The sequence below is a fragment of the Uloborus diversus genome, chromosome 10 (genome assembly GCF_026930045.1).
Source record: "Uloborus diversus isolate 005 chromosome 10, Udiv.v.3.1, whole genome shotgun sequence".
Taxonomy (NCBI): Eukaryota; Metazoa; Arthropoda; class Arachnida; order Araneae; family Uloboridae; genus Uloborus; species Uloborus diversus.
In genome coordinates, this window is record NC_072740.1 from 107533799 (window position 1) to 107677977 (window position 144179).

At 34.0% G+C, this 144179-nt stretch overlaps 1 protein-coding gene across 1 annotated transcript; it reads right to left on the bottom strand.

Annotated features, from left to right (window-relative positions):
* Window positions 1-24070: 24070 nt before the first annotated feature.
* Window positions 24071-93863, bottom strand: LOC129231538 (zwei Ig domain protein zig-2-like). Its single transcript, XM_054865879.1, has 8 exons — window positions 93802-93863; window positions 93267-93358; window positions 65824-65860; window positions 39141-39301; window positions 33778-34018; window positions 32148-32302; window positions 29927-30066; window positions 24071-24543 (listed from the first exon to the last, which is right to left on the bottom strand). Exons 2-8 carry the CDS (start codon window positions 93354-93356, stop codon window positions 24522-24524), a joined length of 846 nt encoding a protein of 281 aa, XP_054721854.1. The 5' UTR covers window positions 93357-93358; window positions 93802-93863; the 3' UTR covers window positions 24071-24521.
* Between the last annotated feature and the right edge of the window lie 50316 nt (window positions 93864-144179).

Below are 144179 nucleotides of genomic sequence, written 5' to 3' on the forward strand. Positions count from 1 at the left end.
ACATGGAGGTGAGAATTCACATGCTGCGCCCCCCCCCCCCCAAAAAAATTATTACAAAAAAAAAACAGACAGATTTAAATGGATATATTTTTGCTGAAATTAAAAAATAATAAATTATTCCTTAGTTTTAACTGTAAAAGGCATGTGACAGCCAAGTTGCACTTTTTGAGGATTAGCCCATTAATGACTGAAGTTTTTAATTAAACTAATGTTTTGTTAAGGGAAACAACACTTTGAAGTAAGAATTTTTAAATATTTTTTAATAATAAACATATTTTTTACATCAACTATTTTGAAGTTACGTTTTATTTCAGAAAACACTAAGACTGTTTTGCCACATAAATATAATAGTCACGAACATTTAATTTTAAATCCTGTCTTGGTATTCTGGTTTTGATTGCTTCATTAAAAAAATGAATTTTTTTTCCGGATGAAAATGCTGGAAATTATGTGTTTTAAATAAAGTTTATAGATACAATAACACCAAAAAATAAATTGAACAACAGAGATCTGTGTTTACAACAACAACAAGATTACAACAATAAGATCATGCTATTGATCTGAAGACTTAGCATGAAATAAATGAGTTTTCCTTTTGCTAAATTGTTTTTAATTTTTAGTTTTTGCTTTCTCATAAAAATTCAAAATAAGTACAAGTCCTTTTTTGGTGCTCTGAATTGTTTTAATTTTGTTTCATTAAAAAAAATGTCTACTACCTAACTACCTTTCATTCTAGTATTGTTTTGGTATAGAAATGTTGTTGAAACTTTTAAGTAATAGATAGTGTACTTTCGAGAAATAAATATAAAACAATGGAGATATCTGTTTCTTATGCATATACAAATGTTGAAAAATATAATGTATTAAAATACATGTCCCCCCCCCCTTTAGCTTCCCAATTTCTTTCTGAATATTTCAATCTGCATCTAGTTAATTAATATAATTTCATTATTCAACTTTATACAAATTAATCTTTTAACTAGGTGTGCCCACTAAACCATTGAAATATTCAGAGGTTCTTACTCTCTTTTTTGGAGTGTGGGGGAGCGGGGAACGAGATAGGATCCCCGCAGTGTGGGGTGGCCCACGTCTTGGGGTCCAACAGCCTATGAAATTGAAGAAAAAAAAATGAGAAAAACCTAGCACTAAGACTTATTTAACGTTACAAACATACACTGATCACCTCTGGGGAGGGGCCATACAGATTTTGTTGCAGGGAGGCCCAAAATGTATAGATCCAGGCCTGGATAGGGTACCTTGTTTTAAGCTTTCTACATATGTCTAGTATTACTCTTTCAAAATTTCCTTTGCATATACATGGGTACCATACCCCTAACCCCCTCCCCCCCCCCGCAGGTGGCCATCCCATTATATATATTTCCCTTCGGAATTTTTAAGTTAATGCTAAACTTTGTTCCATTTAAATCAGAAAATTGTATTTTTTCCCCTTTATAGAAATAAAATAAATAAGTAATGCTTTTGATATCAATATAAGAAATATTTCTAAGTTCAAAAATCTTTATAAAGCTTAATTTAATGTAGCAAAAACAAGCAATTTTTTAAGTTCGTTATTTGTTACCAATTTATTTATTTTCATTTTCTTAATCAGTTTTTATTCCTTCATTCATTTTGAATCAATTAAAACTAATATAATTTTCGTTGTCTCGGAATCTTTTGATTAAATTAAAATTAATAGTATTAAAGAGAATAAGGTTTAAGAAAAAATCTGCTTTTAATTCTGCTAACACAGAGCCATTTTGTCTTTTTTTAATGTTTGAATTTAAATCGAGCGTTTCATTTTTTGACAGCATGCATTTTCGAATCAGCGTGCTTACATCCTTCATAACCCGTTTCATCCACTCTTCCCGCTCGCGCTTGTGACTATTTTTTAAAGGAAACTCGAAAGCGAACAAGGAGCCAATCTTGCAGCTCGGCGGCAACCCTATCTTCCCCTGGAAACCGGTTGCGCTCTCCGAGCGTAGCTGTTGTCGCAACTCTGAAAACTACGTTTTCATACAGGGACTCTAGTAACCATGAGGCAGCAAAACAATATTAATGTATCACTGGTCAGCCATTGTCTATTTTGGAAGCACATAAGCGACGAACGGACATTGATCATGATCCCAGCAACACCATAACACCACTTGTAGGATATTGGTCTTTTTTTATATTTGCTGGCCTATGTGCTGTGCACTGCCGCTCTTACGCCAGATCAGCTGTCGTTCACAATCAGGTGACAGACTGAACCTGCCTTCATCTGCTGAGAAATAGCACACAAAACCAGTCGACTTCTCTCCAATTGTGATGCTGACAACACCGTTGCAAACGGGCGAAACGTTGACTTGTAGACAATGGGACGAGAAAAACAAGCCGACGATAGAATAGTCCTGTTACCTGCAAATTTCAGGCTACAATTTTTCGGGACGTTTGCTGGCCAGTAGTAGCAAGAAACTGCTTTGATACCCCAGTAGCTGAGCTGCGCTAGTTCCTTTTTGTTGCTAGCACTGTACCTATCTTCTGTTGACGTCGTACTGCGTACACTACCTACCTTTCCTGTGACATTTGCTACACATTCCATTTGTTTGAAATAATTTCCAAAGCCACAAAGCAACACTGTGATTGACGTCGAACTCTATGGCAACATCTGATTTTTTTGTCGTTCCTCAATCTTGCCAATAATTCTGCCACTCGTAAAATTATCTAAGTGATGTAGGGAAAGATATACCAAAAATTGCACGATCGTCAATTGATTCGATCTTGTCAAACTCTGCCTTTGAACAAAATCGGTCCTCACGCGCCAAGTCCTTTTTATCGCTTTTCAGCGCAATCAAGTCACGAACAACGCGTCATGTATCTAAAATTTCCATACGCACAACACACCTTACTGTATCCCCACACTTAATTAGAAATTGTCCATCACTGTATTAAAAAGTTTCCCATATGATTCTACCCACTTTAATTTTTCTGAACTTGAAAAGCTCAAAATAAACGTTTTTATGTTCATGAGAATGACCCATAACATCTCTTTGAATCTTATTTTAATGAAATATTAAATTAAGCATTTTCCCTTTTCTATCAAAATAAAAAGAAGAAGTATGTAATGCAAAATATTTATTGCACCTTTTTTTGTTCTAAAGAAGGGAGAGGCGAGAGGGGAAATTTCTGTTGTTCAACAAGTTTTTTAACGAATCCACGTCATTTCAAAATATTTTTTCTATTATACCAGCTCGACATCGGTTTCTATATTACCTACTCAACTGAATAACTACAATAACTACTTTATGGTTATCATATTCAAGAAAAATAGCAAATATTAAAAATACGTGTTCGAGAAGCTATGTTCATGAAGATGAAATACGACATTAGTAGTACAAAACAAGCACAATATATATTAACCGGGTGGCGGGTGCAAAAGTTAAAAAACATTACTTTTGGAATGTTACTCTCGAAAATAAAATCGGCTGATTTACGCTAAAAAAACATCTACGCTTTCGTCAATTAAATTACAATGGCAGGCGTAGCGTCCTCTGGGAAACTCCGGAAACCACATTTCAGAAAGGGAAATGCTGTGCCTTCGCTATTACTCCATGGTCCAGTTTGGCCGATCGTTCATTGATCTGTGCTGCTATCTAGTGGAGAGCTGAGACAATATTCCCTAAATTCAAAATGACTGTATATCACAAAAATCGTGAGCAGAAACTAATAAGGGAAAAACCTTTTTTTTTCTTTTTTGGATCTTACTCTGTTTTTATTCAGTGGCAAACAAATTTCTAAAACTATATATATTTTTTTAATTCGTTTATGAATGTAGCAATAATAAGAATGAAAAGCAAATGAAAGATACAAAATTGCAAAAAAGTAAGTGATATAGAATGCAAGTGATTATCTTAAAAAATACATGTTTCTATTCATATGTACATTTAAATGCAGTGACGGCGATTCGATGGAGGGGTCGCCCTCCCCCACACTTTTTATATTTAATTTTTTTATTTTATTATCCAAGTTAGAAACCAAAACTAGAAATTATTTTTAAAAAAAGCAAAAGATTCAAAAATTTCAGAACATAATTATTTGTTTTACTTTTTATATCTGGTTATGAAACATTATTTAGTACCAGCAGTAACTTTTAGTTTATGTATTCATTGTTTCGATATTATTGGGTGAGTGCAAAAGTTCGTGCGGAGTTGCAATAGATGGCGTTAGAACGGGCGTAACGTGTTGTCCTTAATACCACTATCTACGTAAGTCAGATCGTTGGAAAGGTGACGTATGCAGCTTTCATTCCAATCAAAATATTTTGTGCAGATACAAACTACTTCGAGAAAGATTACTTTTAAAATGAGTGTTGATAAAGTGCCTTTACGGCATGTTATGCGTTACGAGTTTCGGAAGGGACTAAACGTTGCAGCAGCCGTAAAAAACATTCAAAACGTTTATCAAGATCAAGCACCAGCTAAACGAACTGTGGAAAAATGGTTTGCAAAATTTCGTTGCGGAGATTTTAAGCTGGAAGACGAGCCACGCTCAGGTCGACCTTCCGACATTGATGACGACGTTTTGCGTTCTTTAGTTTAGAATACTCCGCGAATTTCAACAGAGGAAGTTGCTACAGTACTTAACGTTGACCGATCAACCGCTTTTCGGCGTTTAAAAAAATCGGATTTGATTTAAAGCTTGATATATGGGTGCCCCATTTCCCTACTAGCAAAATTTCTTGCATCAATCTTGACAGATCTTGATATTATACTGACGGCGTCAATATTGACGTGTTTCATAATGCATAAAGCTTGCATAAAGATTAAAAAGCAATATTACAATAACAACACGTATGCAACATTGCATTCATCTTAAAATATCAATATTTATATTACCTTACAATAACAACATTGCATACATGTTGACGCCGTCAAGATGTATTGATTTCATGCTGTCGCCGTCAAGGTAATTAGTACACAATAGAGCAGGTGAACCTTCGTTGATACTTGCGCATGCTCACAGTTCTTTCTACCCAGCGTCCCTCGCATTGCTGGCACATCTCCCTCCTTCGACCTATGATTCAGTCGGTTCAGAGGAGCTGCACGTAGCGTTGGCGTTGCGTTCTTTAGGCTTCGTTAAGTTGGTTGCTTAGTTATTAGTGTGGAATAGTATTTAATCTCTAAATGTTTTAGGAATAACTTATGAATGACTGATAACTGCATTTGTTTATTAATATAGTACTAAACAAGTCATATCGCAGACGATGTGCGATCAATGTTAGAAATGGCCGAAAATAACTTTTTTCGTCCCTAGACTTTGAAACAAAGGACATGAAGCCCAGAATTTCGTATCATCACTTCAATCTCATGAGTAAGATTAATTTTATTCAATGGTTATTTATGTTATTCTTTAAGATAAATTCATGTGTTTTGTCCATGGGATATTTTTAATGCTGACATCTATTTGGAAATGTACTTTATTGTATTTAATTACTTATTTATTATTTTGCTTTCTTTACTCTTAAATGTGTTATAAAAACTTCCGCAATTATTCCTAACTAGGCATTTTATGTCTTTATAATACAATTAGAAGCATGAATTTCAAAAATAAGTCAAGTAATACGCAAAACGAAGAAACTTTCATTTTTTAAATTAAATTGCGAGTACTATTAATACCTTTATATGAATTACCGATCAGATGTCAGCTTTAAGGAAATATTCTTAGGCTAGAAAACTATCTTGAAGAATAACAGAAATAATTAAAGAATGAAATTTAATTATCGAGTTTAAAGTGAAAATAATACAAATAAATAAATAGATAAAACACCTTGCAAACGTGCTGATTTCATACTGTCATGTCAATGTATCCTGACATTTTCCTGTCATATCAATGCGTATGCAATATTACAAAAGCAAGATCATCTTGCCAAGACCTTGATTTTATGCTGTCATGACAACATCTTGATATTATCCTGTCATATCAATACGTATGCAAGATTACAAAAGCAAGATCATCTTGCCTAGACCTTGATTTCATGCTGTCATAACAACATCTTGATATTATCCTGTCATATCATTACGTATGCAATATTACAAAAGCAGTCTACCTTGATATTTTCCTGATATTATGCTGCATACACCTTGTTAGTCAATATTGTGGCAGCCTGCTGACAGCATAAATGGAGTAACATAACAACAATGAGGCAGCATTAATGCAAGATGATTTTTCTTGCATGTCAACCTTTATGCAATACTGAGGCAAGATATTTTGCTTACTGGGTTGTTGACCGAGAGCAACGAAGTCCAGCGAATTTCTGCTGCCTATCTTTACTCGGGTGGTTCAAAAACGAGCCGTTTTAGGATCGATTAGTGACAGGCGATGAAAAATGGGTCCTGTACAACAACGTTCAGCGCAAACGCACATGGAAACAGGCAGGTGAACATGGTGACGCAACGGCAAAGGCCAGTTTGCACCCGATGAAGGTGATGCTCTGTGTTTGGTGGGATTGTAAGGGTATAATTTATTTTGAGTTTCTCCCCGCCGGCCAAACGATTGATTCGGACAAGTACTGTCGTCAATTAACTAATATGAACCGAAAAATCAAACAGAAACGTCCGAGTTTGTCAAATCGCAAAGGCGTAGTCTTTCATCAAGATAACGCTAGACCACACGTTTCAAGACAGACCCTACGCAAACTGAACAGTCTGAAATGGGATGTCCGAAACTCATCCACCGTATTCTCCTGATATCGCACCATCGGATTATTACTTATTCCGGTCTTTACAAAATCATTTAAATGGAAAAAACTGGACTCTTTGAATTCCTTACAAAACGTCGTGTCTTCGTTCTTCGAATCTAAACCACGCAGTTTTTATGATCGGGACAACCGTATGCTGCCAGAACGTTGGAAGAAGATTATAGACAACGATGGAGAATATATCATTGATTGAATAAAGAGTTTTGCATGCCTAATCACTGTATGACTTTCTTTCACAAACTCCGCATGAACTTTTGCACTCACCCGATAGTAAATCAATTATTTTACTTAAGCCATATACTTGTTTAATGAAATTATTACCAAGTGTTTGTGACATCTCAAAATACTTTGGGGTAAATAATGTAAGTCTAATTCATGTCTAAGTGTTTTTTCAGGGAAAGTTATTGCGCACAAGATGTATTAAAGTCTTATGAAAACGTGAGTTAAATTGTTAGAATCACATCAATTACCACCACTCATATATGCTCTTAAAACCAGCCCTAGCACCCCCCCCCCCTTTACCCACTTTTAGTTCCAATCGTCGCCTCTGTTTTAATTCAACAATCTAAAAACACGCAAGTACGAAAATAGGAGAAAAAGACACTGTGAATTTAAAACTGCAAATTATCATTTGAACCGAAGTATATTGTAGAGATAAGTTTCAAATAAACCAGTTTCTCAACTCATAATGTCTGTGTCCTTTTGTTATATAGATGATTTGAAAAACACTACAAAGTTGGAAGTTGGTAGATTTCAAAAAGGTTATTTTATCTTCAAAAATCTAGAAAATTTAGGAAGACATTTTAAAAGTTAATTATTTTAACAAGTAACCCTACCCTGTGAATAAATGATTTGACTAAAACTTTGCACATCGATAGAACACTTGAAAGTATTAAACTTTTTATTAGCAGCAAACACTTTTAACGGGGTGAAATTTACCCCCAAATATTGGTTTATTGGAATATTAGAGAATGCAATCTATTACTTTATTTTAAATGTTAACTACAAAATTAATAAATTTTCAAAAATTCAAAAAACTAAACAAACTAAAGTCGACGTGTTTCAGGATTTTTCTGAAAATACTTTTATGGGGGAAACCATTTTTCGCAATCTTACCCCATCCCGGTGAATGTCCTTGAAACTTAAATTTATCGTAAGAAAGTCATGGTATGTACAGTCATAGAAAAAAAAAACGAAACACTTTTAATTATTCGGCCATAATACATGCTAGAAAGGAAAGAAAGATGTCATTCGACTTGGTTTAAAGTCTTCTTTAAAATTACGTAGGTAAAATTTTGATAAGGGACCATATACAAAGCAAAATGAGCACCAACTCTTGATTTTCAAATAGGAACCCCTAATTTTGCTACATAATTATGTTTAGACCGCAAAATATAGCCAGGATACGAAATTTCAGTGCATTCTATGCAGTAGAACAGGAGTTATTAACGAAAACGTTTTAGGGACCGTCACCACATTGAAAACTCTTCTTTCAAGGTCACGGCTTATCAAGTAAAGGAATGTAAACAAAGAATGTTTACATTCCTTTACTTGATAAGATTATCCAGCTTAATTCATGATTTTTTGAAGTTTTCTTTTTTTCCGTAATCCGATACTTTTTAGCCGATTATGTTGCGGCAAAAAGCGATTTACGGTCGAAATTTTTTTTTTTTTGAAAAAAAAAAAGTAAAAATATTTACCGATTTTTGTCTATCTGGATTAACCTAAGAAAGACGGATGGGGTTTGGCTGGTCCATCGTATAGATCGTTGTTTAGTAAATCGAATAATGACAAATTAAAAGTAATGGAACTTTTTGCTTTTTTTAATATGAACCTATTGAATTGCTTATATTATCAGCAAATTAGCCTCATAGAAATGTAAATATCCAAACTTATAACTAGAAACATGATGTGAATATGTTTGATAAATGTATTGCACCTATGTTACAGGTTAATTTTGGAATGAATAGAAAGTCTTTTGATGTAAAATGGAATTGCGCGTTTTTAATTTCGCAGAACATCGGCCGAAGTTTGAGTCATCGCACACAAAAATATAAAAAATATACCGCACTACGTGAGAAGACGCAGCATTAAATAAATTGGAGACTGGAGCGAAGCAAGGTCAATTTATTCCTTGAAAATTTGCTCTAAATACATAAAATGAACGAAATATCAATCTAAAAAATAAAACAGAAACAGGAGAATATAAATACCCGTTAATGAGCAAACCGTTCATACTCGAACTTTCTTTGGGAAAAATTTGGTTATTTGAATTAACCCAGTGGACAAACACAGTAATTGTTCTAGAGGCTTTTTTGTAATCAAAAAAAGAGAATTTGTTTTAAATCCAAATTTGATGCGAATGATCATAATGCGTGGTATTATTTAAAAAGCATAACATAATCGGCGGTTTTAGTTAAACATGTAATGGCTCATAAAAGCAATTTAGGAAAGTAATTTCCCAATGCTGTTTCTAACAACGAGATTCGAGATGGTCCAACCCGTAATTATAAAAAGACAACAGTAATTTTAGCTCAAACCAAGGTGAACCGAAATCTGACTTCTTGTCATTTCTCCGATTTTGTAAGATTGCTAACAAAACCTCGCATTATTTGATTTTGTTTCACGATCTATATACCTGCAAACTAATATTTTCTCTGGTATCAGGCTGGCGCACCAATAGCAATACAATACACAGCATACCCGACAGACGGGTTGATCTACCCAGAGGCTCCAATTTCGTCCTCGCTGTGTATTTCGCAGACTAGAATCGGAACTAATCGTGCGGGATGCAGAAGTCACCTTATTGAAGCTGAGAGTCCGAATAAACTGGTAGTTAAAGTAAATTTATCTGCTGTATGTTTACGGTATCTCACTGGTGAGATAAATTTTCTTCATCCACCAGTTTTTAGGCACTCTCAGCTTCAATGACATGATACCTGCTTCATTGTTCGGTTAAATCCAGTTCAGAGCTGTTGTGCTCATTATTATGACCCACAGCAGCCATCGAATGGGATAACCAAACCGCCATTGTATCGCAGTGAAGACGCGGGCCGCGTTCAGCCCGCGAAATTGGTCCATGCGTCCTGTTGTGTGTTCAAAGAATAAGAACAGAAAGTAGAATTAGCTCCAGTGTCATGAAGTTGGAGCCGAATATTCAGATATTGGATTCTGAAAAACATGTATTTAATAAAATAGGCATTTATTAGTTGATAACAATAATTTTTTTCACTTTCTTTCTTTGACGATATTCTCCCATGTTGTTCAAAAGAGAAGAAAATAATTTGAAATTTTAACTTTGTCTTGAGAGAATGATTTTAATGTGAAATGCACGGACAATGATCGATAAAGTAAATAGAAAAATAGTATTTAAATTATAATTAAGAATAGACGAAAACTCAACTTAATCTAACACGCAAATTAATGTTTTGTTAAATTTTTGACGAAGTCAAAAAAAAAAAAAAAAGTTCACAGTTAACCACAACTGCTACTTTTGTGCACAATACAGCTCAAAACACGCGTCCCACCGATGCGACTGACATTTCCTCTCCTACATCTTAACACATTGAAAATTATTCAAACATTATACAAAAAAAAAATAAATTCCTAAAAACCAGTGAACTTATCTAAGAGCAAATATTACTTTTTGACCCATCTGGATACTGTTAAAGGCGAAACTTCACACTGTCGGCTATTTTTCGAGTACTTTTTCCCGATTTAGACAAGGCAATAACTTTTCCTTTTAGTAAATTATCACCGGGAAGAGTCATTATAGACCAAGAGCTGACCCCCGAAAACGCGATTTATCTCTTTTATGGCTTGTGGCCGGTTAAAATAATAAAAAAATGCAATTTAAAACTTTGGCTCGAATCCCCCCCACTAATTTTGGGTCACACGGCTGCGGGGGTGGATGAAAGGTCAAAAAAATGAAAAATATCAAAGTGATGAGTTAAATGGCTAAAAACCATATAATAGCATTAAATTAATAAGAAAAAACCCGTAGCGAATTTCCCCCCCCAGCTATGTTGGGGCGAACGTGGTGCCCCCCAGGGGTAAAGTATCGATTATTAAACTTTAAAAAAAATGATCACTTTCGTGGGGGGGAATTTTACAGGGTATTAGTTTCATTATTTTGATTGCCAAAAAAAATTCCCCCCCAGTAACTATGGGTCAATTTGTCAAAAAAAAATTTTTTTGTTCCTCTTTATTTGGTTCAAGTCGAGTATTATTCGAACTTACGCATGACTGTTTAAGTTGCAAAAAAAAAAAAAAAAACCCAAAGTTTGAACGTTTTTTCATTAAAAAAAACTCGTAGCAATCCCCCCCCCCCACACCTATGGAGGGGGTTGCTACGCGGTGCGCAGTTTTACAACGTGGTGCCCCCCCCAGGGGTGAATTGTCGATTGATTAAATTAAAAATAAATGATCACTTTCGTGGAGGGAATTTTACAGAGTATACATTTAATTGCAAAACAAAATATCTCCTCCCCAGCAATTATAAGTCTACTAGCTGCATTGCCAGGCGTTGCACGGTCTACCTCAAAAATGTACGTGTATTCGGCGTTCCAAGCATTTTATACAATTATATGAATTTTCTCGCTTTCATTACATTTCTTATTGCTGCTCCACTCCTATTAGTCAAAGCGCAATGTTATATAGCCTATAGCCTTCTCAATAAATGGACTATTCAACACAAAATGAATTTTTCAGTTCGAACCCGTCGTCCCTGTAGACCAAGAGCTGAGCCCCCAAAACACGGTTTATCTGTTTTATGGCGGGTGGCCGGTTAAAATAATAAAAAAATGTGATTAAAAATTTTGGCTCTAATCCCCCCCCTCCGCCCACTATTTTTGGGTCACACGCTGCATGGGTGGATAAAAGGTCAAAATAAAAGAAAAATATTAACATAAGTGAAATGGCTAAAAATTATATAATAACATTAAATTAATTAAAAAAAACCACGTAGCAAATCTCCCTTCCAGCTATGTTGGGGCGAATGTGGGACCCCCCCCCCCCAGAAGTGAATATCGATTGTTAAAATTAAAAAAAAAAATCACTTTCGTGGGGTTGGGGATGGGGAACTTTACAGGGTATTTGTTTCATTATTTTGATTTCCAAAAAATCTCCCCCCCCCAGTAACTATGGGTAAATTTGTCAAAAAAAAGTTTTTTGTTTCTCTTTATTTGATCCGAGTCCAGTACTATTCGAACTTTCCCATGACCTCTTAAATTGTAAAAAACAATTGCAATTATTTATTCGGTAAAAAAAACACGTAGAAAATCCCCCCCCCCCAGCTATGTTAGGGCGAACTTGTTGCCCCCCAGGAGAGAATTATCGATTGATTAAATAAAAAAAAAAAAAGATTACTTTCGTAGAGAGGAGGGATTTTCTCAGAGTTTACATTTGATTGTAGCAGGAAAAAAAATCCCCCCCCCCCCAAAAAAAAATGTTTTTAATTTAAATTAGAAATTTCGAAATATTTTTCAAAATGAAAGGAAGCAATTCAGTTAAAAGATAATGTTTTGACAGAAACTTTATTTGAAGGAATAAAAGTTTCAAAGATTCGAAAACACTGAAAACTGAAATTCCGTGATTTAGATTTTTCCGAGTTCTTAACAGAAGCAGATTTATATCATCGAGATTGCAGGAACATTTTTATCAAACTAGATAGACACTATCACAACCAATATGCTGAAGGTAAATAAATCTATATGAATTTCCAAATTATTATTTTAAAAATTCATTTAACGCATCGGATTAACGCATTAACATTTACAAGTAAAAAAGTCGTTATTGCAATTTTAACATAAAATCACTTTTGTTTGTGAAATAAACTCATAATTATTGGGGTAGGGGGAGATTTTTTTTTGCAATTAAAACAATTAAATGTATACTCTAGAGATAATATACTAAATTATCTTTTATCTGGTGGCTGGCTACACTTAAAATTACCCTTTAAAACACTCATAATATAAAAACATCAAAATATATTTTTGAAAAAAGGATTTTTTTACGTTTTCAGTTTAAGCATGCGGTACAGTGTGCTCCGAAAAGAAAAACCAACTGCTATAACGACTTCACTGTGTTGGCTACAGTTGATCACTGACGAAACTGCCCTCGAAACAGCAAGAAGAAATCATCACAGGCGTATACTTTCCCCTTCATTCTTTTCATGCTGAGCACACAATGGTAGAAGCAGATGTACGGACGCTGTATTGCTTCCTTTCATTTTGAAAAATATTTCAAAATTTCTAATTTAAATCAAAAACATTTTTTGGGGGGGGGGGGATTTTTTTTCCTGCTGCAATCAAATGTAAACTCTGAGAAAATCCCTCCTCTCTACGAAAGTAATCTTTTTTTTTTATTTAATCAATCGATAATTCACTCCTGGGGGCAACAAGTTCGCCCTAACATAGCTGGGGGGGGGGGATTTTCTACGTGTTTTTTTTACCGAATAAATAATTGCAATTGTTTTTTACAATTTAAGAGGTCATGGGAAAGTTCGAATAGTACAGGACTCGGACCAAATAAAGAGAAACAAAAAACTATTTTTTTTGACAAATTTACCCATAGTTACTGGGGAGGGGGGAGATTTTTTGGAAATCAAAATAATGAAACAAATACCCTGTAAAGTTCCCCATCCCCAACCCCACGAAAGTGATTTTTTTTTAAATTTTAACAATCGATATTCACTTCTGGGGGGGGGGGGGGGTTCCCACATTCGCCCCAACATAGCTGGAGGGGAGATTTGCTACGTGGTTTTTTTTAATTAATTTAATGTTATCATATAATTTTTAGCCATTTCACTTATGTTAATATTTTTCTTTTATTTTGACCTTTCATCCACCCATGCAGCGTGTGACCCGAAAATAGAGGGCGGAGGGGGGAGGGGATTACAGCCAAAATTTTTAATCACATTTTTTTATTATTTTAACCGGCCACCCGCCATAAAACAGATAAACCGTGTTTTGGGGGCTCAGCTCTTGGTCTACAGGGACGACGGGTTCGAACTGAAAAATTCATTTTGTGTTGAATAGTCCATTTATTGAGAAGGCTATAGGCTATATAACATTGCGCTTTGACTAATAGGAGTGGAGCAGCAATAAGAAATGTAATGAAAGCGAGAAAATTCATATAATTGTATAAAATGCTTGGAACGCCGAATACACGTACATTTTTGAGGTAGACCGTGCAACGCCTGGCAATGCAGCTAGTAGACTTATAATTGCTGGGGAGGAGATATTTTGTTTTGCAATTAAATGTACACTCTGTAAAACTTCCTCCACGAAAGTGATCATTTATTTTTAATTTAATCAATTGACAATTCACCCCTGGGGGGGGGGCACCACGTTGTAAAACTGCGCACCGCGTAGCAACCCCCTCCATAGGTGTGGGGGGGGGGATTGCTGCGAGTTTTTTTTAATGAAAAAACGTTCAAACTTTGGGTTTTTTTTTTTTTTTTTTTTTGCAACTTAAACAGTCATGCGTAAGTTCGAATAATACTCGACTTGAACCAAATAAAGAGGAACAAAAAAATTTTTTTTTGACAAATTGACCCATAGTTACTGGGGGGGGGGATTTTTTTGGCAATCAAAATAATGAAACTAATACCCTGTAAAATTCCCCCCCCCCACGAAAGTGATCATTTTTTTTTAAGTTTAATAATCGATACTTTACCCCTGGGGGGCACCACGTTCGCCCCAACATAGCTGGGGGGGAAATTCGCTACGGGTTTTTTCTTATTAATTTAATGCTATTATATGGTTTTTAGCCATTTAACTCATCACTTTGATATTTTTAATTTTTTTGACCTTTCATCCACCCCCGCAGCCGTGTGACCCAAAATTAGTGGGGGGGATTTGAGCCAAAGTTTTAAATTGCATTTTTTTATTATTTTAACCGGCCACAAGCCATAAAAGAGATAAATCGCGTTTTCGGGGGTCAGCTCTTGGTCTATTAATTTTACACTGTCTATTGCAACATGACTAGCAAGACAATGAGGTTTTGTTGTATGTTTCTGTGAAAAAGTTGTGCATGTTAATTTTTTTGAGTAATCACGAGTGCTTATTGCTTTCATTTGACTGTTTTTATGTGCTATGATTTTAGTTTCCCACCAGCACCCTCCGCAGCACCGTCGTCGGCCGGCCGTCTCACGATGCTGCTCCTCTGGCGGAAACCGTCTCCAGGTTGCGTAAATATCCTACACACACACACACGCATACATACACGCACTCCTACACACACATACACACACTCATGCCTGCACAGACACAAACACACATGACTACATACACACGAACGCCTACACACACGCGCGTACACACTCATACGAACGCCTACACGCACACGCGCGTACACACACACACACACGAACGTCTATACGCAAACGCGCGTACACACACAGCACTGCATACACATCACGCATGCACATGCATACACAACACGCACGCACATGCATACATACACACTAACGCACCCACACCCATGCGCCTACACAAACACACACACACATGTGCCTACACAAACACACACACATGCACCTACACAAACACACACACACACATGCGCCTACACAAATACACACACACACACACGAACGCCTATACACACGCGCGTACACACACATACGAACGCCTACACACATACGCGTGTACAAACACACACACGAACGCCTATACACGCACACGCGCGTACACACACAGCACTGCATACACAACACGCACACACATGCATACATACACACACACGCACCCACACACATGCGCCTGCACAAACACACACACATGCGCCTACACAAACACACACACATGCGCTTAAACAAACACATACGCGCATACATACACACTCACACACACTCGTGATTGCGAAAAACATAAATTGAATTCAAGATATATATATATATATATATATATATATATATATATATATATATATATATATATTTTTTTTTTTTTTTTTTTTTTTTTTTTTGAGTTATTATTTTACAAAAAGCAGTGGCTAAACGCAGAAAAAAAAACCAGAAGTATTTTAAGTGTAGCTTTTAATTTAAAAAGTTCTATAAAATACTCTTTTATTAGACAATGAAATAGTGTTTCGCATTATTTACACATTGACGTTTGAACGATATCCACAAAAAACTGCAATATTGTGTTGTTCTTCTGCAGAGACAGTGAATAAATGTATGCCTTTAAAAAATTCATAGACGTAACTCTAATGTAGAAAAACCACGTTATAATTGTTTTGCTTATTTTGTTGAAGAATTTTTTTCTTTTTTTACGAAGAAACCAACTTTCATAATTTCTGTTTTAAAAAAGTATACGGTCCCCTAAAGTAGGAAAAAATGAATTTTTAAGCATAGCACAAAAACTTCTGAATATTTTGAGCTCAAATTTTGGATTCCCACATAAAAGCTCTTCTAGATTGTTTTTCTGTTAAAATTTAATATGGTTTCAGATCATATTTTTTTCAAAAAATATTAAAATAATTCATAAAAAAACTAAAATTACATTTTAGGTGTTGTAAATTATGTTTTTATTATTGGGTCGATTCATATTTTGATATAAAAAAACAACCTTTGCCGTGCCTAATCTAGTTTTTATGTTATGAGTAAAAATATCAAAATTCGTTTTAACATTACGAGAGGAATTTTTCAAAACTCGATTCCGAAGTAACGGCTGGATCGAATTAAACAAAACTTTGTATACAAAATTAAAAAAGGATGCTGATCACAAATATGTGATAAAAAAAGGGGGTTCTCATTGAAAATTTTGAAGTTGATGCTCGTTTTAATATGAAGACGACCCCTTAACAACAATTTTTTACCATAATTATGTAGAACTTTTTATTCCTGAAACAATGACACCTTACACGTGTCTCTAGTATCAATAGTCTTTGAATACGATCGAGTGTTTCGTTTTTTTTTTCTATGACTGTACCACTGGGAACCTCTTTTTTTTAGATTTAAAATGGTTGTTGAATATCTATTCTACTATAATTGGGAGAGTAGTTACAGTTGTTTGTAAGAACACGCTTTTCACTTTTTCGCGCATTTGTAACCTTTTTTTACAGGTTTAGATTTTGAACAATTTTCAAAATGGAGATCTAAAAATTGGCAGGATTACTTATTTTATCATATGTGTCCTTCATGCCAAATTTTGTTCAAATGGGAAATGGTGAGGTCAAGAAAGTGATTTATCTCACATTTGCTCGGCATCTAGCCCCGCCATGGGGTAAAATTGCGAGGGATGGTTTACCCTTATAAATAATATTTCCAGAAAAATTCTGAAAGAGGTCAACCTCAGCTTGATTATTTTTTTCAAAACTTCAATCATGATTTGAATTTTAATGATTAAAATTTAAAATAAAATAATATATTATACCCTCTAAAATATCCCAATTATCTAGTATTTTAGGATAAATTTCTCCATAATTGCGTTTATTGCTGAGTTAAAAAAAAAAAAATCTGTGTACAGTATTTTTAAGTGCTCTATCGATGTGCAAAGTTTAATTTCAATTTATGGTATGTTTGTTATTGTGCTTTTCGTGGCGCTTGTATGTGATGGACATTCCAGGGATTGATAGAATTTAAGCAACATGCTACATGAAACATGCATTTAAGTTCTGAAAAATTTATCCCCTTATTTAAAATTATCGTTAATTTTCCAAACGCAGCGAAAACGTTACAGGGCGGGAGGGGGGGGCGCCAGATGACAATCTGTTGAGGGATGGCACCGATATAGCTCTAAGAGTTCCTAAAAATGTAAATATTTCAATTCTAAAAGTTCCAAAGATATTTCAGATTTAAAAAAAAAACTATGAAACTCAGTAGCACTACTGCGGCGGGAGAGGGGGGATAGAGTGGTAGTTAGCGCCTAGTTATAGCCAAATTTCATTAAAAAAATTAATACAGCGATAAATTGAATTAATGTCAATTAGCAAAGTATCTTTAGCGTGGTTCCGATAAGGGGAGCAGTGCTGTCACCAGCGGTGCTTCACACCCCTAATTTTTTTAAGAAAGATTCGGAAAATTAGATTTCAGTGATGCAAAAAAAAAAAAGTGTGGGAGACCTTCATAGTGATAAAAAGTTACAAAAAATAGAGAAGAGAGAAAGAAAAGGAGAAGGGGAATAAAGAATAAACAGACAACTAAAAATATTAAAAGAAATTTTTTCCTGTAATTGTTAAATCGACATGCAATTTTAAAGTATTATTTAAAAATGTTAGAGAGTCAATTATTAAGATAACCCAAATAAAATCACCAAAATGTGTGATGCAAACAAAAATATTCAGTGCATTATCGAAACCTATGGCAAGTCAAACATGTTAGCATCATAGCAGCCACCGACATGTTTATAAGGGTTGCCCAAATGAAAAGTGGAAAAGATGAATAAGAAAAATAATATTTATGTAAATCAAAAGAAATTGTCATGGGCGTTGAAGCACAGGTCCCAGCGTTGCAGCAGTAGGCCGATGCCTTCGCTGTGGAAAAATTGGGGCTGATTCTTTAAGAAGTCCTGCACGGCTTCTTTCACTTCATCGTCCGAATGGAAACGTTTCCCCTGTAATGCTTTCTTAAGTGGCCCAAAGATGTAGAAGTCACAGGGTGATAAGTTCGGACTATACGGGGTTGCTCCAAAACTTCCCAACGGAAAATATGTTTAGGGTCGTCTGGGTTTCCTGGGATGATCTTTGTGGATGATTGTGTGAACCAATCCTTTACTGAGATTGAGGTCGTCATTGATTTCACGAGTCTCTTAATCTTTCGATTAGCTCGGATCATTTCATTAACGAATGCAACGGAATAATTGGTGATCGCAATGTTTGCTTGGCCCGGTCTCGGCAGATCTGATGTCGATTGTCGTCTTTAACCGCACTACCGCGCTTTCCGATCTGGACGCAACCATCAATAGCACAACTTTCCTTTTGTACAATTTCCTCATATTCATACCTCATATCACCCTTTATAAACTTAGGTGGTAACGCCCTAATTGAATCATTCATTTTGATGTTATTGCACTTGTCCACTTTCCATTTGGCAACCCTTATACATTTCTTCCTTTCTTTCTTTTTTTTTTCAGCTGTAATATCTTAACGAAAAACACAGCAATAAGAGGAAAATAGTAGAGAATTCCAGTAATAATTTCCTTTTACCTCACTAAAGACAGTCCCGAATTCTGTTTTTAAACTTCAATTTCAGAAACATTCTTGGAACCTCCTCTTCTCTAATATGTCAGAACATGCATGAAATTGCTTTTTTGGAACTTCAATTTCGAAAAATTTCGGAGGCCAAGTTCCGAACCTTATCCCTTTGCCTAATGTCATCGAAAATGGTCTACAAATGCGGCCCAAAATTTAGGACTTCAATTTCGAAAAATTTCCGGAAAGTGTCCCCGAATATTTCTACATAATATAAGCCAAGATCGTCTAAAATTGCGTTTTTTGGAGCAATTTCAAAAAAATTCCTAGGAAGAGCCCGAAAACCTTTTTTATCATCTTAAAATATGGCCCGCGATGCCTCGAATGCGTCTCTCGGACTTCAATTTAGAAAAAATTTAGCACAGACTCAAACTCTCATTTAACCCAGTTTTTTCGAAAATCGTCTAAGCTTTGTAATTTTGAAACTCTGAATTAAAAAATAAATGCTGGGAGAACCCCGGAACCCTATCCCTTCTCGTCAGGTCATCAAAGGTGGTCTACTTATTATTGCGTTTTATGATTTCAGTTTTGAAACATTTCCGAGAAGAGTCTCTGAACCCCCGTTCCATTAAAACTACCTAAGATCATCTGCTTGCGTTACGGAAACTTCAATTTCAAAAGTTTTCGAACGCCAAATCTTTAACCCCCCCCCCCATACATAACATCCTAAAAACGCATTTGTAGACCACTTTCGATGAAGTTAGGGGAAAAGATGTGGATAATTGGCTTTGCCCCGGAATTTTTCGAAATCGAGTTCCAAAAAGGCGATTTAAGAATGGCTTACAATCCTATTTTTAAAACTTAAGTTTTGAAAAATTTACAAAGAAGCTCCCCAACTTCCCTCTTCTTATATCCGAAATTCACCTAAAATTGCGTTTTTGGAACTTCAATTTCGAAAGTTCTGGGAGAGTCCCAAATTCAATCGTTTTTTCTAACGTTAGCAAAGTTGGCATACAATCGCGTTTATAGGAGTTTTAGAGCAAAAATTTTTCGAGGGAGGGCTTCCCGTGCCCCCCCCCCCAAACTTCGTTAGCGTCATCGAAGATTGTCTGGAAATAGTATAAAGACATTTTTGAAATGAGTACTTGACCCTTTCCTCTAACATTACCATAGACTCACAATCACATGTGCAAAACTTCACTATCTTACAATCGCGTTTTTAAAACTTCAATTGCGAAAACATTATGACGTAGTGCTCTGAACCTTCCGTTTTCCAAATATAGTCTAAAAACTCACTAGAACTTCGTTAGAATTTTAGAAACTCCTTCCGCCCCCCCTATTTCTGTACAAATATTATATTTACAATTAAATTCACATTGCTTATTCATTTTTCCTGATTGTGACGAATTCTCCGGATTTCTGTTGAACGATCTCTTTCTAAACTAAAAGCACATTCCCCCACTGTCTTTCCCTCTCTATATTTGAAAAAAAAAATGTGAGGCCAACAAACTCGAAAAATTGTACTACAAGTATAGATTAATACGATCTTTAGTAATGGGCCCAAAATTAGATTTTGCGAGTGGGTCGAAAATTTTAAGTTATGCTACTGTGCGTAAAGCTTAACTTTGTTAGGAGTTGCTAGGAGCTGAGTTTACTCCATTCATAAAGTCAAGATATTTTACATGCGGTTTAAGTATAAAGTGTTACTGGGCATTTAAATTGCATATATTAAACTCATTTATCCCTGATCAGGACACGCCTCTCCCCCCCCCATTACCTAAAACTTCACCAAACTACACATGTCTGGTTGAAACTGAGCTTTAAAGCAATTGCAGAAAAGCTGAGTTTACCACAATTGACCATGAGTCAACTGATTTAGATAGCATTGTCTATAAAAAGAGCAAGCAGGTTTTCAGAAAGGTTAAGTTTTTTGATACCTTTCATTCGAGATGTTCCTAAATACCGTGTACAATAGCCGAAACATTGTACAATGTACAATGGCCAAAAAAACATGAAAGTTGGAATCTTGATTTGAAATACGCACGAAATATTGCGTATCTGTAAGCATAATACTGTAAGTATAATGTATCTGTAAGCATGAATGTTCACTGTTCCATCTTTTAATTGGAAATGCAATTATGTTTTAGAACAATACCAGCCCAGAACTCACCGCAAGGAGTTGGTTGTGTGGTTTCATTTCGTGTTCCATTCTGTCCCATCCACCCAGCCATACTATTTACATATTTACAATAGTACTCTGTAAAAAAAAAAATCCGAAATGTTACTGATTGTTTTCGCGGATCGTTTCGAGATTTCACAGGTTTTCATCTGTTCCTCTGTAAAATCAAGTATCTTTGCAAAAACGTTTCCTGAATTGCTACAAATTACACGAATGCATACTTTTCACAATTGTGAAAAATATTTTCAGGTACTAGTTCAATGATTGTCTGAGCGTGTTTTTTAAGCGTATCGGCTTTGATTCGGTAATGGGTCGTACATGGTGACTAAGCTCCCAGTGAGAGCGAAGAAGTCGCCTGATGAACAGAGTTGCAGAAGAGGGAGGTGCTTGGTCCTTACCTGCAGATCTGTATTTCTTGAAGGTTCTCAAGTAATGTCTGGCTTTAATTGGAGAGATTTAGAAAATTCGTCAGAAAGTTTTAAGAATAATTTCAAAAAGGTTACAGACATTTAGCGAAAAAGTTCCTGGTTTTTGAAAGATATGTTACTGCCAGAAATTGGGCACGTCAGCTGCCCATTATTTTCCAGGACCGTTTCTGAATTGTTTTTACAGTGTATATATTTTTAACAGATTTTTATTTTTAATCAAGGTTTGAAGTTGGACGTAGGACTGAGTTTTCGTTTTCTTGATCACAAGTATGAATTTTCATATAAATACATATCTGGCCTTTTTCCTAAATACCAACCTGCCGACTACACTAACCTCTTTTATAACCCTTTTAACAGCTAGACTGTTAAAGAGGAACATTTAATAAATTATTGGTTAAGTTTAAACTGTTTTTAAAAAATCAACTTACCAGATCACGATCGGAAGATATCATTTTTTTAAAAAACTGGCTTAAAAAGCAAGAAAAAGTATTTGATGCATAATGTCATGTAATACAGAAAGGAAAATGTGACCCTGAATTTGCTATCGTTTACTATCCTTTTTTTTGCATTGTTTAAAAGGAGATAAGTGAAAACATTGACCAGTCATTTAATTCTCACAGTTGTTGTTTTGGGGTAAGGCTCCAATATAAGGGTAGCTGACTTATCCGGCATTTTGATTCCGAAATCGTAGGGCGAAAAAAATAGTATTTGTACAAAAGCCTCATTGCAGAAAACTGGTGTCCAAGCTTTAGATGTGTTGTCTGATTGATGTTTGATTATTTAATTCTGTCGATGAAGACGATTTATTTAATACAAATTTAAAACAAATAAGGTTTATTACAATAAACATTGTTGAATTTGTGAAATAAATTATCTTTCTAGATTCACTTTAAGTGACATTTTAATTAACTTATCATCAATTATTTCACGACATAGAAACCAGCGAATATTATAACGTATTCATAAATACTAGAAACGAGGTTCGATCCAGTTCTGTCTTGGAACCGAAATGTCGGATAAGTCAGCCTGACCTATTCAAGGGGCTCTATCTTGGGGTGCGCTTCTTCACTTTTCCATCCGTACCGGGATTCGGTTTGAAGTTCGATTTCCGCAGTACACACATGCTAAGAGGACCCGTTTATATTTCTGGGTTACTATTCACAGGACAACCACGCATTCACACAAAGAAAGGACAAGCACAGGAAGAGAAAGTACATAAACGCCCCAGCCGATGTTCGAACCCATTGGACCACTAGACAAGGCGTCCGTAAACTCTTACATTTTTACGCTTCAAAACTTAATTAGAGGAAGGAATTCTCTAATAATTATAGAAGTGTTCGCTGATGGATATTCAACTGCCTTTTATGCCATTCTGTAATCCAACTCCTTTATATGTTGACTGTTGTCCAGTAGAGCTCCTTGAAAAGGACAGGCTGACTTATCCGACATTTCGGTTCTCAGGACATAATTTGATCCAACGTCGTTTCAAGTATTTATAAATACGTTATGATATTCGCTGGTTGCTATGTCGTAAAATAATTGAGGATAAGTTGAGTAAAATGTCACTTAAGGTGAATCTAGAAAGGTAACTTAGTTCACAAATTCAACAAAAATGTATCGGGAAATGTTTACTGTAATAAACCTCATTTTCACACCTTATTTGTTTTTTTTTTTTTTTGTATTAATTAAATCGTCTTCATACGTCGTCTTCATACAATCATCTTCACCCTAGACCCCCTTCGAAAACGTTCCTAGAAAATGGGCAGCTAATAAGTGCAATTCTGTCAGTAACATTTCTTGCGAAAGCCAGGAACGTTTACCGCGAAAAGTGAATAACTTTTCAGAAATTATCCTTGAATCTTTCCGAAAAATATAATGATCTCACCGGTTAAAGCCAACCTAAAACTTTCGAGTGGAAAAAAAAGGAGGTTTAATGCAAATGATTCGAGCCGCCCAGAGTTATTAAAAACTCCAGAAGCAGGAATACACCCATATCCCAAGCATTAATGCAACTCTTGTCTTGCAAAACTGTACCTATCCAGATACTTACTCACTCCCATTGGGAGCTCAGTCATCCCGGACAAACCACAGTCAAAGTAAAGACGATACACCTTATAAATACACTCAGTTCATCTTTAAACTGGTAGCTGAAAATATTTTTCACTCCAGTGAGAAGTCTGTATTCGTGAAACTTTCAGTAATTCAGGAAACTTTTTTGCAAAGATACTTGATTTTACGGGGGAATAGATGAAAGCCCGTGAAACCCCTTAACGTTCCTAGGAAGTAATCAGTAACGTTTCGGATTTTTTTTTTTTTTTTACAGTGAAAATGTCATATATTGTTACACAAATAAGATTTTACACTACATTTTAATTTCTTAGAATGACTTTTCACAATGCATCCACCTGCAGCTGTAAAACATGTGTTGCAATGACACCACCCCGACCGTCGCAATTTGCAGCTCCCTCAAAGCCTACCTCAATTTCCCTTGTACGCGAAAGTGCGAAAGTAGGCCTGTTAAACTAATCTGTTTTTTTTTACTTTTTTTTATATGTGCAAGTGTGGTTGTAAATAAAACACAAGTCTCAAGCTTAATAAGTTTGAAAGCAGTTTAATGCTTAATACATTTTAATCCAAGCAAAATATTTCTTTAACAAAAATACATTCATTAAGTGTATACAAAGTTTACAATAAAAGAATGGCACCAGAGTGCTTAAAAATTATAAGAAACATTTCACATAGTTCAAGATTCACACGAAGAGTAATATCAAACACCAATAGTATTCAAGAAGTACTACTTTATCTTACACAGATGATACATTAATGAATTCCCTGTTTCAAGCCCGACTAGCAAGTACAAAACTTCTGAAATCGTAGTAATCCAGAACAATATCCAAAAGCTTCGTATTTGAAGATGTTCTGACTTGTGCATGTTTCATGTAATAAAACATAGTAATGAAATATTGGAAGAGAAAAAAACGATATGATGTACGTTTGATGACAGCCAGGAAAAAAAAATCGCGCTTTTTTTTCCCCCTTTATCCTTTCACATTTTTTCCACTTTCGGGCTGAAAAAAACAAACAAATCAATAAGAATTTTTAAAAAAATTACACTTACACACACATACAAAGTTTTGAATTAAATCTAATCAACCAAGATTCCATATTTTACACATACACATATATACAGAGACTTTTTTAAGTAATTACGATATATGCTTTAAAAATGACAATTCAAATCATACGTTTAGAGTTAACCTATAAAGAACAAGAACATCAACTCTGAAAGAGAATTTTAATGTAAAAAAAAAGAAAACAAGAATGCATTAAACATTCAACTAGTCGACCCGTGCGGAACTCTGCACTGTGCTTCGAATCGTTTCATAAGGCATTTCGCTCCTTAAAAATTTCAAAAAAAGAAAGAAGAACAATATGAAGAAGAACCGAAAAAAAGTAAACGTGAAAAATTAAGCGAACAAGAGAAGGCATGTAAGTTGAAGACATCAGTAACAAAACCTCGTTAAATGTAACGTTGTGATTATTTGATCATCGCACACCTTTTGGTTGTACGTATATTCAATGCAAACATAAATATCATTAAAAGTGTGGCTGAGTAACTTGTGAAAAAGCAGTAATTTTGCATGTGAAAAAACAGGTTGTGGCAAGTACAGTCCTGTCCATGTGAACATTTGACGAAAAAAAAAAAGAAACATTAAACAGATATTTATTGGTACGAATACGAACTGGCGCCATTCTGATTTACAGCTTGACACTCAAATAAACCTAGCAATTGCGCCTTCCTTTTCAAATGCTATTCATTGAAGGAATGCGTAAGAAAATACAGCAAAAAAGCTTTTTGCTGAAAAAAAAAAGAAGATCATGCGTCTATGTTTTGCCACTAGCCAGCATGATACGCTTTAAAATTATTCGTAAAACATGAAATTTGATTATAGAATGAGGAAGATCTCACGTAGCGATTAAAACAAACATGCTAGAGAAGTAATAAATTCGATTGAAAATAAGTGTTCTTTTTTTAAATTTTGAACAATTTCCCATAGCAGGCTGCTTTAACCGTTACGGCTTAAATGCCCGCACATGTTTTTCTTTTAATGGAACACTTAAAATTCTAAACCAAAACCAGTTAAACTGAGTCCGTTTTTTAAGTGTAATTTTTCGAACGTAGACAAAATGTTTTTTTTTTTTTTTCAGCCGAAAGCAGAATAGTAGAGGAGTTTCTAACTAATGAAGTTGATAATAATTTTAATGTTTTATATCGTATTCAAATAAATAATTAAAGGTTTACTGGGTGAAACTCGTAGTTTCAACTTGGCGTACTATTTTTTCATTTGTACAAAAGTTCGAACACTGCTATTAGAAAAATCAACATTTCAGCATACAATAAAAATGGTTTTTTGCGCAAAAAGGATTCCTTTGAGGTAAATCTAATACTTTTTTTTACTTTTACATTATGCTTAGTGGTCTGGACGAAAACAAAGCTTTAAAAAAAAGGAAGACCACCCTTCGATTAATAGTCAACTTATCAGAATGATAATTGTAGCCTGCATAAAGGGGTCGAAACACCAAGTAGCATTCCCACTGCATTTCTTTTATTACGTGTGTTATCTGATGTATGTTATGAGTACATGTAATGCGTAATATTAATGTAAATTTGCTATTATGTCGGACAGCCCGATCTTGCCCGAAGTTCAGATAGTTTATAGCCGCACGCTATAAGGAAAAAAATTATCAATTTAACCGAAAAACTAAGTCCAGTGCTTTTAAGCTTTCTTAAAAAAAAAAAAAAAAAAAAAAAAAAAAAAAAAAAAAAAAAAACATACACACAGGTTAATTTTATTTTTTTTTCTTCCCGAAAACGACGCAAAAAATTGGAAAATTGTATCAGAACTTTGCTTTAAAAAAAGAAATTTGCATAAGAACTACAGGCTGCATCAAGGTTTTGCGTCAGCAAGGGGCGTTTCCGAAAACTTGATTTTTAGACCGTAAGTCTATTTTTTCGTCATTAGCCGACCTGATAAGTTTTAAAATGAGGGGGGGGGATTTTTTCAAGATATAAGAAAGATCTCGCATACTGATAGAAAAATAATCTACTGAAATAATATATATGATAAGATATTGTAGAGAAGTGTTTCTATTTTTGCATTTTTTTTACAATTTGTTGCCGCAGGTTGCTTGAACCGTTATAGCTTAGATGGCAGCACGCGTTCATCATTTAACAGCACGGTTAACATACAAAATAATTTGAACTAAGTTCTTTTTTAAGCGTAGCTTTTCGAATGTAGTAAAAATGTGATAGACTATTTATGAAAATTCTGTTAATGAAATTAGTTGATTGTAAAGTAATATTTTGGAAAAGCCGTTAACTCTCGTCTTCGAAAATAACTATATTGAACGTGATGTGTTTTGAATATAATAGCAGGAACATTTTTCATCACTTTGGTAAATGAATGATAAATAGTAAAACGCGGTAAGTAAAATAGTAAAGTATGGTAAAGTAAAATAAAATATTATTGGGAAAATGAAATAGTCAAAGTGAATCTACTTCGTGAAAATTTTGTTTTATTCTAACAAGAGTGCTTGTATGAAAAAAATAAAGTAAAATACTATGCGATAAAATGACTAAGTTAAATACTAATCAAAAAATAATTATTAGAGTTGATTATATAAAATGTGATAAATTAAATGAAACTCTTGAAAAGCATATAAAGTGATGAAATGTAACTTGAGTGCAAAATTTGCTTACCGGAAAAAAATTAAATAAGTTGATTTTTTAAAATTCATGAAAATTTGTTAATGATAAGAGTTAATTACTACTAAGAGTAAATTGATTGCAAGTTTTTAAATTAAATTAGTTGGATGAAAATTGTAGACCTGATAATGTTTCGAAAAATTTGAGGGTTCGATTCCTGTCACTAATTGTAAAAAATTTCTAAGTTATAAAATATCGGAAAAAAAAACGATAAAGTAAAAACAAGCGAGAAAATGATCAAACTCTAAAATATACTAAAAAAAATCGAAATCATGAAAAAATAATCTAAGTCTGAAATGCTTGAAATTAGTTAAAGACTAAAAAGTAAGAAAATAGTTAAAGACTGAAAATAATTGAAAAACGCTAAAATAGTGAAAAAAAATAATCAAAGTGCTAAATGACAGGAAAAAACGTTAAAGTTCAAAATGTATGAAAGAATATTTAAGTTAATTATTTCTTCGAAAATTTAACAAGTAAGAAAAAATATTTTGTTGTATGAAAGTAAAAAAAAAAAAAATTACTAGTAAGAAAAAAATAGTTAAAAAAATTATTTCTCCGAAATTTTAACAAGTTAGAAAAAATATTTTGTTGAATCAAAGTAAAAAAAAAAAAATAGTTAAGAAAATTATTTCTTCGAAATTTTTACAAGTTAGAAAAATTATTTTGTAAATTTGACAAAGAAAAAGAATTAGTTAAGAAAATTTAACAAGTTAGAAAAAATATTTTGTTGTATAAAAGTAAAAAAAGAAAAAAAAACATATTTAAGATGATTTTAAAAAATTCCGTGAAAATTTGTTAATGATAAGTGTTAATTAATGCTAAGAGTAAATTGATTGCAAGTTTTGAAATTCATGCAAAGAATCAATCAAATTCAATTCAAAAGATAAAGCTTGAAATGCATGTAAAAGAAAATCAAAGTTAAAAATATATTTCAAGTCCACAAAGCATTGACAAAATAAAATCAATGAATTAAATCTAAATCTTAACTTAAGTGAAAAACTGTGTTCTTATGGAAAATAAGAATAATAATGATGATAGTTTCAATTATGAGCTGAATTTTAGTTAATGATGTGTCTTGATTAGTACTAAAGAGTAAATTAATTGTTGGTTTTAAAATTAATTAATTTGTAATATTCGTTGGCATGGTACAGATTCACATTAAGACTGAAAGAGTAATGGAAAATATAGCATAGTGGTTAGCATACTAATTTTGCTAACTCAAAGTTTGGGTGTTCGATTCCCGACACTCTGTAAAATAAAAATAATTAAATTCGCAGAAATATTCTAAGTCCAGAAAAATATACTCAAAGTCCCGATAGATGGCGCCACGAACGTTCTTAAAAGTTGTCATCCAAAAAGTTAAAACATAGCAACAAGTGTTGCCACTCGAAAACTAAAAACTTTGGTGTTGCCATCCAAAAAGTAAAAAAAAACCTCCTAATCTTCTACAAAGTGTTGCCATCCTAAAAGTAAAAACATAGCAACAAGTGTTGCCACTCGAAAACTAAAAACTTTGGTGTTGCCATCCAAAAAGTAAAAAAAACCCTAATCTTCTACAAAGTGTTGCCATTTCCTAAAAGTAAAAACGACAAAGTCCAAAAACTTATTCCGAAACCGAAACTAAACCATCTTAATCTTTCATGACAAAGCGCGAAAACGCGGGCGCGCGAAAACCCCGTCATCTTCTACGGAGGTCACAGGCGGCTATCGGCAGGCGGTGAAGGGGGATCGTCAGGCGGCTATCAGGAGGCGGATTGCAGATGCATAGCCGCAGAGCCGCCTCCCGCCGGTGAACTCTCCTTTTTACACTACTAACGCTTGTAGAATTTCACTGGGTGTGACATGAACCGTGCACTACTAGCACAAACCATTGATAATTTGCGCCAGTTTTTAGTATAAATGGAAAGTATAAATGGAAGAATGGAAAAAAATTAATTTTCTTTAAAAAGCTTACAATTTGCGTAAAACACTGAACAATGAAATTTTTAAAAAAGTGAAACTATGCCTTTTGAAATATTTTGCCAATGTCGTTTACAAGAGCATGGGAGTTTCGTCTGATCCTTCAGCATTTTCAACGTGGCACACGTAGCCGCCCATATCAGATCATTGAGTGTTGTGAATCAATAGGTGAAAGTGAAAGGTATTGGGGAAGGTGACTGCAGAAAACTTTTACTTATTAAAGAAAACCGGGTCATATTTGGAATCAGGAAGTCACTATACATAACGAGAATCAAGAATAGTTTTGAATAAGCATGAAAAAACTGCTATTTTTTTATTATTTTTTATTTATTATTATTTTTTTATTTTATTTTATTTTATTTTATTTTATTTTTTTTTTTTTTTTGGCGCAGTCAATTACCATTAGACATAGGGTCACATGCTGCTATGAAATTCAGAAAATGTTTATGTAAATGCACAGAAGGAGGGACGAAAATAGAGAGAAAATTGACTTCATCTCACATAGAGTTCGTCAACTTTAAAATGTCTAAATAATCGTATCAAAATATGTAAATATTTAACGTAGCTAAATGTTTAATTTCCCTAGAAAGACTTTCAGGGGAGTGATTAAGGAATGTTTTTACCAACATTCTTTAGTATAAGTGAAAAAAAAAAGATTTATTTGCTTTAAAAAGCTTATATTTCTAATAAAACACCGAAAAATAAAACAAAAAAAGAAACTATACTTTTTGAAATACTTTACCAATGTCGGATACAAGAATATGAGAGTTTCATCTGAGCCTTCAGCATTTTCAACATGGCACATGTAGCCGCCCATATCAGACCACTGAATATTGTGAATCAATAAGTCTCCATTGTCAAGCATCTATAACAGAAAAGAAATATAATGAAATCGAGTCCAAAATATGAATACTATGCAAACTAAGTAGAAATTAACATTATTGAAAAATCATTTATACTGTAAATTCGACAAGTGTCATAACTCATAAATAATATTATTAAATGTGACCAAATAAAAATTTAAAGTCAATAAGGGCGTATTATGAACTATTTTAGAGTAATCAAAATTAAATAAAGTCAAAAATGTGTAATGAATAAAAAACTTGGTTGGCGTCTAAGCGCGTACGCTTGTGAACTGTGGTTACTGCCTGTAATTATTAGATGCGCGAAGATTCTTACAAGTTTTTCACATTCTTATTAGAATAGAAGGAGTACAAATGCAAGGACCTACCCGATTTAGGCTCACACCCCTCTCCAAGTTAAAAACTTTTAATTCATCTAAACACCGTTTGATTCTGTTAGTATACATATTTACTCTTTTTTTTTTCTTTCCTACCAGTCAGGTTTTGAACTTCTAATTTTTTAATACGTAAAATGAAGATGATACAACGTTCTTAAAGTGTGTGGTATCTACTAACTTTCGCCTCCCACTTCCTACCCCCCCCCCCTCCACGGAAGAAAAAAGATAACTGGGCTACATCCGGGCAAAATGAATGTACTCACGGTCAGGGCCGTCCGAAGAGCTGACGGCTCCCGGGGCGAAAGTTTCCTGGCGCCCCCCCCCCTATACACACAGAAAAATCAAGTTAGTTATAACGTCAATGCATATTACATACTTTTTTTTTTACATATTAATGAACAGAACAATTAGAAGGCTATGCATAATACAAATTAAAATACAAGCAATGAATCTGTTTCGAACATTTATTAAACATTATTGCCCCAAAAACGTTTTGAAAAATGAAAATGTTGAAAATCCATATATTAATCTAGAAAAATGTTATCCCACTAGATAAAAAACAAGCAATTAAAACTGAGTTGGTTATTAGACCCCTGGCTGCGAAATGCCTTATTACTTCTTTTTTTTCCCCCTTTTCTTTTTTTTTTTTTTTTCGATGTCATAAAAACTCTTGAAGCTGTGAAGTATTATGGTGCAAACCGCAAATTCATGCGACAATTTGTTGGTTTTCTATGAATTTTTTTAATGTGTCAAGGACTTTTCAGACACCCTGTATTTTCATTGGTATGCATAATTAGTTAAAAAAAACTATGCGATCTTTTTGGAGGGTTTATATGAAAATAACGTCAGCAATCCCATCAAGTACCTTTTTTAACCAGTAGACAAACACAACAATTTCTAGTCACTTTGCTTCTTGAATGATATGGAAGAAAGTTTGTTTTCAGTCTCCTCAAAAAAAAAAAAAAAAAAAAAAAAAACATAATTTTCTAAAGAAACTTTGAACTCAGCTCATTTACTATCCCGATTACTCTACCCTGGCTTTTGTTTTTATTCATTTACTTTTTTTTTTTTTGCGTACCTCTTGCTAGGGTGCTAAAATACCTTTAGATACCAGTGTGAAGATATACCTATCATTTTAATGAAGTATCTTGCCTGTTACAGGTAATCGCTATACCCGATTGACTGTATTACTTCAAGGGTGGAACAGTGTGGCAATTCCAATTTGGGTGGTGTGAAAAATTTGGCCCTCTCAGAAAGAAAGTTCCGGATTGTTATGTATTGCCAGTATTCCGCGCGCTAAGTATCCGGAAAGAAGTCAAAAAGATACTTGCTACTGCGAAGCGCAGAGGCACGTAAGAACTGATTTCAGAAAACTTTTCTGAAAGTTAGCTGTTTTTCACAGGAAGCTGATGGAAATCCCGGAACGTTAACGGAAAAAGTTGCTAAGTTTCGGAATTTTTTAATGTATAAACAGTGGGAAAGACGGCTGAACCGATATGTAACTTTGTACTTTTCCTATTTCGAAAAAAGTTCCTTGTAATATCAAGTAACTATAATTGATTTATTGAATAAAATGTCAGTGCAATTTGGGGAAAAACCTCATATAACTATAATAACTCACATGAATGATGTAAATACTGTCGTGATGTAGTACTATGAAATGAACAAAATGCAACTTTACAAGAGAGTTTAAACCAATGCCCAACCTGATATTTCTGTGAATCCTCCAGTACATTTTCGTTCGGTCCTTTCCAGGTCACTTGAGGTTGAGGAGCACCATTGCTTCTGCAGAAAAGCGTCACGTCGCTGCCCATGATTTCAAGTCGAGTGTGTGTCCACATGTGAATTCTTGCTGGAGAACCTTATAAGCAAAAAGCAAAAGATAACATGCTGAAAAATCTTTTTCCTATAACCAAGAAATTATGTTCTGCTTAATGATGCAAACCGACTGACTGATAGAAAAACTAGTAGTGCCGGTAGTTTAGAATGAAACTATCGAGTAATTGATCGTTCTATCAAAAATGTTAAACTTGAAACCCAGATTTCAGCAATTCATTTTATTTTTCTTTAATCTTAAACTTTTACATGTTTGGGTTTTTATCCTTGATGGTAAAAGATATCAGTTCAATTCCTTCGCAGTAGCTGAGGACTCCAACTGAAAAACTAGATCGTAAATTGTTATATTTAACTATAACCAAGAAAGAAATGTAAGACTAATTTTGTCATAATAACAGTCTTCAGCACCGTGTCAATAATCGATAGGTATAGGATGTAGGCTAAACAGGAAATCATTTGATAGTATAATAAGGAAAAATAAATAAATAAATGAGTGGAAATCGAAATAGCATAGTAAAATATGTTTCTCGACTCATAAATTATTTTCCCTTGTGTCCCCGTTATCAAAATATGAAGCCTTAAACTCTGCCGGAATTTTAAAAAAAGCCGCAAAATTTAGCAAAAGTTTCGGTGACTAATGGATGACATTTTTCACACGCGTCCTGCCACATGCAGGCGCTGAGATCTTCTGCAACCTTCAATTTCTCGGCAAGTATTTCAGTTTCGCATTTTTCTAAAGATTTCGGTGGTCTTTTAGGGCTTATAATAAGGGTTCACGCTATGCAGCCGAATATACAGCCGCTTGCAGATGATGAAATTGCGTGGTGCGATCTACTTCTCGCCAAGTCTTTAATTTGGCGCTTTTCTTTAAATTTCGGCAGATTTTACGACCTTTTACCTAGACAAAGGAGGCACGATGTCAAACAGTTTTGGGGTCAAAAATGATCTCATTATGCTCCTTCAATTTCTATCGATTTGATTTTTTTTTTTTTTCTTTCCTACACTTTTCGCCCCTTGTAAGAACTAAACAGGTATTTCTCATAGACGTTTCACCTGGTATATCTCAGGTTTTTTCAAATAAATTGAAGAGATAAGTCTGCAAATAAAGTTCTATTTTGCAAGTCAGGCGAATCATCAGCAATAACACTCTGAATGGATCCTTTTTTTTTTTCAAGTTCGAAAATGTTTCTTCTAAGTTATAAATTTTTAGTGATGTGTCACTACACGCCAACACGCATCAGTTATGTTAATAAACTGGATTCAAGTTTTGTGAACAGAAGGAGCATTAAACTATGACCTTCAAATCAATAATTAGTATTTTTTTTTTTTTTTCATTTTTGAGTTCTGTTACTTTTGTTCCATGTGCATGCATTCCATGTGCATAAGGCTGAAATATTAGTACATCGTAAATTATGTGTTCCCTGATAGGAAATGATCATACATAAACTAATGATATCAAATCAAGAAACTAGGAAGAATTGTTGAATCTCAAAGGCTTACCATAGGTCTTTTTTGCCATGCACAGTGCATCATTCCCTGATTCAAGTTCTTGGGTCACGAGAACTTCTCCGCTTTTACTGTCTCTGAGATATGCGTTTTCAGCAACACAAGTGTAGATGCCAGTGTCTTTCGCAGTTGCACAGTCAATGAATAGACGCGATCGGGTAAATCCCAACCCTAAACGTGGTTTCGATGACATAAGATCATTATCCTCTTCTGAACCAATGTTGTCATACATATTCTAGAAAAAAAATGCATTTAATGTAGAAAAAAAAATATTATAAAATCTTAGATTGACATGAAACTTTAAGATATTGCAAGCAACTCCTTTAAAATATTTCCATGTTAATTTATCGCGCTTCATTTTATAGCATAGTTGATATAAATTTTCCTCTCCTCCCTTTATCGTAGTTCTTTTAAGCCAATTTATCGAAAACCTTTAAGACCATTATTTACTTCCCAAATAATTTCTGAAATTTAAGTGACAATGTATTTCAACCATTTTTATTTCCAGTACAGCAGGAACAGATAATGGGACACACACAGAACCACAAAATAACGTACACAATACAAAAAAAAAATAATAATTAGATGAAAGTCCTCAAGCGTCCAAATGAAGAAAAAAAACTGAACTGTCAAAAGTGGAAGACTTAAGATTATGGTCAACAACAGTAGTTTCAGCGCCACTACAGAGGTAGCACAAAGAGCTAATCAGTATCTTGATTTGATGAAGATGAGAGATGGGACAATTGTCGCTAATCTAAACGCAAAAACATCCCGGTCTCATGGGCATTTGGGTAATTTCAGAATGGGAAGGTGCCATGTTTATCCGTTGCTCAGTTCTTCCAGTTCAAGAATTTCGAGTTGTTTAATTTTCAGGTTTATTAAAAGCGCAACTGATCCACTGAGCAGTTTCACGTTTGGGTGACACTCTAGGTGGCTTTTTTTTTCCAACTCACCCTTCACCACGTTACACTAAACGTCACAGCGGGGAAAGATCAATTGAAGTGCTACTGGGTGGTCTAAAAGAAAGTAACCCCTAAACATGAAGCCCTGGCAACCTATCCGCAGAACCAATTGAACCAAGATTTCACACAAGGCTGTATGATGGTATGCGCTAAAAGATTATGATGATACATTTTGCAACGCTCACGGTGACGTTACGAAAAAAAAATTGAATGGCGACACACGTTTTTTCCTTTTCGCAAACTTATCAGCGCAGTGAAAAACCAAAAATGGAGTTAGAACGAATGGCGTTTACCGAAAAATGCTTTTTGTCACGTTACCCCACACTTCATTGATATTAGATCCCTTTGAAAAGGACAAGCTGACTTATCCGACATTTTGGTTCCAAGACAAAATTGGTTTCTACCTCGTTTCAAGTATTTATAAATACGTTATAATATTCGCTGGTTGCTATGTCGTAAAACAACTGATGATTAGTTGAATAAAATGCCACTTAAGGTGAATCTAGAAAGATAACTTAGTTCACAAATTCAACAAAAATGTATCGGAAAATGTTTACTTTAATAAATCTCATTTGCACATCTTATTTGTTTTTAATTTCTATTAAGTAAATCGTCTTCATCTACAGAATAAAAGAATAAACATCAATCATGCAACACATCTGAAGCTTGGACACCAGTTTTCTGCAATGAGAATTTTGTACAAATATTATTTTTTTCGCCCGACTATTTTGGAATCAACCCCACCTTCTATTGCTCAAGCAGCAATCAACCAATAACAGTCTTCTTTATGATGCTCTCTTACTGTATAAACGGAAAGTTTAACGTACTATTGGAAAGCTGGTTACTTAGACAAAAGTTCTTAAAAGTAGTAGCTTGGATCAAACATTAAAAGGTATCACTCTTATTCTTACTTTCCTATAAAGCTGTAATTGCCCCTAAAAATTCATTCAAAATGGATGTAGTGTAGACGTAAAACTTAATATACACATAATAAGGCTCACTTCCCAATCTGTGGGTCACGACACCAGGTAGGGTCGCAACATTATTCTTACTTTTCAGATGAACAGTAATTCTTTAGATGATTACAGTAATTCTTCAAAATTAAAGTATATGCGAAACCAAGAAACTTGAATTCACGTTCGTCGGAGATTTGTCCATTCGATTATTATCGTTAACTGTAATTATTAAATGGGAATAACACGATAAATGCTTTTGAAAAAAGAGGCACAGGTGCCGCCGTGGCGTCCTTATGGAATATGAAACCCCGACTTACTCTATTTGAGAAGCTTCCTCCATTTTCTAGGATATTATCAATATCCACAGAAAACGACAACCCGAAATGGTGCCGCATGTTGGAGTTTGGTTTAAGTTCCCATTTGCTAGAATCGTTGCCTGGAATCGGACAGGATTACAGCCTGGGAGAAACGGGAAAAGTGTGATCTCAATAGCCTTAGGGAGCCTCTAACTGCCTTTCTTACCCTTCTGTAAAAAGCCCAGTCTGAAATTTTCAATGGGTGTTCACAATAAAGTAAGAAAAAAGTTCAAAGAAAATAACTGAACCAGTTCTTTGATCTGTTTTACTTTTAGAACCGTCTGGATGAAGAATATGTATTTTCCTTTTCAATTGTTATTGTCTGTTACGCGTTAAATTCAAAAGAAATATGTTTTTCATTTTATAAAGAGCCAAAGAATAATTCTGTTGGTCTTAAAATACTTTCAAATACCAATGTACTTTACATATTACAATTTCAGGAAAGATGCAAAGTTTTGTGAAAATTTGAGGCGATTTTTCGTGACGTAAAGTCATTTATATTTTGGAGTTATTTTGCGCGATATTGATCTCCGCAGTTAAAAGTAAAGCGCGTGGAACATTGATTTTCAGTTTTGTTCATTATTTACGGTTACTCATAAAATTAACACAAAACAAATATTATTTTAATTTTACAAAGAGTCACAGAAAACTATCATTAGTTCAAAAACCCTCTTTAGCTATTAAACTTCATTTTACAATACAGTTGCAAGAGAGATTCAAAGTTTTATGAAAATTTGGGGCAACTTTTTTGCGGCGTAGGCACTCATATTTTAGTTGTTTTACGCAAGTGTGAGCTCCGCAGTTAAAAGTAAAGCCTACGGAAGTTGTGGCGAACCACTACTTGGCAATAACACATTTTGACTCGTAACACTCAAGTTTTCAAAATATTTTCTCACTTGCTGTGTTTGTTTGGCAAAAGTCAGTAAGAGGAATTCCCTCTAACAATTTAGTTTTAAGCTTAAAATATATCCATGCTATTAATATCATTGCTAAGGTTTTGATGGTTGAAGCAAGCCGCTTTGTGTTTAGGTACGATTTAAAAAAGGTTTTTAGTGATTATAAATTTCAAAGGTTGGTTTGTGATTTTTAACGTTTCTTAGGTTTCTTCAATCACCACGTAATATTTTTCAAAAGGCATAAAATAAAAATAAAAATTCTGTATGAATAGCAATAAATATGCCAAGATTTTCTAAATAAACCACACATGAAGAATTTTACGTCATCAGAATAATGTTTTTTCCCAAAAACATCTCTGTCAAGATCCGACATTCCAAAATTTTGCAGGGGTCAAAAGGGGTCATACTTAATGTATATTATATCGAATTGTCTTTGTTTTATGGAAATACATTGATTTATCAAAGTCGTGAGGGGCAATTGCCTCGTCGTAAACCCCCCCCCCCCATTGACAAACTTAAGTCCATGTTCTGAATTTCAAAATTTCAAGGACTGATTTGAGTTCCCAATAATAAAGTACCAAAATAAATTTAAAAATATAAGAAAGAAACAGTAACTTAAAAATAAATAATTTCGATAATATTTCTATTAAATCACGAAAAAATATAATGAAGATGAACTTTTGTATGTGTATTAGTGCGAAAGAAGTTATTCTTCGAAAACTCCTATTTTTATCGAATTTTTGTTATAGTCATTATTTTTATCAACAACACTTAAGATAAATAAAACGCAAAATCATACTATGTTAACTTGAAAGATGGGCAGAACAAGTCATTTTAAGTGATACTCTAATGAGAGAATAATATACTTTCAATGGTTGATTGAAAAGCTTTAAAATATTTATAAAATTAAATATTTGAGAGACAATATTTGAGAGGGAGTTTGTGGAAATATCTCTAAATAACAAATTAATACTGGATTTGACAGCTCACGTTTGGTTACTGCCAAATTAATTAATGTTCAAATTTTACTTTCATAGAATCAAATGAAGTATAGTTTTCTAATTGCAAAATTAAATTATAATTTCAAGGAAAACCGACAAACCTGGTCAAATGAAAATGACACCGATACAAAACCATCAAAATTTAAATACCATTGATACGAAAAGTTGCGATGCCAGATCTTTAACTAAATAATATTATAAAGGCCAAAAACCATAACTTTTCACTTTTTATTTCACTGATATGGCACTAAGCTGAAAATGTTTGTGCATTAGTGTTTTTCATTAATTCCAACTCTACACTGTAAAACATTTTGCGTAACCTGACTCCATAAAATCGGTGGCAGCATAGCTGCCTCCACTGCTCTGGAGGAACTTAACTGATATAACCGGCGTAAAGTTACACATTGCTTGTGGAAGGTTACACCATAGTAACGTAATTATGGCGTAACGTCTCATTTATTACTGCTTAAGGTTACACCAGAATTTCCTAGTGCGCCTTCTCTCTGCTCTTTCACGGGAAATTCGCTAGATTGACTGTACTTCATTATAACTTTCCTGAGCTATTAACAGAGCTCCAGAAGTATTAATACAATCATGACGAAAGTTAAGGCAGAATTGCCTGCAGTTTTTGCCTTGCAAAGCTGCAGCTATCCAGAGGCTTATTCGCTCATATTTGGACATTACACAACCTGAACAGGATGTAATCGAACTACAGCCGATACACTCTTTAAACACGCTCAGTCAATCTTTAATCCGGTAACTACAAATATCTTCCACCACAGTGAAAAATCTGTATTTGTGCAACTTGTAGGAATTCAGGAAACGTTTTTGCAAATATACTTGATTTTACGGGGAAATAGATGAAAACCCGTGAAATCCCGAAACGATTCATGGAAATAATCAGTGATGTTTCAAAACCTTTTTACAGTGTAACAGTTCTGATCTCTATGGAACTACGGATGCGTTTGAGATCTACTGACTGCAGGTGCAAACCATAGTACAACGTTCCTCCAACAATTTGAGCTTTTAAAACAATGACACTTCATACTCCAGAATTCGTGTAACGTTACACCCATTAATACTGGTAACCTTACACAAATTTTTACAGTGTAGGCATGAATTCAGATTTTATCTACGTATAGCACAAAATTTAATTAGATAACATTTGATATTGAATGGCACTGACCTGTGGCATTTTCTTTCCGTCTTTTAACCAGTGGATAGTAGGTGCCGGGCTTCCACCTGCTTCACACTCCAAATATTTCCCTTCTCCAGCCATAACATTGATAACTCTACTAGGTCTAGATCTAATGCTTAGCGTTGGATGGAGAAACGCCCTCCTCAAATCTGCAAATGAAAAATAGAAATGTTTTTATTGCATCTATTAGTTTACTTTCTCACTTACTGTTCTTATTCACAAAAATTTACTGTAAAAAAAATAAATAAGACCTTTGTGCAGAGAAGTAGCAGCAAATCAACAACGTTTTAAGGCACACAGTTGGTAGATGACTGCATTGCACGTGTTTCGGGCTTTTACCGTATGTGTTTACATCCAAAATCCCACAATTTTGCATTGAAAAAAGGGGTACCTTGAAAGCGCAAAACACGTGTAATGCATTAATCAGATAATTTTGTGCTTTAAAACGGCGTTGATTTGCATTTAAATTCACTGTTAACTCAGCGGTTTTTTTAAATTCATAAATGCATTGTGTTGCTTTTTCGGAACGTACCAAACTTGGTTTTCTGAAGTGCTATAAGAACAAATTGAAACATCGCAATTGCCAACGAATAAGAAATGCTCCGAACATGCTACTAAACCAATTTTAAATAGTAAATGCACCAACCTGATGGAAAGCAAAAATAGATTCGCTTTTTCGGCATTCGAGCAAATGACAAACTTGTCTTTTTTTTTTTTTTTTTTTTGTTTAGTGCGCATGAAAACGCCTGCTTTGAATTCTATGACGAATAAAGCTTTCTACTACTTAAATAGCAAGGCACAAAATCTTTATCAATGTTTCGGGAAATTTGATGGGAAATCATTTATTTATTTACTTACTTATTTTCTTCAGTTAAATCTCAGTGTTGCCAAGTGGTTATTTAACCATAAACCATACCTAAATTAAACTACATTTTTAAAAGAAATTTTGGAAATGAACTGAAGTTTAAAGCCAAAGAGCACACTTTCAAGTGGTTTGAAAAACCATGCAATCCTTATATATTATTTCTGTAGCCTGTTTTTGGTTTTTACGCGAGATTTTCCTCAATTCTTGATCGATTTCTTTGATTTACACCTTAATTTAAAGCTTATCGTGCAGGCTACTGACGAGAAATAGACCCACGGTCTAAAATTGTTTTTTTCGGGCAAAAAAACCTGTTTTAAAGAACCAGAATGAGGTTTTCGGTTAAATTTATAACTTTAACTTGCACTGCTACCGTCAGAGCTGAATAGCTTGATCGGCAGAGCGTTCGACTGGTAACCAGGAGAATGCGTGTTCGGGCCCACGTCCGGACAATTTGCATCAAAAAATTAGAAAAATATCGCGCATTACATGAACAATGAATAACAAATATGAGGGAATACATGAGGTAAAAGCGCTCCTAGCTGTTATGAAAACTTGATGCAACACGGAGCTAAATTGATACTCAATTGTAAGGGGTTTTTTTTTTTTTTGAGATTTATCTCCGGGAAGAAAATTAAAGCATAATGTAAGCGAAAATATAAGTACAGTCAAAGAAAAAAATACGAAACACTCGATCGTATTCAAGGACTATTGACACTAGAGACACGTGTAAGATGTCATTGTTTCAGAAATAAAAAGTTCTACATAATTATGGTAAATAATTGTTGTTAAGGGGTCGTCTTCATATTAAAACGAGCATCAACTTCAAGTTTTTCAATGAGAACCCCCTTTTTTATCCCATATTTGTGATCAGCATTCTTTTTTAACTTTGTATACAAAGTTTTGTTTAATTCGATCCAGCCGTTACTTCAGAATCAAGTTTTGAAAAATTCCTCTCGTAATGTTAAAACGTATTTTGATATTTTTACTAATAACACAAAAACTATATTAGGCACGGCAAAGATTGTTTTTTTATATCAAAATATGAACCGACCCAATAATAAAAACATAATTTACAACACCTAAAATGAAATTTTAGTTTTTTTATGAATTATTTTAATATTTTTTGAAAAAAATATGATCTGAAACCACAATAAATTTTAACAGAAAAACAATCTGGAAGAGCTTTTATGTGGGAACCCAAAATTTGAGCTCCAAATATTCAGTAGTTTTTGCGCTATGCAAAAAAATTCATTTTTTCCTACTTTAGGGGACCGTATACTTTTTTAAAACTGAAATTATGAAAATTGGTTTTTTCGTAAAAAAAGAAAAAAATTATTCAACAAAATAAGCAAACCAATTTGACGTGGATTTTCTACATTAGAGTTCGTCTATGAATTTTTTAAATGCATAAATTTATTCGCTCTCTCTGCAGAAGAACAACACAATATTGCAACCGTCAGTTTTTTGTGGATATCGTTCAGACGTCAATGTGTAAATAATGCGAAACACTACTTCATTGTCTAATAAAAGAATATTTTATAGAACTTTTTAAATTAAAAGCCACACTTAAAATACTTCTGTTTTTTTTTCGTTTAGCCATTGCCTTTTGTAAAACAATAACTCAAAAAATAAATAAAAAAACATGCACAACTTTTTCGCAGAAACATACAACAAAACCGGCTTCGCGGACTGAATGCGTCCCGCGTCTTTACTGCGATGCAATTACGGTTTGTTAAACCCAGACGATGGTTGCTGTGGGTCCTAATAACGAGCCCAACAACCCTGAACTAGGTTTAACCGAACAATGAAGCAAGTGTCATGTCATTGAAGCGAAGAGTGCCTAAAAACTGGTGGATGAAGAAAATTTATCTGACCAGTGAGATGCCGTAAACATACAGCAGATAAATTTACTTTACCTACCAGTTTATTCAAAATCTCAGCTTCAATAAGTCGACTTCTGCATCCCACACGATTAGTTCCGATTCCAGACTGAGAAATCTATCATGAGGACGAAATTGTAGGCTCTGGATAGATCAACCCGCCTCACAGTGGGGCGAAAATGCCAAAAATTGCTTAAAAGTGTTTTTAAACCTCTGTCGCTTATTTGTTTACTCAGGCATGTTATGCTGGATTTTTCTCGATTTGTTTCGGTTCAAAGTCCAAAGTTCGCAGGTTTACGCAGCTAATTCCTTTTCAGGGTATTTCTACAGACCATTGGTGACTAATTAATATTAATTTCTAAGAGGACATAAAAAGACATTTTTTTATAGAGCGTTTTAACGAAAAAAATAACTTTGAAATCCCCAGTTTTCGATTTTGATCAAAACCAACTATCTGTTTGAATATTCGATTAGTCTTTATTTTTGTTCTTTTACTATCGTCGGACACGATAAGAAATTAAATTTACCCGCCATTAATAAGAAAAAAATATATAGATTTCTTCAAAGCAATTTGTTTAAATCCCCTTCATTCATGGTTCTTCACCTTCTAAAGGCTATCTTTAGCTTTGTAGTGGACGAAGGGCTCTAAAATTCTAGTTCTGATTGCCTAAGATATAGGCCTGTGCAAATATATTAATCCGCAATTGGTTGAATATAGAAAAAAAATTACCCTTTTAAGCGGTTTTTGTCGTTTTCGTCCCACTGTGCGCCTGTCGGGTATGCCGCGTATAGTATTGCTATAGGTGATCCATCCTGATACCAGAGAAAATATTAGTTTGCAGGTATATAGATCGCGAAACAAAATCAAATAATGCGAGGTTTTGTTAGCAATCTTACAAAATCGGAGAAATGACAAGAAGTCAGATTTCGGTTCACCTTGGTTTGAGCTAAAATTACTTTTGTCTTTTTTAAATTACGGGTTGGACCATCTCGAATCTCGTTGCTAGAAACAGCATTGGGAAATTACTTTCCTAAATTGCTTTTATGAGCCATTACATGTTTAACGAAAACAGCCGATTGTGTTATGCTTTTTAAATAATACCACGCGTTATGATCTTCTGCATCAAATTTGGATTTGAAACAAATTCTTTTTTTGATTACAAAAAAGCCGCTAGAACAATTACTGTGTTTTTCCACTGTGTTAATTCAAATAACCAAATTTTTCCCAAATAAAGTTCGAGTATGAACGGTTTGCTCATTAACGGGTATTTATATTCTCCTGCACTGTCAAAAATGAAGCGCTCAATTTTGACGATTCGGCAATCCTCGAGCACTATTTCGTTATTTTCGACGATCCTTTCGTCACCGAATCACGTGATATTTGACGAAACCAGAAATCTCAAATTTTTCACGAAATTATTTCGTCCCGATTTCGTCACATTGCAGTGCATTCCGGGAGTTTTCGTTACAATCTTGTACCTGCTCGTTAAATTATCTTACCTCAATTATTCTAAAGGATTCATAAAAAAGGTTAGTATTTATTGAAATTTGTATGTGCAATGTGCCTTCTTTCATGTATTGTTACATTTTTGTTTAGTGTTGTGTTTATAGTTCTATTTAAAACACATTAAAATTGAAAACGAACGGTTCGATTAGGTTTAGAATTCTGTGTGTGTTAACTTTGAGTTACCTCCACGTTAGGCTTAGCTAGCTTGTTTTTTTTTATTTGTAAAAGAAAATGTTGGTTCGTTGACATTTGTTTCCAAAAGCGGACTTCCTTTATTTTGTTAAAAAAATTAAACATGACTAAAGAGTTTGTACGAATTTAAACTTACAAAAAAAAAAAAAAAAACCTACACCGTATCTTAACTAACACAGATGATAAATACAGCGCTTTTATGAAAGGCATAGAACTTTGAAGCTTTTAATTTCAACATGGAATATATTACATATTTATGTGTTTTCATTCTTCTCTATAAATTTTACAAAAATAATTCTGTTAAACGAAGTGTATTTTTTATTTTAATAGTTCAAATTTGCTTCATTCTTCATTTTTATTTTCTTAAACAAATACTATATACTGATCCCCCAATATGCTTACCAGCTTACCCCATGTTGTTTATATAATCTCTTTCCCTGCGGCAGATGTTTCTAGCAATAAGTGCTTATGTTTGTTATTTGTGCAGCCTTTTTTTTACTTGCATAAAACATAAAGTAAAGTAAATATGAATTTGATAAAATCATTTTAAGATAGAGGAAATATTAATTTCCATAAAGAACTCTATCTTTGCTTGATATTTCAGCAGAATATTTTCAATATTTTTTCAATTTTTCCGCAAATTTAAATAAATTATTGAAGTGAACTTTTAATGTTTAACCTCGATTCTAAAAGAAAAAAAGAAAAGATAGTATAGCATGTTTGAAAATTGTAAAAACAATAATAAGCATTTTTTGTTGTTTATTTTCCCACTTCATGCACTAAATTTATAAGTTTTTCTATGTCAATTTGTGTTACATGATTTGTCATAATTATGAATTTTTCCATTATACATAGTTTCTACAGCTAAAATAAATGCAGCATTAATTTTATTGCCATATTTGCCGCCTCAAGATATTGTCAACAAAAAGTGAGAAATTCCGGTCTACATTAAATCAGACTAAGAAGCATTTTATAGATGAACTTCCAATAAATCCAAATCTTTTAGTTGGAGTTGTGATTTTGCTGGATATAAAGTAAAATGTCTGAAAATTTAACCAGACATCAATTGAAAAATTGAAAGGATAAGGAAAATATATGAAAAATTAAAAGGATAAGGAAAATATATGAAAAATTAAAAGGATAATGAAAATATATGATAAGCTTTATATATGTAACAAGCTTTGCTCATCACACTAGTCCCTATTTTCATTATATACCTTTGAAAAAAAATCCATTGATATCAGTCAATTAGTTCTCAAGACACAAACAAACAACAAAATGCATTTTGTTATTGGGTTTCCCCTATCTTTGGCAATTCTTCTCCCTTGGCGTTTTTTTATTTACTGCGTGAAAATTGCATATTTTAAAAATCAAATATGCTTAGTTAAAAGGTGATACTCCCTTCGTCTCCGTCCCAAACTAGTAGAGCTACGTTTGAATATATTTGTACTAGTGATTGATTCTGATGATTTTATGATTTTGTTCGAATATTTTTTAAAGATTTCAAGGTAGTATACTATCAATTATCAACTTTACTTGGCCAGCATTCCCTCTTAAAATCATTACCAGCTGAGTTAAAAAAATCCAAAGTACACACGCCCTTAAGCTACGCCCCATTTTTAAAGTACTCTACCCCCAGTATAGCAGAAAAATCAGGTTTTTTTTTCTACTAAATCCCTATCCATCAGCTAGAAGATAGCTTTATGTAATTACTAGTTAACTTATGAAATGGAGTGTGGCTTCGAGTGTTAGAGCCCTGGGTTTTTGACTCGAATTTGATAGTGGTTTAAGGAGGTAAAGCTCGGTAAGTAAATGTTGTTTATTGATAACATAGCACAATAAAATCTCAGAAAAAAGTGCAAATAAAATCATAATCACCAGTTTCAGTACTACTTAATTCATAAATACTTTATTGGAACTAATTTGGGTACGGGGGGAGTACTTCAGAAAACATTCGTGAAGAAAACGGAACACGAAAATCGAAAAAAAAAAACGGTGTATTTTGGCTATTGGTTAAAACAAAAAATAAACTTTAAAAAAATCACAGATCAACAATTTTCGCACCCTTGATTTTAGCTCCAAAAAAAAAAAAATGAAAATTCATGACTTGATGTGCAAAATAATTAACTCGTTTAATGGCTAAATAATGCTGATTCTCGATAAATTGAAGAAACTCTAATTCTAGAATATTATTCAGAAATGAATTTCAGAAACTAAATGAGGGTATAGCTGCCTAAATAAATATTTTGTTCATCCGCTGTAAAAATAACTCATTCTTGCAATCTGTTTGAAAAAAAGCTGTCACCATCGAAATAATCATATATTTTGAAAAATATAAGAATTAAATCAGATGCTTTTCAAAGTCACAAGCGAATCGTAGCTTTTTAACTTCAGAAAAAAAAAACTTAGATTTTGAAAGAAATCGTGAAAACATGTTTTATTTCAGAAATAAACTGCTGAATTTAATCGTAAAACTTTCCTCGAAATAGAAAAAAGATCCACGTGCATGAGGGCATACACCCATGGACTTAAACCTTTACTTATTATGTATATATTCTCTTTTTTAAACTTTTTTAGGATGGATCCAACATCACGGAGATAATCAGAACAAGGACAGACGAAGACTTTTTCATAATTATAACTATATTCTAAATGTTCGTATATTATACATTGATTTCATGTTACACATGTTTGGAAATAAAAATAAAAACTTAGGGGTAAAAAGCAAAGGTATATTTTTATAATTATTTAACAAACATTACACTAAATTAATTTTACCAAAAGATTTATTTCGCATCTGCATTTTTTTAAGATTTATATTTTCAAATACCTTATCCAATTTTGGCAGAGAATTGTTTTCAAAGTATGAAGTATGAAATGCATGCAATAATAAAGTTCCTGTATTAAACATAAATTTGGCCAAATAAACATTCTACATACAAGCAAAATTAATAAAACAAATAATTGATTGGAAAAAGAAAAAGGTAAGCTTTTCTTAAGATTATCTAATTTTATTTTCTGTATCCAATTTTAGAACAAATATATACTAACTTAAAGTTGCTAATTTTATTGTACTTTTTCTTTGAAATTTGTGGTATAAGTTGGATAAAAATCTTTTTTTTTCTGGAATTTTTTCATGCGATGCAATGAAGAAGAAACTTCTCAGCAATTTTCTCTCTAGCATATATCGATCTAACGTGCATAAAAGTGGCACATGATTTATTTTTCCAGAACCCAATGACTGCTAAAGAAGTAGCACTTTTATATTCCCAGTAGGGTAGGGCGATGTTGGAATTTCTACATCGTGATGCATCGCCATCCTTACATCGCCACGTAGCGATATAGTTCAAACAGTTTGAAATATTCTTTCCGCTTTAGGGGCAGCTCTCCCCCTCCCCCGTTAGGGGAGTTTTCCTTTTCAAAAATCAAGACTTTTGTCAGATCTTTTTCTAATTTGGCACATAGGTTCTTTAATCACATGGGGTAGAACCCCATATGAATACTACCCCATGGGAAACTATCCTATGTGGATTTCCAGCATCAAAGGACATCTGGGCCGAATCTGGAAAAGATCCGACGAAAGCTGGATTTTCATAAGGAAAACTCCTGTGAGGTTTGGCACACATATCCGGACGAAAACTACAATATGGGAATTCCCAAGCATCAAAAGACAAATGTACCAAATTTGGAACAGATCAGACGAAAACTGGGTTCTTATAAGAACCCCCCCCCCCCCCCGACACACACATGGTTTCGCACTCCATAGCGGGACGAAAACGGGAATTCCCGAGCGGCAAAGGACATCTGTGACAATTTAGGAAAGATCCGACAAAAAATGAATTTTTTCAAGGAAAACCCCCATCGGTTTCGCCCCCCCCCCCCACCCAACATTGACGAAAGCTAACCTCCTTGAATTCCTGAGCATCAAAGAACCTGCCAAATTCGGAAAGATCCAACAAAAACTGGATTTTTTGTAGGAAAACTACCATAGGGGTTGCCCCCCCCCCCATAGAGGGTCGAAAACTACCCTGCGTGAATCCCTGTGCATCAAAGAACCTACGTGCTAAATTTTGGAAAGATCCGACAAAAATTGAATTTTTTCAAGGAAACCCCCCCCCCCCCCCTTCTCTCTTTATAAAGTGATGAAAACTACCTTGCGTGATTCTTGAGCATCTAAGAACCTCTATGGCAAATTTAATAAAGATCGGACAAAAACTTTTTTTTAATACGGAGAACCCCCAATGCGAGGTTGTCTGTCCCCCCCCGCCCCCCACATAGAGGGACATAAACGACCTTGTGTGAATTCCTGAGCCTCCAATAACGAACCTCTGTGCCTAATTTGGAAAATATCCGACAAAAATTAGATTTTTTGAAGGAAAACCCCCATTATGGGGGGGGGTTAATTAGATACCATGAGGAGTTTAATCTGCAATGATTTGTTTTACCTCTTTTAAGAAATTGTTTGTTTGCATTTTTACATAAATAAAAATTTGCTTGACATATTTTATGTGCCTCTTTTTTTAACAATTACTTGTCTTTTTTTTTTGATGGGGGGGGGGGGGGCTGCAGGCCCGTTGTTTCAATTTTTTCCCAAATATGACAAAGAACCTGTACTCAATAAAATTTTTACAGAAAACCAACTAAAACAACGGACAGTCAAGTGTAAAAACATGAATGTTCAAAAATCAAGACGGGAGGGGGGGGGGGTCAATTGACCCCCTGACCCCGTAAATAACGGGCCTGTGAAAGTGACTATACGCAATAAAGTGGAAAACTACGGTGGTAAGATTCTGAAGTTAGAATTTGATCACACGCACACAAATCTTATAAAATACAGTCGAACCTCGTTATAACGAACTTAAAGGGAGCATTAAAATCGATTATTATAAAACGTGGTTCGCTTTATCCAAAAAACAATAAACAATAAGACAAGGATTGCAAAAAAGTTCATTTCAGCAGTTATTTGTTTTAAACGTGTTCGAATTAACGAGGTTCGACTGCATTCTAAAAAATAAAAAAAAAACTAATGTGCTCAAAGAAAAAAAAAAGGAAATAAATTTTCTTAAAAATTTACGAAATTAAGATCCTCATATATGACGAAATTAATTTGACGAAACTAATGCTCTCAAAACTACGAAAATGATTGTTAATTTGACGAAACTAGAATCAAGAAATATTTCGTTACATTTGACGAAATTCGCATCCTCAAACCACTAACAAAAGCAGTTTCTTCAATTTGACGAAATGTTCGCTCGGAGCATATCCCTGGAAGTGGTTTCGTCAAAAATGAAGAAAATTTCGTCAAATTTGAAAGTCCATTTCTGAGAGTGTGTTTCTGTTTTATTTTTAGATTGATACTTCTTTCATTTAATGTATTTAGAGCAAATTTTTACGGAATAAATTGACCTTGCTTCGCTCGAGTCTCCAATCTATTTAATGCTGCGTCTTCCCACGTAGTGCGGTATATTTTTTATATTTTTGTGTGCGATGACCCTAACTTCTGCTGATGTTCTGCAAAATTAGAAACGCGCAATTCCATTTTACATCAAAAGACTTTCTATTCATTCCAAAATAAACCTGCAACATAGACGCAATACATTTATCAAACATATTCACATCATCTTTCTAGGTATAAGGTTGGATATTTACATTTCTATGAGGCTAATTTGCTTAATATAAGCAATCCAATAGGTTCATATTAGAAAAGGCAAAAAGTTCCATTACTTTTAATTTTTCATTATTCGATTTACTAAACAACGATCTATACGATAGACGAGCCAAACCCCATACATCTTTCTTGGGTTAATCCAGATAAACAAAAATCAGTAAATATTTTAACTTTAAAAAAAAAAAAAAAAAAAAAAAAAAAAAAAAAAAAACGACCTTAAATCGCTTTTTGCCGCAACATAATCGGCTAAAAAATATCGAAGAGAACTTCAAAAAATCATGAATTGAGCTGGATAATCTCGATTTTTTCTTTGTTTACATTCCATTTAAGCCGTGACCTTGAAAGAAGCGTTTTCAATGTGGAGACGGTCCCTAAAACGTTTTTTGTTAATAACTCCTGTTCTACTGCACGGAATACAGTGAAATTTCGTATACTGGCTGTATTCTGTGGTCTAAACATAATTATGTAGCAAAAATTTGGAGTTCCCATTTGAAAATCAAGAATTGGTGCTCATTTTGTTTGTATATGGTTCTTTATCAAAATTTTACCTACGTAGTTTTAAAGAAGACTTTAAACCAAGTCGGAAGACACCTTTCTTTCCTTTCTAGCATGTATAATGGCCGAATAATTAAAAGTGTTTCTTTTTTTTTCTATGACTGTACATTTGAAAAGCTACGCTTAAAAAAGAACTTAGTTCAAATCCTTATATATTATTTCTGTAGCCTGTTTTTGGTTTCTACGCCAGATTTCCCTCAATTCTTGATCGATTTCTTTGATTTACGGCTAATTTTATAGCTTATGGTGCTGGCTACTGACGAAAAATAGACCCAAGGTCTAAAAATTGTTTCTTTTAGCCGAAAAACCGGTTTTAAAGAACCGGAATAAGGTTTTCGGTCAAACTTATAACTTTAATTTGCGCTATGACCGACAGAGCTGAGTAGCTTGATCGGCAGAGCGTTCTCTTCGTAACCAGGAGATTACGTGTTCGGGCCCACGTTCGGACAATCTGCAACAAAAAAATTAGACAAATATCGCGCATTACATGAACACTGAATTAAATGAATAACGACTATGAGGGAATAGAATAAATGAGAAGGAAATGCTCCTGGCTGATATGAAAACATTCAGTGATTTTGTGCTAAATTACTTCGAAATTGCACGTGTTTTTTTTTTTTTTTTTTTTCTGAAGCTTTGGCTCTGGAAAGAAAATTAAAGCATAATGTAAGCGAAAATATAAGTAACAGGTTTAAGATTTCAGACTACAATAGAATTGTTTTCTGTTCAGAAAAAAAAAAAATAATAAATCGTATATTGAAATATATATTCTTCTAATGAGTTTTTGACTCTTTGTACAAATAAATAAAATACTACCTCAATTTGAAGGGTAAAATATATATTTTTTCTTCTTTTTTCTAAAAAACAAATAGCTTATCACATTTTTACTACATTCGAAAAGCTACGCTTAAAAAAGAGCATAGTTCAATTTATTTTGTATTTTAACCGTGCTGTTAAATGATGAACACGTGCTGCCATCTAAGTTATAACGGTTTAAGCAGCCTGCGATAACAAATTGTAAAAATTTTCAAAAATAAAAACATTTTTCTTCAATATCTTATCTTATATATTAATCCCCTCTCATTTTAAAACGTATCAGGCTGGCCAATGACGGAAAAAAGACTTACGGTCGAAAATTCAAGTTTTCGAAATCGCCTCTTGCTGTTTCAAAACCTTGATGCTGCCTGTAGTTCTTTTGCATTTTTTAAAGCAAAGTTCTAATGCAGTTTTCCATTTTTTACGTCGCTTTCGGCAAAAAAAAAAAAAAGCTTTTGTGTGTGTTCATATTTTAATAAAGCTTAACAGCACTGGACTTAGTTGTTCGGTTTAATTGATAAGTTTTTTTCGGTAGAGCGTTCGGCTATAAACTATCTGAACTTCGGCCGATATAATATCAAATTTATATTAGTATTACGCATTACATGTACTCATAACATACAAACGTAATAAAATAAATGCAGTAGGAATGCTACTTGGTGTTTCGACTCTTTTATGCAGGCTACAGTTATCATTCGGATAAGTTGACTGTTAATCGAAGGGTGTTCTTCCTTTTTTTTAAGCTTTGACTACATCTAGACCACTCAGCATAATGCAAGCATAAAAAAGTATTAGATTTACTTAAAGGAAATCCTTTTTGTGCAGAAAAACATTTTTATTGTATGCTGAAATGTAGAGATTCTAATAGCAGTGTTCGACCTTTTGTACAAATGAAAAAATACTACGCCAAATTAAAACTACGAGTTTCAACCAGTAAACCTTTAATTTTTTATTCGCGCGAATACGATATAAAGCATTAAAATTATTATCAACTTCATTAGCAAGAAATCATCTTCTACTCCTCTGCTTTCTGCTGAAAAAAAAAACATTTTGTCTACGTTCGAAAAATTACACTTAAAAAACGGACTCAGTTCAACTGGTTTTGGTTTTGAATTTTAAGTGGTCAATTAAAAGAGAAACATGTGCGGGCATTTAAGCCGTAACGGTTTAAAGCAACCTTCTACGTGAAATAGTTCAATATTCAAAGATAAAAACACTTATTTTCAATCTAATTTATTACTTTTCTAGAATATTCGTTTCGATTGCTACGTGAGATTTTTGTCATTCTTTAATCAAATTCCATGCTTTGCGAATAATTTTAAATCGTATCATGCTGGTTAATGACAAAACATAGAAGCATGATCTTATTATTATTATTATTATTTTTTTTTTGGCAAAAAGCTTTTTTGCTGTTTTTTACTACGCATTCCTTCAATGAATAGCTTTCGAAAGGGAAGGCGCAATTGCTAGGTTTGTTGGGGTGTCGGGCTGTTAATCAGAATGGCGCCAATTCGAATCCGTGCTAATAAATATCTCTTTAATGTTTCTTTTTTTCCCGTCAGATGCTCACATGGGCAGGACTGTATTTGCCACAACCTGTTTTTTTACATGCACAATTATTGCTTTTTCATGAGTCACTACTCATCCACACTTTTAATGATATTTATGTTTGAATTGAAAATATGTACGACCAAAAGGTGAGCGATGATCAAAGTATCACAACGTTGTATTTAACGAGGTTTTGTTACTGATGTCTTTAAATTGCATGCCTTCTCTTCTGCGCTTACTTTTTTTTCGGCTCTTCTTCATAATGTTCTTCCTTTGAAATTCTTAAAGGGCGAAATACCTTATGAAACGATTCGAAGCACAGTGCGGAGTTCCGCACGGGTCGACTAGTATTTTCATAAAGCTTAAAAGCACTGGACTTAGTTGTTCGGTTAAATTGATAAGTTTTTTTCGGTAGAGCGTTCGGCTATAAACTATCTGAACTTCGGGCAAGTTTGGGCTGTCCGACATAATGTCAAATTTATATTAGTATTGCGCATTACATGTACTCATAACATACAAACGTAATAAAATAAATGCAGTGGGAATGCTACTTGGTGTTTCGACTCCTTTATGCAGGCTACAGTTATCATTCGGATCAATTGACTGTTAATTGAAGGGTGTTCTTCTTTTTTTTTTTTTTTTTGAAGTTTTGACTCCATCCAGACCACTAAGCATAATGTAAGTACAAAAAAGCATTAGATTTACCTCAAAGAAATCCTTTTTGTGCAGAAAAACATTTTCATTGTATGCTGAAATGTAGATTTTTCTAATAGAAGTGTTCAACCTTTTGTACAAATGAAAAAAATACTACGCCAAATTGAAACTACGAGTTTCACCCAGTAAACCTTTAATTTTTTATTCGCGCGAATGCGATATAAAACATTAAAATTATTATCAACGTCATTCGAAAGAAATCATTTTCTACTCCTCTGCTTTCTGCTGAACAAAAAATACATTTTGTCTACGTTCGAAAAATTACACTTAAAAAACGGATTCAGGTTAACTGGTTTTGGTTTTGAATTTTAAGTGTTCGATTAAAAGAGAAACATGTGCGGGAATTTAAGCCGTAACGGTTAAAGCAGCCTGCTATGGGAAATAGTTCAATATTCAAAAATAAAAACACTTATTTTCAATCTAATTTATTACTTCTCTAGAATTTTTGTTTCAATTGCTACGTGAGATATTCGTCATTCTTTAATCAAATCCCATGTTATACGAATAATTTTAAATCGTATCATGCTGGCTAATGACAAAACATAGACGCATGATCTTATTATATTTTTTTCGGCAAAATTTTTTTTACCGTGTTTTATAACGCATTCCTTCAATGAATAGCATTCGAAAAGGAAGGCACAGTTATTAGGTTTGTTGGAGTGTCGTGCTGTTAATCAGAATGGCGCCAATTCGAATCCGTGCCAATAAATATCTCTTTAATGTTTCTTTTTTTCCCGTCAGATGCTGACATGGGCAGGACTGTATTTGCCACAACCTGTGTTTTCACATGCAAAATTACTGATTTTTCACGTGTCACTCAGCCACACTTTTAATGATATTTATATTTGCATTGAAAATACGTACTACCAAAAGGGGAGCGATGATCAAATTATCACAACGTTGTATTTAACGAGGTTTTGTTACTGATGTCTTCAAATTACATGCCTTCTCTTGTGCGCTTACTTTTTTCCGTTTACTTTTTTCGGTTTTTCTTCATAATATTCTTTCTTTGAAATTTTTAAAGAGCTAAATGCCCTATGAAACGATTCGAAGTACAGTGCGGAGTTCCGCACGGGTCGACTAGTTATTTTGTATTTTAACCGTGCTGTTAAATGATGAACATGTGCTGCCATCTAAGTCATAATGGTTCAAACAGCCTGCGATAACAAATTGTAAAAATTTTTAAAATAAAAACACTTCTCGGCAAGAAAAAAAATTTAAAATTACCTGTGGGTTTTTTTTTCGGTAGAGCGCTCGGCTATAAACTGTCTGAACTTCGGGCCAGTTCGGGCTGTCCGACATAATAGCAAATTTACAGTAATATTACGCATTACATGTACTCATTGCATACAACAGATAACACACGTAATAAAATAAATGCAGTGGGAATGCTATTTGGTGTTTCGACTCCTTTATGCAGGCTACAATTATCATTTAGATAAGTTGACTGCTAATCGAAGGGTGTTCTTCCCTGTTTTTTAAGCTTTGACTCCGTCCAGACCACTGAGCATAATGTAAGCAAAAAAAAAAAGTATTAGATATACCTCAAGGGAATCCTTTTTGTGCAGAAAAACATTTTCATTGTGTGCTGAAATGTAGATTTTTCTAATAGCAGTGTTCGAACTTTTGTACAAATGAAAAAATACTACGCCAAATTAAAACTACGAGTCCCAACAAGTAAATCTTTAAATATTTATTCGAATACGATATAAAACATTAAAATTATTATCAACTTCATTAGTAAGAAATCATTTTCTACTCCTCTGCTTTCGGCTGGAAAAAAAAAAAGAAACATTTTGTCTACGTTCGAAAAATTACACTTAAAAAACGGACTCAGTTCAACTGGTTTTGGTTTTGAACTTTAAGTGTCCGATTAAAAGAAAAACAAGTGCGGGCTTTTAAGCCGTACAGGTTAAAGAAACCTGCTATAGGAAATTGTTGAATATTCAAAAATAAAAAAACTTATTTTTTCTACCGAATTTTTTACTTCTCTAGAATGTTTGTTTCAATCGCTACGTGAGATCTTCCTCATTCTTTAATCAAATTTCATGTTTTACGAATAATTTTTAATCGTATCATGCTGCCTAATGACAAAACATAGACACATGATCTGTTTATGTTTTTTTCGGCGAAAACATTTTTACTGTGTTTTATTACGCATTTCTTCAATGAATAGCATTCGAAAAGGAAGGCACAGTTGCTAGGTTTGTTGGAACGTCGTACTGTTAATTAGAATGGCGCCAGTTCGAACCCGTGCTACTAAATATCTCTTTAATGTTTCTTTTTTATTTCCGTCAGATGCTCACATGGGCAGGACTGTATTTGCCACAACCTGTTTTTTCACATGCAAAATTACTGATTTTTCACTTGTCACTCAGCCACACTTTTAATGATATTTATATTTGAGTTGAAAATACGTACAACCAAAAGGGGAGCGATGATCAAATTATCACAACGTTGTATTTAGCGAGGTTTTGTTACTGGTGTCTTCAAATTACATGCCTTCTCTTGTGCGCTTACTTTTTTCCGTTTACTTTTTTCGGTTTTTCTTCATAATATTCTTTCTGCGAAATATTTAAAGAGCGAAATACCTTATGAAACGATTCGAAGAACAGTGCGGAGTTCCGCACGGGTCGACTAGTTAAGGGTTAAAGCTCTGAACAAAAAGCTCGCGAGCGCATGTCCGGAGCAAGGCGCAACGCCGCGATGGCAGATCGGCAATTTCCCGCAACCTGAATACTCGTCACTCGTGAAAACAAAGTGTTGTGTACAGTCATAGGAAAAAAAAACGAAACACTCGATCGTATTCAAAAACTATTGACACTAGAGACACGTGTAAGGTGTTATTGTTTCAGGAATAAAAATTTCTACATAATTATGTTAAAAAATTGTTGTTAAGGGGTCGTCTTCATATTAAAACGAGCATCAACTACAAATTTTTCAATGAGAACCCCCCTTTTCTATCACATATTTGTGATCAGCATACTTTTTTAACTTTGTATACAAAATTTTGTTGAATTTGATCCAGCAGTTACTTCAGAATCGAGTTTTGAAAAATTCCTCTCGTAATGTTAAAACGTATTTTGATATTTTTGCTCATAACAAAAAATTTAGATTAGGCACAGCAAAGATTGCTTTTTTATTTCAAAATTTGAATCGACCCAATTATAAAAACATCATTTACAACACCAAAAATGTAAATTTAATTTTTTTATGAATTATTGTAATATTTTTTGAAAAAAATATGATCTGAAACCATATTAAATTTTAACAGAGAAACAATCTAGAAGAGCTCTTATGTGGGAATCCAAAATTTGAGCTAAAAATATTCAGTAGTTTTTGCGCTATGCTTAAAAAATTCATTTTTTCCCTTTTTAGGGGACCGTATACTTTTTTAAAACAGAAATTATGAAAGTTAGTTTCGTCGTAAAAAAAGAAAAATAAATATTCAACAAAATAAGCAAACCAATTATAACGTGGTTTTTTTATATTAGAGCTACGTCTATGAATTTTTAAATGCATAAATGTATTCGCTGTCTCTGCAGAAGAACAACACAATATTGCGACTGTCAGTTTTTTGTGGATATCGTTCAAACGTCAATGTGTAGACAATGCGAAACACTATTTAATTGTCTAATCGAAGAATATTTTATAGAACTTTTAAAATTAAAATCTACACTAAAAATACTTTTTTTTTTTTTTTTTTTTTTTTTTTTTTTTTTGCGTTTAGCCATTGCCTTTTGTAAAACAATAACTCAGAAAATAAAATTAACATGCACAACTTTTTCATAGAAACATACAATAGAACCTCATTGTCTTGCTAGTCATGTTGCAGCAGGCAGTGTAGAATTAATGACTCGTCCCGGTGATAATTTGCTAAAAGGAAAAACTATTGCCTAGTCCAAATCGGGAAAAAGCACTCGAAAAATAGCTAACAGCGTGAAATTTCCTCTTTAACAGTATCCAGATGGGTCTATAGGTAATAATTGTTCTGAGATAAGTTTGCTGGTTTTTAGGATGTATTATTATTATTATTATTATTATTATTTTTTGTAAAGTGTGAATTAATTTTCAATGTGTTAAGATCTAGGAGAGGAAATGTCAGTCGCAGTAGTGCGCCGCGTGCTTTGAGCCCGTATTCTGCACAAAAGTAATAGTTGTGGATAATTGTGAACTTTTTTTTTTTTTTTTTTTTTGACTTTGTTAAAGATTTAAGAAAACATTAATTTGGGTGTTAGATTAAGTTGAGTTTTTGTCTATTCTTAATTATAATTTAAATACTATTTTTCTACTTACTTTGTGTGTCATTGTCCGTGATTTGACATTAAAATCAATCTCTCAAGACAAAGATAAAATTTCAAATTATCTTCTTCTTTTTCGAATAACATGGAAAAATATCGAAAAAGAGAGTTACAATAAATTATTGTTATCAACTACTGAATGCCTATCTTATGAAATGCATGTTTTTCAGAATCCAATATCTGAATATTTGCTCCAACTTTATGACACTGGAATTCTAATTCTGCTTTCTGATCTTACACGTCAAGCAAGCAACGTGCCAATTAGAGCAGCTTCGAATGTGTCCCGCGTCTTCACTGCGATAATATTGCGGTTTGGTTATCCCATGCGAAGGCGGTTCTTTAGTCCTAATAATGAGCATAACAGCCCTGAACTAGGTTTAACAGAGCAATGAAGCAGATGTCATGTCATTGAAGCTGAGAGTGCCTACAAATTGGTGGATGAAGAAAATTTTTCTCACTAGTAAGACGCCGTAAATATACAGCAGATAAATTTACTTTACCTACCAGTTTGTTCGCGCTCTCAGCTTCAATGACCTGACTTCTGCATCCAGCACGAGTTGGTGCCGATTCCAGTCTGGCAAATCCACAGCAAGGTCGGAACTGTAGCCTAAGGCTCGATAAAATCGCTTGACGGGTATGCTATACTATAGGAAATGTTCGTTCGCAAGTATGTGGTTCGCAATGCAAAATTAATTAATGCTAAGCTTTGTTTGCTAGTGCAAAGTAACAAAATCAGAGAAATGACAAGACGTCTGATTTAAGTTCACCTAAAATAACTTGGTCTCTTTAAATTACGGGTTGAACCATCTCGAATCTCGTTGCTAGAAACAGCATTGGGAAATTCTTTTCCTAAATTGCTTTTAAGAGCCCTTACATGCTTAACTAAAATCGCCAATTGTGTTATGTTTTTTTAATAATACCACGCATTATGATCTTCCGCATCAAATTTGGATTGGAAACAAATTCTCGTTTTTTGATTACAAAAAAGCCGCTAGAACAATGACTGTGTTTGTCCACTGTGTAAATTCAAATAACCATATTTTTCCCAAATTAAGTTCGAGTATGAACGGTTTGCTCACTAACCGGGTATTTATATTCTCCTGTTTCTGTTTTATTTTTTGGATTATTACTTCGGTTCATTTTATGTATTTAGAGCAAATTTTCACGGAATAAATGAACCTTGCTTCGCTCGAGTCTCCAATCATTTAATGCTGCGTCTTCCCACGTTGTGCGGTATATTTTTTATATTTTTGTATGCGATGACTCAAACTTCTTTCAATGTTTTGCGAAATTAAAAACGCGCAATTCCATTTTACATCAAAGACTTTCTATTCATTCGAAAGTAATCCTGTAACATAGGTGCAATACATTTATTAAACATATTCACATCATGATTCTAGGTATAAGTTGGATATTTTCATTTCTATGAGGCTAATTTGCTGAATGATTATATAAGCAATCCAATAGGTTCATGTAAGAAAAAGCAAAAAGTTCCATTGCTTTCAATTTGTCATTACTCTATTTATTAAGCAACGATATATACGATGGACCAGCCAAACCCTATCCGTCTTTCTTAGGTTAATCCAGATAGACAAAAATCAGTAAATATTTTAACCTTTTTTCAAAAAAAAAAAGTTTGCGACCGTAAATCGCTTTGTGGCGCAACATTATCGGCCAAAAAGTATCAAATTACGGAAAAAAGAGAACTTAAAAAAATCATGAATTGAGCTGGATAATCTCGATCTTTTTTTTTTTTTTTTTTTTTGAGCAATCACGATTGCTTATTGCTTTCATTTGACTGTTTTTGGCGTCCTATCATTTTATTTTCCAACCGCCACCCTCCGTACTATCACCGTCGACCGACTCCTCACGATGCTGTTCCTATAGCGAAAGCCGTCTCCAGGTTGCACACCACACACGCGCATACATACACAACTACACACACACACACATACAGGCACCTACACATACACACTCACATACACACAACTACCCACACATTCATGCCTGCACACAGACACACACACATATGCCTACACACACATACACATACCTCTTACACACAAACACACGTACCCCCACACACAAACACACACGCAAACATACACACACTCGTGATTGCGAAAAACATAATTTGAATTCAAGATGTCGAAACTTAAATTAAATGAAAGCATTCTTTTTTTTTTTTTTTTTTGTTTACATTCCGTTACTTGATAAGCCGTGACCTTGAAAGAAGCGTTTTCAATGTGGTGACAGTCCCTAAAACGTTTTTTGTTAATAACTCCAGTTCTACTGCACGGAATGCAGTGAAATTTTGTACCCTGGCTGAATTTTGCTGTCTAAACATAATTGTGTAGCAAAAAATGGAGGTTCCTATTTGAAAATCAAGAGTTGGTGTTCATTTTGCTTTGTAAATGGTCCCTTATCAAAATTTAACCTACGTAGTTTTGAAGAAGACTTCAAAACAAGTTGGGTGACACCTTCTTTTCTTTCTAGCATGTATAATGGCTGAATAATTAAAAGTGTTTCTTTTTTTTTTTTCTATGACTGTATCTCATAAAAATAAATATAATTTTTAAATTTCAGACATAAAGAGAAGACTTTTTCTATAAGGGAATGATTTTTTTTTTTTTTTTTTGGAGTTGGGGGAAATGAAATAAATATTCCACACCGTAAATCACGTGGTATATCAATTGGCGCTGCAATCGTGTACTTTATTTGGCATATTTTACTGTAAAATGTTCTCTGTGCTGCAAACACTCCATTTTGTAGTAAAATTTACCTTAGAATACTCATAAAGCTCTTTTTTTTTTCAAATTTAAAAAAGATAATCCTCTTTGCATTGGGGAAACTCTTCTTTGTATATTGACCTGTAGACCTTCTTTATAAATGTACATACAATTTAGTATTAATAAAAATTGACTATTTCACATAGACATTTTGCTTTTTATCCAGCACAAACAAGAACATTTATTTTTAAAATTATGAAAACATCAGTACGGATAATCAACAAAATTCTATGATGCAGTCTACAGTTCTAGATATAATTAACTCACAGGTAATTATACTGCAATTATTGGGTGATTTATAATTTGAATCGAAGCTGCAGGAACTCAATCCGTAAAGCTCAATCGGTAGGATGTAAGGATTTCATACTATTGATCAAGGGTTCAAGTCCCTGATTGAGTGGTATACCTACCAAACTTTTAAATGCTCTCAATTTAAGAATAAGATCATTAAAGTTTTGTTTACCAGCACAGTAAGAAAATTCTGAAACTTAACAGCATATTTCTGGGCCACGTTTCGGGAATTTACGAATTTCCTATAGTTTCTAGTGTAAAACAAGTGATTTTCAAATTTTTTTCCTGAATCTCTACAAGTTTCAGAAATGCACATTTCCCACTGTTGTGAAAATACTTTTTAGCTACCAGTGTAAAAATATATTCAGCTTTCTTATCAGGAGTTTCTCCCGTTAATCCTAATGGAGACCATCTCAGACTGGCTATGCCATGAGCATGGGCAAAGTATCGTATGTGATAGAATGTCGTTTTGCAAGAGATTCTGAGAAATAAATGTTAAAACGACAAATTTACAGGCGTATGTTTTTTTTTTCAGAGAGCAGAATTAAGTTCGTAAAGCAGATAGGAAAGTATGACATCCAGCGTTTCTACACTTTAATAAACGTTTTCCTCCGAACGATAGAGATAAGCTCAAATTTTAACGAACCAGCTACTTCATTTAACCAAAAAAAAAAAAATCACAACCAAAGTTGTTCCAGTCAACCAATCAAATAAGCTGTCCGCTATCTGCTTTCAATTCTGCCTTAGCTTCAGGATATATTTATTTCAGGAGCTTCCCTGGTAAATGCGGATGGTGTTAGGCTATTGTCTAATCGAAGTCTCTAATGAAGGTTACTGATTTATTCCAGGAGCATGACTAGCTTTTATTGGAAAGGATTCTGAACTCTTAAAATGTTAGGTTACGTTTATGAAGGTTACTAACTTATAGATGAGCACTTTCTTGTGTCTTCCCAGATGTTTCTGGCAGAAATTAGGCGCATTCGCGGCCCATTATTTTCAAGAACGTTTCAATCTTTTTTTAGTCAGGAAACCACACGTTTGTGTAAAAATGAAAAACCAAGTTACAATTGAGAGAGCATAGCAAACAATGTTTTTGTACGCATAAATCATTTGCCCTCATCCCTATGTTATCAAAATATGACGTTTTAAAGTTTAGCAATATTAAAAAAAAGTCTCACAATTCAGCTAAACAGCCGCTGTAGCTTTGTCAACACGAAAAGATGTCGACATCCTTCCATTGCTCGCTAAACTTAGCTTCTCTTTATAAAATGCTGCCCGAGTTTAAGACCTGATATGTCGATAATTGAGAAACGAAGGGGTAAATGATTTATGAGTCCATTTGTTACTTATTTAATTTTTTTCATTGTCACACTATCCATGTGATTCCCTGGTTAGCATAGTTCGTAGTGATTTAAACTCCTCTCACGAAAACCACTTTTAGGGCTGGGAACAGGTGCTTGCAATCTCTAAGGAGTAAAGACTCTTTTTTTTTTCGGATATCGTCGCCTGCGCCTCCGAGCAACAGTAAGACATCTTATTACTGTTGCCGTGAGGCAACAGTTTTTCCGGATTTCCCGAGAAATAAGAGGCCAATTGCTCTGTAATTTTTTTTCACATAAAAAATTTTCTCCAGCTGTCATTTTCCGAAGAAAACTGAATCTACTATTCATTTAGGGGACCGGCAACAAATTGAGAAAACAAAAAAAAAAAAAGCTTTTGATCATTCTTCATTGCAAATAGCAGGGAATAAGCTATAAATTTCGGAAATAAGTTAACGAACTATGTAAAGAGGAGAGGTCAGAGGAGACCGCCATCCAAGAGAAGAGCGCTATCTAATCAGGAACGGCATCCGCCAGCAGCTTGGGAACGCCATCCAATAAGGAACCGGCACCTGCCAGCGGTTTACTTAAACACCAGAGCGACTCTAGCGCAGCCCATTAGTATCAGTCACATCGAACTCATTCACTGATGATGTCAGCCGCAAAGCTTGACGAAACGTCTGGATTTTCTTTTTCCTTTAGACCAGGGCGAATAAGTCCGGAAATGTTATCTCTTTATTTTGACGCCGGTAGTGAAAGCCTTAAGAAGTTTTGGATCTTTGTAAAATTTATTTTTTTTTATTTTCGTGAAGTGATATAAGCATTATATCACCGTATAAGCCGTACGCACGGAGATATAAGCATTTCTTCCAAAAATACAAGTTTTATTTGAAGGTTTTCTGCTCATGACACACAGAGTTTTCCGTCAAACGTTACAAAAAACTTTCACAATATTTGACAGCATACCAGAGAAACATAATAATAAAATTTGAAATTATAATATTGAAAATTTAATAATATATGAACGTTCGAAGTAATTAATTTTTCACTGCACATGTGCGAAAGATAGCAATTTATAACATTCATAATTCAAAGCCCAGATAGATAATGCAACTCATAGTAAAATTTTAGCTGGTTATCTTTAAACATTCAAAGATTATCAGCGATCTAATCAGCCGAAATTTAATAATTCTTGGATAGCAACGAATCGTGAGGGATCGTTCAAAAGTAATCCGTTTTTTTTTTAAGAATCACTCTGCACGGTAACGGGAAAGTATTGCTAGAGCAGCTGGTCTCTTATATCTCGAGAAATCCGTAAAAACGTGAGTTTTTGAAAGTGTTCAAATACTTTAAGTCATATATTGCCAAGAAAGTTTCAAAAGCACTAACGCAATAACTGTCAAAGCTGAAACAGAACTACAAGAAATTACCACAAATCTAACTCGCCCAAAATTCATTCTCAGCTGTGAATTACAGCGACATACATGCTCTCATAGGCAGTTTAATCAATCTAGACGGACTGTAATCGAGCTGAAGCCGACACACCTACTAAATACGCTCAATTATTTTTATACTGGTAGCTAAAAATAGTTTTCACAACGGTGAGAAATCCGCATTAGATCAGCTTGCAGCAGTCCAGGAAATTTTCCGACAAAAATACTTGATTTTTTTGGAAGATAATAAAAGACTGTTAAACATCGAAACGTTCCATGGAAATAATCATTAAAGTTTAGGATTTTTTGCAGTGGAGAATTGGATTCTCAAGACATTCTTTTTACAGTTAAATTGTTCCAAAGAATTGTCTATAGTATTTCTCAAGGTTGTTTATTTGTGAGTTGGCCAAACCTTCTTTAATCCTTCATCAAACTTCATTATTAAGACATCACTTTTAAGGTTTTTTTTTTTTTACCCCTATTGGCGATGGATAAAGAAACAGCTCACATTTCTGTTTTTTTTTTTTTTTTTTTTTTTTTTTTTCAAGTTGTCATTCAGTAAATCGGATTTTCAATTAATTCATTTGATTGGATTTCAGACTTTTGCTTGTATTGTTAAAAGGCGGACCTAGGCTGCCGTCTAAGGAGGAGAAGTAACAGTAAAACTAAATTCACTGGGAGAAAGTTTATCAATTTTTTCCATTAAGAAGTTTTGTAAATATGTAAATGCGTCATCAAACCTTTAAAAGCTCATTTTATTTTTTGTAAGTATTTTTCATGTTTCAAAAATTAAACTACCTCTGATTTAAACAAACACCCATTCTGCACTCCTTGTTACATTTATATCGATCTTGTGCTATATACCTATTGTGTGCTTGGACGTGTATTTCAGATGTGTGCTCAAGAGCAAATGCAATTTTAAATTAAATTAACTAAAGTTATATTACACAGAATATGCAAGAACTATTGTTCGTTAAACAAGCTCAAATAGTAAGGCACTCGGGTCTTATTTGATGTGTTTAAAAATAAAAAAGGAAGAAAGACTGTAGAAGTTAAGCTTTTAAAATCATGTTTAAATTACAGTGTAACATCAATGAAATGTATGATATAATATTTTATAAAGGCTTTTTGAAAGATTAATGCAATTATTTCAGCAAAAGATTTATTTTTCAATTCCTATTTTTCAGTATTTTCGATGTCTTTGACCCGAATTTCTAAACAATGGAAAATACGCATTCAGACGTAGCTATTTATATTGAGTATTCCGTGAGTATAATTGTATCGTTTATGGTGTTTAACCAATGACGAACTATGAAACAAATAAACATATGAAAAAACAAATAAGAATATAAAACAAATAACGACTAAACTAGACGTATCGAAAACGGACTAACGGTAAAAAAATTCTAAGCGTTCCTAGAAAATAATGAGCTGCTAATTGACTTAATTCCCGCCAATAACGTGTCTGGTAAAAGCCAGGGAAATTTAAAGCGAAAGGTTAGTTATTTTCCTCATATTAACCTGGAATCGTTCTAAAAAATTCAGAAACATTTCATTCAAAGACAAAAAAGTTTTTAAATTGACTTATGTCACCTCCGTGAAAATTGTTATACGTTTTTAGTAATTGCTTGGCACTTTCCTGACTTACCGAGAAAGTTCCTAATGCAAATAAAATACTATACAAGCTAACACGGAATTGTAAGCAATTACCTTCTCTAAGCTAATATCCGAAGACTGCATTTCGCCCTTGAATGGGGCTCATGTCGGTCTGGAAGGAACGAAACTAAGCTTAAGGAGAAACACCCAAGAAAGAAATCTAATATATTTTCACACTGTTTGATAAAAATGTTTTTCACCATTTCAGTTTGAAATCAACATCCATAGAACTTGCTGCGATTTAGGAAAATTTTTTGAAAGAAATATTTTTTTTCCACATGAAACCGGTACAATACATTGAAATCCCTGAATGTTGCCCAAAAGTAAACAGTGAAGTTTCAAATGTACAGGGTTCATTATGAAAGTAATGAGCATAATGTTATTGTGACGCGACGATAGATGGCAGCACGGTAAAACCGGCTGGGAAATGTGGAGCGGGATATGCCCTTTCAATGCACCCATTCGTCAGTTGCTTTCGAGCAGTGTGAGCGGAGATAAGTGCCTCCGCTTGAAGTATGTTTTCAACTTTTGTAACATAACGCAATGGAGCGTTCGCTTGAACAATGATACGCCATAAAGTTTTGCGTGAGGTTTGGAAAAAATGCAACCGAAACATTCCAGGTGCTGCAAGAAGCCTTCAAGGACGATTGCATTTCAAGATCACAGTCTGGGAAGTGGCACAAGGCATTCAAAGAGAGCCAGGAGGAGGTCGCCGACGAACCCCGTTATAGATGTCCCCCCCCCCGTAATCCCTCACCACCTTACAGTCCCTACTTAGCTTCATGTGACTTCTTTTTGTTTCCGCGACTCAAGAGAGAGAGAGAGAAGAAAGGAAAACATTGGGAAATCTTGGGAAACATCCAACACCATGTTACAACGTTCCTGAGAGGCATTCCCTTGGAATAGTTTCAGTGTGCCTTTCAGGCGTAGCAAACATGTCTCCGCAAGTGTATTGATGCAGGAGGAATGTATTTTGAAGAATATTGAACATTTGTACAAATTACGATCAATAAATATATTTTGCCAGTAAATGCTCATTACTTTCATAATGGACCCTGTATTTTACTGCGAATAAATTAGATTAAATAAATAATATGAATAAGTAACAATGTTTTTGAAACGTTTCAAATAACTTACTTTCTGAAGGCTTGACTGTCATTTTTGCACTTCTAACCTGAAATGAACAAACAAAAGTCAGATTACATAATTCGTACATATATATATATATATATATATATATATATATATATATATATATATATATATATATATCATGGCTAAGGCAATATATAAACGTAAAAGGAAGTAAGCTGAAAATTAATCCTTTGATTTTGCACCCCTTTAACACTACTCAGATTCTAAAGAACTTGTAAGAATTTTCATGCATCGACTAAATAAGGCAGTAACCACAGTTCCCTATGCCATATCGTAAGCGTTTTTAAGGTAAGACTCAAACAAAGCGTTTTACTGTTTTCATTAACATTTTCGACATTCTTCAACTCTGTTTAATCCTAAAATGGAATAAAACTGTCCCTGTCATTTACCCCTGAACTTAATAAGATTTCAAAAGCTAGAATTTTTTACAATGTTCTAAATATTTACTGGTAGGTATATGAAAAAATAATAAAAACAGGTATTCGCGCATGCGCAAGCTTGCCTCTCGGCCGTTAACAATCAGCTGATGAACGGACGCCTGAGAGCATTTGAGACTGGACATTAATGTGTTTTGCTTTGAAGCCCACATTCCATTATTCGTCAAATGTAAATTATAGTATATAATTATGTGTCTTCGTGAAGTTTATTAAAGGCTCATTAGCAAAATTTTATTTGAGTCAAGTTTTATCAACAATAATTACACTCCACTAAACATAATCGGCGGCGCCAACAGGAATGATAGAAATGCACGCATAGCTTAACATCTGCAACAGGACTTGCTGCCCATGTGTCCTTAAACTGATATTATTTATTTATTTTAAAAAACAGTTCAGTTAAATGAGGTTTCGGTTAAAAGGGTTTCGGATAAAGGAGGTTTTACTGTATTTGTAATATTGCGTAGAATGTTTCATCACAGAAAGTGTATTTTCAACAACTTCAAAAATAAAAACAGTAACGTTAGAAGAATTGAATGATGCAATTTTCGTACGTTATTGCGAACTTTTTTTTTTTTTGTAAAATAAAAAATCGAATTTTTTCCCCCATTCCTTTGGATAACTGCAGTTTTGAGATTTCCAGTCTTTTTTTCCTCTCTTTAAAGTTAAATAGATTTAAAAAAAAAAAAATTAAATAACTCAACGTTACCGGTATGACTATAAATATTAATCTGAGCGACTGTATGGAATTTTATCTCGCTATGCTCGGTTTCTAACAATACCATTTTACTATGAACTGATGCGTGTCCTACTTTTATTTCATCTTTACTGGAAAACAAAACTATTACTTTGACTCCAAATTCATTCACTCAAATGAAAAAACATCTAAAAATGGAAACCAATTTATTTTTATGAGTCGAAATCTGTACTGAATGACTTTTGAATCGCACAAAAATCTTATTCAGAATCTATATCAAAATCTATTTATCCTGAGGAATTTAGATTCTCAATTCAAGAAAAACAGTTTACGCATAGAACTAGCTTGACAGTATGTGCGGAAGAAATTTTACTTTGTTTCTAATGGTAAAAATGGCAATTGTGGTTTGGTGTTACAATGTTTGTTTAAAATGCGACTGTTTACTGTTTTTGCGACGCAACTTCTATCAAATGAAGAAACTATAACTGAGTCTACCTTAAACTTTTGAAAGAGTATAGTAAAGAATTTTTACTAAACACTTCGCCTTTATGAGAATTTCATCTCAAAGTTTTTTTCATGTTATAAAAAATGTCACTAACACTTTGTCAAATGATTAGCAAGAAAAGAACAAGTGCTGGATTCGTTTTTAAAAGGAATTGTTAAACATAAATTTTTTTAGAAATCACTATTAAAAACTAGTTTTTGTATCCGTTATATGACGGTCGATTAAAAAAGTCAGGTTTCCATCAATATAACATTTAATGGGAGCTCAAGAGCTTCTGGAGGAGTTTTCAACCCCCCCCCCTCCAATCTGTGCCACTACCTCCACTGTCTTTTACTTCTTTTAACCTACTCGGCGTAAAATTTAGAGAACTATTTACTGTATCTGGATCATTTGTTAAATTTTTTCAAGAAACGGAAGCAAATGCCCTAAAATTATCTGCAATAGGAATTACTTCTATTTAGTCCCTCAGAAGAGTCTCAATGACTGATATAATGCTCCCTTCCCCACCAAATAAAAATAATGGCTATGAAACTGTCAGAACCTGAAAAAAATTGGAGCGACATTTCTAAAAAGTGGGACGTGATGGTGGAAAACGGTGGTTATGTTTGGATCAAGGGGATGATTTTATTGAAGAATCAGCAAGAATTATGTCAAAAGAGTTTTGAAGGTATTTTTTACCTTGCAATGTTATTTATCAATAACTAAAAATGCATCAAAAATGTAACGTTTTCAATATCCTTCTATATTATTTCTGTAGCCTGTTTTTTGTTCATACACGAGATCTTCATCATTTCTTGATCGATTTCTTTGATTTAGCCCTCATTTTAAAACTTATCGTGCAGGCTAAAGACGAAAAATAGACCCACGGTCTAAAAATTGTATTTTCTGTCAAAAAAACCTGTTTTACATAAAGTACCGGACTAAGGTTTTCGGTAAAATTTAAAAGTTTATATTTCGCTATACCCGACAGGGCTGGATAGCTCAATCTAAAGCCCTGGATCCTTCTCTTAAGTGGCGACACACTTTGACCCATGCACTGCGCGCCGCTTTCGACTGCGATTGGAGGCGGGCAGTCACGTGGGTTCGTGTCGTTGCCTGTGTGATTTCACTGTGCGGAATACTAGATATTTTCTCTTTGCTATTCGTATTTTTGAACAAACGCTATCTTTAATGTGAAGATGCCTTCGTGTAGTGCATTAAGATGTTCTAACAGTTCAAAATTACTAAATCGAAATACATTGAAAGATTATTTATGTATTTTAAATGTTTTCATCAATACTGCTGTGCAATTTCAGACACTTTTTGAAACTCTTGTTGAAATTGTAATATTCTTTACTTTCATGAAACTGTCTCATGGTTTGTAATTTTCATGGGATAATAAGGACATTCACTAAAATCATCATAAATAGTTCCTTCAAATATTGTAAAGCTCAACTATGTAACAACACCTAATAAATTGCTAACAGTAGTAAAATATTTGCCCTGTTCTTAAAACTGATTTTTCAGAGTTTAAGATAACAAAGACGTCAAAATTTAAATATACTAATTATTTTATTTATTTTTAATGTAAATTTTCTATTGTTTAGTTAGTTTCAAAATGTCTCAATAACTGTAGCAAAATTATTCTAAGAACACGTCGTTTTGCATTTAATTGTGTCATAGCCATGAGTTTCAGTGTGTTGCCAAGTTAATTATTTATCTACCTTGCGCATAAAAATTAAGACATTAAAAGAATGAAATTATTCATTAAAAAAATTAAGCTTCTTTGAAATTATAGTAACATGTAACTCAAGCCAAGTTAGATAATTACGTGAAGATTTTTTTTTTTTTTTTTTTTTTGCCCGGAAAAAATCTGCTTTCGTTTAATTTTTATTTTGATGTGAAAACCTTTTTAATAAAAAAAATATATACGATTCATCCCAGTATCTGTTAATTTATAAATTCATTATTACTATTTATAACAGTTCGTCACAGATGTAATCTACACTCTTTTATTTGAATTCTATTGGTATCAAATAATTCAATTATTAATTTTTTTTAATATTGATTTAAAACTGGTTACATTTTATTATCAGTTCGTTGAGTTTTTAAGAACTAGTAGTATCCTTAAAAATTAGGTTTAAATGAAAGGCATTTTTTAATGTAAAATCGTCATGAGAAACAAGAAAATGTTAGTAAAATGTAAAAAAAAAAAAAAAAAAAAAACATGGAAGAGTCCTGCTGAAAATAAAACCTTATTAGTTAAAACAAAAATAAATTTTGCAATTTTTAAAAGTGAGTAATTTTCCATAAAAAACTATACACATTAGTAACATAAATGATACCGCTTTGCATGAATAAGTTCAAACTGTTGCCCACAAATAATTTATGATATAATTAATTTAGCTCACTACTGTTCTACTCAGTAGTGGATTTAAGGGGGGGCAGGGGGCCCGTGCCCCCCCCCCCACCCCACCCCACCCCACCCCAAAAAGGATGAATGTATTTAACTATTTTATTCACTATTTTTTAATTGACTTCTCCATAGCATTTTTTTAATGTAGTTAATTAAACAGAACACAAAACACACATAGAGCATGTTTTGAATAATAGCATTTTTATTTGCTAAAGAAGTCATACTGGAGTCCTAGAGTGACAGAATACATTTATACATTTAACTGGTTTTGAATTCAAGGGAATGTAATATCGCGATTCGTCCATTAATTTTTTTCTTTGATGGAATCAATGACTAACATTCTTCAAAAAATGTGCAGGCTTGCCTAAAAGAATTTTGATCCAGGAAGCTATTTGCGAAATAATAGCTTTTTCTTTTTCAGCTTATAAAAAAATGCAAAATGAAAGAAATCATATCGTAGTTTCTTGAGAAAACAATGATATTAATGGAGGTGGCATGTAATATGAATATGTTATCTCAACTGTATCATGGCTACAAGAACAATCAGTTTGAAATCCACACAGAAATTGTCCTGAATTTTTCAGTAAAACTTATATGCTTAACAGCTATGATTTTCTTAATTAAATAATATTTTATAGTTAAAATACTATAAAAAAAACTCAAATGAGGTATGGGTATATTTTTTTACTGAATAACCTTGCCCTCGTGTTATAATCATTACGACATTGTTCCTAAAATTAAAACCGCTAATTGTATAGCATTTCGGTAACATTATTATGGTTCAGTATTTAATTGGCTTGAAACGTTAAAAATGTTTTACGTCCACATTCAAAGTATATTACGTCCACATTCATAATATGTATGTACTTAGAAGTGGATCATTAGTTTAAGGGATCCTAAAAAATTAAAAAAAAATGGCATTTTAAAATAAAGTAATGAAAACTTGGTTATGAAACATCGTATGTGGCAGGGGGAAGGAGTAGGTGCTATTCAATTTCCCGGGTCCCCTCCGAGAGATTTTTCTGTATCCGCCCCTGGTTCAACTACACCAACTTTCTAATAATAAAACGCATATTTAAAACACTTAAGTAATTTGTAACACAGAAGGTCTATATGGGGGGGGGAAAGAAATTATTCTTAAAAATGATCGAAAATTTCTTCAAAACACCTTTTTACTAATGTTCGGTTCAATAATAAAAAATAATATTTTACTAAGGTAAAATTCAACATTTTTGTATGTATAGTATCAGTTACATAAGTTACGATTAAAAATCTGTAAACATTCGTTGATAAAAAGATACTTTTTAATGAGCGAAACTCTGTATTTTTCTACTATTGAGGTAGGGAGAAAGTTGCAGAATGACACAAAATGGCGGACGCTGGAGAACGTTCAACTGGTAACCAAAAGAGCGAGAATTCGGGTCCCTCCCGGACGATCTGCATCGAAAAATTAGACAGAAACCACGCGTTGCATGAACACTTGAAATGCAATAAATTACGCAAGTGAGGTAATAACATAATAGAGATGGGAACGCTCCTTGCTGTTACGAAAACTTAACGCGATATGTAGTTAAAGTGTTTCTTAATTTTCTTTTTTTTTTTCAAAGATTTGGTTGCGGTCAGAAAACAAAAGCATACTGCAAGCGAAAATATAGCTATCAGATTTAAGATTTCAGACCAGAATGGAATTTTTTTTTCACAAAAAAAATCGTATACTGAAATATAGATTCTTCTAATGAGTTTTTGACTTTTATACAAATAAAAATTACTACCCCAAATTGAACTTACGCTTTTCATTTAGTTAACCTATTAATATTTATTAGAATACCAAGTAAAACATTAAAATTACTAACAACTTGATGGTTAAATTATTATTTTTTTTTCTTTCTTCTTTTGGCTCCCCCAAAAAAATAGCCAGTCACATTTTTACTACATTCGAAAAGCTATGCTTAAAAAACGAACTTATTTAACTGATTTTGTATTTTAACCGTTCGGTTAAATGATGAACACATGCTGCCATCTATGCCATAACGGTTCAAGCAGCCTGCGATAAAAAATTGTATAAATTTTTAAAAATAAAAACATTTATCTTCAATATCTTATCTTATTTATTATTTCTGCAGATGATTTTTTTGTCGATATGCGATATCTATTATTTTTTTTCAAGAAACTCCCTCATTTTAAAGCTTAGGCTGGCTAATGACGAAAAATATACCTACGGTCTAAAAATCAATTTTACGGAAAAGCCCCTTTCTAATGCAAAACTTTGATGCAGCCTGCAGTTCTTATGCAGATTTCAAATACAATTTTCCAAATTTTTGTATCACATCCGGCAAAAAAAATAGAATTAACCTGTTTATATATATATATATATATATATATATATATATATCTTTACTAACAATAAAGCTGAAAGTCTCTCTGTCAGGATGTTTGTAGGACGTCTGGATCTCTGTGACGCGCATAGCGTCACGTTCGGCCGATTTTCATGAAATTTGGCAAGGTTAGATTGTAGCATGTGGGTGTGCACCTCGAAGCGATTTTTCGAAAATTTGATGTGGTTCTTTTTCTATTCCAATTTTAAGAACAAAATTATCATAAGATGGACGAGTACGTTACGAAATTATCATAACGTGAAACCGTAACATGGGCACAAGCCAATTGGCGAGATACGCAATTATCATAACGTGGAACTGTAACATGGGTACAAGCCAATTGGCGAGAAAATTCACCATACATTATTTGTAAATATACAGGCGAACCAAAGGACCTTTTAATTTTTCTATTACGGGCAAAACCGTGCCACTAGTATGTAATAAGGTGACCACTAGTATATAATAACTAGGGGGCTATCGCCCCCTGCTCGCTATCGCTCGCCAACCCCCGGAACTGCTTACGCAGTTCCCTGTGGATCGCTTCGCGATCCATGCTCGCTTCGCTCGCTCGCTGTATGCCAATACATTAGCCTAGCTAAAATTTTCCGTAAAAATTAAAGTTGGTAATTGCATTTAGGTCACCATCCATTTAACCAATATGAAAATTACGTTCATAATGTTAATTTGTCTGCTTTAGCCAGATTTTCGACAGTTTAACTTTGCTGTATGTAAGATGACTGCCTTGGCAATGTGCACAACTTTACCATTATAGATACAAAAGTGTCTGTCATTGCTTTGGAGAGATTGCACTTCTACCTGTTGGTCCGCGGAAGGTATTTTATTTCCCTTCTACCACCCATTGGAAAACCAATGAAGGCATTCCCCTATCCGCCACCTGGGGACGCGCCCTCTAGGGGTTACAGGATCCCCCGAGGGATGTATTTACATTATTTACACTCTTATATATTTACATATTTACACTCTTATATATTCTAATCTGAGAAAACTTCCTCATATACACAATTAAAAATGTCCCGTTTGGGAGCCACAACTGACACTGCTTCAAAAGATCTTGTTCTTGATAATGCCACATAGAGCTGGCCATGACTAAAAACAGGCTCAGAGAGCACCAAACATATTTTCTCAAACGTTTGTCCTTCTTGTTGTTATTCTGAATCCTTGCCACGTCACGAACAAAAAATGGTTTAACTAAAAACGCGAAAACTCGCCAAGGCTACTTTGCTTGCACAATACTAAAACTACTATAACCCTAAACAAATTTGGCGAAACCTTTCAGCTGAGAATAAAAGGAATAAAGTAAATTCTTTCTCGGTTATTCATTTTGAACTGAACTGTCGTACTGAAGCAGAGAATAGACGACGCTCAAAGCGCCTACGCGTTCAAAACAACATTGCCGATGAACATGATTGTGGAGCAATGTGTGAAGAATGCGAATTTTGTGGTGCTCTTTATTGGCAGAAAGAGCGTAATACTGCAAATAAATATACTAAATGTTGCCATGACGGAAAGGTGCGGTTACCGGCATTGTGTGACGCACCTGATCTGTTGAAGGAACTGCTGACTGAAAATTCCCCAGCCGCTAAAAATTATCGGCAGCGAATCAGAGAATACAACTCTGGAAATGGCTCGTCTTAAATTGGATTCAAGAACGGTTTCCTGCCTTCTTTGAGCTTTTCTTTGCTGATTAAGGTTGAAATGAGCCACAGCCCGACTCAAACTCATCTCAAAAAAAAAAAAAGTTCGTTGAGTATTCTGTGATTCAAGATTTCAAAACAACGTAGAAGTTTGTTTACATGATTTATCGGCGAAGTGTTGCCAACAGAGGTTTAGAAATTCACCCCTTCATTTGCCGGCACGTAAGAGAATTATATATATAGAAGCTTAAAGGCACTGGACTTGGTTGTTCGGTTAAATTGATAAGTTTTTTTGGTAGAGCATTCCGCTATAAACTAGCTGAACTTCAGGCCGCCCGGGCTATTCGCCATTATAGCTCATTATATAATTACACTGGTGTGCAAAAATTAAGGACGAATTCGAAAAATTAGCATATCAGTTAAACGAAGAGGCAGAGCGGACAGAAAGAACAATCAGGAGATTAAGTAAGGTGATGTACGGTAGCACATGCGCAGATATGCAGGCAGACGTAATGGGGGAGTGTCTGAGTAGTATAAAGCATGTTGTCGGTGTAAGATCAGTATTTCTGGCAAAGAGATTGCACGCCGTAAAGCAGTTAAAATCACACCGAGTTGCTGCCTCAGCGAGAAATGGCGAATAATCAATCTGTTAGATGACATCTGGATGCTTTTACCCGAGGTCGAATCATTGGGAAGTTGGAGGAAGGCCGCAGTGTGACAAGTGTGGCTGCAGAGTTCGGAATTGCTCACAGCATCGTTTCACGACTATGGAGACAATGTCAAACTACAGGAACAGCTATCCGGGGGTTTAGTAGTGGTCGCCCACCACACCCGCAGATGACCGGTATATTGTCTTACAGGCCAGAAGAAACAAGTGGCAGACAGCGGGAGAAATCGCTAGACACACGACACAGGAGACTGGACGACCGATATCGCGTTTTACCGTGGCCAGAAGACTGCACGGTGGTGGTCTGTTTGCACGACGCCCTATACGGTGTGTACCTCTAACGCCTGCCCATCGGAGAAGGCGTTCTCTGTGGTGCCGGGAACACCGGAATTGGAGAGACAATGAATGGGGACGAGTACTCTTTACAGATGAGAGCAGATTCAGTCTGAGTAGCGATTCTCATCGCATACTCATCTGGAGAGAGCGGGGAAGCCGCAATCATCTCTCGAACATCGTTGAAAGGGACAGGTATGGAGGTCGCGGTGTTCTCATTTGGGGAGGCATCATGCTTGGTAGTCGAACAGACCTTCACATCTTCGACGCAGGTTCTGTCAACGGGACCCGTTATTGTAACGAGATTCTTCTTCCATATGTGCGTCTTTTTAGAGGCGCTATGGGTCCGCAGTTCCTTTCCATGGACGACAATGCACCATGTCATCGCACAGTAGCTGCCGAACAGCTCTTAGAGAGTGAGGATATTGAACGTATGGATTGGCCGGCACGATCTCCGGATCTCAATCCCATCGAGCATGTATGGGATTTTCTAGGCAGACGCTTGCCATCTCGTACCTTACCACCAGTAACGATTCGGGAGCTTCGATTGGCGCTGCAAGACGAATGGGCAGCAATGCCTCAACAATTCATTGACACCCTCATTCTAAGTATGGGCAGACGCTGTGAAACCTGCCTAGCAGTCGGGGGAGATCATATCCCCTACTAAAGATCGGATGTTTCTTGCTGGACACCCATCACAGGGATGTTTCGGCCATCAGTCGCATTGCGCTCCATGATACTTTTTCAATAAAGCTTCTTTTTATCCCTCTGATTTCTCTTTTAGTAAGTGTTGCTTACATTACACATGTCCTTTCGCATTGGGGATCTTACGGTATTAAATGTGTTGATTTGGAAAGCTTTTGTACAAAGTTATATTGAAAAAACCGTCTCGTCCTTAATTTTTGCACACCAGTGTAAAACGCATTCATGTGTTCATAACATACAACAGATAACACACTTAATGCAATAAAATAAACGCGACGGAAATGCTCCTTGGCTTTTTGATTCCTATATACAGGCTACAGTTATTATTCAGATAAATTAACTACTCGAAGGGTATTCTTTCTTTTTTTTTAAAGCTTTGAAGCCGTTCAGATAACTTAACGTAATGTAAGCATAAAAAAATGTTAGATTTTAAAATTCCGACCTCATGGAAATCCTTTTTGTGCAGAAAAACTTTCTCATTGTATGCTGAAATGGAGATTTTTCTAATAGCAGAGTTCGACTTTTTGTATAAATAATAAAAGTACTGCGCCAAATTGAAATTGCGAAGTTCGCCCAGTAAACTTTTAATAATTTATTCGAACACGCAGTAAAACATCAAAATTATTATCAGTTTCAAAAGTAAAAAATTATTTTCTACTCCTCTGCTTTCGACGCAAAAAATAATGCATTTTGCCTAGATTCGAAAATTACACTTAAAAAACGGACTTAGTTAAACTGGTTTGGGTTTGAATTGTAAGTATTCAATTAAAAGAAAACCGTATGCTGGAATTTAAGCTCAAACGGTTAAAACAGCCTGCTATGGGAAATTGTATCAATTTCCAAATATAAAAACACTTATTTTCGATCTAATTTATTGTTTCTACGGAATGTTTGTTTCAATCACTACGCGAAATCTTTCCCATTCCATAATCAAAATCCATGTTTTACGAATAATTTTAAAGGGTATCATGCTGGCTAAGGACAAAACACAGACGAATGGTCCCATTTTTTTTCTTTTCTTTTTTTTTGGGGGGGGGGCGGGAATCTTTTTTGCTGTTCTTTATTCCACATTGCTTCAATGAATAGCATTCGAAAACGAAAGCGCAATTGCTCAGTTGATTGGAGTGTCGTACTGATGATCAGAACGGCGCCAGTTCGAATCCGTGAAAATAAATATATCTTTAATTTTTCTTTTTTTTTTCCCGTCGGAGAATCACGTAGGCAGAATTGTATTTGCCACAACCTGTTTTACCTCCCCGGTTTTCATAAATCAATCATGTTTTCATTGATTGTTTTTTCTTTGATTCTCTGCTTCTCCTTCTTCTAGTCTCCTATTGATTGTTCGCTTCGTTCACAAATTTTGAATTTAATTTTTATGTTGTTTGACATTTTGCTGACTCTCTCTTTGCAATATGTCGTCACAGAGATCTTTTTTAAATGTATGTCAGAAAGCAATAGGTTCTAAAAGTTTACATAACAGTTAAAATAGTTATAAACAATTCTCTGAGTTAAGGAGCGAAGTCAATTAGTTGCAACATCAAATAAGATTAGTTACCAAATTTTGTCGTCTTCTATAAGACCGAATTCTATACATGCTGCTTGATAGGTTGGTATTACGTGTAATCGTCAAAATACTTTGGAAATAATTTAAGCCACGAAATTGTTTTAAATGAATTCTTAAGTAATAAAATTCCGATTGGCTAGTTGGATGAATGTTAAATATTCTGCTAAGATTTGAGTCTTGCTCAATCCCAGGATACCTTTAAACCTCTTGCACTCGTTTTCATTTTAAAACTTGCTTTTTTCACATGCCTCCACTTTTTATTTTATTTTATTTTTTTTTTTTTTTTTGGCAATTTCTTTCTGGTAGGATATTTGTGAGCTATATCATTAAACTATATCGCTTTTAAATGCTTAAATATGATCCTTACGAAGAATAGTTCTTCAATTAACTTTTATTTAATTTTCATCTTCTTTGTTAAATTTTTTTTATCCAATGTTTTTTGTTCGCTATTGTTTTAACTTTGATGGTACGGTAATTATGTAGGTTTCTCTTTCAGTTGAGAATTTTTTAAACTAAATGTACTTAAGTGAACTCATTAGGAGATGTTTCTCTTTTCGATTCTACTATGAATAAAAATCATTAAAGGATAACCCAAAATGCATGCAAAATTATGACTTTTAGAAACACGGACTATTATTGTCTATCTACACAACTTGTGTTCGAAAACTAATTTTCCCGAAGCGAATCTCAGTTACGTTTCGTTCAAATAAGTTTTAAAGCACAAGCATCCTGTGACTCTACGGGGTTTTCAATGTCCAAAGTTAATAAACGCTATTTCCCTACCTTCTACAGCCTCAAACACAAGCAACGCTTCTGACCGCACTCAGCTAAGGCTCCTATATAAGGGGAGCTAATTTATCCGACATTTTGGTTCGGAAAGTGTAGGGCGAAAAAATTAGTATTTGTACAAAAGCGTCATTACAGAAAACTAGTGTCCAAGCTTTAGATGTTGATTGATGTTTGATTATTTTATTCAGTTGATGAAAATGATTTTATTAACACAAATTAAAAGCAAATAAGGTGTGAAAATGAGGTTTATCACAGTAAACATTCCCCGATACATTTTTGTTGTATTTGTGAACTAATATATCTTTCTAGAATCACCTTAGTGACATTTTACGACATAGCAAGCAGCGAATAATATAACGTATTTATACGTACTAGAAACGAGGTTGAGTACATTTCTATCTCGAAACCAAAATGCCAAATAAATAGATTTGTCCATTTCAAGGAGCTCTAACCCTTATCCCTCAACTCCATTAGACCCTGCAAGCATTCTGTCTTTGCAAATGCGGGACTGTCGAATTTTGTTTTTACGTATATAAGAACAAAACCGTACGAAACATAAACTGGTAGCGGAGACAAACTATTGGTTTAAAAATTAGTATAAATACATATAGAGTAAGTCCGGCGATCTTGCCCCGTATGATAAATTGTCCCAGCAACTGTATTTCACGATTGTAACAACAGAGTGCGCCTGCGTCAACTTCTTCAAGGGGATTTGTGTATAAAAAAGCTATACGCATACACTAAAGCCATTTTCAGCAATTTTTCAAAGGTCATTACAGCTTCAGAGCAAAGTTAAAGGTAAAAGTAACATTTTTTAACGCGTAATCTAAGATTTTACTTTTAAGAACTTTTGTTTAATTAACTAGCGTTCAAATATCATGTTCAATTATCGGTTTATACAGTAAAAGTATCATAAAGAAAGCCGTTACTATTAATTGCAGCCATATTGGCTTGTTGTTTGAATAAGAGGTGGTGGGGCAATTAACCTTGCCAAAAGGGTAATATGCTCCACCTGAATGTAGTTTATTTGCCCCACTGATGACTTGGCAGGGTAATATGCCCCACATTTAATATGTTTTACTTTGGCTGAAGCATTATTTATTATGGCAAAAAACTAATATAGATATGTACTATTAAGGTACGTGACTGCATTGGGGGGGGGGGGGTTGTATGTACAAAGAAAAGAAAAAAATGTTCCTAGCATACTTGTTTTTAGTTGAACTGGGACAGTTTTGTCAAAAGTTTAGAAAATGTTATAAAAACTGAAGAATAGAAACAAGCCTTTGCAAAAATTTGATTAATATAGCGCAGATTACTGCAGACACGTGTTTAGGCGTTACAAGGAACTCCTTTTTCAATGCAAAAAGTAATTCCTTCTTAATTTCTTGCTTTACGCACTGGATGTATCCACGACTCGTGTATACCCGTACATGTATGTACACTTATATATGCATATATACGTTTACTATACAGGTATATACACAGGCATGCACGTATATACTCGAGATACAAGTGTATACACGCATATGATGTTCGTTTATACGCCTATGTACTCGTACATGCACGTGACACGTATATACTCGTGTAGACACGTATACGGTCCTAGAGGTAATCACGTATACATTCTTATATACTCGTGTATACACGTATATAATTGAGAAGGCACGGGCATGCATGTATCTGATGAATACATGTATCTATTCATATATGAACGTGTTTACTGTTTTTTATATGACGCGTATATACTCGTGTATACACACATATACTTGTGCATATACTTGTAACTATAAAATAACCGAAATATACAAATATTAGTGTTATTTGAAATGGTTTTGTATCCATTTTTAACTGTAACCACTTTACCCCATACTATGACCACTTTCCCCGCCCCATGGGGAAAAGTGGTCATAAATACATAGGGAAATGAAAGTGTTATAAATCTACTTAAATCAATTTTTTTTCCTGAAATTCAATGTACCGTGTTCTTTAATAATGCAATGTAAAATAACAACAAAAAAAGTTGAAGCGTTTAAAGAATTTATTGTATTTCTTATTCGCTTAAGTGGAAAACCTACGACTTTATGACCACTTTACCCCACCAGACCCTAACTTATTTCCGGCCGATTGAATACTTTTTATTGACACCCAAGCAGTTTCAGCGAGTTTTCGTACTTGAAACCGTAGGTTGGTTCATGGAGGAGGGGTCAATCTTCACCATCTAAAATAGTAGTCTGTATCCGCGTCTGTGATCCCAGGTTAGGTCGCGAAGCATTTCTATTGGGTCGCAACATTATTCTTACTTTTCAAATGTATGTAACAGCAACGAATCAAAGTTATGGTTTTAGCGGGGCGTGTAATTTAAATTCACGTAATACGGAGACATAATTTTCCATTCAATAATTATCTTTAGTTATAATGATTTTACGGGAATAACATAACAGAATAAAGAATATGCGATTGAGATAAACATTCGGTATATATACGCGTTTATTAAAGTAACGTTAACAGAAAAATCCTTACAGAAACAAGATGAAGTCCATTTTTTTAAACAAGTCTACATAGGTAGAAGGCAATGTTATCTTAAGCAAATAGAATGAAACTATAATAGATGCTTATGAAAAACTAGTAACTACTAATGTATGGGGTTCAAACTAATCTATACTAATATTATACAGAGAGAGGTCGGATTTTTGCGTGTTTATATGTTCTAGGTAATCTTCGGAACAACTGCACCTATTTGAAAAATTCCTTCACTATATTTAAGGTGCATTCTTACTGAGTGACATAGGCTATAAATTATGAATATATGTCTTTAGTCTATTTTTTTAAAACTAATAAGTTATCTTCGCTACCAGTTTATGTTTCGTAGTGTTTTGTTCTTATGTACGTAAAAACAAACCTGGATCACCCCTCATCTGCCGTGACAAAATGGTTTGAGAGTCTCCTTCGAACTGAAAGTCGATAGATGGGCACAAGTAAAAGATTATCATATTATGATGCCAGCAGGAGAACCGCCAACATGTGTTTTAAGTATGTTACGCTTGTAAAAGATAGAGTAAGATAGCATTCTGTTAGGCAATTGAAAACTATCTAGAGGCACATAATGTTTGCGCTTCAAAATTTAATTAAATGAAAAATAAATGCGATTCGCTTTGGGAAAATTCGTTTTTGAAGTCAAGTAGTGTAGATAGACGATTATAATCCGTGTTTCTGAAAGTTATAATTTTGTATGCCTTCAACTAATGACATTTAGTTTAGAAAATTCTTAACTGAAAGAGCAATTTCACACACTTACCGTACTTTCAAAGTAAAGAGTTAAAACAACAACAAACAAAAAACAGTGGTAGAAAGGTAGAGGAAAAAATGAATAAAAAAATTATTTGCAGAACTATGCTTCATGATGACCGTATTTAAAGCATTTAAAACGATATAATAAACTAATAAATATCCCTCAGAAGGAAATTGCAAAAAAAAAAAAAAAAAGAGGCTTACGCGAGTGAGCTGAAAATTGCAGGAAATGTAAAGAAGGGCATGATATGCAAATGATTAGAATTGCGGACCGGTAGCGCAAGCAGCTCCCTCTGAACGGCGGATCGAACCGAATATAAATAGACGGCTGTAGCAAGGCGTGTATGGTTATCGATGGTTATATGCTAGAGTAAACGTTAACTGAATCTTTACTATGATTCTTCGACGAAAGAAAGCGAAATTTGAGCAAATTTTGGAGTTTGAACGGGGCAGAATCGTCGGCCTTCGTGAAGTTGGATTGTCTTATCGTGCAGTAGCCACTCGTGTGTAGCGTAACAACAGCACAATCATGCGTGTTTGGAAGCAGTGGACGGACGAGGGTCGGACAGCTTGGAAATCCGGGAGTTGATCCCAAAATGTGACGTCAGCTTGCGATGACAGACATCTGGGGTATATAACGCTGACGGACCGCACAGCTTCTTCTAGACCATTGGCAGCACAGTGGTCAACAGCTACAGGTGTTTTATTGTGTGCTTCATCAATTCGGGGACGTTTGGGCTGCGCGCAAGAATTCCTTTATACAGGATTCCTCTTACGCAAAACCATCGCCGCCTGCGGCTACAATGGGCCAATGTGCATAGGAGCTGGCGTGCTTATTGACAGCAGGTCGTCTTTTCTGACTATTCCCGCTTCAGTTTGTGGCACCATGATGGCCGAATTCGTGTCAGGCGCAATGCCGGTGAACGGCACATTCCGGAGTGCATTATCGAACGCCACAGTGGACTAACACCTGGAGTTATGGTCGGGGGTGCCGTAGCATATCATGGATGATCACAATTGCTACGAATTGTGGGCAATTTGAACAGTACCCGATACATAAACGAAACTTTACAGCTTCAAGCTATTCCTTCCCAGCAAGAATTGCCGGAGGATGTATTCAAGCAGGATAATGCCCGTCCACATGTCGCGAAGAATGTCAAATCCTACCTTGATTCGCAGCAGGTACAGCTTCTTCCTTGGCCTGCATATTCCCCGGATATATCACCGATTGAACATGAATGGGATTTCGTTGAGCGGCATCTCGCTCGTGATCCTCGTCGTGTTGCTTTGACATACGAACTTTGGTTGCGCATACAAACAATATGGAATACTCTTCCACAGGCAGATATTCAAACTTTGTTTCACTTCATGCCGAGTCGTGTAGCAGCTCTTATTGCGGCTTGTGGTGGCCACACAAAATACTAATTTCTATCTCTTTTTGTTGTTTGTTTGGTTTGAAAATGTAATCGTTTATTTGTACCATTACCACTCAACTGTGTATTAAATTTCATTCAAATATGATGCTTTCCTCATGATGTTGCAATATTCACAAACAGGAGTGTATCATATCTCTTCATTGAGCTATTTCAAAGGGAACATCTTAACCGCGGAACTTATAGTCCCGCTCTCCCCTATTATATTATTGTACAAGAAGCTGACCAGCCGCACACACAAATAACAGTGAATCGTAAGCATAGCGAATTAAACCCCGGCAAAACTAAACAGTGAGAGTGTCACAAAGCGAAGAAAATTCAACCAAGGTACTAAATTTCATTGCATTACGTGCAGTAGAACAGAAGTTATTAACGAAAAATGATTTAGGGACCGTCACCACATTGAAAATGCTACCTTCAAGGTCACGGCTTATTAAGTAGCGGAATGTAAACTAAGAAACGATCGAGATTATCCAGCTCAATTCACTATTTTTTCAAGTTCGCCTTTTTTTTTCGTAATTCGATCCTTTTTGGCCGATAATGTTGCGCCGAGGCGATTAGGGTCGAAAACTTTTTTTTTTGAAAAACAGTAAAATATTTACTGATTTTTGTCTGTCTGGATTAACCTTAGAAAGACGGATGGGGACTGGCGGGTGCTTCGTATAGATCGTTGTGTAATAAATGAAATAATGGCTTATTGAAAGTAGTGGAATTTTTTGACTTTTCATAATATGAACCTATTGGATTGCTTATTTAATCATTCAGCCATTAGCCTCATAGAAATGTAAATATTGAACCTTATACCTAGATAGACCTGTAAATATGCTTGAGAAATGTATTGCACCTATGTTACTGGTTTATTTTGAAATGACTAGAAGGTCTTTTGATGTAAAAAGGAATTCGCGTTTTTAATTTCGCAGAACATCGAAAGAAGTTTGGTATATCGCAGACAAAAATAGAAAAAATATACCGCCCAACGTGGGAAAACGCAGCATTAAATAGATTGGTGACTCGAGCGAAGCAAGGCCCGTTTATTCCGTGAAAATTTTCTTTCAATACATAAAATGAACCAAACTTCAATCTAAAAAATTAAACAGAAACAGGAGAACATAAATACCCGTTAATGCGCAAACATTTCATACTCGAACTTTATTTGGGAACGTTTGACTATTTGAATTAACACAGTAAATAAACACAGTAGTTGTTCTAGCGGCTTTATTTTAATCAACAAACGACTTTTTTTTTTTTTTTAAATCCAAATTTGATGCGAAACATCACAATGCGTGGTATTATTAAAAAAACATAACACAATCAGCGGTTTTGGTTAAACATGTAATGTCTCTTAAAAGCAATTTAGGTAAGTAATTTCCCAATGCTGTTTGTAGCAACGAGATTCGAGCTGGATCCAACCCGTAACTAAAATTCGGAAGTTACATTAGCTTAAATCAAGGTGAACTGAAATCAGACTTCTTGTCTTTTCTCGGAATTTGTGACTTTGCACTTGCAAACAAAGCTTAGCATATTTTTATTTTGTTTTGCGCACGATATACTTGAATGCGAGCATTTTCCATAGTATCAGGCAACAGGATGTCGCACCTATCGTAAAACTGCACGCAGCATACCTACAACCGTGTTAGTTTATCCAAAGACCTCAATTTCGTCCCTGTTGTGGGCTTGAAAGTCTGGGTTCTGAGCTGAAGGTGCCTGAGGCAGAAGTCATGTCATTCATGCTGAGAGTGCGAACAAACTGGTAGGTAAAGTAAATTTATCTGTTGTATTATTTACGGCCTCTAGATGGTGGGATAAATTTTCTTTATCTACCAGTTTGTGTGAACTCTCAGCCTCAATGACATGACATCTGCTTCCTTGCTCGGTTAATCCTAGTTCAGGTTTGTCATGCCCATGATTAGGAAGAATCGGATGGGATAACCAAGCCTGTAGTACATGTCAAATTAATGCATGGGAAACATTCAGCTACGCCAGGCTGGTCCGTGTGACCCGAATTTTGCTTAAGGTGAAAGATCAGAGAACAAAATATTGAGAAATTCGTTTCTGAAAAACATACATAGAATAAGATAGACATCCAGTAGTTGATAACATTTTTTTTATAATATCTTTCTTTTTCCATGTTATATAAAAAAGCAGAAAATATTTTGAAAATTTATCTTTGGCTTGCGAGAAAGATTTTAATGTGAAATGCACGGACAATGACAGAGAAAGCAAATAGATAAATAGTATTTAAATTACAATTAAAAATAGACAAAAACCCTACCTAATCTTACGCCCAAATTAATGTTTTGTTAAATTTTGACGAAGTCAAAAAAAAAAAAAAAATTCAAAATCAGCTACAACAACTGCTTTGTGTGCAGAATTTGGGCTCAAAGCATGCGGTTCACCACTGCCACTTTGGCGACTGACATATCCTCTCCTAGATCTTAACACATTGAAAAGAATTCAAACACTTTCCAATAATAATAAAAAGAAGAAAAAGAATTCGTAGAAATCAGCAAACTGATCTAAGAGCAAATATTATTTACTGACCCATATGGATAGTGTTAAAGGAGAAATTTCACGTTGTCGGCTATTTGTCGAGTGCTTTTCGCCGATTCAGACATTGCAATAATTTTACCTTTTAGCAAATTATCATTGAGATTAGCCGTTCTACACTACCTATTGCAACATGACAAGAAAGACAATGAGATTTCATTGTAGGTTTCTGTGAAAGAGTTGTGTATGTTTTTTTTTTTTTCAGAATTATTTTTTTACAAAAGACATTGATCAACCCAGACAAAAAAAAACAGTAGTATTTTACGTGTAGTTTTAATTTAAAATGTTCTGTAAAATATTCTTTAATTAGGCAATGAAATAGTGTTTCGCATTTTTTACATATTGACGTTTAAACGATCTCCACAAAAAACTGACGATTGCAATATTATGTTGTTCTTCTGCAGAGACAGCGAATAAATTCTTACAAAAAAATTCATAGACGTAATTCTAATGTAGAAAACCCACATTATAATTGGCTTGCGTATTTTGTTGAAAAAAATTTTTTCTTTTTTTACGAAGAAACTTACTTTCATAATATCTTTTTTAAAAAGGTATACGGACCCCTGAAATGGGAAAAAATGAATTTTTAAGCATAGCGCGAAAACTACTGAATATTTTGAGCTCAAATTTTGGATTCCCACATAAAAGCTCATCTAGATTGCTTTTCTATTAAAATTTAATATGGTTTCAGATCATATTTTTTTCAAAAAATATTATCATAATTAATAAAAAACCTAAATTTACATTTTAGCTGTTGTAAATGATATTTTTAGTATTGGGCCGATTCTTATTTTATTATAAAAAAACAATCTTCGCCGTTCCTATTCTAGTTTATGTGTTATGTGTAAAAAATATCAAAATACGTTTTAACATTACGAGGGGGACTTTTCAAAACTCAATTCTGAAGTAACGGCTGGATCAAATTTAACAAATTTTTTATACAAAGTTGAAAATGGATGCTGATTACAAATATGTGATAAAAAAAAGGGGGGGTTCCCATTGAAATTTTAAAGTTGATGCTCGTTTTAATATGAAGACGACCCCTTAACAACAATTTATCAACATAATTATGTAGAACACATTATTCTTGAAAAAATAACATATTACACGTGTCTCTAGCTTTAATAGTCTGCGAATACGAAAGAGTGTTTTTTTTTTCTTTCTATGATTGTACAATCATTTACTTTTCGATGTAAAATCCAAGTATCGGCTTCACTTCTATGAGCCCCACGTCCAAAAAAAAAAGTCAGGTTGAAAAAAAAAACTAAAAATAAGTATAAATAAATAAATAACTAAAATGAAATTAATATAAAATTTTAAAAAAATAAATGAATCTTGAAGCACCGTATGTTGCATATAAGTCGCATCACAGATCTTCAGTCACAAACCTTGCCGGATTATGTATATTTATTGAAGTTACGATCAAACTGAAGATTACGAATGAAATTAAGTGTGCCTATAATTTACCATTAATAACTTCTTTATATCAATAAAACACAAAATCCAAATGTATATGTATGGGAAAAATTCAGAAACTACCGGACCGATTTCGTTAAATTTTTCAGTTTATCTAGCTTAGTGCTGAGAAGGTTTATAGATATTTTCGAAAAAATTTCGATGAATAGTTCTTTTTATATTCGAAATTTACGTTTTGGATCCAAAAATGGATCTTTCTACCAAGGCCGGACAAGGTCCCTTAAAAGGGCACCGACCTTGACTCTCAAAGAGCGGGTAAAAAAAAAAAAAAACACAAAGGCGCACAAGTTCAACGGGCACAAATGAAATAAAATGAAAAAAAAAAACGGAGATGCTCAGGATCAGGGCGCAAAAAGAAACGGGCGCACGGGTTCGAGGGGAGGGCGCAAAAAAAGGGGGGGGGAACCGAACGCGCACACGATAAAATAAAATGAAGAAAAAAAAAGATTTGAGGGCCAAAAAAAAAACGCTGTTTTGAAAGCGCAAAAAAAAAAAAAAAAAAAAAAGAGCTCAGGACCAAGGGCGCCAAAAAAAACCGAAGGCGCGCACTTTCAAAGGCACAAATAAAATAAAATGGAGAAAAAAAAAATGCTCGAGGGAGCAATGACAACAACAAAAAGAAGTTTGGAATAAGGTTGCCAAAAAAAAATCGAGGGCGCATAAGGATTTTTAGTCCCGTCGAGGGAAACCATGGAGGCGCAATCACGTTAGTTAAGGCAGTGATTGCTTGTAGGGGCGAACTGGCCTGCGGGCGATACACCCTCGAACGCCCTCTGTGTGCCTTCTTTTTTTTTTGGCTCCCTCAAACCTGTGCGACTTCGTTTACTTTATTTTTCGCGCCATTGAACCTGTGCGCCTTCGTTTTTTCACGCCCTCAAACCTGTGTGCTTTCGTTTATTTTTGCACCTTTAAAACCTTTGAGCCCTTGAACCTCAGTTCTTTCGTGCCCTTTGGTAGTTAAGGTTGGCGCCGTCTTGAGGGATCCAGTCCGCCCCTGCCTGCTTGTCGACTTTGTGATTTATAATCATCTCCAACGAGATTGTCCTCTCTCTTCTCGTCTTTCTATGTCAGCGCCAGTGATAATGGTCCGCATGCATGTCAGTATCCAGTATTTCGTGCTCGTGCTTCAACGAGAACAATTTCCTGAGACAAGTTAGAACTGAAGAGTAAAAAAAAAAAAACATTTTGACGTTGATTTAGTGATACATCCCTAGCAAAGCTCCGTGCCGCCCGGGGGCGAGTGCCCCCTTTGCCCCCCCTACGCTACGCCACTGGTTCCGTTGTCTTTTTTATAACATTAGTATGGATTAAAAAAAAAGTGATCATAAGCAACGAGAACACTAAAAAAAACTTGAAATGCGCTGGTTATGTATATTTGTTTTAACGGATGATCTGTTGAGGGTAAGCAACGAAATTCAACACAGTGCACGCAACTATGGAAAAGGAGAAAGAAAGTGAGAAGAGCGCATGTGTGACTTTTCGTCACACAAAACAACTACGTCACTTCCTTCTCTACTCATTTTTTACAGTTGCCTAGATTGTGGAAATTAGAAATATTTAATCAAAAGAGCGCCAAATTTGCTGCGGGCGTTGTAAAACACTTTCGGTCTGTGATTTTCTTTTTGCCAATTTAAAATTGCCATATTTGCTACAAGCATTTTGGAATTTGGTAACGGTTTTTTGTTTTGGTGACAGTGATGTTATATAGAGATTTTGAGAAACTTTACCACTATCAATAAGTTGGCACTCATTTCGAAACTTAATGTTCGTCGTGAAATTAAGCAAAATTCCTCCAAAATGTTAACGAAGGATCGCCAGTCAAAAATAACCCATTGCGCAATTTTAACTTCCTCACGCTTCATTTAAAATTATAACTTCAGAAAATAGTATCTTCTTAGTACGGGGAAAAGAGCGTCATCAACAATGCTTTCTTTTACGTTTATAAGAGCTGAACATCACAAAACAGTAACTGGAAGTAAAGATAAGCTATATTTAAAAAAAAAAAAGGTTTGTCGCAAAGACATGATAGAATTAAAACTTTTGTATTACAGGCACACATTCAAATTATTCATCAACCACTTTGAATAGCATAGATTGCTAATCATTCATCTATATGCATAAAATTAAATACATACGTAGTCTGTCCAATAAATACACTCACTGAGGCCATAAAAAATTATTTTGCAAAATTTAGTCCACATCGATTTTGTCCCCTTCAAAGTACTCTTCATTCGTTGCTATGCATTTATCTATCTTCTTTTCCACTCTTTATTGTACCTTTGGAAGTCCTCAGCGGTTATGTCCTTCAGTTGTCTCGTCTTTTCTCGCTTTATTGAGTCCAAATCTTCCCAGTGATGTCCTTTCATCACGTTTTTGCATTTTGGGAATAGGAAAAAATCGCAGGGTACGAGATCTGGCGAATAAGGGGGATGATGGAATTTTGTGCCCGAAACTGGCGAACAGTCAATCCTAAATGTTCTAGTGCATTGTCAAGGTGAAGGATTCATCCATCGCCTTGAGTCAAACGTGGTCGCACACGACCTCTCAAACGTTAATTGATTTGTTGCTAGTTGATTTTGTCAATTTCTATTTCCGACGTTCAGTAAAAATAATTACAACAGAAACTAACATAACTTGCAACATACGCGAAATTTGGCGATCTGTCCAGCACTGACATCCAATGACACCGTGTCAGGTAACTATCGCCGACAGTTAGCGAGACTCTAGTCTGCGTCAAGGCCTCTAGATAGCATGAGCTCACGTATTTATTGGACAAACTACGTATGTGTCACTGATGATCATCTTTTTTGTTCTTAAAAAAAAAGAAATTTCTGTTTTCGCACAAATTTTAATATTGCCGCACAGCACAATCTGACTGACAATCCCAGCAGCTCAATTGGCAGAGCGGTAAGCTTCAACTCCATTGGACTTCGCATCGAATCCCGGCCAAGATGTTACAGGCATATTCACAACAAAATTGTATATTTTAATGAAGAAAATAGATTATAAACAACGAGAACACTAAACAACATTGAATTACACACGATTATACACACGTGTTTTAACGAATGCTCTGTTAACAACCAACAGCTATACTCTGCGCAGTACAGGCGACCACGGAAAACGAGAAAGAAAGAAGGCGAGAAAAAGTGCATGTGCGACTTTTCGTCACACAAAAAAAAAGGATGTCACTTCCGTCACACAAACATTTTATGCCCCTCTGTAATAACGTAACTTTCATATAGTGAAGAAAGTTTTCAAATAGTTGGAGTGATTCCAGAGATAACCCTCCGCATATAAGTTTAGACAAATATTTATTTTTCCTGTATTTCTACATAAGTCATTTACAGTGCAGAAAAATGCATTTTTCTGTAAAGCTGTAGCACCGAGAAACTTGATACATGGCTTTTAAACGAGTACTTGTGTTATTTAACAGATATGTCTGCCCTTTTTTTAACGGTAAGAGAGAAAAAACAATTTTTCAACAAAACTGTTCAAGGCATTTGATTTGTAACGATAGAAGGATTACTTTAGTAATTTATAAATAACTCTGCTGTTGCTATAAAAAAAATATATTGACAGTATTACACTTTGGATATAATATTTAACTGATTATATTCCGTATTTTCATTTTTTTTCTAAATCCAGCACGTTGCTGCATTCAAAGTTTTGACACAAGTCGGTTCCATGAATGTAAGAATAACATGGACGTACTCCTACATCCATGATCGGCGAAGGTTAATTTCGTCCTACTGATATCAAACTTCACGCAAAAGTTAACCCGGAAAAAAAAAAGAACACTTTTAGCTGGGAACTCAAAAATTTCAGTAACTTTCTATTTTTTTCCTTTTTTATACCCAAAATAAGTGACACCCTATTATAAACGCATTTGCGTTGTTTGTTTTAGGAGATGCGCGCTTAAGCTTTAAGTATTTTCAGAAGAAGAGAGTTCTGGAAGAAAAGTCGTCGCATTTTTTTTTTTCGGTAACTAATTGAGAAAGTGTTTAACTCTGACATGCTCAAAGCAAGAACAATCCATCATTTGAACGCACAGACTCCACAATTAGCTTCTCAAGAGAGATAGAGAGAACGACTTTGACTTAGCAGTTCATTCTGCATTCTCAAAAGACTAAACATCACTGCCACGTGTCGTAACATCTGTGCCAAGATTTGGGAGACACGTGCATTGGCAAAGTAAAGAAAAAAAGAAAGAAAGCATGCAAAGAAGAGTCAAAAGACCTCGCCGAAAAAAAAAGGATCTTTGCTGAAAAGTTCCTTGGCTTATTCTCTTTCTCCCGTCTCAGTGCCAAGGAAATATTTATTTTTTCTGACAAGTCATTATCACACTTTCTCTTACCCTCTTGAGTTATCAGCATGAAGATAACTCAGAAACTAGTTTCAGTTTAGTTTCGAGGAGTGCTTTTATTCGTTTACAGTTGACATAGAGTCACTTTAGAGGACAGGCCGACTTACCCGACATTTTGGTTCTAAAAGAGCGTTGGACCCCAGCCTTTTCTCAAATTTTTGGAAATAAGTAATTTTAGTCACGCATTTCTGTTTCGTTTAAAAAACTGATGAAAAGTAGATAAAAAAGCAACTTTGAGCAAATTAAGCAAGATAATTGATTTTTTAACTTTAAAAATAGCTTATGGTGAGATTTTTCCAACAAAAACAGTTGCATTTACCTCACCTATTCAATAACGGAATCAATGAAATATTCCCGTTTTATAAACCAAAACTGTCAAACGTTTTATAGACCAAAATAGTCAAACATCAGTCAAAGCATCCGCAGCTCAGCTTTCTATGTTTTCTCAATGCGGGTTGGTATCAAGCCATTTTTTTTTATTTTTTTACAAAAAGCCGGATGAGTCCTCTTATCTTTTATAGTGGCCTTTAGTTGACTTATGTAGGTACTTTCCAAAACTGCCGGATTTTGAAATTTTACTACGCTAAAATACTGAAGCAAATCACTAAACCACGATACGTTTTTCATACTTAAGTGTAATTCTTCATTTTAATCCTGATAGTTTAAATTCATAAACTTTTTTTACTCATGAGCGCCAATGCTCGTGTTTGTTTCTTTAAAGTTGAGTAAGCCTGTCAATCTCGCCCCACCTGAACAGAAACTTTATTTTAAAAAAAAACATAATGACGAAAAATAAAAAATAATACTTCTGGCCTCTTTTAATATCGGTCCAGATACTGTGTTTTTTAGAATTTTGGATATTCAGTTTAAAAAAATGGATAAATGAAGCCGTTTATATTTTATTCATTAAGTGTAAAAACACAATATGTGCGGATAATATTGTTAACGGTTTGGGGGGGGGAGTAATCATGTCCCCATAACCCTCCTGCCCATAAAAGGGGTTGCGACCCACAGGTATTGTAGTACCGATAATTTGAAGTAACGTTTTTGGCAGTTAATTAATCCGATGTGCGATGCCCAAATGTTGTGCTTCTTAAAACAGAAAAAAATGTAAACCTCAGAAAAGAATTCTCCTACCCAGAAAAAATTTCGTCATAGTTTTCAGTTTTTCAATCTTTTTGTAAGCTTTTTTTTTTTTTTTAATGTTGTGATTCATTGCACTCAAATATTTTTTTCTACATTTAAAAATAAAAACTTCCTAATGCAGACACGGATGCGATCCTATAATTTTCTGGCAAAACAAAATAAAAAAAGGTAATTCTCGGATTTTACTAACACGAGTAAATAATATTTAATGTGGGGCACATTATCCTGTCGAGTCATCAGTGGGGCTAATAATCTGTAATCAGGTGGGGCATACAACCTTTTTGTCAAAGTTAATCATCCCACCACCTCTTGTTCAAACATCAAACCAATTTTGCTGCAATCAACGGTGAGAGCTTTCTTCATGATGTTCTCTTACTGTATAAACAGAATATTGGAATGCTAGATACTTTAACAAAAAGCCTTAAAAGTACTAACTAAGATTAAGTGATAAAAAGTGTCGCTCTTGTTTTTCACTTTGCTACAACACTGTAATTACCACTAAAAATTTACTAAAAATGGCTGTATTGTATGCATAAAACTTCTTTATACACAAATCCTCTTTAAAACTTCGACACGGGCGGATTCTATTGCTGAAATCGTGAAATATAGTTACTGGAGCGAGTTATCAGACGGAACATGATGCCCCGACTTACTTTATGTGATTCATTTTTACGATTTTAGCACAAATCAAGTGCAATTCATCATTTAACTGTTATAATCAACGGGGCATAAGTATCTGTTGAAGAGTTCAAAAATATTACGTTTTGGAACAGGAAGTAGAATATTAGGTGCCCCAACTTCAAATCAAAAGGACTTAAACTGTGTTTTAAAATCGTGCGTTGAAATGAAACAATAATATTAAATATCAGTAAAATTATACATTTCACTTATCTGTACTCGAGCTCAAAAATGTTCGATTATTATGTAAATTAACATACAGCAAATCATAAGTTGCGAAAATTTTAAAATTGACACGCATTTTTTTTTCATCTGAAAATAAGTTAAACCGCTTCATGAATGCAAAAAATGTATTAAAATATCTCAACTTACTGCTTGAAAGGTTTGAGAGTCTAGAACTCTGCCAAAGCAAGCTGGCACAAGAATGAAAGCAATTTGTATCACTGACAGCATTTTCTTCATGTCTGAAAAGAAGAAAAGAACAAACAGTCAAAACCTACTCTTCACACTGTTTTCTACAACTTATTTTGACACTTAAAATACTTCAGCACTACGATATTTCTTAGATCGTTCTTTAGATTAAGCAACGAATAGCTGCAAAACTAGGTATCTCCGAAAAAACATTTTTCAGGAAAAATTCACATGGCTGTCGCTACAGAAAAGTATCGGTTACAATAACTTTTTCTGTTATGTTTAAACCAATTAGAGGATCATTTTGAATTTCTAACTGTGTAAGGTTGTTGGAAAACTTAGTCCACAGTAAAACTGCAAAAAAAAAAAAAAAAAAAATGCTTTTGTGCAAAACTTTACTCTATAAACGATTCAGAAATGTTCCTGGAAAATAATGAGCAGCTAATGTGCCCAATCTCTGCCAGTAACATATCTTTCAATGAAAAGGAACGTTTACCTATTGATGTCAATAAACTTCCTGAAATTATCCTTGAATCCTTCTGAAGAAATTGGAAAGCTCTCCGGTTAAATCCAGTCTGGAACCTTCAAAGGAAATTAGGTTCGTTTAAAGAAATTAGAACATTCCTGCTTTACCAAGAAAGCTTCAGCATCATCAACTCAACATTAACCAAAGCAGAAATGCGAGTATAGCACCTATTATCTCCCCTGTAAAACTCCAGTTATTCCAGAAAATTATTTAATCTCACTGCAAAACTCCAACAATCCAGAAAATTATTCACTCTCTTAGGAAGCTTACTCCATCTAACCGAACCGTAGCTGACACATAGCCGATATACTTATAAAACACGTTCAGTCAACCTTCAAACCGGTAGCAGAAAGTATTTTTTTCAAAGATACTTTTTTTAATTTTACAAAGAAATTTTTTTGCAAATATAGAGTAACGGTACAGTCATAGAAAAAAAAACAGAAACACTCGTTCGTATTCAAAGACTATTGTCACTAGAGACACTTGTAACAAGTTATTTTTTCAGAAATAATGTGGTCTACATGTTAGTAAATTGTGCTTAATGGTTAGTCTTCATATTAAAACAAACATCAACTTCAAAATTTTCAATGAGAAACACCCTTTTTTATCACATGTTTGTGATCAGAATCATTTTTTAACTTTGTACACAAAATTTTTTTTAGTTTGATTTAGTATTATTAAACAGGGCAATAATAAACAAAAGCTAAAAAACAGTGAACTTACATTACATTGGTAATTTTTATAACACTGCATATAGTTAAATTATTCACTAATTCTTTCATCAAAAAAGGGGGGTAAGCAATTTTTTTTGAAACGAATAAGTACTACTAATTTTGAATTAAACTAGTAATTTTTATTTAAGTGTAAAACTTGCTTCCTAATGAATTAATTTTTTTTCCCTTTTTTTAATCGTTAAACTATGTGAAAGGGGATAAAGGTAGAAAAGTGATTTTGCAAAATAAACAGGTACCAACGATTCTGAAAACCTCCTTGAACAACATAACAAGAAACAGTTGTAAGACCTTTTTGCGCGAATCGTGCTCTCCTTGTCCTGCGGCTTGACCTAGAATCCCTCGAAAAGGACAGGCTGACTTATCCGCATTCTATGTTCCAAGACAGCTATGGATCCAACCTTGTTTCTAATATTTATTAATAGGTTATAATGTTCGCTTGTTGCTATGTCGTAAAAAAAAAATTGATGATAAGTTTAGTAAAATGTCACTTTATGTAAATCTAGTAAGTTAACTTTGTTTACATTTTCAACAAGAGTGCATCGGAAAATGTTTACTGTACTGTTCAGCTCCGACAAGTTGAGCCATTGTCTTAAACAAGTCCATTTCTTTCAAGGGAGCGCAATCAGTAAGAAGAGGCATTGTTAGGCGTGATGAAGCTTTTGTCGGATGTCTTTTCATCCATAAGCTCATTATTTTTTGCATTGAAAAAGGCGTTCCCTGTAACGCCGAAACACGTGTCTGTTGTAATTTGCAAATTTGTGCTTCTTCTAACGTTTTTTTGTCTTACTTTACTGTTCAGCACAAAGGTATTTATTTATATTATTGTTAGGCGTGGTTGGACTACCATTGCAACCCTTTTATTGGGGAGAAAATCCTGTACCGCTTGCTAATAGTTGGGTATAATAATATTATTCGCCAAATAGGCAATACACTGCCAACTAAATCCGCAAGTTCTTAAGACGTTTTTTCTCACCCCTATTTCAAGCAATGGAATTGTTGAATCTGTCGGGCAGCGGAGCTAACTTCCCAGAGGTGAACAGTAGTATGGTGTTCACACTGCGGACGCAGTGTGAATGTTGCATTCGTCGGTAGTTCGGCACGTCAAAAAACGGGACGGACGGGATGGACGGCCGATAAGTGAACAGACCTTTGGACACTAAGATGGTGTCAAGAACGGTCGAAGAATGGTTTCATCCATGTCGGCTGACACCATTCTTCCTTTCCTACCACGCTTAAAATCCGTATAATTCGGAATGTTTATTTTGTTTTCTTATAACTGTACAAGCTTTGTGTCAATGAAATCAAAATATACTAAATAGTAAGATTCGCTTCTATCCTAATGCCGCCAATAATATGTGTTACAACGTTAAACTTGTGTTGCGGTTTCGACATAAGTAACTATTTCAGCTTAGTAAAAACAAACTTATAAGGCAACAAATTGTAAAGAGTTATTATTCATCTAAGCACGGTTTCATTCTATGACTATTTATTTATTTATTTTTTCTTTTCTACCAGTTTGGTTTTTGAATTAGTATGTAAAACGAGTTGAACTGCCAAAGATTCTGCTCGCTAAAAGTGTAGGGCATGTAGAGTCTTCTCTAATTGTCGGAGTGAGGTTTTGCTAGGTAAAGGATGTAAAATCGCTGTGAGAGACTTCATTCTGTGAAATGGAAATGTTAGAGTAGAATTCCCCTAAATCAGACCTCGATAACCCGGCATCTCCCGATATTCGGCAGTATCTCGGCAGGGCGAGAAGACTCCGCCAATTCATCTGTTTTAGGTCCCATCTTTGGAAGAACTGCATTCAAAAAAACTGTTCCAGTTCCTTGTAGTGGCAGTCGCACATTGCATGTGATCAGTCCCTGATAAACCTCTTTAGGTGGTTGCAATTTGAAACACTAAACATTTTACCTCCAAGCCACTCGACTTATTTTTGTATATTTATTTTCGAAATATACAGGGTGTCCGAAAAGTCCTTGACACATTTTAAAAATTCATAGAAAATCAATAAATTCTTGTATGAACATGCGATTTTGCGCCCAAAACTTTACAGTTTACGAATCTTTTATGGCATCGTAAGAAAATAAAAAGAAACAAGTTCAATTATTTAACTTGTAAGTAATCGCTGTATCGTTAAAGTAAGAAAGACAAATGTTAAGTGAGGTGTTTAATCACTTTATTAAGCAAAAAATAATACTTTTCATTACCAGAGTTTAATGTGTGTACCGTTTGTGGATATGAGATGAACTTGAGTCCCGTGTTTTTTTTTTAGATGTGGTTCGACCAACATACGGTACATAAATTGAACTCTAGTAATGAAAGGTATTGCTTTCCGTTTAATAAAAAGATTAAACACCTCATAGAAAGTTTTACTTACTATGACGACACAGCGATTACATTAGTCAACAAAAAATAACTTTTTGTCTGCATCCTGGTTTTAAATAGTCTATTGCTACTGATTTTGGGTCGAAAAAAACGAGTATAGTAAAAAAAATTTTAATTTAGCTCTTGTTTTCAAGATACATAAAAACCCACTGGAAAAAGATGCACAGCAACCACACATTATTTAAAAGTAACGCTAAACAGGAAAAAAATCATGTGCGATAATTGTCATTAAATAGGTCCTGTTTCATTAAACAATTTTTTGGAAAGCAGTGGTTGCTTTAGGCTTATTGCTGTAAACGCTTCATTTTCAATTGTTTTTTTTTACGTCAAAGAAGGACCATCTCTTGTAATATTGTAATAGTTCAGTAGCATTTGGTGAGCATTAACTCAGATCAATGACCCTGATATATGCGTTCCATTGTAAAGATATCTTGGTGAAACCTTCCCTCATGCTCACTGCTCATAGCTTTAGTTTTTAAACAAAATATCCTGGAAGAAGTGAACAAAATTGAGTTTCAGATACACATCATTCATCAATGATCACAGAACGTCCGCAGGGATTGCTTGACCAACTGTTTTTAGTTCTCGTCTTCTTTGCTGCTTAGAAATACTTTTAATACACCCTTAAAGGCATCTTGAGTGTTTTTTTATCCCCTCGCAAGTTTTTTTTTTTTTAAACACTGATTTTCATAATTGAGGTATTTGAAGGGCCGTTAAAAATTTTCTCCTTTTAACCATAGTTTTAATATATATTGCAAATTGCTCAGTGAGGTATTGGAAAATTGTCTTTGTTCACTGCTTTCACGATGTTCTTCATTATTCCCAGCAGAATGAGCATGGGTAGAAACAAAAATGGAAGAATCTACCTAGAACTCCAAATTTTGGATGATTTTGGGCATTTCTCTTCCTAGAAATTAAATTTTTTGTAGTCTATTTCGGTTTTTTAGTAGTGAGATTTTCTATCTCAACCAAGAGTCGAAGCTTAGAGGACAGTCAGTCCCATGGGGGGTGTTTCTATTTGCCAGGAAAAAAGAGCATTAGTGAGAATTCTCTATCCTAGTTGGCCCTGTATCTTGAAAACTAGAGCTTATCTCAACTTTTTATGGTGATTTTCGTGTTTTGCGAGGCAAAATACTTCGGAAATAAAAATTTTCGAGCAGCATGCATTTTTGGTGTTGAATAGTGTTATTTATAAATACACCTTTTGCTTCCTTTTTTCCTTTTTCATGTTTTTTACGATGTCCTAAAAAACACTTTAACCTTTGAAATATTATACCACATACCGAAATATTCATAGGACAATTTGATGCTTTTCTATGAATTTTTAAAACGTGTCAAGGACTTTTCGGACATCTTGTATAATTTAATATCGTATCTTAAATGAAACTACTTTTACGGTTCCGTGTTTAAAAAAAAAATACTAAATCAACAAACCTTTGAGAAGCAATATTTTGTGTATAAGTAAGATTTATATTTAATTTAAGATTACATCGAGTGGGCCCCACCAATTGTATGTGTACATCTTCAAAACTTCTAGATACATCCCTGATAAACTTATTCAGATGATGTCATTTTGAAAAATTCAAGTGTGGATCTGATAATTTGATGCATGACATTGAAAATATTTACTTCTTTTTGGAAGGTTTAGTGAAAAAGGTACGCGTATTGACGCAGATTTGAGTTCAAATACTTTCACAAAACCAACCCGAAAGTGACCCAGCTCATCTTAAAGTGAACTACCCTTCCCTTTTACTTCCAAAAGAATTAAATAATGTCATGATCATGGCTCAATTTATCAGAACCTAATGCAGACGTTTTGGCATATGATAACATAGGCAACACAAAAATAAACCCCAAATATTTTGCAGTTAGGATCTTTCTCTAAAAATAAATGGTAACAAAAATAAAAAGGCTTTTTCCAATCAAGAATATTCGTAATTTGGGGGGGGGGGAGCATAGAATAATAAATTGCTTGAAGTATGGGAAATTTCAGCCACAGATATCAAGTTTTATCTAAAAAACTGACATCCGTTGAGATAGAAAGAGTCATGAAATGCTCCAAATGTTTTTTCTTCTTTTTTATCTACTTTTTATGGGAAAAATCCGCATATTCGGAACAAGTTACGTTTTTATTCTCACGAACAAGATTTTCCTATTAGCTTTCAAAGATCACCAATCCAAAAGAAAAGAAAAATATGATCTCCGAACTTTGGTCTCCCTATCTCACTGATGCTATTAGAAAAAAATTAACGATTTATTCATTATTATTTTTTAAAGAACTAACTACTAAAGCGAAAGGTATACTTATTTTAACTATCGTGTGACATAGAGTGATAAATGAAAAATGATCATAAAAACCTTTCTGGTAAAGTATGGGTAAAAAAGTAAAACATAAATAAAGCAAATTGCTAAGAAAATGATCTAACTAGCTATTTCAAGGATAAAATAGAACCTTTTCAACTTGCAAAAAGTGCTCAACATACAGTCAGAAATCATAATAAACCCTCTGAGATTCACTCACGACTTTCTTGTTGCGTGTGAAGCCCTTAATGTATTGCACTGTAAAAAAAGAAATTCCGAAACGTTACTGAATATTTGCGTAAAAAGATTTCCTGAATTGCTACAAGTAGCGCGAATGCAGACTTTTCACTGATGTGCAAAATATTTTTAGCTCCCATTTTTAAGATTATCTGAGCGCATGTATAAACTGCATCTGCTTCAGTTCCCATACTACTCGTCCAGACTGCAAATGCTCCCAAAGGGAGCGCACTGTAAAAAAATTCCGAAACGTTACTGGTTATTCCCGTGTAACGTTTCGTGATTTCAGAGGTTTTCACCTATTTCCCTAAAAAATCAAGTATATTCGCAAAAAAGTTTCCTGAATTCCTAAAAGATGCACGAATGCAGACCTTGCACTGGTGTGAAAAATATTTTTTGCTACCAGTTTAAATATTGACGGAGCGTGCTTATTAAGTGTATCGGCTTTAGATTGTTTATGGCCCGTCCGGATTGACTAAGCTTCCAATGGGAGCAAATACGTCACTGGATAGCTACAGCTTTGCGAGGCAGGAATTGCAGGCAAGGAAAATGCTTGGTTCTTGCTTGCAATTTTCGCGTAGCTTGGCCGTGGTTGCTCTAATATTTTTGGAGCTTTCTTGGTAAATCAAGAAGGTTCATAAGTGGCTTTAATAGGGGAGATTTCTTAATATTTCAGAAAGGTTACTGACTTTTATCGGAAAACGTTCCTGGTTTTTGTAAGATATGTTACTGGTTGAAATTGGGCACATCAGCTGCCTATTATTTTCCAGGAACGTTTCTGAATCGTTTTTACAGTGCGAATAAGGCTGTGGACTAAGTAGCTGAGAATGAAATGCAGGAGAGTAAAATTCTTGATTCCTACTTGCTATTCTGTATCAGCTTTGACCGTGTTCGTAACACTGCGTTTGGGACAGTTTTGGTGGTTCCAAAAGGTAATAAACTATTATATTGTACTTAAGTTTACTCTAAAGTTACAGAGAGGCGACTGACTTTAAACGGGAAGATTGCTAAAATTTTAAGGAGGCTTCCAGGGTAATGTAAGGAAGGTTACTGAATTTTAGCGGAAAACGTTCCTGGTTTTTGCAAGATATGTTACTGGCAGAAAATGGGCACATTATTTTCCAGGAACGTTTCTGAATCGTTTTTACAGTATGATGAAGGGACTCCATTATAGTCTTGAAGTAGCTATCTACATCATTTCTTGACAATTTTCCTTTTATTTACACTTTATGTACTGCTATTTAGTTTACTTATCTTACTTTAATCACACGCAGATAGCATTGGTCATAGTTAGTGCTATAAGGTTATGATTAGCAAAAGTTTGAAACATTACATTGCAAAAACATTCAGAAGTATTTCTGAAAAATAATGGGCAAAAGGTTTGCCCAATTTCTTCAAGTAACATATCTTGCAAAATACAGAAAGGTTTTCCGCTAAAATTCAGTAACCTTTCTGAAATTATCTTGGTATATTTCTAAGAATTCGATGGATCTATCCGGTTAAAGTCAATCGTGTCGCTGGAACTTTCAAAGTAATTTTTTGGTAGGTTTTATATAATAGCTTGGCACTCTTTCTTGTTTTGCGCTCGAGAGCTCCAAAAGCATAATTAATTACAGGATTAACAGTTGAATTAAAGGATTACGTAGAACACATTATTTCTAAAAAATAACACCACACAATGTCTCTAGCATATATAATTTTGAATAAAACAGTGCTTCATTTTTTTTTTATTTTCTTGACTATACCATGATGCTTGTGTAGAATATCTGGATCATCAAGCTCAGTTTTCCTGCAAAAATTATTCACAATTAAAAAAGGAAATAGTTTTATTGCATTGTTATTGTGCGTTTATTTCTTTTAGTCTTTGTTTCTCGTTCTCTTTGTTCATATTTCAATCCATTGTTTTGAGTTTCATCTGCCAAACCGTAGGTTACCTGTCGAGATCTTCCGCAGTAAAATGGGAGGTTATAGGTGGGGTTAGTGGGGTTCGGTATTTCATTCATTTGGTTAACGGTGTTATTAAACCAAACCAATTTTCGACAATATAATACTACAACATGCGAAGAAATTTTTTCTGCAGAAATAAAAGATTGAATTATCAAGAATTTACAAATTATTCATAATTTTCTCTTACACTGTAAAAACGATTCAGAAACGTTCCTGGAAAATAATGGGCAGCTGATGTGCCCAATATCTGCCAGTAACATATCTTGCAAATTCCATGAACTTTTTCCGCTAAAATTTAGTAACCTTCCTAATATTATCCTGGAAGCCTCCTGAAAAATTCAGAAATCGTCCCGTTTAAACCAGTCGTGTCCGTGGAAATAATATCTTGGCATCATTCTGCTTTATCAAGGAAATTAAAAGAGCATTATTGCAAACATGGACAAAGCTATGCCAGAATTGCAAGTAAGTAACGAGAATTTTACTTGCCTGCAAATCTTGCAAAGCAATGCAGTCCACACTTTTTCGCTCCCTTTGGGAGTTTAATTAGCAGGGACGGGCCGTATTTGAAGCAAAGCCGATACATTTTATAAATACGCTCAATTAATCTTTAAACTGGGAGCTAAAAATATTTTTCACAACAGTGAAAAGTCTGCATTCATGCGATTTGTAGCAATTCAGGAACCTTTTTGTCAAGAATACTTAATTTTTCCAGGAAGTGCATAAAAACCATTAAAATCCCGAAACGTGACACGGAAATACCCAGTAACGTTTCGGAATTTTTTTACAGTGTAAGATGTCGAGCTGTACCTAAATGACTTTGTTCATACTTCTCCGAAATTATATGATGGAGTATTACACTTTCAACTCTCCTAAGTCAGAAGTGTTCTTTTATATGACGTCGGAAAGCTTTGAAACCTGCCATAATTATTTTGAAAATTTGCAGCGTATTAAATGAGACAAAAAACAAACTGTTTGTTATTAAATACTAAATTGGACGGCACGGAATATTTTCCTGATATTTTAAAATCAAAGAGAAAAAAAAATCCTGATTTTAAGACTTTTTTGACATGATTCATCGTTCAGTCAAAAACTCACTAAAAATTTCCGGTAATGCTCCTGCAAAAAAACGTAACAAAACATTTTTTGTGAAAGATATCGATACTCTGAAGTTTAAAAAAGGAAATTATTCTCCTAAAGTGTAAGTTAAGACCAAGTATACTACATATGCTCCGTAAGTTGTATAATATATAACAATTAATTTTCATTAAAATTCAAAGGAAACATAATAACTTCATCATTTTTTAATTGATTCTCCATTTCTAGAAACTCGCTTTCAAAACACGCACATACAATTTTCGCATGCAGAATATAAACAATAACGCATCATTATTCACAATGCAGTGCACTTATGAATAGAAGTTAAAACTTTAAAGAGAAATTGAGCACTTAAATAGGGATCTTAGTACCTGACCAGTCGCATCATGGGAAAGTGGCAGTGATACTGGTACAGATTATGAAAGGATGCTAGGGATCAATTAAATGTTTTAAATGGCATGCTAAATAAGTAACACAATGCAAGAAAAAATCATTGTTTCCATTAAGAAGAGCGATGAAAAGCAAGCACTTTCTCGAATAGTACACTGATAAGGTAATCCGCAGCTACTGACTTTCGTTTATGTTATCCCTTCCAATTCTTCATTACTTTGATGTGCTCTACATTCCGTTAAAATTTGAACTGACATTGTTTATATGGCATCAATATCAAGAAACAGCCATTAGTTAATCTTCACTGCAAAAAAAATTCTAAAACGTTCCCGGAAAAAAATGGGCAGCTATGGTGCCCAAAATTTGCCAGTAACATATATTGGAAAAAACAGGAACACATTCCGCCAGAATTCAGTAACCTTCCTCAAATTATGCTGGAATCATTCAGAAGAATTCAGAAATCACTCCGGCTAAAGCAAGTCTCTGGAACATTACGAGAAAATTTAAGTAGATTTAAAATTATGGTTTGGCAGTTCCTTAATTTACCAAGAGCGCTCAGAAAGCGTAACTGCAACCGCGAGCAAAACTAAGACAACATTGCAACTTAGTACCAAAACACGGCCGCCAGAGACCAGGGCATATTTTAATGGGGATTTTTTGGGCAATTGCCCACACAGTCAAATAAAATTGGTCCCACAGTCAAAAAAAATTGCCCATCTACATTTTCCTAAATTTTTCCATCGGTTATGTGTTTCTATATATTTTTTATTTTTCTGCAAAAAAAAATGGAAGCGTGACCTCTAACCGTTCCCACAAGCAAAAGATTTTTAAATAGTTTCTGGTTATAATATAGTCAAAACAGACCATCATGCCGGAACGACAATTGATACAATAAACAAAAAATTGAACATTGCTCTAAACGGCTGTGGGACAACCTATTTCAACCCGCGGCCATCCGTCATAAAATTTCTGCAAATTAAAAACCGAAGAGAAGGAAAACCAGAAGCTGAACTTTACAAAGAAAGGTTTTATAAGAAATCTTTTTTGAAAAAGACAATGTTATTTGAATTTGGTTGTATTAAAATGAAAATGAATGGTTGTATTATAATGAATGAAATTAAAAAATCAGTGACTGTTTGAACAATTTTAAACGTTGAGTCACAGCGTTTATGTTCTTGACACTCTTTTCCTAACGAACAAAACGACCATTAGCAATAATTTCCCTAATACCAATTTTCACACCCTAACTCTTTTTTGACGATTATTCAACTAACATAAACTGCGCATTTACAATCCCCCTCCCCTTCCGAGGAAGTTGCCCACACAGTCAAATTTCCTTAAAATATGCCCTGCCAGAGACTTATTAGAGCCCCTTGAAAAAGACAGGCTGACTTATCCGACATTTTGGTTCCAAGACAGAATTGGATCCAACCTCGTTTCTAGTATTTATAAATACGTCATAATATTCGCTGGTTGCTAAGTCGTAAAATAATTGATGATAAGTTGAGTAAAATGTCACTTTAGGTAAATTTTGAAAGATAACTTCGTTTACAAATTCAGCTAAAATGTATCGGGAAATGTTTACGGTAATAAACCTCATTTTCATACCTTATTTGTTTTTAATTTGTATTAATTAAATTGTATTCATCCACAGAATAAAATAATCAAACATCAATCGGGCAACACACCTAAAGTTTGGACACCAGTTTTCTGCAATGAGGCTTTTGTACAAATGTTTATTTTTTTCGCCCGATAATTTTGGAACCAAAATGTCGGATAAGTCAGCTCCCCTTATATAGGAGCCTTAAGACTTATTATCTCTCAATAGGAGCGTAGCCAATTTTAACGAACCACAGCGGAACTGAATCCGATGCACTTAATATACAGGCTCAATTACTCTTTAAACTGGTAGTTTAAAGTAATTTTCACCACGAGATCTCTGCATTTGTGCAACTTGAAGCAACGTAGGCAACTTTTAAACAAATGTACTTGATTTTCCCAGGAAATTGACCAAAACCTGTTATAGTTAGGATCGTTGCCAAAAACTAATCTGTGACGTTTCCGAGTTTTCTTATATTATGGAGACTAAGATCAATCTGTCGTGCAAGTAGCATCCTAGATAAAACGTACATTACATAAAATAAATGTTTTCTTTTTCTTTCTTTTTTTAAAATCAAGAAACAAGATGGAAGTCGAGCAATTTCTTCGCTAGTGTACCCCTGATGAGAAGATTCTTTTGTGTATTGAATTTTGGGTGTCTGATTCTTTGCAATGTTCAATTCGTTTGATGGTTTTCGATCACTCCCTAAAGTTCAAATTGACACTCTTTATTTCACATCAATAATATCAAGAGACCTCAAGTTAACCTTGACATGAAAATCAATCTCTAGATTCCAAATTTCAATACGATAAATTATTTTTATTTCACCCAATTTAAGCTAGATCAACACAAGACTTTTAATTTTATTTGTTAAGGATTTTAAAAAGGTTAATCAATTTTAGTAACTTTTCGAAAACAGACGTTCATCAAAATAAAAATTTACTAACCTTTATGCCTTAAGGCATCATTTCGCATTAAAGACCAAAAAACCATTGTGTTATGTATTATCTTAACACGTATATAACTTGGAAGAGACGACTTAAACAGTTTTAGGTAAAACGTTAAAATAGTGTAAGCAGATGCAACAGGGGACGAAACTATCTTAGAAACTAAAAAGAATGGTAGGCAAGCTAAACATTTATCTTTAAGTGATTATTGCACTATCGCGAGGCTTAACGCCAAATTTATGACCAACGAGTGGTGCAAACAAATCATCCTTTTATTTTTCCTTAGCGCAAGCTTTACATAGTGTCCGTAATAAGAAACATAAGCAATATTTTTTGGGTTTTCTCTAAGCATTTTTTAAACAAAATGTGCATCATGTAAAAAAAAAAAAAGCGAAAGCAAGTAAATTAATATCAAGACAAGATTCATTCTCTCAAAGAGATGAAGCATCATTTTTCAATTGATGCCAACATTTTTTTTAAAAAGCAATGTTTTGCAATCAGTATCTTTTTTTTAAAAATATATATATTCACAAACTGACAGAAATGGAAGAAAAATCTATACAAAGGAGTAACCAAATAAAGTTCCTCCAAAATAAAATTTAAAATTCTACTTGACTAAAAAAAGCCAAATAAAGCAGAAACGATTTCTACACAATGCTTATAAAGAAAGGAAGTTTTAATGGTATAATTGTATTTTATATTTTTTTTATTAAATTTAATTTTTTAATTATTTTTCCCCTCAAGAGTTCTTTTATTTTTAAACGCTGCCACACAAAAGAAAAAAAACATTAGAACTAAAAGTTTTATTTCAAATCAATTTTTTCTTTTTAGTTAATGCCAGAATCAAAAATAAAAAACAATAACATAGTAACTACAAATTTTATCTTGAAAATAGTGATTTTACATATCAATAACCATTTTTTAAAGTAAAATCGCTTTCAGATTTCTCGCGCAATGAATTCAATTCACTTTTACTTATTTAATCAACCTTTTGTCTATGGACGAAAAGTTTTATTTGAATTTTCTCTTAATAACTTTTATTTATTTTTTTTAAACGAAAGCTTAGAATATATCCATAATGTTCACTATTTTTTTCTCTTTTTGGAAATTAGTTTTGAGGTTAAACGTTTTAAATGTCTCCTGTAAGCATTTAAGATAAAGATTAGCCACAGAGAGATGGCGGATGACCTTGAAGAGGAAACATAATTTGTAATAGGTTGTTTGCTATTATTTTCTAAAAAATAGGAGAAGCGAAAAAGCGTGTCTTACTATTCTGCGCATTCTGGCTGATTCCACCTGTTGCATAAGATGTTCCCGCTTCAAGGTCATCCTTCCTCTTTCCAGAGTTAAACTTTAAAAAGGATTTTACCTAAACTACCCAAATCACATACATTTCTTCAAAAATGAATTTGAGTGGCTGTAATTCAAGATTTTCAAAGAAAAAATGTATTTTACTCTTCGATGCACTGAAAATATCCTGCATATTTTCGAATTTGATAAAACAATAGAAATCACATATACAAAGAACTATCATGTTTCAAGTCCAAAAAATAAATAAATAAAAATCTTTTCCCAATTTTTCGTCACTTAGGATTAAAACAACGTCCACTGCTTCTTCAAAAAAAAAAAAAAAAATGAATGTAGAACGAAATTAGCTATGATGTAAAATTACGCATAAAATGTTACGTAGTATAATGGGGATGATAAATTTATAATAGAATCATGTCAAACCGGCGTTTTAGGCAGACATTAAGAAAAAAATTACCTTTAAACGACATTAAAATGTTCCAGTACGCTCCAAGACTTATATTACACAATATCTTTTTATATTACTACTTAGTTGAGTGTCAAACTGACTATCTGTTACTGAACTATCTAATATCAAACCAAAACTAAAAGCTTGAATGTTTTGAAAAAATATTTTTTTTTATTTTTATGATAAAAATGTTACAACAGTATCAGTACTCTACGCAAAAATTGTCTGTCAATGCATAGCAGAAAAAAAATTGAGATAAGATTTCATATCTATTTAAAAAAACTGACGAATCTCTAGTCTCTTGAAGAAAAAGTAAGTTCAAAAACCTTATCATTCTTCGCTATAAACATAACTATTTATTTGTCATTTTCAAGTATTTTTGTGTTTTCAAACTACTGAATTTTTAAAATGTGAAAATAGCCAGTTATCGGAAGTGCATAATGGGGCTATTCTAGAATGAGATAATTTTCTTCCAGTGCATGACACAAATAGTCTACATTAGATTTGACATTATTAAAAAAACTGACAAAACTCTCTTATCATAAAGAAAAATAAAAATTCAATAATTTATGCAGTCTTTGAAAAGAACGAACTGTCTATCTGCAATTTACAAGCATTTTTGTGATTTTAAAGTTACTTATGTTTCTTTTAATGTGAAAACTAATTACTTGGACGGAATAGTCTATCTTTGTGATATTTTTGTAACTAAATGTGTGGTAATTTTCTTCCTACTAAAATTTCTTATTGATTTTAATAGCCATTTTAAAAGTCACAAAAAACCATGCTTACTGTAACGATTATCTAGTCAAAAGTTTTTACTTAACATTTCATTTCGAAATGTATACATTTTTTTTCCTTTGAACATACGTCAAAAAATAAACAATTTTAAAAAGTAAAAAAAAAAATACTGTTAAATAACATTCATAAATATTTATTTTCAATGAAATCTGTTTCATTGAAATTAAAGAGCATAATTCGTTTGTGATCCGCTGCGGTCACGATAACCCTGCACGATAAAATGAAAGGAATTTGTCATTTATTAAGAGTTATCTTTCTTAATTTCTATCACAAGAACTTAATGCAGCACTGTAAAAAAATTCCGAAACGTTACTGGGTATTTCCGTGTCACGTTTCGGGATTTTAATGGTTTTTATCCACTTCCTGGAAAAATTAAGTATTCTTACCAAAAAGTTTCCTAAATTGCTACAAGTCGCAGGAATGCAGACTTTTTACTGTTGTGAAAAAATTTTTCAGCTCCCAGTTTAAAGATTGATTGAGCGTATTTATAAAGTGTATCGGCTTTTCTCTAAGTACGGCCCGTCCATGCGAATTAAACTCCCAAAGGGAGCGAAAAAGTGTGAACTGCATTGCTTTGCAAGATTTGCAAGCAAGTAAAATTCTCGTTACTTACTTGCTTGCAATTCTGGCATAGCTTTGCCCATGTTTGCAATAATGCTCTTTTAACTTCCGTGATAAATCAGAATGATGCCAAGATAGTATTTCCACGGACACGACTGGTTTTAAACGGAAAGATTTTCGAATTTTTCAGGAGGCTTCCAGGATAATATCAGGAAGGTTACTGAATTTTAGCGGAAAAAATTCCTGGAATTTGCAAGATATGTGACTGGCAGATATTGGGCACATCAGCTGCCCATTATTTTCCAGGAACGTTTCTGAATCATTTTTACAGTGAGGTTTTAAATACGTAATGAAGGCTTCATATCTAATGCGGATGAAGCATATTTGAAAATTAAATACTTACATTCTCCTAAAATTTGAAATGGATTTTATGTGTGTAAAGCATGAACGCGATGCAAAAATTATCAGCAAATATACATACATTTTTTCATTTTTAGAAAAATGCATTTAAAATTAAGTGGGCAAAATACCAGACCTTGCAAACATTTTTGAAGACATATTTTCTATAAAGTTAGGTCTACATTAAAATTTAAGGACATTAAAAATAAATAACTATATTTAAAAAACTAAATGGTTGATGTTTGCTGAGTTTGTGTATTTTGAAGTTAAAACAAAGCAGTATCCAACTAGCGATCGAAAAGCACGTGACTTTTTTTTTTTTAAGCTTCACTAAAAGAAAGAAAAATCTGAAGTATCGGTCATCCAAATATCAGAAATCTTGGAAACATTTACAAATACATATTTTTAATAAAATTATTTGTAAGAAATGTTAAATGACACTTAAAATTATTGCTCTATATTTTTGAAAGAAAATAATTGATAATTGCTAAGTTTATGTATTTTAAGTCGAAGCAAAACGACATCCCATCCAGACAGAGCGATCGACGAAAGTAACCAGCTTATATATTTTTTACATAAAAAAATAATAATAAGAAGAATCTTTTACTCTTAACTCGAATGGGGAAAAATCCAAAATCTTGTAAATATCTTTGAAGAGACTTTTTTATAAAGTTATTTTTAATTAAACCTTCATTAAAATATATGTAAAAAAATAGTTGATGCTTGCTTAGTTTGTATGTTTTAATGTCGAAACAACAGTATACCATTCACCGAGCGATCGACAATAATTATCAGCAAACACGTTTTTAAGAAAAATACGTTTCAAAACTGCGTGGACAAAAATCCAAAATCTTGCAAACAGCTTCGAAGACGCATTCTTCATGAAAATATTTTAAATTAAACCTAATTTTAAAATCATTGAACTGCATTTAAAAAAATAAAAAATAACAATAATAATTAAAAACTAAAATAATTGATGTTTGTTAAGTTTGTATTTTCATGAAACAAAACATCATCCCATCCAGCGAGCGAGCGAAAAGCGCAAAAAACTTACCTCTGTTCTGAGATGCGTCCGTCGAAAAGTTTTCCCAACTTTCGGAAAGTCGGCTGGCTAAATGTGGATCAACATCCCAAATCTACAACTTATATAGCGAAGACTCTAAGCTAAGCTCATCCTTTGCCAACCCCCCTACTTCTTAGGCTCAGCAACTATTCGCGGCTTTCCCGATAAACCGTCGGGCAGTCCCCCTGTTTCGGAGCCGCCCCTCAAGAGGGCAGCATGCGCACAAAGGGAGGGATGACGTCACTGGATGTCATGGGGATTCGCTTCCCACGCAGTTTCCAGGCAGAAAACGCTGGGAATTCGCCGCAAAAAGATGCTTTGTTTGCGCATCCTTACAAAGTTTTTTGGAAAAGAAACTAGCGAAAGAGGAGAACTTTACCCAGATTGCCGTTTCTAACAGTCAGAGCATGAAGACAGGATTTTTTTCTTCCTCCTCTTTTTTTTTTCCTTTTTTTTTGCTGAAGGAATGAGGGAGGGGGGACGGTCATTAGCTCCGTTCCTTGAATTTCGCTTTTTTTTGGATATGAAGATTAACAAGCAATTGTTTGTTCGCAAATCGTACATCCTGTTCAAATAACACGACAAAGGCAATTTTTGAACTTTTTATGTTGCGGCTATTTATACGTTGAACTTAGAAATGAAATGCAGTTAAACTTGATAGTTATACGTATAGGGGAAAGTGGGGCTTCAATTGTTTACATGTGCCCCGTGTAGGACACATGTGAACAATTACAGACATTTTAAAAAAATATCCTAAAGTAAAGAAATATTTTTTAAAGAATCTGAAAAAAAATGCAATGGCACAAAGAAAGGACTGTTCAATCATAAGGACACTTTAGCTCTGATAAAGTGATCATATTTTTTGAGAAATAAAGAAATAAAAAAAAATGTTTACATGGGCTCTCCGTCCCCTGAATATATTAAACTTTTGCAATTTTGACTGTATTTAATCTTAGCACTGCAATGCAGTTCTAAATTTAAAAAGTAAAAATTTGCACTTATGGTAATTTTGGCCTGAATGTGCGAAATGATAACGAGGAGATATTGAGTCTCTAAAAAGGCAAATTTTAAGAAAAGAAATTTATAAAACTCCATTCAGCGAACAAATTTTAAAGATTTTGAGACAGATAGAAAAAAAAAGAAAGAAAGATTTTCATATTTTGAGTTGTTTTTTAATAATATTTGTGCAATTAAATTAAACTGCGGCAAAAAAAAAAAAAAACCTTAAAAATGCTTCTAACACAATTTTGCTCATTCTTATGTAAAATGATCCCCTGAATTCAAATATGACCACCGTTTCCCCCCTACACGTTCCACTTTTTGGAAATATCACCTTCCCTCCTCCATATTTTTTCGTTTTCGGCAGTTTCATAGCCGCTATTTTTATTTGGAGGAGAAGGGAGCATAAAACTACACATTGACACTCCTCTGAGGGTATAGAGAGGCACTAAATTCAAAAGCATGAATATTTAGGCCAAGTTAGGAGACTCAAGGGGGTGTTCCTTAATATAATATTAGAAAAATCATCAAAACCGATATTTTTTGTTCTAAGGATTTGTTTTACGAATTTTTCATGTTTTTTTTTTTTTTTTTTTTTTTTTTTTGCATAAAACCAGAGCTGCCAACTTTTGAAAATCCAAAATCGTAGCAGCATCTTGCAGTTGGGGGGAGGGCGCTGCAGCATATTTAAACACAGGGATGAATTGTCAACAGCATAAAGAACAAAAACAATGATATTTAGCAAAATCAGTGTCGCGTTCTAAAAACCGATCCATCTTTACACCATGCAATTTTCGAAGAGCGATGCTTGGTGCGCAGAGACCGTCAGCACCCGGTTGTAGAAGTTTGATTTTCTGAACTTACCGATTTAGTAATTATACTGTTTTTTGCGTTGTTGATATTACAAATTAAAAAAGCAAAAATTCATAATTTTTGGATCCGCTTTCGTAGCGTCGTAGTTTAAAGCTGTGATTCGTAAAAACTACGATTTTATCGTAGCAGTTGGCAGCTCTGCATAAAACTAGAGTATAGAACTCACTCCTGGGAGCCCTGTGTCCAAAAAAAAAAAAAAATTCAGGCAGTAAAAAAGAAAAAAAAACTATTTGGAAGCACTGCATTTTGCATAGTCAGAGTTGCATCCCAGATCTTATTGCAAAGATCCTCCCCATATAATTTAACTTGTTTTCCCAGACATAATTATGACTGAGAATCAGCTTCGACATGCTTATAAAGTTGCATTACTGCAAGGGCGGATTCAGGGGAGGGTCAAAGGGTCAACTGACCCCCGTATGACAAAAAAAAATTTATAATTTTTCTTAAACTTCAAATTTTTAGATTAAAAAAATAGCAATGGAATCACTGTTAACCTACTTTTTTTTTTAAGCACAGTCAGAGCTTTTTTAAAGCAAAGTTCTAATTCAATTTTCCAATTTTTTGCGTCGCTTTCGGCAAAAAAAAAAAAAAAGTTTTTTCTTTTTCTTTCAAAAAAAAAGCTTAAAAGCACTGGACTTAGTTATTCGGTTAAATTGATAAGTTTTTTTCGGTAGAGCGTTCGGCTATAAATTATCTGAACTTCGGGCAAGCCCGGGCTGTCCGACAAAATGGCAAATTTAGATTATTATTACGCATTACATGTACTCATTACATAAAAGAAATAACACACGTAATGAAATAAATGTAATGGGAATGCTACTTGGTGTTTCGACTCCTTTATGCAGGCTACAGTTATCATTCAGATACGTTGACTGTTAATCGAAGGGTGTTCTTCCTTTTTTTTAAAACTTTGACTCCGTCCAGACCAGTAAGCATAATTTAAGCATAAAAAAGTATTAGATTTACCTCAAAGAAATCCTTTTTGTGCAGAAAAACATTTTCAATGTATGCTGAAATGTAGATTTTTCTAATAGAAGTGTTCGACCTTTTGTACAAATGAAAAAAATATTACTACAAATTGAAATTACGAGATTCACCCAGTAAACCTTTAATTATTTATTCGAATACGATATAAAGCATTAAAATTATTATTAACTTCATTAGTAAGAAATCATTCTCTACTCCTCTGCTTTCGGCTGGAAAAAAAAAAAAAAAAAACATTTTGTCTACGTTCGAAAAATTACACTTAAATAACGGACTCAGTTCAAATGGTTTTGGTTTTGAATTTTAAGTGTTCGAAAAACATGTGCGGGCATTTAAGCCGTAACGGTTAAAGCAGTCTGCTATGCGAAATTGTTCAATATTCAAAAATAGAAACACTTATTTTCAATCTAATTTATTACTTCTCTATAATGTTTGTTTCAATCAAAACGTGAGATTTTCCTCATTCTTTATACACATTCCCTGTTTTACGAATAATTTTAAATCGTATCATGCTTGCTAATGACAAAACATAAACGCATAATCTTTTTTTTTCCTTTTTTTTTTTGGCAAAAAGCTTTTTTGCTGTTTTTTTTACGCATTCCTTCAATGAATAGCATTCGAAAACAAAGGCGCAATTGATAGGTTTGTTGCAGTGTCGTGCTGTTAATCAGAATGGCGCCAGTTCGAATCCGTGCCAATAAATATCTCTTTAATGTTTCATTTTTTTTCCGTCAGACGCTCACATGGGCAGGACTGTATTTGCCACAAACTGTTTTTTCACAGGCAAAATTACTGATTTTTCACGTGTCACTCAGCCACACTTTTAATGATATTTATATTTGCATTGAAAATACGTACAACCAAAAGGGGAGCGATGATCAAATTATCACAACGTTGTATTTAACGAGGTTTTGTTACTGATGTCTTCAAATTACATGCCTTCTCTTGTGCGCTTACTTTTTTCCGTTTACTTTTTTCGGTTTTTCTTCATAATATTCTTTCTTTGAAATTTTTAAAGAGCTAAATGCCTTATGAAACGATTCGAAGTACAGTGCGGAGTTCCACACGGGTCGACTAGTTGTTATTTACGTAAACAAAAGCACTATTGTCTCGCACTTGCTGTGATTAAATAGTTGAAGAGTCCCTATGAACTGAATGTTAAAGAATAGAATCAAGTGAAAAGAAATAATGACGATGGCGTAAGAACCGCCATAACCTTACGGTCATTCTTTAAAAAGTGTAACTTTTCTGTCAAACGGCTTTTACAGTAAAAACTTTAAGGAACAATTAATTCAACAATGATTTTCAATTTCATCAAAAATATATCTATTTAAACCTGTCAACAATTTTTTAATAATTATTTTTATTTCAGTATATTTTTGGTTCACAACATGTGAATTCTCACCTTCGTGGCATGTCACACACCTCGTGTGACTGTTTATGTTGCTTAATAACTTGTTTAACTAAAAGTATATACTTATTTATTTATTATTCCTTTTAGAAGTGTCTCAAATACTAATTGTTTAAGTTCATTTAATTTTTCAATATTGTGTTTTAGTTTGTTTTAGAAGGACAAAGAGTCATGTCACACAATAAATTCTCACCTCCGATACCTAAACACAAAATGCCATTCCTCATTAACACGTAGCAGTAATGAGATCAAATTTTATTTTCCATGATACAAAGGAGCCCATTTGTTTATTTTGAGCCATATTGAAGTTGTTTTTTTGAAGTTATGTTTGCATTGAAAATACGTACAACCAAAAGGTGAGCGATGATCAAGTTATCTTAACGTTGTATTTAACAATGTTTTGTTACTGATGTCTTCAAATTACATGTCTTCTCTTGTGCGGTTACTTTTTCGGATCTTCTTCATAATGTTCTTTCTTTGAAATTTTTAAAGAGCGAAAGGCCTTATGAAACGATTTGAAGCACTGTACGGAGTTCCGCACGGGTCGACTGGTATAGTATTGAACAGCATTGTATCAGTGTGGCCTTTAATCTCGCTGCAAATAGGGTAACAATTCAAGGCCCCGTGCTCATTTACGCTTAACAGTAGATCAGTAGATCCAATCTAAGCTAGAGAGAGTTACAAAAGTAAAAGAGACTGGAAATTTATATGGTAAGGAATATTTCGAAGCAATATGAAAAGAACGAGTTACTTCAAAATTGAAGCAAGTTAAAAATCTCTTAAATACATACTAGAGTTTTTTTTTTTTTCTTTTCTTTTTTTTTTTTTTTTTTTTTGAGGGGAAGGATACTTTTGCCACTTTTTTTTTTTTTTTTTTTTGACTAACGAAACACATTTTCATATTTTGCTGACTTAAATTTAATTTCAACCTTTAGCTACACTGTCTGAAAATTCCAAAGAATCACTAACTACTTCGAGCACTATTCCAATTTTCCGATGAAAAACAAGTCGCTTTGCGAAAAAATTCATGGCCTCGGTAATTATGCTGAATTTGCTTCCTTTATGTCTCCCGCTGCTTCCTGACGCTTTGGTGCATGGATTATTTTACGCGTTTTCCACTTCGCCCCTCCGTCTCGAACGCAGAGTTCAATTTTACGCGTTGGTAAATTTATCCCAGTGCTTGTAAATGAGACAACTAGACAACCTTAACTTTGGCATGCATTTTAATGTGCAAAAAAAGTCTTCGTGCACTTTACATCACTTGCTTCACTTCTCTGTTGTTATTTTCGATACTGTTACATTTTAAAAACTGCTGCTCTTACGATAAAATGCTATGATCCGAAAATGCCTTCTGCCGAAAACAGCGAAATATAATCATCGGATACCACGTGACGAAGGCGGAGTCAAGTGCCTTCACCTATATGGACTATACTAGTCAGCCACATCAAACTAAGGTCGTCTCCCGGGCACAAGGATTCTGCTGCACCATCCAGAGAAGGCTCCCTCATCCTTGCGTTAGAACTCCCTACCCGAACTAACTCATTACAAGACGGAAGACAAATACTACAAAAATAAAAAAAAAGTATATCTTCATTCTTTTAGCTAAGCATATTTCAGAAACCAAGTGGCAGGAACAGACACGCAAAAACATATACCCAGCGCAAAGAATAAAGATACAAGTTCGGTTAGAGCAAAGCCACTCTATAAGGGGAGCTGACTCATTCCACATTTTAGATCCAAATTTGTGGGGGAACAAAATTTGTATTTGCGCAAAAGTCTCATTGCAGAAACAGGTGCCTAAGCTTTAGTGGTGTTGCCTAATTCATGTTTGACTGTTTTATTCTGTAAATGAAGAAAATTTAATTATAACAAATGAAAAACAAATAAGGTGAGAAAATGAGGTTCATTACAGTAAACATTTCTCGATACATTTTTGTTGAATTTGTGAACTAAGATATCTTTCTAGACTTACCTTAAGGGATATTATACTCAACTTATCATAAAAGTGTCTTACAACATAGCAACCGGCGAATATTATAACGTATTTATAATTTGTACAATTTGGGGCATTACTGCGACTCCCGTAAACTCAATAGCTCAGCGGTAACTTCTTACCTTTTTTTTTTTTTTTAAATTTTTTTGTTCTTTCGGCTCAAAGGTATAACCGAAGAATTTTAGCTGTAAAAGAAAATCAAAATAAGGTTTTTTTTTCGGTAAAAATCTCTGTCATTTTTAACAAAGGCAGAAGATTTTTTATATTCAAACATCCTTCTTATCGTTTTTAATAATTTATTTCTCTCATTGTTGAAAAAAGAATTTATTCGAGTGAAAATTAAACTGACTAAAAATGAAATCCCAAAGCTAACAAAGGACATGACTTTAAAATGATGAAACTGACACCACGCATTTCAATCTCTAGCTTGTCTAATTCATTCAATCTTCAAGTCACTCGCAAAACTTCTGGAAACGCAGAAATAACTCTAGACACACGTCAGAGCTCTTGAACATTCCATTTGGAAAATGGGGAGAACTTTTGCTCGAAAGAATGAATCAAGAGAAATAGTATTTGAAGTATATTCTGTAAAGCGCAGCCGGAAATAGGGTAGGTGCAACGGTTGTGGCCACTGTACCAGTTGTGGCCATTTTCACATTAAAACCAGAAATACTAAGAATGTAGAGCACTTTGAATAATCCTAAAGCTTGTTTTATAATCTGAGTAGCATTTCTCAAAACTTTCGCTGAAGGAGGTAAAGAACTTTTCATCAGTCTAGATCCAGAATGCACTTGTGCGAGGATTAGTGCATTTGTTACTGCTTATTGATAAGAAAAAGTTTCTTCTTAATCTACTTACAACAGAAATAGTTTTGCAAATTTTTAGCTACTGTAAAGTTTTTCTTATCAAGCTAAGATCAAGTTTTAATGTGAGTCCCTTGCTTTTCTTTATTTTATAACTTACCTGCATAAAAAAGTCTGGTCAAAACTGGATCACGAATCTTTACATTTTGCTAGTTGTGGTCATGGTTATAGCCACAACTAGATTACATACTGTTCCAGTTGTGGCCATGCAGAAACTTTTAGGTATACTGTGAAAATCTATTTCAACGTTATCCAAGGATCCACAACACTTATGTCAAATGTAAAAAGTTAAAAATGTAGCCAAATGACATTATAAACGATCATTCTTTCAGCTTATGGGTAAATGAAGGGACGGAAATTTTTCGACGTTGCAGCACAGTTGTCACTTTAACCAAGTTAAACTGTATTGAAATAGTGAAATTCATACTGCATCTACATCTATGATTTTCTCTTTCTTTTTGATTTAAATGTCTGAGCATTTTAAAATGGATATTTTTCACCAATTACAAATTTTCGTTTTGATAAATTTATTAGATTAATCATATTTTTAGCTTTACTGAACCAATTAATTTTTGTCAACGTTCTATTAGTAACAGAGATATTGAATTTTGTATAAGCATAGTATGTTGTAATAATAAGAAAGTTTAAAATTAAAATGCATTTTTTGAAATGATTTTTTAAGTACATATGCGCTCTTTCAAAAGTGAAAATATTCTCAGTTTATTTTTATAACATCTTTGTATGTGCATAATATATCGTAAAAATATGAAATTTTAAACTGAAGATGCATTTTATCGTAGTGAGTTTCTACGAGAATTGACGGGATTTAAAATCTCCTATTTATGTAACACTTTGCGGACTTTGACTTTATACTGGTTGTTAAGAGACATACCAAAATGTTAATTACAATATCCTTATATATTATTTCTGTAGCCTGTTTTTGGTTTCTACGCGAGATTTTCCTCAATTCTTGATCGATTTTTTCGATTTACACCTTATTTTAAAGCTTATCGTGCAGGCTACTGACGAAAAATAGACCCACGGTCTAAAAATTGTTTTTTCGGTTAAAAAACCTGTTTTAAAGAACCAGAATGAGGTTTTCGGTAAATTTATAACTTTGACTTGCACTGCTACCGACAGAGCTTGATAGGCAGAGCGTACGACTGGTAACCAGGAGAATGCGTATTCGGGCCCACGTCCGGACAATCTGCATCAAAAAATTAGAAAACTATCGCGTATTACATGAACAATGAATAACGAAAATTGACATTTTTAGTTTTTATTCCCTTACAATAAATGTTTTTTATTATCTTAAAAAGTCAGAGTTTTTACAGTTATTAAAGAAAATTTATTTAATGTTTTTGATAACACAATCATTTTCGCAAACACTTCAACGTAATATTTTTGTGACGCACATGCATAAAACTCAAACAATTATAATTAGACGGTAACGGTTAGAGTTACTATGAATTTCTTGTTTTTCAGTGTTGCCAACAAATATCGAAAGAAAAAGAATAATTTAATTTTCATTTCAATGTTTATTTAAAAAATTATTGATGAAAGGTGGACTTATTCATAATAGCTTCTGAAATTATTATACAATATATTCAGAAGCTATTAAAAAAAGAGCTGTCCAGTGTCCAACCTAGAAAAAGTAACCAACAAGCAAATCCTTCAATAAATAAGAAGATTATTATTTATTTCATCAAAATTTCCGAAAATCAGAAAATATCAAAAAATGGACTTAACCGCATTGGCTTCTGAGCGGCTCATATATATATAGCAATGTTTCATTAGTTTATGATCTTCTCTTACAATATTTGTAGTAAATTTTCCAATAACATTACAAAAGCTACTTTAATGAGCTTTGATATTTTTTGTTTAACATATATTCAAAATGTTTAGCACATTCATTAAATGAAAATGAATGCGATAATTTTATTTTATCTTAATTCTAATAACGTAAACAAATTATTTTACAGCATTTTTGTAGTTTTTGGAAATTTTAGTGCAAGTTCTGCAAATACTTGCTTTTTATTATAAAAAGCGGTTTTCGGAAGCATTTTAAAAATGCCACTTAATATTTATTTTTACACAAAAAAAGTAATTACGGTGTTTATAAACATCGTGTTTCTATAAAAGAGCTTCGAAAAAAGAGTTTCTATAAAGAGCTTTCGAGCTATTTGTTTAAACGTAAGAAGAAAAGAAAGAAACAATTGAACTTAAGCGAGATTGAACAATTAAAGAAACATTTTTTATAATACTAATTGCAAATAATAGCTCCCAAAAAAGCAAGATTTTTTTAAAGTTGAAAATGCCCGTTTCTGAAGTTGAAAATGTCGTAGAGGCTGTAAGATATAGTTCCATTTTTGTTTTACATGCTAGTATTTACTTTAGAATACCCAGGATAAGTCCTTAAAAGGAAACTATCAGACAATCTTATTTGAAAGACTAGCCCTGTACCCGAATTTAAAGAAATTCAATGTTAAAGAATGGAAGTAGAGTTCATATTTTACAGAGGAAGTTTAGTATTTTACGAAAAATTTTAAATTAAAAGTAATAAAAAAAGGATGCCAGAAAAGAACACAGAAGACACTGATGCTTTAACTAGTGACTTAATTGAATCAGTTGGGTCAGTATTGGTAAACTTACTTCAATCGGTGAATATGTTACTTTTTATTATAAAAGCAGTTTCTTCTTTTTTTTTTTTGGTTTAATAGTTGCTGAAATAAACGGTTTTACTCATGATGTGAGTGCTATGATGAAATGTGGTCCGTTAGGGTGACAATGGTAAAGAAAAGGTGATTTGTTGTGGTAAACTTCAGATGATGTCATGCAGTTGTAGGTCATCAGACAATTCGAAGTTACAAAGACACTTGTAGAAGTATTTGTATTTTCTTATTATTGCAAATATTTATTTACCGTGTACTATTCAATTATTGTTACTGATTCATATTCGTTAAATTGAATAAATATGTATGCAAAAACATTGCTATTCCTTAATCAATGTTTTGAATTAATTGTATGTCGAATATTGGACTTTAATTAATTTAAATCTTAGGCAAAAATTTTACATTGGCCACAACTGGAACATTAGGTGGCCACAACTGGTGAAATCTACACTTTTTCAGTTGAATTGACTTTAGCTCTTTTTGCTTATTCAATTGCTTATGAGTTTATATGTATGTTAAAAAAGCTTAAATTCTGAGAAATCTGATATATATTTTATTGTTATAGTGCGAATACAAGAGGAACTTGGTCCCATAGAACTTTCTCTTGGCCTTAAATTGGCCACAATTGGTGCACCTACCCTACTCATTCCGTAGGTTGCAATCATGTATAAATCTTGTGCGGAACATATAAACATACAATATTAACCCTCTATCTTTATAATATTAGTATAGATAAAATAACCTCAATGGGAAGCCCGAAATGCATGCAAAATTACATCTTATAGAATCACGGATTAATATCATCTATCTGCGCTACTTAAATTCAAAATTTAATTTGCTCGAAGCGAACCCCAGTTATAATTCATTGAAATAAAATTTGATGCATTAAAGTTCTGGGAGTCTAAATGTTTCGCAATGTCCAAGGCTAACAGAATGCTGCATACCTTATCCTCTGCAGCCTCAAATACATATATGGGTCATTCTCCAGAAAACGAACGCAAATATTTTTCAATTTCGAAACCTTTTGTTTTCTTTTTGTCATCCTAACTTGAAAGTGTTACCTACTAGAAGTAACCATAAACAATGGCCTAGCCAAATACTAATTATTTTACTCATAAATAAAAAATAAAAAAAAATGCCTTGTTCACGGAAATTTAAAAAATATATATATATTTAAAAATCGAGGCCAATTTAATATTAAAGTAGTAATTTTGTTGATTCTGCAAACAATCAGCTATTTAAATGATTATTGGGAATATAATATTAAGCTCTCTTAATTAAAGTACGGCTTAATTAGTAGTTTGGAATGTATGTTAAAAAATAGTATTTAGTAAATTTGAGAATATACTGGCAAATTATAATTTTTGTAGAATGCCTATTATTGATGTATTATTTCTCCATCATTTATTTTCATCTCAGAAACAATTACATTAATAAGGTCTGTCACGGAGGTGAGATTCACGGAGGTGAGGAATTTTCCATAAAAATAGGCCTAATGGATACGTTTTTCAGGGAATTTTCTTTTTACTTCGTTGCTACAATCTGCACATGTTAAGCATAAGAAAACTTGTTCACGTCTTTTTTTTACATTAATTTACATCCCTGAAATTTGATTTCACAGAGGTGAGAAGTCAGAATAAAAACAAAGTTTTTGAAGCAAAATCTATCTTCTTGTTTTTCGACAAAAATCTCACAACTTCAATATGGCTCAAAATAAACAAATGGGCTCCTTTGTATCATGGAAAATAAAATTTGATCTCATTACTGCTACGTGTTAATGAGGAATGGCATTTTGTGTTTAGGTAACGGAGGTGAGAATTTATTGTGTGACATAACTCTTTGTCCTTCTAAAACAAACTAAAACACAATATTGAAAAATTAAATAAACTTAAACAATTAGTATTTGAGACACTTGTAAAAGGAATAATAAATAAATAAGTATATACTTTTAGTTAAACAAGTTATTAAGCAATATAAACAGTCACACGAGGTGTGTGACATGCCACGAAGGTGAGAATTCACATGTTGTGAACCAAAAATATACTGAAATAAAAATAATTATTAAAAAATTGTTGACAGGTTTAAATAGATATATTTTTGATGAAATTGAAAATCATTGTTGAATTAATTGTTCCTTAAAGTTTTTACTGTAAAAGCCGTTTGACAGAAAAGTTACTTTTTAAAGAATGACCGTATAGGTTATGGCGGTTCTTATGCCATCGTCGTTATTTCTTTTCACTTGATTCTATTCTTTAACATTCAGTTCATAGGACTCTTCAACTATTTAATCACAGCAAGTGCGAGACAATAGTGCTTTTGTTTACGTAAATAACAACTAGTCGACCCGTGCGGAACTCCGCACTGTACTTCGAATCGTTTCATAGGGCATTTAGCTCTTTAAAAATTTCAAAGAAAGAATATTATGAAGAAAAACCGAAAAAAGTAAACGGAAAAAAGTAAGCGCACAAGAGAAGGCATGTAATTTGAAGACATCAGTAACAAAACCTCGTTAAATACAACGTTGTGATAATTTGATCATCGCTCCCCTTTTGGTTGTACGTATTTTCAATGCAAATATAAATATCATTAAAAGTGTGGCTGAGTGACACGTGAAAAATCAGTAATTTTGCATGTGAAAACACAGGTTGTGGCAAATACAGTCCTGCCCATGTCAGCATCTGACGGGAAAAAAAGAAACATTAAAGAGATATTTATTGGCACGGATTCGAATTGGCGCCATTCTGATTAACAGCACGACACTCCAACAAACCTAATAACTGTGCCTTCCTTTTCGAATGCTATTCATTGAAGGAATGCGTTATAAAACACGGTAAAAAAATTTTGCCGAAAAAAATATAATAAGATCATGCGTCTATGTTTTGTCATTAGCCAGCATGATACGATTTAAAATTATTCGTATAACATGGGATTTGATTAAAGAATGACGAATATCTCACGTAGCAATTGAAACAAAAATTCTAGAGAAGTAATAAATTAGATTGAAAATAAGTGTTTTTATTTTTGAATATTGAACTATTTCCCATAGCAGGCTGCTTTAACCGTTACGGCTTAAATTCCCGCACATGTTTCTCTTTTAATCGAACACTTAAAATTCAAAACCAAAACCAGTTAACCTGAATCCGTTTTTTAAGTGTAATTTTTCGAACGTAGACAAAATGTATTTTTTGTTCAGCAGAAAGCAGAGGAGTAGAAAATGATTTCTTTCGAATGACGTTGATAATAATTTTAATGTTTTATATCGCATTCGCGCGAATAAAAAATTAAAGGTTTACTGGGTGAAACTCGTAGTTTCAATTTGGCGTAGTATTTTTTTCATTTGTACAAAAGGTTGAACACTTCTATTAGAAAAATCTACATTTCAGCATACAATGAAAATGTTTTTCTGCACAAAAAGGATTTCTTTAAAGTAAATCTAATGCTTTTTTGTACTTACATTATGCTTAGTGGTCTGGATGGAGTCAAAACTTCAAAAAAAAAAAAAAAAAAAGAAGAACACCCTTCAATTAACAGTCAATTGATCCGAATGATAACTGTAGCCTGCATAAAGGAGTCGAAACACCAAGTAGCATTCCCACTGCATTTATTTTATTACGTTTGTATGTTATGAGTACATGTAATGCGCAATACTAATATAAATTTGACATTATGTCGGACAGCCCAAACTTGCCCGAAGTTCAGATAGTTTATAGCCGAACGCTCTACCGAAAAAAACTTATCAATTTAACCGAACAACTAAGTCCAGTGCTTTTAAGCTTTATGAAAATATAAACATACGCACAGGCTTTTTTTTTTTTTTTTTTTTTTTTTTTTTTTTTTTTTTTGCGGAAAGCGACATAAAAAAATGGGAAACTGCATTAGAACTTTGCTTTTTTAAAAATTCATAAGAACTACAGGCTGCATCAAGGTTTTGAAACAGCAAGGGGCGTTTTCGTAAAATTTGATTTTTCGACCGTAAGTCTACTTTTCGTCATTAGCCAGCCTGATAAGTTTTAAAATGAGAGGGGAATAATATATAAGATAAGATGTTGAAGAAAAATGTTTTTATTTTTGAAAAGTTTTACAATTTGTTACCGCAGGCTGCTTGAACTGTTCATTTAACAGCACGGTTAAAATACAAAATAAATTGAACTATGCTCTTTTTTAAGCGTAGCTTTTCGAATGTAGTAAAAATGTGATAAGCTATTTGTTTTTTTTTTTTTTTTTTTTTTTTTTTTTTTTTTTTTTTTTGTACAAAGAGTCAAAAACTCATTAGAAGAATATATATTTCAATATACGGTTTATTATTTTTTTTCTGAACAAAAAACAATTCTATTGTAGTCTGAAATCTTAAACCTGTTACTTATATTTTCGCTTACATTTTGCTTTAATTTTCTTACCAGAGCCAAAGCTTGGAAAAAAAAAAGTACATTTTAGAAGTAATTTAGCACAAAGTCACATCAAGTTTTCATAACAGCAAGAAGCGTTTCCTTCTCATTTATTCTCTATCCTCATATTTGTTATTCACTCAATTAAGAGTTCATGCAATGCGCGATATTTCTCTAATTTTTTGATGCAGATCGTCCGGACGCGGGCCCGAAAACGCATTCTTCCGGTTACGAGGAGAACGCTCTGCCGATCAAGCTATTCAGCTCTGTCGGTCACAGTGCAAGTTAAAGCTATAAGTTTAACCGAAAACCTCATTCTGGTTCTTTAAAACACGTTTTTCGGCTGAAAAAAAAAAACAATTTTTAGACCGCGGGTTTATTTTTCGTCAGTAGCCAGCACCATAAGCTTTAAAATAAGGTGTAAAGCAAAGAAATCGATCAAGAATTGAGGAAAATCTGGCGTAGAAACCAAAAACAGGCTACAGAAATAATATATAAGAATTATTTTCTATAAATTTCAATCGCTCTCTGCGCTGATAGATACGAATAACTTATGTATTTTGAGTAACGTAAGTAAATAATATTTATTACATCTCATAAACACCAATTCACACACACATTAAACCTACGTAATTTCCTTTGAGATAGAGACCCTTGATAAGGACAGGCTGTCTTATCCGATATAGAGCCCCTTGAATAGGCCAGGCTGACTTATCCGACATTTTGGTTCTAAGACAAAATTGGATCCAACCTCGTTTCTAGTGTTTATAAATACTTTATAATATTCGCTGGTTGATATGTCGTAAAACAATTGATATTGAGTTGAGTAAAACGTCACTTAAGGTGAATCTAGAAATATAACTTAGTTCAAAAATTCAGCAAAAAAGGATCGGAAAATGTTTACTGTAATAAACTTCATTTTCACACCTTATTTGTTTTTAATTTGTATTAATTAAATAGCCTTCATCTACAGAATAAAATAATCAAGCATACATCAGGGAACACATCGAAAGCTTGGACACCAGCTTTCTGCAATGAGACTTTTGTACAAATACTATTTTTTTCGCCCAACAATTTTGGAACCAAAATGTCGGATTAGTCAGCTCCCCTTATATAGGAGCCTTAATCCGATATTTTGGTTTCAAGACAAAATTGGATCCAACCTCGTTTCTAGTATTTATAAATACGTTATAATATTCGCTGGTTGCTATGTCGTAAAACAATGTGAAAGGTGAATCTAGAAAAATAACTTAGTTCACAAATTTAACAAAAATGTATCGGAAAGTGTTTACTGTAACAAACTTCATTTTGATACCTTATTTGTTTTTAATTTGTATTAATTAAATCATGTTCATCTACAGAATAAAATAATCAAATATCAATCAGGCAACACATCTAAAGCTTAGACACCAGTTTTCTGCAATGAGACTTTTGTACAAATACCATTTTTTTCGCCCGACGATTTTGGAATCAAAACGTCGCATAAGTCAGCTCCCGTTATGTAGGAGCCTTTCCCGGATTCAGTACCGGCCAAGATGATTCAGGAATATTTATAACAAAATTGTATATTTTAACGAACAGAACAAATAACGAGAACACTAAATTATTCTCGGAACGCGTCGGTTATCCAAATATGCTTCAACGGACGCTCTGTTGATAAGCAAGAGCTATACTAAGTTATCGCCACGCTGCGCCCCCTAAACCCACTGATAACGGGAAGGAAAGGAATCGAGAAGAACGTATTATTGACTTTTTGTCACAGAAAAAGCTCGTGGATCAGAATTTCAAAGCAATCGCATACAAAGGATTTACTTCAAAATTCTGAAAAGAGAAACCGAAATTCATAAAAAAAAAACCTATAATTATTAGTGCAACGACGTAATATTCTAACTGTAATCCTTGATTGCAAAAACGTTTAATTTGTAAGAAGCAACTTACTTTTCCTTCATTGCCTTAACCTTCGCTTTTACATACAAATTACCTTAATTATCACTGACATAAATAAAACTGTAGCGCGAACTAAGTTTTGGAATGTTTTTGCATTTTAGCTACAGCAGCGAATCTTGCTATGAAACTCATAACGAGCGGGCCAGATTTTTTAACTAAGTCGCTCCCTCAATTTCAATTGCTGAGGGAGCATACCAGATCACTTTAGCGAATAGTGACATATGCGTAGATTATACAAACATTTTTAGTTATTTTCTTACATCAAATTATAAATATACTGGTGGTTATAAGTTTATAGTTAAGTTATTGGTTTTTTCCCAATTGAATGTTTTAAATTTAATTTCCCCCAAATATTACAATCGTTTGTTTGGGCACTTTTAATAATTTCAATTAAATAATAAAAGGGGGCAGCATTTTTAATGCATTATTGCTGAAGATATATACATCTTAGACCGATGGAGATAGCGTTTCAATTTAATACGGAAGTAAAGTTGCGGAAGAAATTGAACAGAAAATAACCTTTACTTCGGATTACGCTGTCAACGCCTTAAAGTACAATAATATTCTAAATACAATTTTTTTTTTCAAATTTTTAAGCAATAATTTGCAAATGTTCCTGTCTGAAAAAAAGATATTTAATGAGTGACTTTTATACTGTTAGGTTCACTGGTTTCAAACATGGCATCAATTTTTCTCAATCACATAATGATTTTTCACAAAACGGGGTTAGATACAAAATCTGGTTAAAAAGGCCGATCTTTCACATTCTGGCCTATCTCCCATATTATCTTTTCAAAATAGCTGTGAATTTCGTTATTGATAAAATAACTTACGCGTCAAACAACTGAAAATAACATGCTAAACATATGATAGGTATTACTTTTAAAGTAATTGGTTACCATTGTTTAATATAACCTTGATTCATGTGTATCTTTAATGCTAAATATTCCTTTTTCGAGACTGAAAGGCTGTTTCACGACTCTTGGTCACTTTCTCAAATCCTCTGCACAAGGGTGGCACACTTCGATTGGAGCCCTTGTAGCAGAAATAGCTGGACGGTGCGACGCACGTCGTAGATTTTTGACAAAGTCTTTAGACTGTTTCTTGTTTGTATGAGAATCAAAGCTAAAGTTTTAGAAGAAAAAAATGATAAAGTTAAGTCACTAAAAGTTTTTACTGTATTTTCTAGGATAAAATTCACCGGTAGCATGTGTATATGTACTTACATTACTTTCTAACCAGTCCTTCTTGCCGATTTAGACTTCGTCGGCTTATCTTGCAGACTATATTTTGACATTTAATCTGCTTCACAGATTGCTGAAAACATTCTACTACTGGGTGAGGAACCCTTGACATATTGTGGTAACCAACATTTGCACCTAATTATGCATACTAAACTCTCTGCTCAAAATTAGTTACATTTATTTGATACTTTTTTACTACAAATTCTCCACAAATATAACAAAATGAATCGATTATATATAAACTCAGGCAAGCCCTTTCTGCCATTTAGTATATGTCATAAGTTAAAACTATAGGTATGAAAACCTTAAAGCTATATTTTCAGATGTCGCAGGAATGAAATAATGTGCAAATACAGCGTCTTAGTTGAAAATGTGCTTCTCTGCACAGAATCGTTTCAATCCAATAATCAAAGAGTATTTGAACAAAGAGCAGAAATCCCAAATAGGGGGCTGGGGGGAGGTCATAGGGAAAAGTTACTGAGCCGTCATTTCCAGTCATACCTATTTCTTATTAAATCTCTCTTAGAAAACAACAGCATTCTAGGAAAAAATTGCATATATAGGAGAAAAGGGGGCACATGTGAACATTTTTTTTTTTCATTTCTTAATTTCTCAGAAAATATTTTCATTTTCTTACAGAAAAAAAGGTCTTTTCTTTGTGCAACGGAATTTTTTCAGATTTTTTTTAAAAAAATATTACTATACTTTATGGAATTTTTAAAAAATGTCTTTAATTGTTCACTTGTACCCCTATAGGGGGGGCAAACGTGAACAAGCTTGGGGCGCATGTGAACACGATTGAAAAATGCTGGACGAGCATCATGTTTCAACGAAAAACTCGTTATAATGAAGCATTAACGTACATTAAAAAAAATATTTTTTCTGAATTATAGAACCCTGTTCACTGTCAAATTTTAAAGTTTCATAGCATGTTCTAATCAATAGATCGACAAGAAAAAATCTTATACGACTAAACAATAAAAAGAATATTTTATTATGTAAAATATATTCTTGTTATATAAGGCGTTTAAGGGTCATTCTCCAGAAAACTTAACTTTTGAAAGCAAATATTTTTCAATTTCGAAACTTTTTTTTTTAATTCTTACATGAAAGTGTTACCTACTAGAAGTAACGATAGACAATGGCCCAGCTAAGTTCCAATTATTTCACTCATATATAAAATAAATAAATAAAAAAGGCCTTGTTCACGGAAATTTAAAAAAAAAAAGAAAAAACTTTTAATATTTAAAAATCGAGGCCAATTTAGTATCAAGGTAGTAATTTTGTTATTTGTGCCAACATTTGTCGACTCACCAAGAAAGTACCAAAGTAATAATCGCAATCATAGCCACTGTTAAGAAGGACTTGCAAACATGCACAAAGCATTCTACTTGTTTGTTACTCTTGGAAAGTTACGAATCCAGAGACTCACTTGCTCCCATTGGGAGTTACGTCAATCTGGGCGGGCCATGACGAAGGTATTGAAGTCAAATCTCATCACTGAAATTCATTAACCCTCCTGAAAATTATACTGGAATATTTTTGATGAATTCAGTCATCTCCCTGGCTAAAAGCCTGTCGTGCATGACGAAGGTATTGAATTCAAATCGCATCACTAAAACTCATTAACCTTCCTAAAAATTATCCTTGAATATTTTTGATGAATTCAGTCATCTCCCTGGCTAAAAGCCACTCGTGCCTCTGAACCCCACCCCCTTCAGAGAATACTTAGGAAAGTTTAATATAAAAGCTTGACACCTTCCTTCGTTTCCAAGACAGCTCCAAAAGTATTACGGCAAGCATGGCGAAAGGTAAAACAGAATTGCAAGCAAGTACTATGGGACTTACTCGCCAGCGATTCCTGCAAAGCTACGGAATCCAGAGGCTCATTCCCTCCCATTCGGAGCTTAGACACTATAGACGGAACGTAATTTGTATGAAGCCGATACACTTAATAAATATACTCAATTAATTTTTAAACTGGAAGTTAAAAATATTTTTCAAAACAGTTAGGTGTCTGCATTCATGACGTTTGTAGCAATTCAGGAAACGTTTTGACGCAGATACTTGATTTGCAAAAGACATTGTTGAGGACCTATGAAATCTCGACACGTTACACTGAAATAATCAGTGACATTTCTTATCTTTTTAGAGTTCAAGTAAAATAGCGTGGAACATTGATAAATAATTTTATTTCTGAAAGTCCGGCCGAAGACATTACTTTTTTGATGGTTCAAGTGCTCTTCGCAGAAAATATCTTTGGTAAAATATACTCGTTGGTCGTTTTTGAGATTTCGTTTCGGACTGCAATATGCTGGGCAGAAGGGTCTCTTTCGTATATGGAGAACCTAAATTATTCCAGATAGCTCCATGGCTGCTTATATAACTAAATCATCTCTCATCGTAATTTTTGTCCATATTTCGTACATCAAATGCGACCTAATAAGGAGCTTTTCTATCGTATTGGCAAAAGTACTTCATTGCTTTCTTGGAACCGCTAAACTCGACATTAATATGAACCTCATACGTTTTTAAAAGCAGTGGTGAGTATGGAACCATTCGCCACTTATCAATTTCAGCTTGATTAGTAGAATTTGACATTTACATTGAAAAGTGTAGCCACTAATCTCATCGTTTCTACGGCGATACAATTACCATCGATATCCGTAGCATATTATCATTAATAATTTTTAATTAACTTAAGACTAAAGAATTTTGAGGAAGAATTAACTTACAGCGCCATCTATTAAGAATTTATAGAACTAAAAAATTAATACACACTATTAATGTGTAATTAACACTTTATTTGCAATTGAAAATTATAAAAACGATTCTATCTTTTAAGTTGGATCAAATTACAGAGAGGTATGAAATTTGATAAAAATCGGTTCAGTAGTTTCGGAGTTTACCCCGAACAAACATCGTGACACGATATTTTTATATGTATAGAGACTAGCTGACCCAGCCACGCGTTGCTGTGGCGAAGTAGTTGGATTAAATATTCTTTTACTCAGTATTTTAATAGAATCTAATTATTATTTTTAGTGAAGCTTAAAATAGTCTAGCAAAATAGTCTAGCTTCATACAAACAGCATTTGTTTCTCAGAAATGACATATAATTGTATTTAGTTATAAAAGGTAAAATTTCAAATGAGACTTTGCCTGCAATTGTAGATGTATTTTGATATTAGAATCATTGCAGACACATTTTGATGAAAAAGTTATTTTTCAGAAAAAAACCTACTATATATATATATATATATATATATATATATATATATATATATATATATATATATATATATATATATATAAAAAATCTCGTGTCACGATGTTTGTTCGGGGTAAACTCCGAAACTACTGAACCGATTTTCATCAAATTTCATACGTATCTGTAATTTGGTCCAACTTAAAAGATGGGATGGTTTTTATAATTTTTAATTGCAAATAAAATGTTTATTATACACTAATAGTGAGTATTAATTGTTTAGTTCTATAAATTCCTAATAGATGGCGCTGTAGGTTAATTCTTAATCAAAATTCTTTATTCTTAAGTTATATCGATGGCAATTGTATCGCCGTATGACGATGAGATTAATGCCCAAACTTTTCAATGTAAATGTCAAATTCTACAAACCAAGTTGAATTGGATAAGCGGTGGGTAGTTCCATACTCACCACTGCTTTTAAAAACGTATGAGACTCATATTAATGTCAAGTTTTGCAGTTTCAGGAAATCCATTAAGTACTTTGGCAATACGTTATTAAAAGCTCTTCTTAGATGGCATTTGATGTACGAAATATAGGCAAAAGTTACGAAATAACACGATAAAAGATGTGTAAATTATATAAGCAGCAACGAAGCTATCGGGCATGATTTAGTTTCCCTAAGGCTCCTATATAAGGAGAGCTGACTTATCCGACATTTTGGTTCCAAAATTATCAGGCGAAAAAAATAAACATTTGTACAAAAGCCTCATTGCAGAAAACTGGTGTCCAAACTTTAGGTGTGTTGCCCGATTGATGTTTGATTATTTTATTCTGTGGATGAATACAATTTAATTAATACAAATTAAAAACAAATAAGGTATGAAAATGAGGTTTATTACCGTAAACATTTCCCGATACATTTTAGCTGAATTTGTAAACGAAGTTATCTTTCAAAATTTACCTAAAGTGACATTTTACTCAACTTATCATCAATTATTTTACGACTTAGCAACCAGCGAATATTATGACGTATTTATAAATACTAGAAACGAGGTTGGATCCAATTCTGTCTTGGAACCAAAATGTCGGATAAGTCAGCCTGTCTTTTTCAAGGGGCTCTAGGTCATTGTGGCCCGTTGCTTTCGTAAAGTATAAGAGCAGAAAGCAGAGTTCCAGTGACATAAAGTTGGAGCCAATATTCAGATATTGGTTTCTAAAAAACATGCATTTAATAAGATAGGCATTCAGTAGTTGATAACAATAATTTGTTATAAATTTCTTTCTCTTTCGATATTTTTTCATGTTATTCAAAAAAGAAGAAAATAATTTGAAATTTTATCTTTGTCTTGCGAGAATGATTTTAATGTGAAACGCACGGACAATGGCAGAGAAAGTAGGTAGAAAAATAGTATTTAAATTATAATTAGGAGTAGACAAAAAACTCAACTTAATCTAACTCCCAAATTAATGTTTTGTTAAATCTTTGACAAAGTCAAAGAAAAAAAAAGTTCACAATTAGCCACAACTACTACTTTTGTGCTGAATGCGGGTTCAAAGCACGAGGCCTACTACTGCAACTGACATTTCCTCTCCTAGATCTTAACACATTGAAAATTATTCAAACACTTGAAAAAATAATAATAATAATAATAATTCCTTAAAACTAGCCAACGTAAGAGCAAATATTACCTATTGACCCATCTGGATACTGTTAAAGAGAGAATTTCATGCTGTTTGCTATTTTTCGAGTGTTTTTTCCCGAATCGGAGAAGGCAATAGTTTTTCCTTTCAGCAAATTATCACCGGGAAGAGTCATTAATTCTACACTGCCTATTGCAACATGATTAGCAAGACAATGAGGTTTTATTGTATGTTTCTATGAAAAAGTTGTGCATGTTAATTTTTTTTCTGAGTTATTGTTTTACAAAACGCAATGGCTAAACGCAGAAAGAAAGAAAAAAAAGTATTTTAAGTGTAGCTTTTAATTTAAAAGTTCTATAAAATATTCTTTTATTAGGTAATGAAATAGTGTTTCGCAGTGTTTACACATTGACGTTTGAACGATATCCACAAAAAACTGACGGTTGCATTATTGTGTTGTACTTCTGCAGGGAGAGCGAATACAATTATACATTTAAAAAATTCATACTTTAACTCTAATGTAGAAAAACCACGTTATAATTGGTTTGCTTATTTTGTTGAACATTTTTTTTTTCTTTTTTACGAACTTTCATAATTTCTGTTTTTAAAAAGTATACGGTCCCCTAAAGTGAGAAAAAATGAATTTTTAAGCATAGCGCGAAAACTAGTGAATATTTTGAGCTCAAATTTTGGATTCCCACATAAAAGCTCTTCTAGATTGTTTTTCTGTTAACATTTAATATGGTTTCAGATCAAATTTTTTCAAAAAAATATTAAAATAATTCATAAAAAAAACTAAAATTACATTTTAGGTGTTGGAAATGATGTTTTCATTATTGGGTCGATTAATATTTTGATATAAAAAAACAATCTTTGCCGTGCCTGATCTAGTTTTTGTGTTATGAGCAAAAATATCAAAATACGTTTTAACATTACGAGAGGAATATTTCAAAACTCGATTCTGAAGTAACGGCTGGATCGAATTCAACAAAATGTTGTATACAAATTTAAAAAATGGATGCTGATCACAAATATGTGATATAAAAGGGGGGGGGGGTCTCATTGAAAAATTTGAAGTTGATGCTTGTTTTAATATGAAGACGACCCCTTAACAACAATTTTTCAACATAATTATGTAGAACTTTTTATTCCTGAAACAATAACACCTTACACGTGTATCTAGTGTCAATAGTCTTTGAGTACGATCAAATGTTTCGTTTTTTTTTTCTATGACTGTACATTTTAATTTAAAATTTCATAATAAGCAACAGTTTTTATTTCGTTTTGATGAGGTTCGAAACAAATTGATTTACATCATTTCCTGGTCAAGAGAAACCAACTTATATTTCCCACTGAGCAGTACAATCTTCCCGTATGTAACGTTTTACTACGTATCGTATAGTTGTACGTTTGAACTTAAGATTTGATGACGGTGAGGGCATAAGAAATATTCATTGAAAATTGTGATCACTTAAGTTGAAAACTAAATATGCAAGGACCATGGGGATACAAGGAATATGAACCAACTGATCTGCTGAGGCTGGTGCTGTAAGAATAATGTTCTAAATCATATTATTCCGTAGTAATTTTAATTGGGGTCCAATTCCATTGCATAGATTAGGTAAATTCAAGTAGTGCAATAAATTTATTGGGATATCGCCTTTGATTTTAAAAGCATGAAGAGAAATAATGATGAGCTAAGAGAACCATAGAAGTTTTGTGGATGATTCACAGCTTTTTTGACAAAAATCATAGACCTCTTGCACATCCACGTGTAGTTTTTTTGACCAATAGTCTTTGTTTCAGAATAAACATTGATGATCAAATCATTTAAAGGGAATACCCAACTCATCTAATTTGAAAAGATATAATTTTTCAGGTATTTTCCGCTACTTAATGTTAACAAAAAAAAAAGACTCTAGTAATGCTTACCATCATCTCCTAAACGGGCTCTTATATTTGACGATAGAGACAACTTTAATCGGGCTTGAAGTATATATGTACGCCTTCCTCAAGGGTACCACAGGAAGAGTTTGATGAAAGTCACCGTCAAACACGAAGTTAACTTCTCTCATAATCTTGTCTGAGCCTTTTTAATATTACAATGAAACCTCCGAATAGCGGACAGTCAAGGGACTAGAAGTTCTGTCCGTTATTGGGAAGTGTCCGCTATTAGGAGGAACTACTTAATTTACCATTTAATTTACCATTTTCAAAGTGAGCTGTTGTTCCCTTTGTAGAACACAATCGAAACAATTGCGAAAGGTTTACTACATTTTACATCAAGTGTAATTAATCTGTTTTTTCTTAATAAAGGTATACTGACAGCACACACTTGTCTTAAAAAGCATTTAATCAATTAAAGTAATCAGTTAAAACAGTTTGACATCTCTTTTTTGCATTACCAACGGCGGCGATTCGGCGGAGCAACCCGACTCCCCCCCCCCCCCAAAAAAAAAAAATTTTATGGTTAATTTATTTATTTTATCTCGAGTATCACTATTGCATGATTGACAGTTTTCAATATGACCTTGAATATGGGCAAATCTTTTTCATGTCTAAAAATTAAACAACCCAACGAAACCACGGCGCCATAAAGCCGACTACTACCGGCGCCGGTCTGCTCAATTGCATCTCCCGAGAGCCCTAGTTAGAAAAAGCGCCCAATTTCCTCTTTTTTATCTTAACTTTTGAATAGTTATTGTGTACAAAATTCATTAAAATCTTAAGAAAAACGTACGTTAATTGTTAGACTGACATCAGTTTTCACTCTGCTTCAATACTCTCAAAACTAGCCGTTACAAAATTATGACTTCTTTTTTTCCTTTTTCATTTTTTGCTGCCCGCAAAAAGTACCATGCCTTTTAGTTCTTTTTTTTTTCTGCCCCAACTTTTAAGCCCCAATCGCTGCCTCTGCTCATTACCACCCTTTTAATTCCAAGAAACTGATAAGGAAATGACAAGTGGGGGGGTGGGTGGAATATCAGTTGTGGAGGATGAAAAGCTTTGTAAGTAAGGCAAGCAGATACTATAAGATATTCTGTGAAAAGAAAAAAAAAACGGAAGTGCTACGATCGCAAGGGAAATTTTTTGTGAAATAACTGACCGTTATTCGGAGTGTCCGTTATTCAGAGTGAATTACATGGAATGGCCTATATTGAAGGACTGGGACTTGCAAAACTGTCCGTTAATTAGAGGTGTCCGTTATTCGGGAGTGTCCGTTAAGGGAGGTTTCACTGTATAAGGGTTCTATCTACGCCTTCTATAGCCAAACAGTGGCTCATCGAACATTCGTCCTACATTATGGGACACCCTCGAAGTTCTCCCAATCGCCTGTTTTTTCCTGTGTATCATACGGAGTCTTTTTATTAAGTTTTACAGTTCCAACGGGTGCCTTTAATCAACAATTTCCGTTCCTGGTTGACAAATACAAATGTTGTTTTTAAGGAATTGTTTTAGTTCATTCTCTGCGGAGGTGGCAAACTGAACCCCTACCGAGTTTCCGCTTCATTGACAAATTTTGCCTTTTTTGATAGATTTTGGTTTGTATCGTTTGACATTGAACGACAACTTTAGTATTTCTGCTTACTCTCTCCTTGCAATGTGCCGTCACAGACACCTTTTTTAAATGTTTGCCATGAAGCAATAGGACCTACAAGTTAACATAAGAGTTAAAATAGTTAAAAACTATTCTCTGAGTTTAGGAATGGAGTCAGAAAGTTGCATGCATAAATAAGGTTAGTTCCCAAGGTTTGTCGTCCTCTATAAGACTGAGTTTTACACGTGCTGCTTGGGGTGTGAAAATTGTGCAAATTTTATTACTGGAAATTAATGATAAAATAAACATGTTTTTTATTTAGTTCATTGGAAATAGAAAAGAATTTTCTATTCATAGAATGAAATTTGATTTTAGGCATCCCTATTATATGGACAAAATTGTAAGGACAATTAGATTTGTCTGTTCTAAAAAGAAAAATTTGCTTTTTTTCTGTTCTGCACACTGAACTACATAGCGATATGAATGCTTAGTAAGAGATTGGAGACATCTATCACATTCTATTTTTACGGTCGTGCCGTTAGGTTCTGAATTTAAGGAATTTGAGAAAAGGAAAGTGATTGCTTGAAAAATTTCACGAGTCACTGTGCGTCAAACAGGAACAAATCTGGGTTAAAAGTGGGGTAATGTAATCTTTTTCGATTTAGATGGTTTTTGCTACTTCCGGTACGATCTCTGTGAAGGTAAAAAAAATCTCAAAGTGTACATTGGGAGGCGGCTTAATAACGGTCTGAGGAAGTTTCGCAACGGATGAACACTATACTAATATTTTTTGTGCAGGGCAGGATGAATTCTGAAAATAATGTAGATGTACTGAGTAATAGTTCTTCACACCAAAAACACCATTAATTCCGAGTTTAAGCAATTTGTTTTATCAGGATAATGACTAATTACCGTAAAATGATCCAACTATGGACCAATTTCCGATGCTTTTACAATGAAAATTCCGTGTACATCTTTGATTTCGAAAGTTGAGGACTTTATATAGCAATGGTAGCTATACATCTCGTCTTTCAAATGAAATGTTTTTAAAAATGTTATTTGGAAAGAAGAGGAAGGGGAATTTTTTCACCGTAGCCGATAGGGACCCAACTATGGGCCACCTCATTTTAACCTATAAAATACACTGAAAACTTGATCTGGTCTATTGTGTCTAAGGCTACAAGTTGCCCTCTGCTTGACACTATATAAAGATTTTTTTTTAGTCCATCATTTACTTTTTTTTTTTACATTTTAAGTTTTAATCATCGCTTGTCGTTTCGAGTGATTTATAAAGTTCAACATGGTAAATATCGGTAACGTTCCTCATAATCTGCCTAAGTTTTGACACAGAGAAACATATAAAAACTATAAAAATCTCATCAACTAAAGGCTATTTACCTACACTGGTGTGCAAAAATTAAGGACGAGACGGTTTTTTCAATATAACTTTGTACAAAAGCTTTCCAAATCAACACATTTAATACCGTAAGATCCCCAATACGTAAGGACATGTGTAATGTAAGCAACACTTACTAAAAGAGAAATCAGAAGGATAAAAAGAAGCTTTATTGAAAAAGTAGCATGGAGCGCAATGCGACTGAAGGCCGAAACATCCCTGTGATGGGTGTCCAGCAAGAAACATCCGGCCTTTAGTAGGGGATATGATCTCCCCCGTCTGCTAGGCAGGTTTCACAGCGTCTGCCCATGCTGAGAATGAGGGTGTCAATGAGTTGTTGAGGCATTGCTGCCCATTCGTCTTGCAGCGCCAATCGAAGCTTCCGAATCGTTACTGGTGGCAAGGTACGCGCTGCCAAGCGTCTGCCTAGAAAATCCCATAAATGCTCGATGGGATTGAGATCCAGAGATCGTGCCGTCCAATCCGTACGTTCAATATCCTCACTCTCTAAGAGCTGTACGGCAGCTACTGTGCGATGACATGGTGCATTGTCGTCCATGAAAAGGAACTGCAGACCCATAGCGCCTCTAAAAAGACGCACATATGGAAGAAGAATCTCGTTACGATAACGGGTCTCGTTGACTGAACCTGCGTTGAAGATGTGAAGGTCTGTACGACTACCAAGCATGATGCCTCCCCAAACGAGAACACCGCGACCTCCATACCTGTCCCTTTCAATGATGTTCGAGGGATGATTGCGGCTTCCTCGCTCTCTCCAGATGAGTATGTGATAAAAATCGCTACTCAGACTGAATCTGCTCTCATCTGTAAAGAGTACTCGTCCCCATTCATTGTCTCTCCAATTCCGGTGTTCCCGGCACCACAGAGAACGCTTTCTCCGATGGGCAGGCGTTAGAGGTACACACCGTATAGGGCGTCGGGCAAACAGACCACCATCGTGCAGTCTTCTGGCCACGGTAAAACGCGATATCGGTCGTCCAGTCGTGTATCTAGCGATTTCTCCCGCTGTCTGCCGCCTGTTTCTTCTGGCCTGTAAGACAATATACCGGTCATCTTCGGGTGTAGTTCCTCGTGGACGACCACTACTGAACCCCCGGATAGCTGTTCCTCTAGTTTGAAATTGTCTCCAAAGTCGTGAAACGATGCTGTGAGCAATTCCGAACTCTGCAACCACACTTGTCACACTGCGGTCTTCCTCCAACTTCCCAATGATTCGACCTCGGGTAAAAGCATCCAGATGTCGTCTAACAGATTGATTATTCGCCATTTCTCGCTGAGGCAGCAACTCGGTGTGATTTTAACTGCTATACGACGTGCAATCTCTTTGCCAGAAATACTGATCTTACACCGACAACATGCTTTACACTACTCAGACACTCCCCCATTACGTCTGCCTGCATATCTGCGCATGTGCTACCGTACATCACCTTACTCAATCTCCTGATTGGTCTTTCTGTCCGCTCTGCCTCTTCATTCAGCTGGTATGCTAATTTTTCGACTTCGTCCTTAATTTTTGCACACCAGTGTATACTCAGATCTCAGAAAATACGTGGGTCTGACAAGTTTATAACGAGATCAACAAAAATTTTGGAAACTGAAAGGCGAAACCATATTTCACATTCCAAATCTCATCAAAATTGGTATTTTTTAAAAAATATCTTAGTTTATATTTGGTCCGGATTTCCGTCAACACTGTCTGCAAAAACTCCTATGAATACCGGCAATAGGTCGACCCGCAAGCTTTCTTCTGTCTTTTCTTGCCGTTATTTACAATTAAAGGCCAGACCCGACTTAGTTGGAGCTGAAAAAACGTTTGAGTTTTAAATTAATAGTAAGCAACATTTTTTGTTTAGTTTTTATGAGATTTGAAACAAACTGATGTACCTCTTTTCCTGATCAAGAGAGACCAACTTATCATTCCCACTGAACAATGCAATATTCCCGTATGTAACGTTGCAATATGTATCGTACAGTTGTACGTTTGATGATGGTGATGGCATAAGAAATTTATATTGGATATTGTAATCACTTGAGTTGGAAAAGGAAATATACAGGGACCGTGGGGATGCAAGGATTATGAGCCAACTGATCTGCTGCTGGTGCTGTAAGAACAATATTCGAAATCATATTATCCCGTAGTGAATTTAATTGGGGTTGAATTCCATTGAATAGATTAGACAAATTAAAGTTGCGCAATAAAATTACAGGGATACCGCCATTAATTTTAAAAGCATGAAGAGAAATCCATAGGAGTGAAGAGGACTATCGTATGGATGATGCACAGCGTTGTTGGAAAAATCTATTGCCCTCTCGCACATCCACATGTACTTTTTTTTTTTGAAAAAGAGTCTTGGTTTCAGGATAAACATGGTGGATAAAATCATTTGGAGAGAATTTCCTAACTCATCCTTATATATTATTTCTGTAGCCTGTTTTTTGTTTCTACGCGACAGCTACTACGAGTATTGAAGAAATTCTCAAAATTGCCCGTTTTTTCTTGTTAAACATACGGAATCTTTCTGGAGGAGATATTCAAAGTAGTGTAAAAGTGGAATGGCGAGTTTTTTCATCTCTAACTAAAGTCCCGGGAGTTCCGTAAAAAACACCACAAAAGCCTGTTGATTTATTTTCGGATAGTGTTGAATTTATCTTTTTTTTTTTTTCCAGTTCCACCGGGTATGCCGATCAACATTAGTTTACGTTCAAGGTTTTCATGTACCAATCATGTTTTAAAAAAGTTGTTTTCGTTGATTCTCTGCGGCAGTGGCAAACAAAAGACCCCTATTGAGTCCACTTCATGCACAAATTTTGCCTTTAATTTTTATAACGACAATTATAGTATTTCTGCTGACGCTCTCCTTTCAAGACGTCATCACAGAGATCATTTTTAAATGTTTGTCATAAAGCAGTGAAGGCTAAACGTTGACATAAAAGTTCAAATAGTTGTAAACAATTCTCTGAGCTTAGGAGCGGAGTCAGAAAGTTACATGTATAAACTAAGGTTAGTTTTCAAGGTTTGTCGTCGTCTATAAGACCGAGTTCTTTATACGCTGCTTCATAAGTTTGCAGGATGTTTAACTGTTAAACCACTTTGGAAATATGCAGGACCACGAAATGTTCCAAATGTATTCGTATGTGAAAAAATTCAGATTAGTTATTGGGATGAGTATTGTATGTTCTACTAAGAGATAGGAACTACATTGTAAAAAATTTCCGAAACGTAACTGGTTATTTCCGTGGAACACTTCGGGATTTCGTAGGTTTTTATCCACTTACTGAGAAAATCAAGTATCTTTGTAAAAAAGGTTTCTGAATTGCTACAAGTTGCACCAATGTAGAGTTCTCCAAGTTGTGAAAAATATTTTTAGCTACCAGTGTAAAGATAAACTAAGTGCATTAAATAAGTGCTTCAACATGAGTGTGGTTCGCCTAGATCGACTGAGCTCTTAAAGAGCGCGAATGATTCCTTATATTCTACAGCTTAGCAAACACTGCAGGAGATTCAGAGTCGTGGCGCTTAAATACAATGCTGCGTCTGCAATAATGCTTGTGGAGCTTACTTGACAAAGCCGGAAGGTGCCAAGCTATTACATGAAACCTAAGTAACGTTAATCTGAAGGTTACGGAGCGAAGACTGGCTTAAACTGGGGAGATTACTGAAATCTTCAGGAAAATTCTTGGATAATATTAGGAAGGTTACTGAATTTTAGCAGAAAACAAGTTTCTAAACCATGCTATATAACAGAACCTACTAGGGCAACTAGTACCATCTCTTGTCCCAATACAGACAAGAGGTTCGTCTACCATTTGCACTGATTATCTCCAAATTTCCAATTTTGCAGCTTCAATTCAAAGAAGTGAACAAACATACTAATCTTAAACATGGGTTTATGTTTCGTTTGCTGGAAGTCATTGGAGATTTGCAATTAATCCTGTCTTGAGGCCAGCTTATTGCCCACTTACTTACCTTACTTATTACACAAACTCTTACCCTCGCTTTACGCGGTGAACCAGCATGCTGTGGATCCTCGCTGACTATTTAATATTCCGCCATTATATCATTTTTCCCCGAACTCCCTTTACTTACCACGTGTACTCTAAGGAGTTTGTAGACATCCGGTTAGAATAATTGATTAATTTGCTTAAAATTTAGTAAATGGTTTTCCATCTCCAGCTCAGTCACTTTCCTATGCCGACTGATGAGTGCTAATAAGCACGAAACTGCAGTCCTGAGCTGGCGGTGTATTTTATGTAGCTAATAAGTATTATTGGCATCTTCACTTTCAACTCAACAATAAAATTGCGATGCAGCTTTCCGTTATTGTTAATAAAAAGTCTGCAACAGCGACTTGTCATAAGAGATATACTCAACTGTTTTCAACAGCAACTAGGAATTTTTTTCGTAGTTCTAAATAGTACCTAAAATGAAGCTTCAACTTTTAGTTTATATGAGGAGTAAAACGTATAATTTATTGCAAAAAGTTTTTTTTTTTGAGCAATCACATTGCTTATTGTTCTCACTTGGTGGTTTTGATGTTCCTATGATTTTATTTCCCCCCCCCCCCCCCGCCTCCGTCTGCAGCACCGCACCACCGTCCTACTTATGCATGCACACCTACACACACACACACACACACACACACACACACACACACTTATGCCTGCACACAAACACACACGCCTACATACACACACACACACACACTCGCGATTGCGAAAAACCTAATTTGAATTTAAGAAATCAAAATTCAATTTTTTTTTTTTTTTTTTTTTTTTTTTGTATGCTGAAGATTTATCTACACCAATATTGTAAAGAGAGAGGGCAGATTTTAGTATGTTTATATGTTTGAGGTATATAATATCCGTTATCATTGCAACTATTAGCAAAATTCTTTCACTGTATGAAAGGTGCCTTCTTACTGCGTGACATAGGCTACGAATTATGCATATAAGTACTTATACTAATTTTTTAAAACATTTTTTTGTCTTTGCTACCAGTTAATGTTTCGTACAGTTTTATTCTTATGTACGTAAAAACTAAAGCTGATTGTCCTGGCTCTACAATGACAGTAGCGATGGAGGCTCTCTTTGAACGGAATGTTGAGGGATAGAAACGCAAACGAATTCCGATGTTAGCATAAGAATTGTTTAAACCTTTACATGGGTTTGAGGAAGCAGAGGATAAGGTAAATAACATTTTATTAGAATTAGACATTGCAAACCGCTTAGATTCACAGAATGGTTATGCTTCAAAGTTTATTTAAACGGATTATAACTGACATTAATTTCGCGCAAATTAGTTTTTGAATTCAAGTAATGCAGTTGGACGATATTTAATTCGTGCTTCTAAAAGTTGTAATTTAGCATGCATTTTGGGTTATCCTTTTTTGTTTTGGTTTTTTTTTTCACACTAAACTCGAAATGAAAAACATCTGCTAATGAATTTACTTAAGTACACTTAGTTTAGAAAATTCTCAACTCAAAGAGTAGTTGCACATAATTATCGTACACTGTTTAAAAAAAACTGAAAGTTCAGGTAGTTTTCTGACTGATTTTAACAGAATATTTCCGTAATGCTTCAAAACGTATTTTTTCCTTACAACAACTGAAATATCACGAAAGGAAGTAACGAAAACAGAATTTTTCCATTTCTAGGGTTGCCGCTGTGCTGTACTTGGTTAGTATTCTGATTAGCCTTCAAGTTATGATAAACATCGCTTTTTGATAGTGCTTATTAAATCGCACTGTTAGATTTTGTTAATTAAAAGCTTATTTAGAATAACAACTCAGATGTCGTAGACAAAATAGATAGCTTGCTATTTCATGTCTGGAAAGTAATATACTCGTATGTCGAAATTGTTTTTGCGCCTTTGGGCTTTGTAAGTTTGAAAAAATGTTTGCGCCATTTTCAGACAGGCAGATGTGTTTTGATCGCCCTGGTGCCTTGATGTGGGTTTTACTGAGTCAGTATTAGAATATGATTGCGGTGTATTATTTTGCTCAATACTTGGAACAATCCTATTCGTTAGTCATATTGTGTGTTCTAGCGGTGAGAATAGTTTTAGGATCTCGTGTTATCCATTTAAAAGAAATGCTATTGGATTACTTGTGTACAGATGCAATGGAGACACTTAAATTTAGCACCGCTGGTCACATGTAAGTATTGTTGAATATCTTTGCACATGTTAAGAGCCATTGTCTGTAAGGATCAGGCAGGTTGTGATTGTTGGGATTTTTAATTTTTTTTATTTTCACATATGTTGCTCCTTATCATGAATGTAATGTAAATCCGAAATTTGAGCTTTGTCTGACTCACCGTTTTTGAGAAAACAATTTTTTTTTGTTTAGGGGGCGTGGCACATTTTTGCCGGTTTTTCAAATTTGCAGATTTTAATGTGCTTGTTGCTTGAAACGCCCTTATAATGACTTGGATTTTTTAATTCCATATCACTATATGGTCTTGTTAGATACTGTTACAGCTGTCAAATCGGTGACACTACGAGGGCGACGCCCACAAACTCCGTTTAAAAATGACCGAAAATGAATTTTGTTCTATATTCAAGGCCAATTTTCTCAAAGCGCCTTCATGATGACACCAACATTTTTAGATCATTTTCTAGCCACACTTACATACATCAAAAATATGTATCAAAATCGGTGTCACTATAAGGGCGCCAGAAGATATTGGAACTTTTATTCGATAAAATTCACAAAAACTCAAATATTTAAAATCTAACTACAACTGTCGCCCTCATAGCAGAGATCTGATACTAAATTAGGTTGATAATCAACATGTTTGTCTAACATTTGCACACAAAAAATCGGTGTCACTCCTATTATTTTTGGAAATATAATCGTTCGAAGTTAGTACGTTATGGCGTTTTTTATATTTATTTATTTAATCTTTTCACCCCCCAGACAGATTTTTTGAACATATTTATTTTTAATTTAATACAAAA

Bases quoted from the DNA above. Each gene is read 5' to 3' on its own strand.
- LOC129231538 (XM_054865879.1), bottom strand. From the start codon at position 93,356: ATGAAGAAAATGCTGTCAGTGATACAAATTGCTTTCATTCTTGTGCCA. The intron at 32,303-33,777 runs GTAAGCCTTTGA...TTTGCTTATAAG, and splicing joins CATGGCAAAAAAGACCTATG to GTTCTCCAGCAAGAATTCAC. The intron at 30,067-32,147 runs GTTGGGCATTGG...TTTCTGTTATAG, and splicing joins AGGATTCACAGAAATATCAG to ATGCTTGACAATGGAGACTT.